The 134,503-nt window shown below is 51.1% G+C and overlaps 12 protein-coding genes across 25 annotated transcripts in view; 1 reads left to right on the top strand and 11 right to left on the bottom strand.

Moving 5' to 3' along the window:
• MPDU1 (mannose-P-dolichol utilization defect 1) overlaps positions 1–2,159 on the bottom strand; it is a 3,410-nt gene extending 1,251 nt beyond the window's left edge. The window contains exons 1-4 of one of the 2 annotated variants that reach the window (XM_005693522.3): positions 2,027–2,154; positions 853–918; positions 535–667; positions 108–193 (exon numbers count right to left, since the gene is read on the bottom strand). In XM_005693522.3, the coding sequence (XP_005693579.1) occupies positions 108–193; positions 535–667; positions 853–918; positions 2,027–2,129 (388 nt within the window). In that variant the 5' untranslated portion in view covers positions 2,130–2,154. Of the gene's footprint in view, positions 1–107; positions 194–534; positions 668–852; positions 919–2,026 lie in introns of both variants that reach the window. The other variant, XM_013972148.2, reaches the window with a different exon arrangement.
• CD68 (CD68 molecule) lies at positions 3,845–6,284 on the bottom strand. The gene is made up of 6 exons (XM_005693517.3): positions 5,753–6,284; positions 5,215–5,675; positions 4,934–5,053; positions 4,742–4,814; positions 4,459–4,629; positions 3,845–4,183 (listed from the first exon to the last, which is right to left on the bottom strand). The coding sequence occupies exons 1-6, from the start codon at positions 5,799–5,801 to the stop codon at positions 4,050–4,052; spliced, it is 1,008 nt and encodes a 335-aa protein (XP_005693574.1). The 5' UTR covers positions 5,802–6,284; the 3' UTR covers positions 3,845–4,049.
• Positions 6,390–12,550, bottom strand: EIF4A1 (eukaryotic translation initiation factor 4A1). Its single transcript, XM_005693519.2, has 11 exons — positions 12,393–12,550; positions 10,950–10,998; positions 10,395–10,527; positions 9,793–9,932; positions 8,682–8,850; positions 8,235–8,344; positions 7,927–8,070; positions 7,706–7,843; positions 7,500–7,589; positions 7,163–7,242; positions 6,390–7,055 (listed from the first exon to the last, which is right to left on the bottom strand). Exons 1-11 carry the CDS (start codon positions 12,413–12,415, stop codon positions 6,911–6,913), a joined length of 1,221 nt encoding a protein of 406 aa, XP_005693576.1. The 5' UTR covers positions 12,416–12,550; the 3' UTR covers positions 6,390–6,910.
• Positions 13,308–22,715, bottom strand: SENP3 (SUMO1/sentrin/SMT3 specific peptidase 3). Of its 2 annotated transcripts, none has more exons than XM_018064587.1 (11): positions 22,449–22,715; positions 20,558–21,283; positions 17,971–18,210; positions 17,769–17,880; positions 17,243–17,390; positions 17,066–17,113; positions 16,570–16,647; positions 14,748–14,885; positions 14,480–14,563; positions 14,308–14,358; positions 13,308–13,846 (listed from the first exon to the last, which is right to left on the bottom strand). In XM_018064587.1, the coding sequence occupies exons 2-11, from the start codon at positions 21,270–21,272 to the stop codon at positions 13,736–13,738; spliced, it is 1,725 nt and encodes a 574-aa protein (XP_017920076.1). In that variant the 5' UTR covers positions 21,273–21,283; positions 22,449–22,715; the 3' UTR covers positions 13,308–13,735. The 2 variants fall into 2 exon arrangements, with proteins under 2 accessions (XP_017920076.1, XP_005693571.1); XM_005693514.3 differs by lacking the exon at positions 22,449–22,715 and adding an exon at positions 21,984–22,439.
• TNFSF13 (tumor necrosis factor superfamily member 13) lies at positions 23,084–26,713 on the bottom strand. Of its 3 annotated transcripts, XM_018063566.1 has the most exons (8): positions 25,425–26,713; positions 25,188–25,232; positions 24,991–25,069; positions 24,806–24,853; positions 24,544–24,662; positions 24,194–24,332; positions 23,802–23,950; positions 23,084–23,413 (listed from the first exon to the last, which is right to left on the bottom strand). In XM_018063566.1, the coding sequence occupies exons 1-7, from the start codon at positions 25,680–25,682 to the stop codon at positions 23,841–23,843; spliced, it is 798 nt and encodes a 265-aa protein (XP_017919055.1). In that variant the 5' UTR covers positions 25,683–26,713; the 3' UTR covers positions 23,084–23,413; positions 23,802–23,840.
• On the bottom strand, positions 26,894–34,971 carry TNFSF12 (tumor necrosis factor superfamily member 12). 2 transcript variants are annotated; one of them, XM_018064586.1, is made up of 7 exons: positions 34,607–34,971; positions 34,414–34,461; positions 33,801–33,873; positions 32,981–33,034; positions 32,862–32,897; positions 27,832–27,956; positions 26,894–27,637 (listed from the first exon to the last, which is right to left on the bottom strand). In XM_018064586.1, exons 1-7 carry the CDS (start codon positions 34,763–34,765, stop codon positions 27,386–27,388), a joined length of 747 nt encoding a protein of 248 aa, XP_017920075.1. In that variant the 5' UTR covers positions 34,766–34,971; the 3' UTR covers positions 26,894–27,385. The 2 variants fall into 2 exon arrangements, with proteins under 2 accessions (XP_017920075.1, XP_017920074.1); XM_018064585.1 differs by having other exon boundaries at positions 34,414–34,464; positions 34,607–34,877.
• On the bottom strand, positions 73,430–94,203 carry POLR2A (RNA polymerase II subunit A). Its single transcript, XM_018064584.1, has 29 exons — positions 93,706–94,203; positions 86,655–86,787; positions 86,376–86,512; positions 86,098–86,271; positions 85,651–85,932; positions 85,179–85,340; positions 84,850–85,070; positions 84,547–84,679; positions 83,947–84,071; positions 83,643–83,853; positions 82,626–82,835; positions 82,373–82,541; positions 82,092–82,186; positions 81,741–81,944; positions 81,392–81,614; positions 80,800–80,983; positions 80,248–80,419; positions 80,048–80,153; positions 79,757–79,962; positions 78,391–78,615; positions 78,004–78,250; positions 77,608–77,708; positions 76,691–76,795; positions 76,419–76,601; positions 75,986–76,189; positions 75,647–75,833; positions 75,424–75,537; positions 75,118–75,267; positions 73,430–75,014 (listed from the first exon to the last, which is right to left on the bottom strand). Exons 1-29 carry the CDS (start codon positions 93,796–93,798, stop codon positions 73,858–73,860), a joined length of 5,913 nt encoding a protein of 1,970 aa, XP_017920073.1. The 5' UTR covers positions 93,799–94,203; the 3' UTR covers positions 73,430–73,857.
• Positions 95,084–97,218, bottom strand: SLC35G6 (solute carrier family 35 member G6). The gene is made up of 2 exons (XM_005693506.3): positions 97,111–97,218; positions 95,084–96,632 (listed from the first exon to the last, which is right to left on the bottom strand). The coding sequence occupies exons 1-2, from the start codon at positions 97,111–97,113 to the stop codon at positions 95,619–95,621; spliced, it is 1,017 nt and encodes a 338-aa protein (XP_005693563.1). The 5' UTR covers positions 97,114–97,218; the 3' UTR covers positions 95,084–95,618.
• On the top strand, positions 98,175–113,716 carry ZBTB4 (zinc finger and BTB domain containing 4). Of its 2 annotated transcripts, none has more exons than XM_018064581.1 (4): positions 98,175–98,336; positions 106,921–106,990; positions 107,431–108,491; positions 109,149–113,716. In XM_018064581.1, the coding sequence occupies exons 3-4, from the start codon at positions 107,440–107,442 to the stop codon at positions 111,103–111,105; spliced, it is 3,009 nt and encodes a 1,002-aa protein (XP_017920070.1). In that variant the 5' UTR covers positions 98,175–98,336; positions 106,921–106,990; positions 107,431–107,439; the 3' UTR covers positions 111,106–113,716. The 2 variants fall into 2 exon arrangements, with proteins under 2 accessions (XP_017920070.1, XP_017920071.1); XM_018064582.1 differs by lacking the exon at positions 98,175–98,336 and adding an exon at positions 98,775–98,926 and having other exon boundaries at positions 109,149–113,713.
• Positions 112,851–123,574, bottom strand: CHRNB1 (cholinergic receptor nicotinic beta 1 subunit). 4 transcript variants are annotated; one of them, XM_018064583.1, is made up of 12 exons: positions 123,451–123,559; positions 123,226–123,365; positions 122,606–122,650; positions 122,005–122,114; positions 121,793–121,901; positions 121,290–121,437; positions 120,627–120,836; positions 117,348–117,571; positions 117,210–117,260; positions 116,681–116,862; positions 116,186–116,333; positions 112,851–115,442 (listed from the first exon to the last, which is right to left on the bottom strand). In XM_018064583.1, exons 1-12 carry the CDS (start codon positions 123,509–123,511, stop codon positions 115,302–115,304), a joined length of 1,569 nt encoding a protein of 522 aa, XP_017920072.1. In that variant the 5' UTR covers positions 123,512–123,559; the 3' UTR covers positions 112,851–115,301. The 4 variants fall into 4 exon arrangements, with proteins under 4 accessions (XP_017920072.1, XP_005693560.2, XP_013827653.1 ...); XM_005693503.2 differs by lacking the exon at positions 117,210–117,260 and having other exon boundaries at positions 123,451–123,574; XM_013972199.2 differs by lacking the exons at positions 116,681–116,862; positions 117,210–117,260 and adding an exon at positions 116,506–116,680.
• FGF11 (fibroblast growth factor 11) lies at positions 123,705–130,743 on the bottom strand. Of its 2 annotated transcripts, none has more exons than XM_018064579.1 (5): positions 128,816–130,743; positions 127,011–127,121; positions 126,710–126,813; positions 125,885–126,083; positions 123,705–125,611 (listed from the first exon to the last, which is right to left on the bottom strand). In XM_018064579.1, the coding sequence occupies exons 1-5, from the start codon at positions 129,006–129,008 to the stop codon at positions 125,541–125,543; spliced, it is 678 nt and encodes a 225-aa protein (XP_017920068.1). In that variant the 5' UTR covers positions 129,009–130,743; the 3' UTR covers positions 123,705–125,540. The 2 variants fall into 2 exon arrangements, with proteins under 2 accessions (XP_017920068.1, XP_017920069.1); XM_018064580.1 differs by having other exon boundaries at positions 125,885–125,999.
• TMEM102 (transmembrane protein 102) lies at positions 130,852–133,339 on the bottom strand. Of its 4 annotated transcripts, none has more exons than XM_018064577.1 (3): positions 133,083–133,339; positions 132,533–132,918; positions 131,104–132,445 (listed from the first exon to the last, which is right to left on the bottom strand). In XM_018064577.1, exons 2-3 carry the CDS (start codon positions 132,744–132,746, stop codon positions 131,118–131,120), a joined length of 1,542 nt encoding a protein of 513 aa, XP_017920066.1. In that variant the 5' UTR covers positions 132,747–132,918; positions 133,083–133,339; the 3' UTR covers positions 131,104–131,117. The 4 variants fall into 4 exon arrangements, with proteins under 4 accessions (XP_017920067.1, XP_017920066.1, XP_013828067.1 ...); XM_013972613.2 differs by having other exon boundaries at positions 132,533–132,891; XM_018064578.1 differs by having other exon boundaries at positions 130,852–132,274; positions 132,533–133,339.

The raw sequence follows: 134,503 nt of genomic DNA, 5'->3' as shown, positions 1-134,503 counted from the left end.
AAATAAGGAGTCCTTGTCAACTTCTGAGTCCCCTGGCTTCCCCAAGCCTGCCTTCCCAGCAAGGTTCCTGAGAGCTGGCAGCCAGCTCATGGGTCAATCCTCAGCACCTTTCACAGTCTGTCCTCTGTAGTGCAGGACCAAGAAGGCAATGGTGATTGTCTGGAGCATCAGGAACAGGGCTTCACCCCAAGAGCTGCAGAGTCAAGAGTTGGAAGGAAGAAAGGCAGGCCTGGAAGAGGCAGGGAAAGCCTCCAGAGCCCATCCATCTTGGGGACACAATTCTGATTATTCCCTATCCACCACAGCCCTACTGGTCCCTTACCTCCTGCCTCCTGGCAGCCCCCATGCAGTTGATTCAGGATTGGAAACTGGGTGTTCTTGGGTTGCTCACCTCCTCTCATCATCACCATAGATGATGACTAGAGTTCCAGAAAGGTTTAAGTCTTCCTGCCCTTTCGCCTCCCTCCCTCTAACCCCCACTAGAGTTGTGAGCATTTACCCTTGGAGATAATGGGCAGGAAGGCTTTCCCTCACCTGAAGGGAAAGTTATTGGTGATGCTGTAGACCATGGTCCCAGTCAACGCCACTAGCTCTAGCATTACCGACTGAAGACTCAATCCTTCGGCACTCTTGGCTCCCAGTATTTTAAACACTTGGGGTAGTTTTACTGGGAAAAGAGGATGAGAAGGCAGGGCTGAGGAGCTGACACCCCTTGGGTGCACAGCACAACAGCCACGGAGCAGACCTGGAGGCATGTTAACCCCATTTCTAGTTAAGGGACCCATTCAGTTTGTTATCTCAGCACTCCACCCACCTCCCAGCAGCAGGAATTGAAGATGATAAGAAACATACCCAGAAGTGAGCCAGCCACAATGCCCAGCCCCAGGGCTTTGCTGAGGAGAATCTTGAGGCAGGGAACTAAGATGAGAAATTAAGCAGAGATGAGACCTCTGGGACCCAGGCCAGGACTTGTAGGCCTAAATAAAGGCTTTAAGTGCTTTAAGATCTTGACATACCCACAAAAGGAAATCTTGGGTGGTCCGAAGGCAGGTGAAAAAGGCCTAGTTCTTCCTACTCCAAACCATATCACGTTCAGACAAGGTGACTCTCCAAAACAGCTTTTACCTTTTCTTTCCTCTGACCCACTCTTCCGTTCCCTGCCCATCACACCTAAACTCCTTCATCTGACTTCCAAGGCTCTCCACTGCTTCCTTGTGTAGAGCTGAACAAGGCCCAAGAGTCCTCTGATCCTTTATTCCCCGCCTGTGAGCAAGTAGGCAATCCACAAGTCTTTTCTCTCCAAGGATAGGTTTCCTTTATATCGCTCATTCTCGAACACTGTCCCTGGCCCCTACTCAGGAACTTCCATGGCCTGCTTTTATGTTCTAGCTACCAACAACTTCTCCAGCCTGGAAGTCCACCCCCAAAGTGTTTGCCCCAGTGGTAGTTGACTATCATGGGTCATGAACGCTGCTAAAACATTGTCCCGGGAGAACTGAGCGGTACCAAAACACTTGAGGGGGTGGACTGTGAAGGTCTGATGTCAGAGGAGGGTTTTGGCTGTGGCGTTGCCTAGTAAATAGAAAAAGGAAGCCAGACAAATTAAGTCCCAAATTACACCGTGAGCAAACGTGGAGGCTGAGAGGAAAGCCATTAGGATGGCAGGAGCCTTGGGGGTGCCACAGAAGGCCTTGATTCAGAAGAGGCTTTGAATCATTTGTAGCATTGCTCCTGAAGGTGTACAGATTTATTAGATGTTAGAACGATCTAATCAGATCTTAAGCTGTGTTTTGTAAAATTTGAGTCTTTCCGTCTTTCATCGGTCGCTAAAGCAAAGTACCCCCACCGGCGACTCCTCCTCTCGCCCAAATACGGAGTCCTCATTCTACCGAGCCCGAGACACTTCCGCCCCTCTCAGACACGACTTCCGCCCGAAATGCCGCCGTCACTTAGTCCGCACTCATGGCCCCTTTACGGCCGGAGAGCGCTGGCGCAAAACTCTGACCGGATGCAAAATAAAACTTACCATGAAGCAAGTCCCATTGGACGAAAATTTGGTCGTAGCATTTCTCAGGTAAAAGAAGCGGCACCAGCACCCGTTTAAGTGGCCCGTCTACCTCGGCCGCCATATTGCAAAGTCAACTTCCGCCAATCCCTCAAACCGCCATTGCCTGACAGTGCGCACGCGCGCTCCGAGCCTCCGCCTCCCGCCTTCCCGCCACTAAGCAGGACCGCGCCCCGCCTCCTGCCCCAGCTCTTCCTTACGCCGTCCCACCTCCGTTAACGTAAAATAGGTCTCGCCTGGAAACCACGTTTTTGGACGCTCCCTCCCTGCTGCTCGAATTTTTAAAGCGTGCCAAAGCTGTACGCCTGCGCAGTTCCATTTTTCGGGCCTTTGTTTACGCAGTAAGATTCATCCTTCCTTTCTCCGCTCCTCCTGCTCGGCGCCATCTTGTCTTCTTCCAGCTTACTACATTGTTCGAAGTTGAGAGAGAAGGGGCGTGAGTCTCCAAAATGGCGTTGGGTGTGGGCGGTGTAGCTTTTCACCTCCTGTACTCTCGGTGTCTCCAGAGGACATGGCGCCGATGGGAGCGAGACGTCTGAGCCAGGCCGCTCACCTTAGGCGCAAGGCCCATGCTTCTCCCTCCTCAGGTTCGCCGAGGCAGTTGGGTTCGCTGGGCCAGGACAGTGAAGCAGAGGTAGAGGCGGTGGGGAAGAAGAGCCCGGTTTCGGGAGATGGCAGCGTCCCTAGCTCCCATACGGGCCCAGTCCTGGCCGCTTCTGTGAAACGAAGGCCCCGAGGTTCCCTCTCACCCCACTGGCCCGAGGGCGTCACCCCTGGGCCAAGGCCCCTTTCTCGGCCTCCTATGACCAGGTGCTGAGCCAGGATTTGGGCCAGACGGAGGCGCCCTAGCATCTCGCCTAGAGGCCTCTCAAGACTACCCAGCAGTAGCGATGCCTTCTGGCACCCAGTGCCAGGACACCAAGTCTTGGTGGAGATGGCACTGGTCATCGCGCTCTGGTGGCTGTGCACCTGCTGGGAGTACCACACCCGTCGGTGACTCCTGCCCCACAGTCTGCAGGGTCTTACAAGGTGTCGCGAGGCGGTGGTGTGTTTGCTGGGTCTCGGCCACGTGCTCCCTCAAAAGGGTTGGGTCTGCCGGTCTCGGTGGCTGTTTTCTGTAGCCTTACAAGGCTCCTACAATTGGAAGGGCCCCATACTGGCCCTGGCGATGCTCACAGGGCGATGAACTGTAAAGGGGATTTAGCACTCCATGGTCTGGTCGTTCAGGCGAGGGCGGTCGGGGAGATCCTTTTTAGAATCCACACTGGGGCTGTCCTAGGGGTGCCACCCACCACTACTAGGGGGCACCACCACCAGGGACTGTGGGTTGCCTAGGAGCATAGAGGATATTTTATGGAAGTCAGAGTACGCATTGCTCCTGTGGTAGATGAAAATCCTTTGCATGTGAGATAGGAGCATCCCAGATGCAGCCGGAGTTTAACCTGGGTTGTTCGCTAGCCCAGACACAGTGGGTAGGGCAGGGCATTTGACAGGCTGCTGGGATGGGTGGCTCCCCTGGATTGTAGGAGAGGTAACTGGAGCAGCCAGAGACCCCAGGAAAAGAGGAGCAAGGGAGGCAGCAAGGCCAGTTTGACAACAGCTGTGCCAGACTTTGAAGGAGGAATCCATGAGGGCATTGCACCACACAGTGACATTTTCATCGCTCCTGGTGAGCTGTTTCTAGAACCCTTAGACTCAACCATGGAAGGTACCAAAAGGTGTGTGACAAGAAACTTAACGGCTTTTAATCCTGGCAGGAAGGACAGGGAAAACCAGGGATAAAGATTTGACCAAATTTTATTATTTTCCCATGGGAGATGGAGAATCAGTCATATTTAATAAACATCTTTCCCCTCATCCCTCCCAGTTGCATTATTTCTTTGTTCATCAAGACAGGGAAGGGTGATAACTTTTATCTCTTTGAGTCAGTTGAGTGATGAGAAATGAAAGCACCTCCTGGTGCCCTGGATATTGAGAAAAATGCTCAGAGGGGCTGGTAAGTGGGTGGGCGTCTTCGGACGATGCAGAAGGTAACAAGAACCAGGGTGAGGAGGCCGAGTAAGATCAGGCCGATGATGAGAGGCAGCAAGATGGACTTATCATTGGGACAAGAGAAACCTGGTAGAAAGACAGGTCAAGTGGGTGTCACGGTGGTGGTTGGGATCAAGGTGGGAGGAAGGAATGTAGGGGATGTTGCGAAGTAGAGATTGGTGAGGCGCTCACCCAGATGTCTCAGAGCGGGAAACGGGAGCCTTATGGAGGAGGAAGGACAGTTACCCCAGCTGTGACAAGCTTGAGGGAGGAGATTTGGGGGTGCAAGGAGGGAGATTATAAGCCTGGGTGGGGCTTACAGTGCAATGGGAAAATTCGAGGAGGGAAGAAATAGGTCTTACTTGGTCCAAAGGCCCCTGAGGGCGACAGCTGAGCAGCTTGTAGCTTCAGGAAGAGCAGATCGAGGTGTAAAGCTGGTGAAACAATGATGCTTGCATTTCTGCAGCTGAAGCTCTGGCCCAGGGGGGTTTGGAGATCTCGAAGGGATGAGTTCTGAACTGAGAATGTCCACTCTAAAAGAATGAGGAAGAGTTAGCTCCATATCCACATCTCCACCCACTAGCCTGGGTCCCTTCAGGAACCCAAATATCTAGTACAAGTGGTGAGAAAGGGGAGGTTACTCACGCACTGCCTGGGGGAAGGACACGTTGTACTCCACAGCCATATAGTTCAGGTAGACTGTGCTCTGCAGTGGATCCTGGAGAGGTGACCAGGAAGACTCAGGGCAGCAGGGGAGAGTGGCATCCAGATATAGAGTAAGGAGTATGGCAAGAGGTTGGTAGGGATAGGGCGACAGGGAGGGATGAGGGTTAGTACCTGTTTGAATCCGAAGCTGAGCTGTCCGGAGGGGAATGAGAGGAGCAAGTGGGAATGGGTACGTTCACAGCCACCCTGGGCCTTGGTTCTGTTGGGGTTCAGTACAGAGATGCCCCAGGCCTGTAGAAGTTAAAGATGAGAGGTCACAAGACTGCACAGCTCTGCGATTCCATGTTCCCTTTGTCTTCAATCTGTATTTGTCTCCTCTGCTCTTCCTCCCCGACTTCTGAATATCAGGCCTCAGCCCCTTCCCTTCATGTCCTCCAGTCTTTTAGCTTTACCTCTCCTCCACCCTGGGTTGGGTACAGAACTCGCATCTGAATCTGGGCTTGGAGCCGGACGCAGGGCTGGGAACCATTACTCCAAGTGTAGTCTCCTATTGCCTCCTTGGAGCCTGGGCTAGGACTTGGAGAGGGTGGTGGTTCTGGGTGGGGGGATCTGGTGGAGGGTCCTGGACTTGTGGCAGTACTGTTGCTTGTTGGATGAACTGTAGTATTTTGATGACTGGTGGTGGTAGCAGGACTTTGAGTGGCTGTGGGGGACTTGCCGCTGGTGGTTCCTGTGGTGTTGGTTGTATGCATGGTGGTGGTGATTCTCTGAGTGGTGGTTCTGTGGCTTTTGGTAGTTCTGTGGCTGGTTGTTCCAGGGCTTGATGTGCTTTCTGTAGCTGTAGGTGTCACCGTGAAGGATGGCAGCAGAGTGGCGGATTTTTTATGAGGACAGTCATTCCCTGTCCCCTGGGCTTTGAGGAAAAGACTGGTTAGCAACCCAGGGCGGGCTTCTTCCCAGGGGCCGCCTCCCCATCCCCTTCCTCCTTACCTGCTAGTAGCCCCAGCAAGGCCCCAGAGAAGAACACAGCCAACCTCATGACAGAACAGCCTTCACCCCAAGTCCAGCAGTGTTAGTACCAGCTGCCTGCTCAACCAACCCTGTACCCTCTGCCTTCTGTTTGGAAAAAAGAGGAAATCTCTGACTTCCTGTTAACTCGAGGTGATCCCACCCCCAGCCTGACTCAGGCACCTCAGCCCCAGCCACCGTGATCTCTTAGTCATTAAATGATTGGCCCTGGTGTCACCAAAGGAGCTAGCAGAATCATGTGGGTAGTGAGATGGGGAGTTTTGGGGAAGTTGTTCCTTATGGATTTGTCTTTCTCAGCAAAATATGCTTGGCAGTTGCAACAAGTGATTACAGAGGCAGCAGCCCCTCTATGGGAGAGCTCACTAGGATGTAGCACTCCCTTTTCCCTCCATCACTTCCTCTTTGCTGAGACATGTGAGGTGCTTATGATGGTCCTTGCTCAACCCCTATGTAAAGGTCATACCCCCGGGTTAATATGACCATTTTCCAGTCAATAAGTGCAACAGAAAGTTAACTATTAGCAGGGGCGGGGGGCAGTACAGCTGTACCCAACAGCAGGTGGGAGGGAAGAGGAGGGAAGAAATGAGAAGCCAAGGCAGGCAGTTTCCAAGTCATTTTATTCAGAATTTTGTGTCTGTTTCCTGAATCAATAAATACTATACAAAACAATGTAAAAATGGCTACCATTTTCTCTCCCCTGCTCCCCCCACCAGCCTGGGGACAATCCCCTGGGCTACCTCGCTCAGGGGTTCGCCCTCCAGATTTGGCCCAGCAGATGAGGTGGAGCAAAATTGTAGCCCCTACTGAATGAATGTTTTCAGAGGAATTCAGCTGGGGTGGGAGAGCCTCTGGGGTTGAGGTTGACTAGGTTAGGGAAATGGATTAGTGTTTTTGGGAGAAGACGGCGCCTACCCCAAAGAAAAGGGTGTCTAAAATGTTCACGGTTCCTTCTTTTGCCTCAAAAAGTGACATTTATTCAAAGAGTCAAAGAAAAAAAAAAAAGAAAAAAAAATGACAAGATGTCCATCCCTTGGCTCCCTTCCCTCCCCCCTCCTGTTGCTCCTCAGCCCCCTCCAAGGTTTCATCCCTGGCTGGTGCTAGGTAGCACAACAGCCCCCCTCAGATGAGGTCAGCAACATTGAGGGGCATCTCCTCAATGGAGGTGTTGTAGAAGGTCTCGATATCTCGAAGAGTCCTCTTGTCCTCTTCTGTCACCATGTTAATAGCCACACCCTTACGGCCGAAACGTCCACCACGACCAATTCTGGAACAAGTGAGGATAAGGAAAATAGAAAAATCAGAAGCTTCTCTGTAGGGAGGACTGGGCAAGAGAGGGACTGGGCAGGTTAACAAGACCAAATTTTCTTTTACCTGTGGATATAGTTTTCCCTATTAGTGGGGAGGTCATAGTTGATGACTAAGGAAACTTGCTGTACATCAATGCCTCTGGCCTATGTAAAGAAAGAAGGCAGTTTCAGGGTATGAATGAGAAAGCACAAGTCTATCCAGAATTAACCATACATGTAGGCAGCCAAAGGAAGGCAAAGGAAATAAACACCCCCTTTTCCTCAGAAACCTGAGGCGTGCCAGATTTTATTCCAAGTTGCTACTTTCCTGAAGAGGGGCACTAGTAGGCCCCTTGGAAGAGGGAATCACCTTGGATTCTCTCCTCTTCCTTCCAGTCTTGTCCAAATGCCCCTCTACTCACCAGTAGGTCAGTGGTAATCAATACTCTGCTAGAGCCAGAGCGGAACTCCCTCATGATAACGTCGCGTTCTTTTTGGTCCATGTCTCCGTGCTAAAACAGGAAATGAAATGTGTAAAGGGTGGGTCTGTTGCTTCTGAGAGAACTGGCTGTAAGTAATACTCTTGACATGTTTTACTGTGCTGGTAAACAATGTAGAGAAACCTCACCATGGCAGAGACGGTGAAGTCTCGGGCATGCATCTTCTCGGTGAGCCAATCCACCTTCCTTCGGGTGTTGATGAAGATGACTGCCTGGGTAATGGTCAGGGTTTCATACAAGTCGCACAGTGTGTCCAGCTTCCACTCCTGGGGGGGTGGGGGTGGGGAGATCAGTCAGGGGCTATACCCAACAACTCACCACCAGGTCCGCCTCCTGCACTGGGCCCCACCTCTCGTTCCACATTGATGTAGAATTGACGGATACCCTCCAGTGTCAACTCTTCCTTCTTGACAAGAATTCTAATTGGGTCCCTCATGAACTTCTTGGTCACCTCAAGCACATCAGAAGGCATTGTAGCTGACAGCAAAACCACCTAATTAAAAATAAAAGCAGCTTCAGGGTAGGGAATACTCCAGAATTCCGTAGTTTCCCTGGCAGTTGATAAATGCTCTTCTATCATCACCCCCAAGCATACCACAACCTATATGCAAAGCTATCAGCCATACAAGCAAGACAACCCCAATGTCCTGTCCTCACCTGGGTGTTGCTGTTGAGCTTCTGGAATATGTCATAGATCTGGTCCTTGAATCCACGGCTTAACATTTCATCAGCTTCATCCAGTACAAACATCTTGATGTATTTGGGAGCTACAAGAAAAAGGAAACACTAACGGGTAGTCATTTAAAAATCTGAAATATACCTAGCTATCCTGATAAAGAACAGATAGGCAGTCTGCTCTCAGAATACAAAGGTTGATCCTTTGCCTGGGATCCCCTTTCCAGGCAAGACAACAGCCTTGGGAAGTAGAACACTACCTGGGCTGAGATGACAGAGAAGCCAGGCTCAGATGACACGCATGGAGTTCATCACAGAGCAGCTCTTTCAGAGGATATCATTGGGAATGAAATTATAACCAAACTAAGAAACTGGAAAAAAGCATGCATATGGAAGTGACCCAGAGGACTAGAAAGCAGATGCACTCACACAAGTATCTCCGGTTAAGCATGTCGAACACACGGCCTGGGGTACCCACGATGATATGGGGGGCTTCCATCTGCAGCTTCTGCACCTCAGCACGTACATTGGTACCCCCAATGCAGGCATGGCATGAGGCACCCATGTAATCTCCTAAGGCCATAACTACCTTCTGTATCTGAATCAGAATAAGAACAGTGCCTGTATATTAGCTCCAACTGCCAGGCCCCATTTTAAACACTCAATTCTTTCCAACTCTTTGAGACCTAACACTATTAAGCTAACCCCTCAAGCAAGAAACCGGTAAACATACCATGTAAGATTAAGATCTCTGCTGATAAAAGGCAGACTCAGAATTTGAACTCGGGATGGCTCCTGAATGTACACACTGATTCACAAAAATAGCCCTGAAATAATTTCTGTATGGTCGGTCGCCTGTATCCCCTTGTACTCCTGCCATACAATCTGTTAGATCTTCACTTTCAAATCATATTCTGGACCCTTAGGCCCCAGAGGAGAGCTTTACGGTAACTTCTTGCTTACATTATCTTTGTTCAGAAGTCAGGCACAGAACGACCATGACAGCTCCATAGAACATTACAAGAATGCATTCCCTTAAACTCAATTAGCAATCAACTCACCAGAGGGGTTTCTGATCTTTTCAAGGTTAAGGAAAACAGCCCTACATTTTATGTGCCCCAGGCATGAAATAGCTCTGGCCACCAATCCAGGCATCAAGCTAGGATGAACAAAGGACTAGACATCTGCTTTGCCCCTGACTGATATAAGAGCAACACCACCAATCAGGTGCCTCTTTGCCCATGGCCAGGGAGTTTTGTTCATAAAATGGCCAAACTTGCCCAGCCAGCCAGGCTCCACCCAGCAGCCTTTTCATCTGACTCAGGAAATGGGTGGAGTAAGGGATGCTTATAGTGTTTGGTGTAAGAAAAAAAAGCTTATAATTAACCTAGTAAGTCCTGAGACTTGGATGTCATCAACCGACTTCACATAACCCTAACCCTTACTTCAGTTCTAAAATCAGTGGTAGTTAGGGTACATACTTCTGGTTTCTGCAGATCATTTCTAAATGAGCCCCTCAGGGGAAGGAAAGTAAACTCACCTGCTGGGCCAACTCTCTAGTGGGTGCCAGGACCAAGGCCTGGGTGGCCTTTAGATCTAATTCAATCTGTTGCAGAATTGATATGGCAAAAGTGGCCGTTTTCCCAGTCCCAGATTGGGCTTGAGCAATCACATCATAACCTAAACACAAATTGGGAGAGAAATTTGACATGGTAGAAAGCATTCTTGGGAATCATGGGACATTCAAAAGCCCTGCTGAATGAGATCAATAAGCGACCAACAGAGATGTTATGTGCTCAGCAGTAAGTGCTTTAGACTTTTTGACAACGTAGTACCCAAACAGGAACAGAACTGAAAACTAGGCCAAGTTTCAGTCATTTAGTACTGCAACAAAATTAGTCTAGAAATATAGCTGTAAAAAGCCAACATGATATGGCCAAAACACTACCTCAGAGATTAAACCAGCAGTCAATCCATGTGTCCAGGGCATGAACCAGGCATGGGCACAGAGCAAAAGCCAAGCTGGGATAAACAAGGAGTTGTTTTGTCCCTCACTGATATGAGACAGGCGCCACCAACCAGGTGCCACTCTACCCAGATCAGGGACAGTTCAGAACTTGTTCTAGGGCAGAGGGATCTTACCCTTGATACAAGGAAGAATGGCTCGCTGCTGGATGGCAGAGGGCTTCTCAAAACCATAGGCATATATGCCACGGAGGAGTGACTCTGAGAGGTTCATGTCATCAAAGCTGTCGACAATCTCATTCCAGTTACTCTGCAGGAAGCCAAAGAATCAAGAGAAATGGGGCTGTGCTCTTGTATAAGAGCAAACAAGCCCCTTTACCTGCACTGACACCTCAGAACCCACAATCTCTCTTTAACCCAAGGAAGCCAGCTGGTTGGTTCTACTCAGCCTGGGAAACCACCCTAGGGGGTCAGCCCACCTGTAAACAGTGAAGCTGGCTGTTAATACAAAGGAGAACAGAATTTGGATGACATGTTTCAAACAGTAAGTATTATGTACTACCATAAAGGAATTAAATATTTCCTACCTATCTGGGGGTTTTAAGCTAAGTAGTACAGTTGAATCCTGGGTTCTGGTTTTATTCATTGACCCCCAGTGCAAAATCGAAATAATGCTACTAGCACTGCCTTTCCCAGAGTTGAAAGATAATGGTGGGAGGGATCCAGCCTCACCTCGATGACGCCTTCGGGTTCCATCCCATCGGGGCCATTGTCTCTGGATCTGTTGGTTTAAAAACAGGAGTATGTAGAAATCCTGACAAGCAATCTCTTCCTACCAGCAACCGGCTTTGCATGATGCCATCAGCCTTCACTCCCTATTCCCACCCCCACGAGTTCCAGTAAGACGCAAGTCATTTTACAACTGAGTCAAGCCTTTGCTCCATCCCGGGAGCGGCTCAGACCAAGCCACCCCCGACACGATGGAGTAACGCTCCGTTAAGACCCAAAGGCTGGAAGGAACTGCGCTGCGCTTAAGGGGTGGCTTAAAGTGGTGCTTGCCTCCCGGCCCACGTGTCCCGGGTCCGGCGCTCCAAACCCAAGCGCGTGCACCTCCCACCGTGGCCCCTGCCTGCCGGAAATCCCGCCCTCCACCTCCCAGACGCCGGGGTAGGACATCCCCTTCCCCCCACGTCACACCGCCCGCACCTCCCCCACTCCCTCCAGCCCATCTCCCCCCCTCACAGTGCCCGGATGTGGGAGGCCGCGGGCGGTGGCGGCCTCACGCACAATGAGCCCCAGCCGAGCTAGCAAATGGGGAGATTGCACAACACTTAGCAGCGAAGCGGACTGGGGGAGGGGAACGCCTCGAGCAGCCATGTGCTTGTTCCCTCGACCACCCGGCAACGGCCCCCCGACCCGCCACACACACTACAGGGAACAATCCACATCCCGCCCGCCCCCGTCGCGAAATGGCGTCGCCCTCCCATACCTCAGGCCGCTCACCCCTGAAGGAAAGTGGACCTGCCCATCCGCAGTTTGCCAATTGCCCGACTTGTGCGGCAAAATGGACCCGCCCGCCCGGCGCCGGGTGGGCTCCCGGTGCCTCACGCGGCCGCTCCTCGGGATTAGGCTCGGTCCTGGCCGTCAAGAAAACCAGCACACTGAACGGCCGGCTTCTTCTCCCCCGACCCATAGCTCCACGCGACTAAGCGACTGGATTTATAGACCCAGGGACCCCCGCCTTCGGCGAGTGGTACCGTCAGAATCCTCCGGAACCCCGAGCGCGCGAGCCCTCCCTCCGGCAGTGAGGCAATCGGACCGGCGGCTTCGGGCCACGCACGCCCGCCTCTACCTTTCCCCACTAAAAGTCGCGACCTCGCCGCCCGACTCAGTGACGGGGCTTCGCGTACCGCGTCGGTCGAGGATCCCTCACTAACCTCGCGAGCTAGGTCCCGAAAGCCAAGCTGTCCTCGGCCTCTCCCAGGGCCTGGCGGCAACGTCGGTCGTGGACCCGCCCCTCACCCCCCCCCCCTCCACGCGACGGATCCTCCCGTCTTGAGTCTCCCCTCAACGCTGGGGGGCCTGGGGCTGGGGGGGCCTCAACTCCCCCCACTGGAGTCTTCGAAAAGGGTAGCAAAGTAAGTAGCCACAACCTCTTGCAAATATCTTTCTTACCGGGAATCCTGACTCGCAGACATGATCCTTAGAAACTAGGGCGGAGTGCCCGCCTATCGACAACTTATAGAGCGCTCGACCCCGCCCCAGCCATCACATTGGCTTGACCGCCTCGGCCCCGCCTGCCGCCTCTCAGCAACCCGGCGTGACGTCAATTCGTAGGCGCCCTGGCACGCAGCCACCATTGGATAACTTGAGCGCCTATCAAAATGAAGACCCGCCCCGCAGCCTCATTGGCTAAAGGACCCGCCTTTCTTGCCGGTACGGAAGTGACGTACGGGAGTCAGGCCTCGAGGCCTGGCAGCCATCTTGAGGCCCTGCACCCCTACACGTGCGGAGGCGATAGTGCCCTGGTCATGTGGCCTAGCGCGCCCTATCAGGCAAAGGGGGCGAGGTTTCAGCCTCCAGGGACTTCCGGGACTACCACTTTCGTCGATCTCTACTCCAGGTCTCCACTGGACCTACGTTTAATTTTGTTCTCTCCTGCACCAACGATAAGTCGGACACCAACCCCGAATGTGCAAAGATAATGGAATCAAGAACCATACCCCAGCGGCTAGGAGGGTTCCTGGGCTGGAAGAACGGGTGGAGTAAACTGATTTATGAGTTTACTAGCATCTGGGGTTGCTGTCAGAAATACTGCCGGCCCCCTTAAGTGTGCTGTTACCCCAACTTTAGCACCTCTCAAGCTCCCTTATTTTTGAGGCTTACCAACCCTCCGTACTTGCAGCTTGGCGCCCCCCACTGGGGGATTCTTTTTGTGGACGGCATGGTGGTGGTGCTGTCTGAGCCACGGATGGAAAGCTCGCCCCAGGAGTCTTAAATCCCATAAGGGGAAGCTAACAGCACTGGCTGGAGGAAAGCCTGAGAGCATATCCACTAGGTTGAGGCCCCTTAAGGAAGACCACCACTATGTATCTCCAAAGGATCCTTTATTGACAGAGGAGGACCGTGGCATTTATATATATATATAAAAAATGTTTGACGATTTGGCAGGCAGTAATCCCATTGCCCGCCCACCACCCCTAGATTTTTCTGCCCCCCACCCCCGCCCCTGCACATGGAAGGGAGATGACTGCCCCACCCAGGCCACAAGGCCATACTCCCTTGCAGACAGCGGGAAATAGGGGATTTTCCATGTCCACCCCTTGAACATCAGAAATCAACAAGTATTCTCTCAAAGGAAAAAAAAAAATACAGAAATCAAAACATTTAAATATGAAAAACCAAAGGGAACTGGGTGGAAAGAGGCTAAAGACAAAAGGAACTTGAGTTTCTTGGGAAGGGTCTCCCATGTTCCCCTGCCCATTAACGAAGGGGCTTGAGGCCTGGGATAACGAGGCTCACACAGTGAGTTTGCAGTGACACAGCTCCTTGTAGATCTGCCGACGAAGTTTGGGCATGTCCTGCTGAGTGAAGCTGAATGGCTGAGACAGGGCCAGGTGCTTGCAATACTGGGGTTAACAAAGCAGGCCATGAGAACCACCTACTGAGCACGCCCCACCTCCCCGCTACCCAGTAGGACCTGTGCTACGTATTTCTTCTGATACACCTCTCACTGGATCTTTCCAAAAATATTCCCATTTCACAAACAAACAAAACCAAGGTCCCATAGGCTGGGGTTCAAAAAAATCTGACTGTAAAGCCAAGGTTCCTATTTGGTACATAAAATATCAAGTGTTTAACAAAAACACTTTGCACTGGGGATCAGAGGCAGCTGTATCAGGGCCAGAGCCCAAGGATCCCATCCCAACAAGGTATAGAGAAGCCAAGAGAGGACCAATGAAATCAGGGTTTCTGCATTCTAACACGTAGGGTTACTCCCGCTGCGTAAGCGGTTCTAAGTCAAATGAGGGAGGCTGAACAGCTTCCCCTTCCCTCCCAACTCTCTTTAACCCACCTAGTATCTGCTTACCTGCAACACAAAGGCGCCACAGTCACTGTCATTATTCTGCCTGGCCACATTCTGGAGAATAAAAAGAAGGTAAGCCCTTCTCCTGGAGACCCTAAGGGTATAGCTTCAACTTCTGCATCCTACCACACCCCCTACCACCCCAACCCTGCTTAAACCTCCTCTAGCAACTTACCATTTTGAAGTAACCTTTCCAGCCCTGGTGGAAATCCAGCCGGTCTTTCTTCACTGCCTCTGCCTGCAGATACTTGGCAATATGCTGTGTAGATGGAGGAAAGGAGGAAGTGAGCCTCTTCATTTCCCAACTGAACCCAAGCTGTGCTGGTCACAGGCACCAAGCCCAGGTTGCTCATCAGAGACCCAAAACCCAACCTTCTGCCTGAAATGCCTTGCCACTGGATCTCCTCCCCACATTCTGCCCATCTTTCCCTTCCCTCTCAAACCTTAGGGCAGCGGCGGTTCAGGGTGCGCTGCGAGTCAAAATAGGTGATGGTGCGCCGCCTCACGTCAACAGAGATGAGGGACCAATGCACCTCCAGGTGGATGGGGATTAGCAGGAGCTCTTTATTGAAGATGTCCACCTAAGGAGGCAGGGATGGAGGTCAGGTAAGACAGCACAGGAATCCTGCTAATTGTTATGAGAGTTCTAAAGGAGGAGCAGGCAAGGAGCTAAGTGGAAGAACTCAACACCCAGCCCCTGGACCGTGAAGCAAGGCCCAGCATCTGGATGTCTGGATTCTTGGGCTTAAGGAGGAAAGCAAGACAGAGGAGGTGGTACAGAACACACACTGGAGGGCCCAGGATAGGCCAGGTACTTTTTACACATTAAAGGTACAAGTGCTTAGTAGGTTCAAGATCCTGGAGCCAGACTCTCAGGGTTCAAACTCAGCTCCTCCATGTACTAGCTTATGACCCAAGCAAGTTACTTAGTAACTCTATACCTCAATTCCTTTTTCTGTAAGACTGAAAATAACAGTATCTACCCTCACCTGTTTGTTACACAGATTGAACTAATTAATATCCACAATACACTAAGAACAATGATACCCACAATACACTAAGAACAATGCATGGCACCTAACAGATGCTCAGTCAGTTAACACAACAATTCTGAAACAAAGTTCTGATGAGGAAACTGGTTTGGAAAAGTGAAGCAACTTGCTCAAGGTGAGAGAAGTAAGAGATGACAGAGGTGGAATTTAAACACAGGCATAGAGAAAGCCAAGTTCTTTCCGATGCACTTTACCCCACCTCTACAGGGAAACAGGAATTAAGAAATGCTAGAGGCAATGGCCCTACCTCACTATAGAAATTTCCTGGCCTTTGAATTGGAGGACAGGTAAACTAATCGGAATGGAGAAAAGAACTCTTTCCCACCCCACCAAACCTTCTGCCCTCCGCCTTAATTATATTCCCCAGTAACTTAGGCCAAAAACCTAGGCATCATCCTTGATTGCTATGTTTTCCTCATCTCTCATGTCCAATCCATCAGAAAGTCCTATTGGTTCTACCTGCAAGAGCTACCCTAAATAAAACTACTTCTATCAATATTTCCACATTGACCACTCTGGTCCAAGTTTCTCATCAGGACTTCTCAGCTACTCTGTTTAGTCTGCCTGCTTCCACTCTTGCCCGCTTTCCCTCTATCACCAAACAGGAGTTTAAAACATAAGTCATTTCCCAGATTGCTTGACGCTCTTCAATGGCTTCTTAGACCACAAAGAATAAAATCTACCCTGGTTGACCTGCCCTCCACACCTCACATGATCTACTCTCTGACCAAATTTTCTATGGTTTTTCCTTTGCTCACTCTGCTCCAACCACACAGGCAGCCACACAGGCCCTCTGATCCTCAAATGTTCTTTCTTGCTCTGTGTCCCATGTTCCTGGTGTTCCCTTTGCTTAGTGTACCCTTGCCCAGATGTGCACAGGGTTGGCTCCTCCTCACTCAAGTATCAGCTAAGAGAAGCCTTCCCAAACCACCCTATCTAAAGTACCCAGCCCCATGCTACCAACATTACTGTTGTTTACAGCAAATTATCACCAGCTGTACTTTAACTGGCTTATTGATTCTCACCCCTAAAAGGCAATAAGTTTTCCTTATTTAATACTGTATTCTTAATGCCCAGAACAGTACCTGGCACACAAAAGACATTTAATAAATACTTGAAAGTCTGAATGAACAGGGTTGGGGAAAGGATTCATAGGAAACAGAACTCTTCTTTAGAGGCAAGGTGTTACATAAGATGTGAATTCGTAACTCACGTTTTTGGTCCACCTTTTCACCCCATCATAACCTTTGGTACGGAGTTTATCATAGAAGAAACTGTTGAAGAAATGCACCTGTGCCAATGATACAAAAGAGCCAGGTGGAATCAACAGACCGCAGGCCCTCCCGCCACGTGTCCTCCCCCCGCCGCCCATTCCAATTCATCACAGCTCTAAGGACTGGTTTCCACAAACTCCAGTCCAAGTTACTAAAGGGAAAAAGCACAAACTGTTTTCAACCTCATCTTATAACTTCCCACCCTGATTTGTGGGGTTAGCCATTGAGGAAAAACACTACAGACTAGGGGAAAGGATTAGAATTGAAAAGTTCAGGACCAAGATTACAAATTTGAATTTAACAAATTACCTTCTACTACCTCTCCCCAGAAAGAAAGACCCTCTTTATGTAAAATGGAAGACATGAAAGAGACTGAAAAAGCTGCTTAAAACTTCCAAAGTTTTTCCAGGGACTGAAGTATCTGGTTAGGCCTACCTTTTCAGGGACTGTGTCCATGACCAGGTCTCCGTACATGTTCATCACCTGAGGAGAAGATGGGAGGCCACTTGCCACGGAGGGTGTGGCATGGGTACAGGGCTTCCCCACAGAGAGGGCCCCAAACACGTTGTTCCCCAAACCCCCTCTTGGGCCTGTTTCTCCACACCTCCTTACCTGGTCATTGAGCCAGTTCTGTCCATACAAAGTCCCCAGGTCATCCATGGTCAGCACATGCCGCTTATAGGTGACTCGGAAGCCCCTCACCATGGCATTGCCTGGCATCCGCTGGTATGACTGGATCAACTGCAGCACCAGGCCCTTCCTGGGTAGGCCAAGGGTTGAGTCATGCAAGAGATTGGGGTGGGGGCGGTGGCTTGGGCACAGAGTACCTTCTACTGCCTAGAATAAGAATCTAAAACTTTTTCTTTGGGTCATGGGTCCTTTTGAGGACTTGCTAAAGGCACACTCCCCTGTAAGAAGCACAGGAATACTTAGGCCCACGTGGTATTTCAGGGTCCCAGGTAAAGGCCCTCCCGGGTGGCTCACGGGGGCTTGGCACCTTGTCTGCAGATTCCTCCCCTTCAGTTCTAGCTTCCTCCTCCTCCCCGACTACATCCCTATGGGAGAAAAGGCAGCAGCATTCTCTCCCCATCTCTCAGGTCCCAGCCCTCTTCCAAAGGGCATCTCTTTCATGCCTCACCTGGAAGGTGCAGAGAACTCCTGCTGGAAAATGTCCTCTAGTTTCTCCACTACCTCATCTGTGCTGAGGGGGATGAGGCTGCCGTAAGTCTGAAGGAATTCATCCAAGATGCCTGAGTGGAGGGAGGAGAGAAAAGTGAGACTCCAGATTCCAATCTCACAGTCAGCTAAGAGGAAAGACGAGATCCTGGAGGGCTCCTTACTCTGCACACAGGTGACATGCTCCTCCCGCAGAGGGCTGTGCTGGCCAGCTTTCTCCCCAGGCCGCTCGGCCTCTTCTGCAGTGCCCACATCTGAGCCCTGAAAAAGCTCCTGGGCCACGTGGTCCCCGATGCTGCACACATTGCTGATGAGGATGCTGGCATCAGGGGGTGCCAGACTTCGCTCTCCTTCTGGCCCAAGTGGTCCCCCAAAGCCATTCGGCAGAGTACAAGAGAGGAGACCTGCAGCGCAGGGGAAATAGGATGGAGGCAAGAAACTCACTCGGATCAAAGAACAATGGGAAGAGTAAATGAGGCACGCAAATTATAAGACCACGAGAAGGAGGAACTGAAACAAAATCTACCAGTACAAACACTAAAGAATGAAAACCCTAAAGCATGAGACAATTATGTTCAAGAGGTTATAAGGGACAGAGAGGAAGAGTTATTACAGGCATACCTCAGAGATATTGCGGGTTTGCTTCCAGACCACTACAATAAAGCAAATATTGTAATAAGCGGAGTCACACAAATTTTGGGGTTTCCTGGTGCATATAAAACTTACCTTTACTATACTATAATTTATTAAGTGTGCAACATTATATCTTAAAAAGCTAATTGAAAAACACTTTATTACACATGAAAAGATGCTCAACATCACTAATCATCAGAGAAATGCACATCAAAACTACAATGAGGTATCACCTCACACTGGTCAGAATGGCCACCATCAAAAAGTCTACAAACGAGGACTTCCCTGGTAGTACAGTGGATAAGAATCCACCTGCCAACGTGATCCCTGGTCAGAGAAGAGTCCACATGACATAGAGCAACTAAGCCCGTGTGTCTAGACCCTGTGCTCTGCAACAAGAGAAGCCACCACAACGAAGAGCCCCCCACTCTTGACAACTAGAGAAAGCCCATGCACAGCAACAAAGACCCAGCACAGTCAAAAAATAAATAAACCACCTCTGCCTTCTTAAAAAGAAAAAAGTCTAAAACAAGGTTGGAGAGGGTGTGGAGAAAAGGGAACCCTCCTACACTGTTGGTGGGAATATAAGGTGGTAAAATCACTACAGAGAACAGTATGGAGGTTCCTTAACTAAAAACAGCAACTACCGGGTGACCCAGCAATCCCACTCCTGGGCATACATCTGGAGAAAACCCTAATCTGAAGATACCTGCACCCTGATGTTCACTGCAGCACTATTTACAACAGCCAAGACATGGAAACAATCTAAACGTTCATCAACGGATGAATGGATAAAGATGACGCGGCCTATGTAAACGCTGGCATGTTACTCAGCCATAAAATAAAGAATGAAAAAAACTCCCATTTGCAGCAACATGGATAGACCTAGAGATTATCATACTAAGTGATGTCAGAAAGACACAAACCGCTATCATGCGTATGTGGAACCTGATTTTTAAAAAAAGATAAAATGAACTTATTTACAAATCAGAAACCAACTTATAGAAATATTGAAAACAAACTTATAGTTACCAAAGGAGAAATGTGGAGGGGAATGATAAATCAGGAGCTTGGGATGAACATATACACACTACTATATATAATATAGGACTTAGTATATATAGCACAGGGTATTCTACTCAACGTTCTCTGATAACCTGCATAAGAATCTAAAAAAGAATGAATATATGTATAACTGAATCACTTTGCTGTACACCTGAAACTAACACAACACTGTAAATCAACTATATTCCAATAAAATAAAAATATTTTTAAAAACTTCATTGCTAAAAATGCTATCTTCTGAGCCTTCAGTGAGCAGTAATCTTTTCAGGGGTGGAGGCAATGAAATATTTCAAGAATTAACCAAAACGTGACACAGACATGCTACTAAGCAAATACTGTTGGAAAAATGGCACTGATAAGACTTGCTCTACTCAGTGTTGCCACAGACCTTCAATTTGTAAAAAATGCAATGTCTCTGGAGTATAATAAAGTGAAGCGCAATGGAATGAGGTATGCCTGTACTCAAAAACAGAAGGAGAGCAAGAGAACATTAGGATTCAGAGAGATGTAAATTTCAAAGCTATTTCTCATAATGCCTAGCATACTAGCATAGTACCTGGCATACAGCAAAGACTCAATAAATACTCAAATAATTAATAAAGACAGAGCCTGATGTTGTTTAGTTGGGGTTCTCCAAAAGAGAAACATTCTGAGTGAGAATGTCACATACAACTGTCCAGGTGATGTACTCCTCTACCCAGAGAGATCCATCCCACCACTCTAAGAATGAGATGTACATGCAGGGGGGCACTTACCCTCAGAGGCCAAATGAAGAGAGTGTTCAAGCAGATATGATTGGCTTTTCTAAACCATGATTCCCTCTCTCATCTATGCACAGGGCACCTACTTAGGAATCCTGTTTCCCAGCCTTGACTCTCTTCCCAGACTTAGTTCCTGCTCCGAGTGGGGCTTAAAACATTGCACAACTGTTCTGCAATCTCTCTCTCTGCCCTCCTACTTTCCTTAGACCCAGCTCTTATCACAGCAAGAGACTGCTGGTCTCCCAGGATCTTAGCCCTTTCCACCCTCTCCTCTGCCCCATTCCCACCTTACCAGAGTCAGGGCCCAGAGGAGACTTTGGAGTCCACCTTAATCCATCTTCCTCCATGGGGGCCCCAGAGGGCACTGGTGGAGACCCTCTCACCCCATCCTCAGCCATGAGAGCACCTAACAGACTCAGCCGGGGTGGAGGTGGTCCCCGGGGGGAGTCAAAACGACAGCAGGGGGATGGCACCTGTGGTGTCACAGCCCCTTCCCGGGGTGAAAGATGGTTCTTGGGGTGTGCGAGGTTCCGCCGCCGGCCCCGGTGGCGCCCCCAAAGCTTCCAGTGGAATGTCAGCGAGGTGCTTTTTGAGTAGAGCAGCATCCGGAAGGCTCTCATAGCTCTGCGACGGCGCTGTGAACAGGTTTTCCGATGAGTAGGGCGGGGAGGGCGAGGCCTCTGGGAAGCTCCCAGCTGACCCCATCTGGGGGGCAGCCTCCAAGCTGCCACTTCCTCCTCCTCATCTTCATCTTCGTCGTCCTCTTCTTCCTCCTCCTCTTCACTAGCTGAGGCATCAAAAGAGGGCCGAGGGACAGGGAGGCGTCTGGTTGGCACTGTGGTCCCTGACCCAGGGTCTGGCCCAAACCCTCCACCTGATTTGAGTCGGGGTTTGGGGGGTGGGGGCCAACGAAGACGCTCCCGCCTGGGACTTGAAAAAGCTGGGGCTATGCCGGGTCCAGGAGGCTCAGGCCCCCAAGACCCAGTCCCTTGTATAGTCTCTTTCATCTTCCAATAGCCTGGAAAACAAAAGTTGGAGTGTCAGAATCCAAACATCCTACACCCCAGATCCCGCCTCTCTTTCTCAACATGCGTCTTCTGCAATCAAACACAAACCACTGAAAAGAGAGATTTCAAGCAGACATGACTGGCTTTTCTAAACCAGGACTCCTTTCCTTAGACCCAGGTCTTAACACAGCAAGAGACTCCTGCTCTCCCAGGATCTTAGCCCTCCCCAGCCCCTCCTCTGCCCACTCCTAACTTCAGATCTTCCTTATAGTTAACATGGTCCACAAGCTGCCCTTTAGAGTCTGTGCCACCATCTCTCTCCTGACCAGCTAGAGGCAAGGAAGAATGGCTAAGCAGCAGGCCTCAGGGCTCTTATTTCTCAGATCCCCACATCAAGCCTAGTATTTGCAGGCTCCACTTCTCTACTTTAATACCACCAGGGGCTTCCCTGGTAGCTCAGACGGTAAAGAATCCGCCTACAATGCAGGAGACCTAGGTTCTATTCCTGAGTCAGGAAATTTCCTGGAGAAGGAAATGGCAACCCACTCCAGTATTCTTTTGCCGGGAGAATTCCATGAACAGAGGAGCCTGGCGGGCTACAGTCCATAGCAAAGAGTCGGACACGACTGAGCATTAACACAAGTCTATTGGCACAAGGGATATCCTAATTGAGAGCTAATAAGGGAAATGGCTCAGTACGGGAATACTGACATGGTACAGAGATATGTGAGAACACAACTTCCGCCGGGAATCCGTAAACGAGAGTGAGAAGAGAGTTCTCCATCACCGCGGAATGAATGGGGTGTGTGGGCACGTTCGGGTCGTCTCAGGAGGGAATGGGGATACGAGGGCTACGGTTCAGGTCATAGAATCTAATGAGAAGGGAAGGATTTCAGAGGAAACTGAAAGAGAACCGGATGGCGCTTAAGGAGCCGAGTCAAGGCGCGCTGAGACGGAACTCAGCCGAGCCAGGTTGGCCCAGCCCCCTTCCTGCTCCGTCCTGGGGACCCGAATGCGTCCCAGCACCGGTGTGGTCCTACAGGCTCGGGAGACTCCGCGTGCAAGGGCCTTATAAAGCCTCTTCGAGGGCCTCCTGGGCCCCCATTAGGTGGGAATGGGGTCCAGAAATGGGAGAGGCCGTGGCAGAGCTGGGGGGAGGGGAGGGAGCGTCCTCACCCAGAGCGGGGAAGCCGGGCGGACAGGCCCGAGGGCGGGCGTCTCCGGCCTCAGGCTTCCCGGCTCATCTCTCCGGCGGCGGCGGCCCCACGACTTCTGCTGTCTTCAGGCGCAGCCGTCTCAATTCAGGATTCCAACGCTTCTGGGCCGCGCGCCGCGCCGCCCCGCCGCGGCCGCCTCTTGCTCTGCTTCAGCCTCCACCTCCACCACCTCCCCCTCCTCCTTCCCCTCCCTCGAGCCCCAGGCCCACCGGCCGCGGTGGCGCACAATTAGTGCGTCACACCCGGCGAACAGCGCCGGCGGGGCCACCACGCGCCTAGCCCCGCCTACCCGAGAGCGCAGACGCCACGGGACCGCCCCGCCCACGAGCGCCACTCAGGGCTGCGCCTGCGCACACCCGCTGAACCCGAGCTGCGCCTGGCAGCCCTTCCATTAGTTCTTTTGCGCCTGCGTGTCCCGTGCCGATCTTCCGCCCTCCGCCCCCGCGCGGTGTAACCTGGTGTTCCAGGCACCCCGGGGCCTGAACTGGGGGCCCTGACACGTGGGTGCAGTGAAGCGCGTCGGAAGAGGGCTGGGAGGTCCGTGGGCTGGGAGGTGCGTGGACGGGGCTGAGGCACAGCAGTGGGGGAAATGGATCCAAGGTCTTATTTATTCTTTATTTTTAAATTTTGGGCAGGGCTTGCGCAGAAAGGAGAGATCAGAGAAGTGAGTCAGGATCAGGACTGGGGCGTATGATTTAGCCAAGGCGACCCGGCCTGCCGGGTCACGATAGTGGACAGAGTGAAAGCAAAACTTGGGACCTGAAGAGTAAGGTGTGGTTGAAAGGGGACCGTCGTCATCAGGCACCCTCTGCAGACCGGCGCCTAACAATTAACACCTCTGGAGATAGTGATGGAAACTGGAGTCCAGTAGATAGAGAGCGAAGTGAGGATGGGGCTTCTTGTGGGTGGAGAGGCAGAGGGTACCTAAAGAGAGGTGTGGTGTAAAGAACCAGGAGTTTGAGCGGAGGAAGAACTCGTGGACATTTGCCAACGGACAGGATGGTTGTCTCAAACCGCCGCTAGATGGTGGTGCTGTTCTGGAAGCAGTCCAGTGGGACCCAAAGGAAGTCTAGACAAAGCCTGGCATTTCCCACCCCCACCCCTACCCGACTCCCTCAAGAATTTGGGGCTGGAGAATAAGAAGAAGCTATTCTACCTCTTTAATATCCGTGAATTCAAAGTCCTGGGGGTGAGGGTGGGAACAAGGGAGAGTCATGAGCTGTCAAACCTGGGGGCAGAGGCAGGCCTCTGTTCCTGACTATTCCCTGTCCTTTGTCTAATCAGCTCTTGGCCATCTCCAAAGTGTACCCACCCTGGTCTTCCAAGCTCAGAACCACCTTTTACAACACAGTCACAGTTTCACAAGCCCCAGGAAGGTTCCATGTGGAGAGAGGCTAAGTTTGGCCCTTGCCCGAGGGATTATAACACTCAAGATATCCCCGTGGTGTAAATGGAAGACACCTGAGAAAGGGGAGAAAACAGATGCTCAGTGAAGCACAGCCATACAAATAATCTGATGTTTCCCCTCCCTTATGCAGCTCAACCTTATGTTTGTCTCCTGTAAGGACTACCGCATTCTGTCCATTCCTCACCTCCGCCTCTACACCCCAGCTTCCAAGCCCCTGCCATAGCTCCCCTACTGTTGCCCCAGGTCAGGGATCTGCTCCCCTCATAACCACCCTGCACCGCCCACCCACCTCTCACCTGCACTGTAGCAGCTGTTGTAGGCCCAGTCAGGGTTGGAGGGCATGCTTTGTATGCATCGGAATAGAGTCTCTTGCCTTCCTTGTCCCTCCCGAGATACCATCTGACCCATGGTGAAAGTCTCATCATGAAACAGGACCTGACAGGGAAGGGAGGGGATGCTGAATAAAGTGAGCTGGCGTGGCTCCGGTCCGGGCAGCCTCAGGAGCCCTGACAAAGGAGCCAAGGAATGAAGATGGGCCCTCTAAGTGGGGTATGAATAGGGGTTAAACCTCAGTGCTGGGGTACAAGGCTTTGGGAAAACAGACCTCCAGGCCCTCAGGTGAGGCTCAGAGGATATTTGGGGTTACCTGGCTGTACAGCAGATAAACTCCAGCATCCCAGACTCGAACAACATATCCTTGGGCCTCCAAGCCTCGCCCATGCTGGAGAGCTGGTTGCCACATCACCTCTGTCACATCAGAGTCCTCTGGAGGCAAAGAATGTGGCAGTGAGGATTTCTGTGCACACTCAGACACTTATTCTCTAAGGTTCTCTTTGGCTGATGTGCCAGTCCCACACTTCCTAGATCTTGCCCCCGACCCCAAAGCCATGATTGGAAATAGTGCTCACCCTTGGAGGTGATGTTAATGGGAACAAGATGCAGAACTGAGCGCTTCTCTGGGGAGAGAGGGAGGAGATCTCAGCAGTTGTGCACGACTGTCAGCCCTCCGCCCTCGCCCTGGCTCAGGGTTGCGGTCTCCAGATCCCCCTGCTGTGGATCACCTCCCACCCCTGCTGCACCCCGGAGGCCTCACTCTTCTGTTTACGGGTGAGCACTGCTCTCCTTCTCCGGGATCTCTCCCCATTCTCCCGGCCTTCTGTGCCATCAGGGCTCTGCTTGTGGAAAGAGGGTCAGGGTTAGGCTAAGATGCAAGGGTCCCAGGAAAGCCTTTCCCCGCCCCCAACCCCCACCTCCCACCTGCCCCAGGAATGCCTCACATCTCTCCTGCACCTTTCCCCAGCAACCTGAGTCTGGGTACTGGCTCTCCTCCAGAATCTGTTAGGTATGAAAAGCATTAATCTTTAACAATTTCCTTTCCTGGAATGCTTGCTCCCTTGACCTCCAAACCCTGGGACCCTCTCTTGCACTCATTCCAAACTTTGCCGACCAAGCTGCTAGAACTGAGAAACCCGGAGACCACCCTGCCACGCATCCTTTTCTGCCAGACATGCTTCTCCCCTCACTCACCTGCTCCTGGAGATTCAGCCATGGATTCCCTTCCCGCTTCTCGGAGGGCCCTCCGTTCCTCTGCAGCCGGCTCACCTCTCTCCTTAAGGTCTGCAGCTCGGTTTGTTGGGTCAGCAGAACCATGGCACAAGCCACAGCCCCCAGAGCCGCCCCCCAACTCAACCAGAGGGCAACTGAGAGTGCTGGCTCTCGGACGGGTCCCCCCATGTCTCCCTGGGGCCCTTTGGGGCTTAGGAAGGAAGGAGATGAGGCAGGCATGAGCTGGGGACCCTGCCAACAGCTGTGGTCTCAGGAGTGGGATGGCAAGGAGGTGACGGGGAGAGTGGGGGTGCAGGCAGTGGTGCAGAAGGGAAGAAGGGCGTTACGCAAGGGAGGAATAAAAAGGAACTTGAGAATAAAAAGAAGGGAGGCGGGAAGCAAGCTGGGGCACTGCTGGTGCTCTTGGCACCCTGCTGCGGGGCCAGCACTATCCCGAGACCCCTCACCTCCTCCAGCCTCAGGAGAATTTGGTGTTAGTCTCTCTAGGAAGGACAGGGCTCCCAGTGACACCCAGGAGGAGCGGCCAGAGCGCAGGAACCCCGGGGCGGCCCCAGAAGTGGGGGAGGGAAGGTTGGCTGGCTCTGGGGCATGGTGCCAGGAGCCGGGATGGAGAGACATGCTGGGCAGCACCGAGGGTCAAGGGTGGAGAGTGGAAGACCCTCGCGCCTTGGCACAGGTGAGATCTCCGGGGCAGTCTGTTCACCGTGACTGAAGGTGGGCGAGGAGGGGAGGAGAGGGGGTTAGTGGGGAGGAGAACCAGGGTCGGGGAAGCAAGGAACTGGCTGAGTTCCGGGGTTAAGGCCAGGCCGGGTGTGTTGGAAGAAGGCCTGCACTACTCTCTGCTGAACTTGGCAAGCGGGACTTCCTGTTTCCCCAGAAACGCTCTTACATAAGGCTCTGGACAAATGAGAAAGAGACAGCCAGAGAGCCCCACCACTGTAGGACTCCTGCCTGGACCCTGGGGCGCAGCTTCCCATGTCCCTGGGCCCTAGTGTCCCACTTCCTGACCCTGAGCCCCCACGTCGCGCCTGCTTCCCTGCCCACCCCCCGCTTCCCCCCCCCTGTGCCAAATACCAGCTCAGACTGGTGCCAGCACCTGCTGCAGGTGCCCAGGCTGCCAACAGGAAGGGCCGCTGCCCTCCCAGCCCAGGGATTCCCCACAGGAGGAAGCCCGCCTCCTAGGTAAATCAGGCCACTTCTGCTGGACCTTGGGCAGAGAATTGATTTTTTTTTTCCCCTGGCAGTTTGCCTTTTGATTCTCTTCTCCTGCCTGGGGCTTCAAGGCACGTAGGTCTCCATGCCCAAGCCTGGATGTCGTCCTGGAATTCCAGGTGACCGTCTTCCCCCACCCCCCACCTCCCAGACCCCCACCTTCCATTGGCCCTCAGCTACCCTGAGGATATCCCCTAAGCCCCAATAAAGACAGCAACCATGACATATTCTCTTTAATATCCACTTATCAACATTTAGTCCCAATAATAATAAAAATAATATCTGTTTTAAAAATCCACAGGGAATTATCAGGGGAGGAGCCTGTCCTGGTCTCTGACCCCTCACATTCGGGAACTCCTGGCCTAGTCCCAGTCTCTCTGGCATCTGGCCCCTCTTAGTGGCTGAAGAGGGGGTATGGACGACCCATCATCACCCAGAGTACAGTAAACACAGTGTCCTGGGGGGCTGCAGCCAGGGTTGGGGAGTCAGGAGATAAATGGGGCTGGGGAGCTAGTGAGGTGGAGAGCTGGAGGTGGGGAGAGCTGTCAGCGAGGCTGGGAATATTTGAGTGGCATGGACATCACGTGAGCCCTGGCAGCCTTCCGGGGGTAGAGGCAGGTCTGGGGGAGGAGCAGCTCAGGGTGGGACAGAGGGGACAGGGGTGCTCAGAGAGCGGCCGTGGGGAGAAGCCACCTGGAAACCGGGGCCCTTCAGTGAACTTGGAAGAGTCCAAAGTAGGTGAGGAAGGGGGCAGCCTTGAGTTGGGTCTGGGGGAGGGTGCGGATCCGCAGGGAGGACCCTCGCCGCAGGCGCAAGAGCCCTGACACCTGGCAGAGACGGAGCTGGGGCCCAGGGGAACTGGCCGCAGTGGCCGAGAATTCCTCCAGGCAGCGCAGGGCCAGCGTGTCATCCACCAGCAAGTCCAGCTTCAGGTAGACAGCCTTCCCCTCATCAAAGTGCACCTGGGGAGGCAGGGGAGGGGCAGAGTTCAGGGTCTGCTGGCCCTCGGCTTCATCTCAGGTGTCCTGAGAGGCCCAAGGCTCCTCTCAGCCCAAACCCCACGCTCCCCCTCCCCACCTTTAACTTGCCCCCAACCCCGAAGCCCAACCCTTCTCCTTCAGTTCCGGCTTTACCCGTGGAGCCAGGTGGGGCTTACCTGACAGTACAGGTAGTACAGCCCAGCCCGGGTGACCATAAATTGCCCGGTCTGGCAGTCATAGCGCAGGGGGTTGGAGCTGTTGATTTTGGCCTCCTCCCAGCCACTCACCGTCCCGTCCACACCTGAATGTGGGTGTTCAGAGACAGGGGAAATCCCTCTAGAGAACTTTCTCACACTGGCTGATGAGACACTGAGTTTATAAACCTCTGGGCCCACTTTACCCAGAAGATATCTAGGAGGCCCAGGGGAAGGGAAGAGCCGCGGCCTAGGGAGCTGGGAGTGTGATAGGAAGTTAGGGTAAGAAACCCGACATAGAGGACTAGAATGATAGACGGCAAGTTCTCACCAGCTGCTTCTGGAGAGAGGAGTAGGACTCGAGAAGCATGGGGGCTTTTATAGGTTGTGCCTGCACCATTTGCTCTTTTACTTGGAGAAGGTATGGATGCGTTACTTGAATCATATATTCCTTGGGTTATTAAAATTAAAGATAATCAAAAGGGAAAAAGATAAAAAAAAAAAAAACTAATAAGATGGTACCCAAACCTCCATCCATTAATGAATGGATAAGGAAAATCGTGTTACGTCCATACAATGGGATAAAAAGAAATGGAGTACTAATGCAGGCTACAATGTGGAGGAAACAAGAAAACGCTATGCTAAGTGAAAGAAGCTAGTCACAAAGGATCACATGTTCTATGAATATCCAGGTGGCGCAATGGTAAAGAATGTGCATGCCCATGAAGGAGACTCAAGAGATGGGGGTTCGATCCCTGGGTCTGGAAGATCCCCTGGAGTTGGAAATGGCAACCCACTCCAGTATTCTTGCCTGGAGAATCTCATGGACAGAGGAGCCTGGAGGGCTGCAGTCCATGGGGTCGCAGGGAGTCAGACATGACTAAGTGACTGAACACGCATGCACATGAAATTTCCAAATAAACAAATACATAGAGACAAAAAGTAGATTAGCAGTTGCTTAGGGCTGGAGGAGATCAGGGAAATACAGTGTGGTGGGTGAAGCGTACAGGGTTTCTTTTTGAGGTCATGAAAACTCTCTAAAATTACTGTAGTGATGGTCATACAATTCTGTGACTATACTAAAAGCTTAACTGTACATTTTAAAAAGGTGAATTGTATAGTATGTGAATCATATCTCAATAAAGCCGTTAGCAACAACAAAACTAGAGTAAAGGTAATTGCAAGTTGTAAAGAAGACAAAGAATCAAATGACAAAGCAGGGTCTCAAGTGACTTCCCAGCCCTCCATGAGCCACCCCTGTTTACCTCTCAGATCTAATCTCACACATTCCTCCAAGTCACAAGACTCCAGGCCCTCAGGCCCACTTTCTGTTCCTGCCAGGCACCAAGCTCACTGTTTCCACAGGGTTTTTACTGCTCTTCCCTCCCCCTAGGATTCCTCCCTCCCTTCAGTCAGTCTGGTTGCTCTGAGTGACCTCCCCAGGCCTCCCGGTCTGAAATATTAATAGCTAGTCTCCGTTAAACTCTCCACTCACCGCATCTCTCTCATAGCAGTCCCCAAGGACAGAAATCATCTTTATTTCCTTCTGTGATAGTTTGGGGGCTGCCTCCCCCAAGGAGCAGGGGAACTGGTCTGGTTACCGCACCTCAGGCCCTGCAGCTGGGCCTGCTCTGAGCAGACACCAAGCACATGCTGGTGGGAAGAAAACAGAGGAGGAAGAGGCTGTAGGGGCAGCTGTCTCTTGTTTGGGTCCACAGGCTGCTCTCCGGGGCTTCCGGCACCTCATCTCGGTAGCCTGGGAAGCTTCCTTCCCGGCACCCCCATCTTCTGCCTGCCCCGGGGCGCTCTCCTGGTTCCTTTCTCAGGAACATAATGCTCACAGGGCATTTTCATCCCTACCTATGGGTTGCCTTGGCTTTTATTTCACAAGACTCCAATCTGAGTCTCCAGCTCTGCCCATGCCTGCCCCGCCTGACACTGCTACCTGCCTGCCATTAGAGTAACCTCCCCATGCTCCCCACTGCAAACTCACCTAGACCAAAACTGAGCCTGCCCCCCAACCCCAAATTTGCTTGACTGCATTCCACACTGGGCTCCTGGTTCTACCTCTTATCAAGCACCCAAGCCTCTCTCTCCTTCACCAGCTTTATCCACTGATCACCAGTTGTAGCAAGCCTGCCACCTAAGTAGCTGTCTCCCTCCCCTGTGTGTGTGGACTCAGCCATTTCTCTCTGGGACTCTGTTCAGGCTCCTTCCTCTTTAGGCTCCCTGTTTCCACCGGGAGTAAACTGCCTGCTCCAGTTTACTCGCCACACTACACAGAGGCACAGAATGATGTTTCTCAAATGCAGACGTGAGACTCTTCTGCTTTGACTTCAGAAGAACCTCCAGACTCCAACTGTGACCTGGCTCCATATGCTTCTCCAGCCTCACCCCATCCTGCTCGTCTGGATCTGTCTCCTCCACCACATCGAGCCGCTTGCTCCCCGTCCTCCAGCCTCATCAGACTCTTGGCAAATTCTGGGCTTTTGTACAAGTGGCCCTGCCCCTCTGTCTGTCTTATACTCACACTTGGGTAAGAGCCCATGCCTCCTTGGGAAAGAGTCCCTGACTCCATTGTAAAGTTGTCTTCCTCTGTACTGGCCATGTGTCTCTTGCTACTTTCATTATTATTCTTGTCATATCACATTGTAATTTACAAATTTATATGCTTGCCTCCTCTCCTAGACAGCAGTTCCTTGCAAATAGGTCTGGATATTACTCAGTGTGGGCACCTAGCTGGGTGCATACAAACAGTAGCATCTCAGCTCATGTGTGCTGAGTCAATGAATGAGTAAATGTCTGGGTAACTGCTGAAATAATGGTGCAGAGAGAAGGGAGGAAGGCTGGCCTGAGGCATGAAGAGTAGGGGGAAGAAGGAGAAAGGGCATTCCTGGCTAGGGAACTAGTTTGAGCTCATTGTGGCTAAGGGCATGGTGTGCCTGAGACCATGGTATCACTAAATTTCGTTCTTTACTGCCCGGCAATCACCCTTTTTTCCCTGCTAGGCTTACTTTTCACTGTCCCTTCTGCCCATCTCCCTCAATCTCCAGAGGACCCCAAAGGCATCAGGTAAGGGCTACCTTTTGTCCTCCCACCCAAACCACAAACCGACTTGTTCTCGTGATCACCTCTGACCCTCTTATGGAGATGAGATGACACATCCCATCCCCTTCTTCCTTCTGGAGTCCACCCCCTCCCACCTTCTTGAATGCTGCCTGCAGGTTCCCCCATCCCTGCACTGGGAATCGCCTCTCACGCCATGTCTGGAACACAAGCACAGCTAGCTGGATTCAAATCCTGGCCCCACCTCTTAGCATCATCATGACCTGGACAGGTTCCGGTCATCTCTATCTGTAAAAAAGAGATGGCTGGATTATCTTCCTTTTAGGACTCTTTCAAGGATTAGATGAGATTAAACACTGAATAGGTAGCTATGATTTAGGCAGTATTTCTTAAGGACTGAACTTTTCCTGGACTCACATCCTTCTCTACCTCCTGGCCCATTTCTCTGGTCCTGTCACAGAGAAACTTCTGGAGAAGGTTGTCATTGTCTCTGATTCCTATTTCCGATTTTCTCTTAACCCATCCACACTGGCTTCCAACGTAACCACACCAGCCACCGCCCTTGTCAAGGTCACCAGTTGGCTTTGAATGTTACTAAATGCAGCAGTCATTTCTCTGTTCTCATCTCATGTGACCACTCAGCTGCATTCAACATAGACAGCCACATCCTCCTTCTTGAAACTATGTCTTCTGAGACTCCAAGACACTGCCCTCCCTGGGTTTCTTCCCCTCTCTCCGGCTGCTTCTCAGTCTCTGCTGGATCCTCCTACTCTGCTCCAAGAGCCTCAGGGCTTTCCTTATGGGGCCCACTTCCCTCGTGGGTGTCTCATCCAGTCCTGTAGCTTTAAATACCATCCGTCTGGTGACGACTTCTGACTCTACACACCCTGCCCAGGCCTGAGCCACTCACCAAGTCCAGCTAACTATTTGTGAAACTCACTTGTTTATTATTATTTATCCACTTAGTTATTATTAGCTCTCAAATTCAATTATTAATTTACATGCCCCCCCAACCTATTTCCTCCCTGGTTAACACCCCTTTAATAAAAGACACCATTATTCTCAAAGATGCCCAAGTTAAAAATCTAGAAGTCATTCCTTCCCCCTGCCTTATCCTGCTCTACCAAGTCCTTCTCTTCAATCTACACACTGAATCCATTTACTTCTCTCCATCTCAGCTGCCAACCCTAGACTAAGACACTCTCGTATCTTGCCTCCTGGCCTGTCACATGGAAGGGAATTCCAGGTGAACGAACAGTATGTCCAAAGTCCAGAAGAAGCACATTGGTGGGGAGGGGGTGTCAGCCAACAAGTGTGGAGAGGGCATAAGAATGTGCCAGGAAGAGAGGTTGAGACCAGAGCGTGGAGAGGCTGAAAGCCAAGCAGAAAAGCAATAGAAGAATGGGAGACAGGCTTAAGGAGGCTGAACTTGGCAACACAGGTGGGACACAGTAGGGGTGGGGAAAGTCTAGAATGGGGAAGGAGCTGGAGACTGAGTTTGAGGTTCTGAGGTCATGGTGCCTAGGTAGGGGTGGGATAGGGATGGAAAAGAATATCAGAGTGGAAATATTTAGAGAAAAATGATAAGAGCACAAAAACTCTTGGAATATGGAAGGGAAAGAAGAGGGAAAAAAATCAAAGATGCTTCTTGGAGATGAGCGAGGGCTGAAAGAAAAGCCCAGCTGGTGGTTTGCTGGGGGGGGGGGATCTGCCTGGTCTCTGAAAGGGGAAGGGGTCTCCCTGGGGTCCCATGTTTGAGTCATGGAGAAAGTCCAGTTTTGGGAGCCAAGAGAAGCGAGCCCTAAGCATTTTGAACTGGCTTTTGGAGTTTCTGATGTTGAAGGTGGGGATGTGGGTGGGAATCAAGTCTTTGGAGGGGGTCCCTTGTCCAGAAGGCCAGGGCTGTGAGGGTAAGAGAAGAGCTCAGAGGCGGGGCGGGGCCTCACCTGCCTGTGCTCCGTCTTGTCCTGGTCGTGGGTGAACTGTAAGACACAGGTAAGGGGTGGTGAGCCCTGCCCTGCGCCCAGCCACCCCTTCTCCCTGGGCATGGCTCCCCATCACCCACCTTCATAGTGGGCTGCAACTGCTCTGCGCGCCCGTGGTTTCTGGCCTTTAGATGCTGAGGATCAAGGAAAGACAGATGGGCCAAGCAGTCCCCATGTCTGGGGGTGGGTGGCCAGGAGCTACTCTCTCAGCCCCGTTCCCCCCAGTACCCTGGCATCCTTATTTTTGTTCAGTCTCCTGGTCTCAGAACCTCAGGCCTTATCTTCCTCCACAGGTATAGCCACTGATAATTTATCATCCGAAGTGGGATGCTTCTGAGCACAAAGGGGATTATTAATCATCACATTGAGCCCACAGGTGTAAGCCTGCAAGCCTGGATACATGGTCACAGGGTCACCCCAGTCATAAGTCTTTGCTTTTGGGGGTTCGGGCCTCTGATTCCCCTACCTCTTCTTCATCAGGACCTCAGGAGCTCTCCTAACTCCTGGCCACCCGCCTTCATATTCAGGGTGGGGTCTGAGTGAGAAGCAGGTCTATGCAATGGAAGGACCTTCCGAGGGAGGGTCAGAATTCTAGGTTTGAGTCTCTGTGACTCCGAACCCCCCTTTTACTCTGTGCGTCAGTTTCTCTACCCATAAGCAAGGATAATGGGTTTTACTCTGCCTGCTTCACAGGGCTTTTATGATGAACAAAACCGATAGTGAGTCCAGAAGCCTCCATGATATTATGATTACTCGATGGACGTGAGTCTGAGTGAACTACGGGAGTTCGTGATGGACAGGGAGGCCTGGCGTGCTGCTATTCACGGGGTCGCAAAGAGTCGGACACGACTGAGCGACTGAACTGAACTGAACCGATGGTTGGGATAAAGGGCTGCTCACCATTTCTGCGAGGCCGAACCAGTTTCAGGAAAGGAACAGCATCCTGGCTTTCCTCGGGCTGGGGGTTCAGGTCCTAAGAGCGTTAAGGGCACAGCTAAACCAGGATCTCACCAGGGACTCCAGGAGACACAAACTAAGACCGACCAGGGGCCCGTCACGAGAGGCCCAGTCGCAAGAGGACCGAGTCCCTCAGCCAAGAGCAGCCGAGGCCACCGGGAGGCAAGTTCTTGGGGTCAGGGATCAGCCCTCACCCCTCTCCCCAAGACCAGCCACATCCCCCTAGTCCGCTCCCCTCAACCAGCAATTGGTACATCACACACACGCCCACACCCAGTCAGTGTGCAAAATGAGTACACACCCTGCACACACAGCCAGCATCCCTCTTCCATAGCAGGCTCCTGCATCTCACACTCCCACGCCCCCCATGGCCAGTAAACACTTGGTACTTGGTTGACACCAAGGGGGCACAAACCCCTTACACACAGTTGTCACTCTCATGAACCCAGGCATTAGAGGGCTGATGCACACACACCCCACACACATGGCTGGCACAAGCAGGGCACACACTTCCCATGCCCAGCAACCAGGTAGCCAGCACCCACCCCCCACTCACCAGCGGGTCCGGGTCTTCCTCTGCCACCAGGTCCCTCTGGGAAGGCTCCTGCTGGGAAGGAGGCAGCTACCTTGTCCTTCTCCACCTGACATCTCACCCTCCACCCACCTTCCTGGCCCCTTTCCCCGCCTGCCCACCGGCCCCATCAGATGTTCGGCACAGTCCCAGGGAGGGGTGTGCAGCCGGGCCTCACCTGGGCAAACAGCGATGCCCGGCTCCCCAGGCTGACCACGGCCAGCAGGAGGCCGAGGCAGGCCAGCACCAGGCCCAGGCCCAGCACGAGCGGGGCCAGCAGGGCGGTGCCCGGCTCCCCCCGGCGCTCCCTCCGCCTCTGGATCCGACGGGTGGCCATGGGGCGGGGGCTGTGCCTGCCTCACCGGCCCCCCATCCCTGGACCCAAGGGATCGGGGGAGGGGGAGCCGGCGGGCGGATCTGGCCGGGGAGAGGGAGGGGCCAGGGAAACGGGGCGGGAGCAGGGTTGGCGGGGGTGGAGTGGGGGATGAGGACAGGAAACCGGACACTGTTGGTGATTAAACTCCGAGCTGGGCCGAGCGCAGCGCACGGACCGGGGCGCGCGCCGCTCGGCTTGCAGAGGGCAGAGCGGGTCCCGGCCGGAGGCACGCACCTCCCGAGCTCGGAAAAGCGTGGCGATGTGTGTGTGAGTGCGCAGCGGGCGAGCTGGGGTGTGCGGCTGAGCTCTCCACGCGGGCGGCCGGCCGGAGGGAGAGAGGGGAGCGAGGGTTGAAACAGCAGAAACTCCACGGCAGCCTGGGTGCCGGTGGCGGGGCGGGAACACCGCCGCAAGTGCGGCGGGTCTACTCCTCCCCGAGAGAGATTGCTAAATTAGGCCTGCAGGCCAAGGTGACAAGGCCACATGTGGCTGATCTTATTATTCCCTCAGTCAACACAGAAGCCAAGGCACATTCGGATTTTAGCAGCCGCACCTAAAGACATCCTCCTCCTGCAAGTAACGGAAAGAGCTGAGGTCTGGCATTAGTGCAGGCTGGGTTTCCACTTCTTGTAGCAAATCCGTTGGTAGTTGATTTAAACCCCAGCATCCTGCACCTGAGGAGAGCAAGCTTCTAGAACTGTGCGCCGGGAACTGTGTGCCCCCACCCCCACCCCAAGTGTGTTCCCCAAATGGACCTCTCTGGAAACTCACGAGCCACTTATGCAAATAATAGGGGTTACCTGAGCTCAGTGAGGAGCTACAAGGAGGTCACAGAGGTCGCTTTAAATCGACCCCAGATGGAGTCCCTTGTGCGGAGCCACCTGTAGCATGACCAAAACACCACACCCGAGCTAATGGAAGTTTCAGCCTCTTAGCAGCAGCGATTTAAACCAATTAGTCTGGAATTTCCCTGATCCACCCTAGTGAGGAGGTAGTCGGCTGGATAAGACCCCAGCCCTTCCTCACCCCAAAGGGAAGGTGACCAGGTGACCTTGCCTGAATCAATTCTTTCTTTTCTTTTGCTGATACACACCTTGTCTCTATAGAAGATCCCTTTGTTTTGTTGGAAGGCCTGTCTGCTTGTTAAATGGGATGTTTTCTGATCCCTGATTCCTGAATGTTGAATAAAGACAATTAGATCTTCAAATTTACTTGCAATTTCTTTTTTTTTTCACACCCTGCCGTACAGTCTGCAGGATCTTAGCTCCCTGACCTGGGATGGAACCCATGCCCCTTCCATTGGGAGTGTGGAGTCTTAACCACTGGAACTCCAGTTTGTTAAGTCTTAACCCTGGACCACCCAAAGCCAAGTTTATTACTTATCCCTTGACAGTCTGACAACACTTCACAGGGAGATAAGTAAGGCCACAACATTTCCTAAGACTTTGAAATCTGGTGTAAAGCAGGTCTTTGCATGCTAGGTAGGAACAGGGGTTGGTTAGGGTTGTGATATGATAATTTAGAATGAACACCATAAAAATGAGGATTTCCAGGTGAGGGGTTCAAATAGTCTAGGATGCAACCTGTCAGTGTTGTAGCCACGCCTTCCGGGAAACAAACTCTCTCAGAAGGACAATGCAGATAGTGCAATGCAGTTTATTACACCGGCGGGTCCAAGGCGGTCTCCTCTTAGTTGAGGACCCGAACAAGTTTTTTGTGAAAACCTTATATACCCTAAGTGTACTTGCTCAAACCCACCTCCCCAAATTCCTTGAAACTAGTCTGGACAAGGTAAATGAGAGGATCAAAGTTAACCCATTTATCTGTCACAAGACCAGATAAACAGTGAATATTTATCAATAGGCCTGGGGTCATATCCTGATAAACATAATGGAATTTACCACTTTGTTCTGTTACAGAGATAATTAGCATATTCTTTTAGGCAAGGGAGAATCCAAGTGCAAGTCCTGAGGCACTTTTATCCAGGGGTCTGGTTTTCCATGGGTATGCCACTTCTATAGACACCAGGCACAAAGTTCAGAGTCCACTGGGAGGGTGACCATGCCTGTAGCCTAATGTTGGCAGCCTGGCCTAAGATGGAGTCCAGCTCTGTCTGTTTCCTCCTTCATTCCCTCCTCTTGATGCTCTTAACTCATATGAGCATCATTCATCGGGATACATTGAATACATTGTAAAATTCAGGGTCCACAAAGCAGAACTATCAAGGCAACTATAACAATGGTAAATATAGTTTTCCACCAATCGCCCTTCACCCAAGATAGGACCAAAGTCCAGAAAGGAATGTTTTCATTTGACATTGCTTTTACCTGGTTTTTCATGACATCTAAAGCAGTCGATACATTGCCAGATAAGTCAGGAATGCATACACAACATTCAACCTTAATTATAGCACAGGTCCCTCCTTGAGCAGCTGTATGTCCAAAGCCATTCTATTTAGAATTACTGTTTTTCTCATTTGGATTTGCTCTTCATTAAGGCTTGGATGGCTTTTGTTCTAGGAGGGCCTGTTTTGTGAAATTAGTCAAGGCCTCTACTTTAATCATATCTGTTTGTCCCTATAGAGGGTATGAATAAGGCAGCAATATACTTATACCATTGAAACACAGATCTTGTCCACCTAGCATGTAAATAAGGTAGATTTACCAGGACTTATTGTAGGTTAGGCTTTTGTTACACTGGCATGTATATCAAATGTAACCCTATGACCTGAGTCTATTGACTAGGTCTAGCTTACACCCAGAGAGCAGGGAGAGATTATGATTGTGTCCCAGAAAAGAGTGGAGTGGTTTAAAATCTCTTTGGCGGAGCAGTGACAGCCACCAGGGAAGTCCATCCATCACAGACAGAGGCAGAGCCCCACATACCCAACGGTTGGAGGTATTGTGTGAGTTGGCGTAGGAATGTGCACGTTGATGAGACCAAGCAGCAGGAGTTAATTATGCAGCTTCATCCTCAAGGGGCTCATCTGGGATCTTCTTTCCCTTCCTCTTAAGGATGGTCTTAGTCTCTCGAGAGTCAGCGGGGTCCCTCTGTGCCGTCTACTCAGCGTTTTCTGGGTCTGCGTGGTATGTTAACTTTACCCTCCTATGATGGATCCAAGGGGAAATACCTGCAACTTTAACTGCAGTAGGGGTAGTTAGAATAAGGGCCCTTCCACCGAGGGGCTAGTAAATCAAGTTTCCAATCTTTGACCCATACTTGGTCACCAAGCATAAACTCATGAATCTCTTCTCCAAGGGGGAACGGCACCCTTTCTTGTACAAACTTAGTTACCCGATTTATTACCTTACCCAGTTCCATCTGCTGTGAAATCCTATCCCCCCTTACCTGAGGCAAATTTGTTGACACCTGTTTTATTATGGGAGGAGGCCTCCCACACACAATTTCATATGGAGAATAGCCCTGGGACTGTGGGGTCATCCTGAGTCTGAGCAGAGCCGTCCAAAGCAAGTCCACCCAGAAGCAGTCAGTCTCTATGATCCACTTGGAGAGTCTCTTTAAGTGTCCGGTTGGTTCATTCCACCATCTCAGAACTCTGGGCCTATATACAGTGTGCAGTTTCCATTTGATGTTTAAAGTTTTGCTTACTTGTACTAAATCAGCTACAAAAGCCAGGCCGTTGTCTGAACCAATGCTGGTAGGAAGTCCAAATCTGGAAACCATTTCTCTAAGCAGGCACCGGGCTACTTCTGATGCTCTTTCAGTGCAGGTAGGAAAGCTTCTACTCATCCTGAAAACGTGCATACCATGACCAGCAGGTAACAGTAGTGTCGGTGAGGTTTCATTTCAGTGAAGTCCACTCCCAGGTGTTCAAAGGGCAGCATGCCTTTCAGCTGAATACCCGGAGGTTTTTGTCTGAATACCCGAGAGGCAGCATTAACCTGTGAGCAGACAGCATGGCCTAGGTGGGTTGCTTGGTGTGTCTGGCTTACCAGAGTGTGTGCCAGCTCCTCTGGTACCAATAATTTGCCACTTGGCAATTCCCACCATCCCTTTTCAGTCTTGATGGCCCCTTCTGCTTTGGCTAACCTGACAGCTGTTGTCCTTGTTTTATCAGGCTAGTGCCATCAGTATATAGGACCCAGTTACGGTCTAGAACCTTGTGTCCTTCTTTAAAACAAACCCCAGATACCTTACCTCCTCCTTGCAGATCTGTGCCTTTTTCTCCGACACCCGGTAACCTGCTTCCATCAGCAGCTAGAGCAGTGCTTTTGTCCCTTCCCAACGATTTTCCTTGGTCTCTGCAGCCAGCAATAGGTCATCCATGTATTGTATGAGCCAAGATCCATACTCTTCCAGATGGAATGAGTCTAGGTCAGAAGCCAAGGCTTCCCCAATGGCTGGGCAGTTCTTAAACCCTTGTCAGGGAGTCCAGATGAGCTGTTGTTTCGTGCCCCCAACTGGATCTTCCCATTCAAAGGCAAAGATGGGCTGTGACGCTGGGGCGAGGAGTATGCTGAAGAAGGCACCCTTGAGATCTAGGCAAGTATAAACTTTAGTCCTTGGCGGGAGGAGGCTAAGTAAGGTATAGGGATTTGGAACAGTGGGGTGTAAAGCCACAGTAGCCTAGCTGACTAGCCTGAGATCTTGTACAGGCCTATAGTCCTGTCCTTCTTCCTTTTTGACTGGCAGAATCGGTGTATTCCAAGCTGACTGGCACGCTACTACAGTGCCCACTTGTTTCAATCTATTGATGTGGGGCAGTATGCCGGCCCAAGCCTCTATCGGTAGCGGGTACTGGCACTTTCTAACCGAGATGGTGCCTGGTTTGAGTTCTGTTATCACTGGGGCTTGATGTTTAGCCAGCCTGGGGTGAGGAGGGGGTTATCTTCCGCCCAGACCTCAGAGAGTAATTGAGTTAGCTAGCTCTCATGTTCTTCCTGCCCACCCGGACCAGGCTCATGCAACCTCCACTCATCTTGGGGGGTCTTGAGAGAGAGAACAAATAAGTCATAGTGCCCATCCGGCAGGTGGGCCTCTCCTCAGGGGAGAAAGTCACTTGTGCTCCTAGTTTGGAGAGCAAGTCTCTTCCTACTGGGCACTCAGGACTGTAGAGGAATTCATGAATCACTTGGTGCCCCGCCATCTGACATTTTCTGGGCTGGCAAAATGATTTAATCATCTCTTCTCCCGATACCCCAGTTACAGCGATAGTCTTTTTGGACAGTGGTGCCACAGGTTTTGTTACTACCGACAGTTCTGTTCCTATATCCACCATGAAGTCACTGTTTTGGTCCCCCACTTTTAAGGTTACCATGGGCTCTGGGGACCTGATATCTCTGAGCCCCGGCAGCCCTATTTAATTTCCAAGCCAGCAAGCCCCACAACTGCAGGAGCTTCCTCTTCCTTTCTTGCCTTAGGGCATTTATTCTTCCAGTGGCCGAAACCTCGGCACTAGGCACACTGCTTTGGCTGTAATGGGCCGGGGACTCCCTTGGGACTGGTTGAAGGACTGTCCTGTCCCTGGGGCAGAGGAGGTTTTCCAGAGGGCCCGAGATAGACTTTCCCAGAGCAGCAGCTAGCATTGCAAATCTCTCTTGTCAGTTCCCTCCGGCTCTCTGGCAGAGCGCAGTCTCTACTTAATTTCAAACATCTCCCTCCCCTTCCTGTCATACTCACCGGGAAAAGCGGGTATAGCTTGGGCTGGAGCTGGATCCTGGAAGTGTTGGCCAGAGGCTTCTGCCACAGGATCGGAGCCCACCGAGGTGGTGTTTCTATGACCTGTGGGAGAGCTGGCGGAAGGGCAGCAGCTGCTGCAGGAACTTCACCTGGCCCTGGATGGAGCATTAAGGCGGCCTCCGGTCCTGGTGGAGCACTGGGCCAGTGGGCGCGTCTTCATCTAGTTTGGGGGAGGGGCAAGTCATCCTTTTCCAAATCCTGCCAGATCTCAGAGGGAGAAGGAGAAACGGCGTGCCTTCACCTGCTGGTCAGCAAGGCCGAGCCAGAACACCACGTGGTCCAGGACTGTTTCTCCCTTAAAATCCGTTCTGCCTTGGTGAGCTTGATCAGGTGCGGATGAAAACATAGATGGGTTAAATATCCTATGTCCCAGGCTGTCTCCGGAAAGCCAATTCATACTCACTTATGTATCCCCCTCCTTCTAGCCTGACAATTCCAAGGGGGTCAAGCATTTCACAGCAGATGGGACACCTCCTGGGGGAGGGCAGAATATGAGCATACAACGACCAATTTCCTATCCTAAAAATCCCCTGGCTATTGCTGGTAACAATTTTCCCTGAGACGGTGTGGACACACCTCCTTAATGACCTTGGCAAATTCCCTTCCTAAGCTCCTTGACCTGTGTATAAAGCAATCACCCCCTGGCTACTCCAGGCTCCTGTGGGTCCCCGTTCCTTCTGGTCCCTCCCAGGGGGGTGGGGTGATCAGGCTCCCTCTTCCAACCTGCCGGGTGGGTTCCTCCTCACCTGAGCGCTCTGTTTGCCTGCTGCCGTCCACTACCTGCTAATGTGAAAGCTCCAGGCATTGAGAGGCAGAATCCTTCCAGAAGGGCGAGGCATCTTCCCCCTCTAGAAGATTCAAGCTGCAAGGCCTCAGAGTAGTCCCAAATGGAACTTGTCTCCTCAAAGTGACAAAGTTTCCCTGCCAATGCACCAAATGTTGTAGCCATGCGTTCCGGGAAACAAATTCACTCAGAAGGACAGTGCAGATAGTGGAGTGCAGTTTACTACACCAGAGGGCCTAAGGCAGAGTCTCCTCTTAGCCAAGGACCCCGACCAGTTTTTGTGAAAACCTTATATACCCTAAGTGTACTTGCTCGAACCCACCTCCCCAAATTCCTTGAAACTAGTCTGGACAAGGTAAAAGAGAGATAGGATCAAAGTTAACCCATGATTCTTGTGTCACAAGAGTTGATAAACAGTGGATGTTTATCAGTAGGCCTGGGGTCATATCCCGGTAAACATAATGGAATTTACCACTTTGTTCTGTTACAGAGATAATTAGCATACTCCTTTAGGCAATGGAGTGTCCAAGTACCAGTCCTGAGGCTCTTTTATCCAGGAGTCTGGTTTTCTATGGGTATGCCATTTCTATAGACACCCTGCACAAAGTTCAGAGTCCTTTGGGAGGATGCCCATGCGTGCAGCCTAGTGTTTGCAGCCTGGCCTAAGATGGAGTCCAGCTCTGTCTGTTTCCTTCTTAATCAGTTGATGCCCTCTACTGAAGAGCTAATGGGTCTTACTGGAAGTTCCTGGAACAAGCAGTAAAGTTAATTTGGAACATTCATCTTCCTGGGCAAAAGTCTCTTGGAAAAATAAACTGACAGTTGACCATCAACTCTCCCTATCCCTATTGAGCCTTTCAGTTTATATATCCTATCTTGATTCACAAAGAATTTCTAGGCCAAATTTCCACCAGAGAGAAATGTAGAGAAGAAATAATATAATTGAGGATACCTCAGTGCAGTCGCTCAGTTGTCTCCGACTCTTTGCGACCCCCATGGACTGCAGCATGCCAGGCTTTCCTGTCCATCAGCATCTCCCAGAGCTTGCTCAAACTCAAGTCCATCGAGTTGGTGATGCCATCACTGAGGATACGTATTCTAGGTGGTTCTTTATCACATATTACCAATGGTCACCATGCATATAAGGAGAATCTGCATGCAAAGAAAGACCAAAATAAGCAAAAAAAAAAAAAAAAAGTAACACAAGGAAACAGAGATAATCCAGAGTACAAAGAGAAAGATCTATACTTAGAGATTCAAGAAGACAAAACATCCATAAAACAAGAACAGGATGCTATATGAAAGAGAAACAGAGAACGAGAATTATTTTGCAGGGACTAAAAATGTGGTTGCAAAAGTAAAATGTTCAGTAGGAGGATTAAAACATAGAGTTGTGGGGGGAAAATATTTCTAAAAATAATAGAGCAAGGTGGTCCAGTGGCCCACAGGGGACACAGGTTCTCCCTGGTCTGGGAAGATTCCACATGCTGGGACGCCACTGAGCCCATGTGCTGCAATTACTGAAGCCTACAAGCCCTAGAGCGTACGAGCCACAACAAGAGAAGCCGCCACAATGAGAAGCCCGAACACTGCAACTGGAGCAGCCCCTGCTCACTGCAACTGGAGAAAGCCTGCACTCAGCAGTGAAATCCCAGGACAGCCGAAAATAAATAAATAAAACTTGAAAAAATATAGAGAGCAAAAGAGTGACAAATGGAAATCAGAGAAATGACAGCAAACCCAGAGGACAAATCCAGAAGGATCACACAGCTATTAGGAACCCCAGAAAATAATAATGAAAAAAATTGAAGGAAGGAAAACATCTTAGAAAAGAATAAGAGATAACTTCAAGACTAAAACTAATGTATCCCTTCTGAAAGGGTTTATTGTGTGCTCAAGATAATGAATGAAAAATCATCTGTATCTAGATACTTCCTCATGAAATTTCAGAATATCAAGAATAAAGGGAAGATGATAGACATTTCTAAAGATAAAAACTATTCATCTCTAAAGGAACAAGAATCAAAATGGCTACAAACTTTGCATCAATAACACTGAATCCTAGAAGATTAAATGGAGAAATGCCTGCACAATTTTGAGAGAAATTAATTTCTGTCTAGAATTCTATATCCAGTCAAACAGATAAAGGCTGTTTTGACATGCAGAGTTGGCTTCTACACTCCTAGAAAGTTGAGGGTGTATACCAGGAAATGTGGTAGAGAACCAGAAAGAAGACAAAATAAGACACAGGAAACAGTGGATCTCAGCCCAAAGATCAGTGAATGAAGATGCCAGGATGATGACTGTGGAGCAAACTTAAGGAGTAATGGGTTCTAATTGAAGGAAGAGGCAAATGGAGCTCGAACTGAATAAATGGTATGAGCAATCACTTGGGGGAAGAAAAAAAAAGATATGGCATATGTAAGGAGTAAGAGAAGGAAGAAAAGTCATCAGAATTTCTAGGAAAAGTCCAAATCTGAAAAAGAAATTCTTGATGTAAATGATAGGCAAGATATAATATGACATGATGGTGTTTAACTGATCTAGTATTAATTTAATTTAATTGACCGTATGCTTGAAACATTCTCCTGGGTTGTAGAATTGAAGGCAAGTTATGGAAAATATAATTCTGCCCATTGTTTGGCCTAAGTGTGACCAGTATTCACAAGTACTCTTCATTAGACCTCAACCTTTAGAATCAAAGTAGAAAAATCTGGAAGACTTTGTTTTGGTGGCTAGAATGATTGTAAATATTCAAAATCTTGACTATGTAAATGAAAGGCTGAGAAAAAGTTTACATGTGGAAGTGTGGAGAGAAAACGAGTTATAAACTGGCCTCTCACTAGAGACACCGAGGTAAATAGATGGAACCAAAATATAATAATTTATTTGAAAGCAAAAATAGGGAAATCCCTAGTGGTCCAGTGCTAGGAGCCAGCATGGGAGATCCCACCCATGACAAGGTCATGCAGGACTCTAGGGACTCTCTGGGCCATCCCACCCATGAGAAGGTCATGCGGAAGAGACCTGATAAGCAAGGGTTCAGGACTCGACAGATCCCCTGGACCTGCTCGAGCATCTACCCCAAAACCAGAATCTGTCTGTCTTACTATTTTATGCCTTTCACCAACTCTTCCGACATTAACAGGGTGCTATCCCCAACCACCTTTCTCTGGAAAAAATCAACTTAGGGCTCTAGTTGATAAATCTCCTGGGCATGAAAGGAGTGTTTCAAACCCCCTGTTAGCATTCTAGCTTACTGGGCAGGTTTATCCAGACTCTTGCAACATTGTTGAGCTAATGCTTGCTGCCAAGTTCTCACATCCCTTATCCATTGTGTTCCTGAGAGTGCATATAGTCAGAATGTAGAAAAAACAAGCAGCATCTTTAGCATTAGCAACATTAGACTTTGAGTTAATAAGTTCTTTCTTTGCTGTAACCCACTGAATCTTTCCTCCATAAAAATGTAACCCTTTAAGGGTGACGCAGGCTAAGGAATTTAAGAAAACATTTCAAGGGAAAGCAAGTGTTTTAGCTGACCAACCTTTATCAAAAAGGGGTCATAAAATGTTAACAGGCCTCTGGGGCAGAAGATAATATACAAAAAATGAGACTTGCAGGAAGGAACCTGGTATCAATAAAAGTTAATACTGATGGAATGTTGAGTTGACTCTGCATTTTTCACTTTGCTTAATGTACAACTCAGGGTATAAAAGCCCTCTCTGAAAATAGAGTGGCGGGCCTCGCTCACCGAAGAAGCTTGGTCTCCCCATGTCTTTCTTATTTTCTTTCTCTCTGTTACTCTCTTTTTCAGGCTGATCCCTTGGAGCACAGAGGTGCTCTGCATTCACTTATTTGCCCGGGCTTCTAAGACCTGAACAGGAAGGCGCTCTGCGTCTTCACTCCCTCGGGAGATCAGGAGGGTGCCTGTGGCCTACGTGAACAAAGCACGTCCCTTGTCTTGGGGCTTTATTAGCTTTCTGTGTAAACCAAGGAATATCAGCTTCTATTCTTTCCTCTATCATTCATTCATTTCATTCATTCATTCACCAACGTCGTCCATCCTGAGGGTATCCCAGGACTCTGCTGAGGCTGGACCCCAGTAGTCCAGTAGTTAGCGGGCTTCTTCCCTCATGGCTCAGATGGTAAAGAATCTGCCTGCAACACAGGAAGTGAAGATGAAGGTGAAGGTGAATGTCTCTCAGTCATGTCTGAGACTCTTTCTGACCTCATGGCCTTAGTCCATGGCCATAATACTGGAGTGGGTAGCCTTTCCCTTCTCCACGTGATCTTCCCAACCCAGGGATCGAACTCATTACAGGTGGATTCTTTACCAGCTAAGCCCAAGAATACTGGAGTGGGTAGCCTATCCCTTCACCAGCGGATCCTCCCGACCCAGGAATCAAACCTTGGTCTCCTGCATCGCAGGCAGATTCTTTACCAACTGAGCTGTGAGGGAAGCCCAAGACAGGAGACCTGGGTTCAATCCCCGGATCAGGAAGATCCCCTGGAGAGGGGAATGGCTACCTACTCCAGTCTTCTTGCCTGGAGAATTCCATGGACAGAGGAACCTGGCAGGCTGCTGTCCATGGGGTCGCAAAGAGTCAGGGTCTAACATTTTCAATTTCCAGTGGTTAGGACCCTGTGTTTTTTTAGCGAGGGCCAGGGCTTCAATCTCTGGTCAGGGAATTAAGATCCCACAAGCTGTGAGACCTGGCCAAAAAAAAAAAATAATAATAATAATAATAACAAAATAATAATATAGATAGTCATCACTGGGAAGAAGAGAGGAAAAAGGAATATAAATCAACTAAATGCCTCATGTTTTATATTAGAACATCAACAGTCACTGAAATCAGAATATAAAGAAATAAAGTATGGGCATTTGAGCTAGGATTTTTGGAAATAACTTCCAGAAGAAACAAAAATAGAAACTGTTAAAAAGGGTTGCCTCTAGGTCGAGGGAGTGGGGTGGGCTGGAACAGGACAGGCAGGGGTGACGCACTGTTGTTTCCCATGGTAATGGCCTCTGTTCTGCTTGATTCCTTATCAAGTGAATGCAGCATTTTAATTTGGAAAAAGAGAAAAATTGCAAATCTGGAAGCCTTGCTGAGGAGAGAAAGTCATTTCCCACCTGGGCCAGGTCTGTGATCACACCCGCTAGTGGAACAAAACAGGTTTGGACCCTTGGAGACAGCAGATCACCCTCAGAGCCTTTAACTTGAGATTGAAAAATTAACTCAATGCACTTAACCTTTTTGTTCTTGGTTTGCGGCCAAAATTAAAATTAACTTGCATTTTTTTGGACACTGATCGGAAGTGACTTGGGAAATGTGTAGGAAAAATACTGAGAGGAAATCTGCCAGTGTGATATTTTTTTTCCTCTGCCTTTTTACGCTTTTCTTCTCAGATTTTCTACCATTATGATGAGGGGAAATGAGATTTTCTTTTTTTTTTAAGAGGCCCAGTTTTATTAATAGGAGAAGGCAATGGCACCCCACTCCAGTACTCTTGCCTGGAAAATCCCATGGACAGAGGAGCCTGGTGTGCTGCAGTCCATGGGGTGGCTGAGAGTTGGACACGACTCAGTGACTTCACTTTCAATTTTCACTTTCATGCATTGGAGAAGGAAATGGCAACCCACTCCAGTGTTCTTGCCTGGAGAATCCCAGGGACAGGGGAGCCTGGTGGGCTGCCGTCTATGGGGTCGCACAGAGTCGGACACGACTGAAGTGACTTAGCAGCAGCAGCAGCAGCAGCAGCAGCAGCAGTTTTATTAATACCACTTCAGTGCAAAGAAGGAATTTCACATGGTCTGTAAGGCTGGAGGCTGTCTGCTTTGCTGGCCACCATATTTTCAGCACCAGCAAAAGCTTGTTGAATGAATAAATACAATCTAACCTCCCAGGCTGGCAGTGACCAGTGAAAATTTATTGGTGGGAGCAGCCTGGGAATGGAGAGTAACGATCCTGACTGAGAAGGTTCCTAGGAGGGGGAACTTTTGATGCTATACCTGGAACAATCCCAGGCAACAGGAATGAATTGATACCAAGCCTAAGAGAGGACTAGCTATTCATAACCACCCTCCCAAGCCACCACCCCACACACTTCTGGTCAAAATTTGTATGCTCAAAACCTAATCAATTAAGAAAACAACTAAAATCCTCCACTCCTATTCCCCATCCTCAGCTTTCCCCAGACATTCAAAACCATCCCTTTGCTGATGACTCCTGGCCCTCCCTCCTATGCCTCCCCCCACCCACCAGCCAGCTGAACCAATGTTCCACCAAAGACCGCTCCTCCTTTTTTAAAAAAATTATTTATTTTTAATTGGAGGATAATTGCCTTACAATGTTATGTTGGTTTATGCCATACATCAACATGAATCAGCCATAGGTATACACATGTCCCACCCCTCTAGGTTGTCAGAGAGCACCCAGATTTGAGCCTCCTGTGTCATAGAGCAAATTCCCATTGGTTGCCTATTTTACATATGGTCACATATGTATATTTCTATGCTACTTTCTCAATTCATCCCACCTTCTCCTTCCCTTACTTTGTGCACAAGTCTGTTTTCTATATCTTCCTCTCCATTACTGGCCTGCAACTAGTTCATCAGTAGCATCTTCCTAGATTCCACATATATGCATTAATATGCAGTAGTTGTTTTTCTCTTTGTGACTTACTTCACTTTGCATAATAGCCTCTAGGTTCATTCACCTCATTAGAATTGACTTCCTTTCTATGGCTGAGTAGTATTCCATTGTATTTATGTACCACACCCTCTTTATCTATACATCTGTGGATGGACACCTAGGTTGCTTCTATGTCCTAGCTATTGTAAATAGTGTTGCAGTGAACACTGGGGTACATTTGTCCTTGTCAATTATGGTTTCCTCAGGGTATACCCCCAGTCATGGGATTAGTGGAAGACCACTCCGTTTTACTCACCTCAGCGGGTACACCTTAGCCCACATCTCACTTCTTTGTAACATCTTTGTTTTTCACTCTCATTTTGAAAGCCTCTTTCCTTGGCCTCTACCTCTTTGGCTTCTCATTTCCTTCATTAGTCATTTTAAGGAAGATAAATGCAGTATCTTTAAGTTGGTTCATTCATTTCTTTCACCAAACTTGGTATCATAAGTTGAGCTGATACAGAAATTTCACACTTGATCACTGAATTCACTCCAAAGTATTTTAAATTGGAACTGGTTTTAGCTTTTGGTTTATTTTTAGTATTTATGTTTGGTTGCCCTGAGTCTTCGTTGCAGCTCGAGGGCTTAGTTGCATGTAGTGTGCGGGATCTTAGTTCTCCAACCAGAGATTGAACCCATGTGCTCTGCATTGGATTCTTCACCCCTGGACCACCAGAGAAGTCCAGCTTTTTATTCTGAAACTTTGTTTTGGACAATTTTAAACTCACAGAAATGTTGCAAGTATAGCACAAGGAGGGCTTCCCTCATAGCTCAGTGGTAAAGAATCTGCCTGCCAATGCAGGAGATGTGGGTTCAAACCCACTCAGAAAGAGCCCCTGAGGAAGGAAACAGCAACTCACTCCAATATTCTTTCCTGGAAAATCCCAATGATAGAGGAGGCTGGCAGGCTATAGTCCACGGGGTATAAAAGAGTCAGGCACGACTTAGCGACTAAACAACAATAGTATAATAACCACCCTTAGACCTTCCCCCTGTATTCACCAATGGCCAACTTTTCCCCACATTTACGTTACCTTTCTCTTCATATATATACATTAATATACCTCATCTTCTTATTCTTATTGATACATGTAAGAGTAAGTAGCAGGTATCGTAGGCTTTTACCCTACATAGTTCAGCTTGGCTCTCCTAAGAACAAAGATTTTATTTAAATACATTCTTTTTTTTTTAAATTTATTTATTTGTGGGGCCGTGCCATGCAGCTTGCAGGATCTTAGTTCCTAGATGACTAGGCGTTGAACTCCAGGCCATGGCAGTGAGAGCACCAAGTCCTAACCTCTGGATGGCTAGGGAATTCCCAAAGATTTTCTCTGCCTTAACTATAATGTAACTATCAAATCTGGATACTTAATATCTGGACAACACCACTGGGGCTTCCCACGTGGCATGGTGGCAAAGAATCTGCCGGCTCATCCAGGAGATGCCAGAGACTCAAGAGACTTGGGTTCAATCCCTGGGTCGGGAAGATCCCCTGGAGTAGGAAATGGCAACCTGTTCCAGTGTTCTTGCCTGGAAATCCCTGGACAGAGGAACCTTCCAGGCTACGTCCACGGGGTCACAAAGAAACAGACACGACTGAGTGAATGAGCACACAGACGCACACACACACACACAATATGATTATCTAGTATAAAATCTACATTCAAGTTTCCCTGATTGTCCCAATAATGTGTGTTATAGCAATTGTTTCTTCTGATCCAGGATCACAGGTCACAGTGTCACGCCTTTTAAAGCTCCTTTTTTTTTTTGACTGATTTCTTGGCCTTGTTTTGCCTTTCACGACATTGTTGTTTTTGTGTCCAGGTTGCTTGTTTTACAGATGGTGTAAAGGAAAAACTCACTTCCTGTTGTGAGTCTCCTCTACTCTCAATACTCCTACTACTCCACTTCACTTCTGACACCAGATGTATGCTTTTCCCGCACATCAGGCATTTCCGTGACACCACCTGAGTGTCCTACAATTTAACTCCGATTCCAGCACCATCTATCTAGAGTTAGCATAGATCCCGCAGTTAAGGGCTCAGTCCTGTAAGACTATCCCCTCCCCATATGCTTGAGACACTAAGGGAAAGTCTAAATTGATACCATGCTTCTGACCAACCAGCTATGAATCAGTGGTTAATTAGTCACTGATTAATTTGCTAAATAGGTTCACAGAGCTCAAGAGAACCATTTACTTACTAGATTATCAGTTTATTACAAAAGGATACAACTCAGGAACAGCTGATGGAAGAGATGCACAGAGCAAGGTGTGTAGGAAGGGGCATACACCCCCCCAGCCCCTCCACATATCCGTTGAACCCAGAAGCTCTATAAATCTGGTCCTTTTGCAGTTTTATGGAGACTTTTTTACATAGACATGATTGATCAAATCATCAGCCATTGGTGCTTGAACTCCATCTCTAGCCTTTCCCTGGAAGTTTGGGATTGAACGTCCAACCCTCTAATCACATGATTGGTTTCCCTGGTAACCCGCCCCCATCCCCAGAGGCTTTCCAAAAGTCACTGCATTAACATAAACTCAGGTGTGGTAGAAAGAGGTTTGTTATGACACTTGTTATGACACATTCTTTTCACCTTTATGGCCCTGGCATTGTTTCAGAAACCAAGGACAAAAGACCAAATGCTAAAAGAAAAGATATTCCCATTGCTCTTATAGTTTGGGAAATTCCAAGGGCTTTAGGTGCTCTGGGCGAGAAATGGAGACAAAGGCGAAATATATATTTCTTATGATAAATCAAAATATCACAGAACATCCCTTTTTTTTCTTTATTTTAATGAATAAACCAGGTTGCACATTTTTGGCAGTGAAGACCTAGAAATGCTGTAGTGTCCTTCTTGGTGCCTCATACCAGGGGGCACAGGTCATGATTCATCCCATTAATGGTGATGTTAACTTTGATCCCTTGGTTAAGGTCATGTGTGCCAGGCTCCTCCACTCTAAAGTTACATTTATCACTTTTGAAATGAATGAATAGTCTGTAGAGGAAATTCCCCGGTGGTCTAATGGTTAGGACTCTGTGCTTCCACTGCAGGGGTCACGGGCTTGATCCCTGCTGGGGGAACTAAGATCCCGCAGGCCACATGGAAAAAAAAAAGTCTATGGAAAGACATTTGAGACCCTATAAATATCCTGTCCTCCAACAAACTTTTGTCTGAAGATTTTAACAACTTTTAATGATTCTTGCCTGAATCAATTATTACTAGGTTGGTTTAAAGACGTGGACTTCATAATTGTCCCTCTGTATTTATAAACTACGGTATACTATAATTTCTCTCCTCCCCAACTTATTTGTCTTTAGTTTTAGGATAATCATGTGTCCATTAGTTATGGATTGTTTCATGTATTATAACCTATTAAGTCATCCCCCATTTCAATATTTATATTGTCCAGATTCATCCAGTGGGAGATTTTTCCATTTAATCCCTGCACCCTCTTTAGTTTTTGAGCCTTTCCTTCTTGTTGTCCTTATTCTCTTCCTCTTGGCCTTCTTCTCCCCTTTCTCTTTCTTCTCCCCACCCCTGCACCTCTCTCTTCCAGGTACCCTTTGTACTTCCTCTCTACCAGCCCTGGGAGTTCTTCAAAGAACTCTTGTTTCCTATCACAGAGAGGTCTATGAGAAACCAAGACCTAAGCACAAAGTAGTCAGCAGTTTGGGAAATACCACTGTTTCTAGACCCTTTATCAGATAGATAGGATACATACCGTATAATAAATTCCTATGACGCTTTTCATTGCGATCTAACAGCACAAGGTTCTTCCTCATCCTCCCTCCAACAGTTGTATCCCCTTCACATCCCCAGCATTATTCTTGATCACAATGCTGTGTTTCTATCATTGCACTTGACCCAACTGATTTATTTATTGGTGGGCCCACGTGACACGTGGGAATATTAGTTCCCCAACCAGGGATCGCGGAAAAGGCGATGGCACCCACCTCCAGTCCTCTTGCCTGGAAAATCCCATGGACGGAGGAGCCTGGTAGGCTGCAGTCCATGGGGTCGCGAAGAGTCGGACACCACTGAGAGACTTCACTTTCACTTTTCACTTTCATTCATTGGAGAAGGAAATGGCAACCCACTCCAGTGTTCTTGCCTGGAGAATCCCAGGGACGGGGAAGCCTGGTGGGCTGCCGTCTATGGGGTCACACAGAGTTGGACACGACTGAAGTGACTTAGCAGCAGTAGCAGCAAGCAGGGATCAAACCCAGGTCCCCTGAGTTGGAAGCGTGGAGTCTTAACCACTGGACCAGCCCGTAAGTCCAGGCAAAATTCATATGCATTGGGCATCCCCTCACTGGAGTGTGAAGTTCTTTATTCTGTGGACCATTGTATCTCTAGTGCCTTACTTCTTGCCAGGCACACAGTAACTCACTCCATGTATTTGTTAAATAAATGGCTACTTTTCCTAGGTTAAGGGGCTTCACTTGTGGCTCGGCTGGTAAAGAATCTGCCTGCAATGCGGGAGACCTGGGTTCGATCCCTGGGTTGGTAAGATGCCCTGGAGAAGGGAAAGGCTACCCACGCCAGTATTCTGGCCCAGAGAATTCCACGGACTGTATAGTCCACGGGGTCGCAAAAAGTCGGACACGACTGAGGGACTTTCACTTTCACTTTCCTTGGTTGGTCCCAGGGAATTCTCCAAAGGATTCTGCCTGGACCTTTTGGGTCCCAGTGCATCCTTTGATGATGCACTTCGCTCTGCATTCCAGCTGCCTGTGTTTATCTTACACATCACTATCTCTCCACATTGTCATCTGTTGACTCCTCTGACTCCCTATTGTCAGCTTCATGGGTACAGGGGCCGTGATCAATCTATCTTTGTTTCCCTAACCCGGCTAATGCCTCACACATAGTAGATGCTCCATAGATACTCGTTGAATGAATGAGTGATTTTGCCAGGAACTGAAGGTACCAGAATTCAAACCTGGGACTCCAAAGTGACCCCTTGCCATATGTGTCCCATCAGTTCCCAGAGGAGGGGAAAGAAGTACTGGCCCTGAAGACTGGATAGGATTTGATGAGTAGAGAAGAAGAATCAGCATTCCAAGGTTAGGTGAGCAGTGATTAGCTTGACTGTTATCTGCGTCTTTGACTTTGTACCTTCTCTATTTCAGAGTTTCCGTCATAAGGTCATGGTTGTTGTTGTTTTAAATTTTTTTATTTGGCTGCATCAGGTCTTTTTTTTTTTTTTTTGCTTTTATTTATTTATTTTTTTAATTTTTACTTTTATTTTATTTTACTTTACAATACTGTATTGGTTTTGCCATACATTGACATGAATCCGCCACGGGTGTACATGAGTTCCCAATCCTGAACAACCCTCCCACCTCCCACCCCATATCATCTCTCTGGACCATCCCCGTGCACAAGCCCCAAGCATCCTGTATCCTGCATCGAACATAGACTGGCGATTCGTTTCTTACATGATAGTATAATGTTTCAATGCCATTCTCCCAAATCATCCCACCCTCTCCCTCTCCCACAGAGTCCAAAAGTCCACTCTACACATCTGTGTCTCTGCATCAGTTCTTAATTGGGGCACACGAGATCTTCCTTGCCTCATGCCAGACCTTTTGCTGTGGTGCTCAGGTCCTGGAGCATGCAGGCTTAGTTGTGCCAAGGCATGTGGGAAATTAGTTCCTTAACCATGGATCAAAGCTGCATCACCTGCATTGCGAGGCTGATTCTTAACCACTGGACCGCCAGGGAAGTCCCCACAAGGTTTTTACTTTTATCCTCAGCTCTCTGTCCATTTCATAGCTGCCTCAGAGTAAGACTCAGCCCAGATGGCACTGAATGTCAGGAGGGGGCCAGGCTCCTGGGTGGTGTGTGCTCTGGACACCACTATCTGGCCTAGCTCTATGGCCTGAGGCTTAGACTTGGCTATGTCGGCAACATGGAGATTGACCTGATAACTAATATGATCAATCTAGTTTGGCCCCTGGCCCTTGGCACCTACCTCAGCCTTGGCCCTGAGCTGCAGCTTGACTCAGTTCTAGCTTCGCTGCAATGGGTCAGACCATCTGGCCTCCCTCCAAGCAGGAGAAAACGGTAAAAGCAAACACAAGTCCTGATACTTCACTGGCAGCCACCTCAGACCCTTTTGGGGAAGGCAAATGTAAACACACGAATCACTCAGTCAAAAACAGAAAAATACACTTGTGGTGTCTGCCAACAGCCATTGACCGTCTGGCTGGAGGTGGGCTGGGAAATGGGAAACCTGGATTCTGATCTCCACTGGCTTCAGGCCTTTGGTAAGGCCTCAGATGAACCATCCAGCTTTCGGAGTCTCAAATGGTAAACCGTGCTGAAAGAAATCAGGCCTGAAGCCAGGTGGGTGGGGGGAATCCTGCTAGAGGGGAGAGCTGGGATCACATCATGGCATTCTTTTCTTGAACTTATGTATTTATTTGCCTGCACCACATGCGGGGTCTTCAGTCTTCACTGTGGCAAACAGGATCTTTAGTTGCAACATGCAAACTCTTAGTTGCAGCCTGTGGGATCTAGTTCCCTGACCAGGGATCAAACCTCAGCCCCCTCATTGGGAGTGCAGAGTATTAGCCACTGGACCACCAAGGCAGTCCCATGGCATACTTTCAAGCAGTGTGCTTCGTTGTCGAATAATTCCTTGCAAAAACTCGATGGACATGAGCCTGAACAAGCTCTGGTAGCTGGTGATGGACAGGGAAGCCTGGAGTGCTGCAGTCGATGGGGTCACAAAGAGTCAGACACAACTGAGCAACTGAACTGAACTGAATTGCTTGAGGTCAAAATATCGTGGACAAAACCTAATTTACACATGCAGCTGTTTAAGGAACAAGCTCTATTATATATCATTAAAAGAGCAAATATGTAAGCACACACGTAAACACACACACATGTAACTTACATAAGCGCAGCCTATGTTTCTAGAAGGAGACACATGAGATTCTACCAGGGTTCCCCCTGCAGCAGAAGAGCTGGGAATCTGGGGGTCTGCGGTGAGAGAGAATTTTGCCATGTATTTCCATACCCATGTGTATGTGTCATTTGGTCTAAACAAATGATTACAATAAGGAAGGAATTGGCACCACAGTTTTTAAAATGTGTGTTTTCAAAACTTTCTTCAGTTTAAATCTAACTTAAGTCTATGGAATTATATATACGCACACAGATTTGACCCTCACATGTAGAGAAACAAAGGTTTATATGTTAGCTCAGGTGGCTCAGTGGATAAAGAATCCGCCTGCAATGCAGGAGATGGTGCGGGTTTGATTCCTAGGTCAGGAAGATCTCCTGGAGGAGGCCGCGACAACCCCCTCCAGTCTTTTTGCCTAGAGAATCCCGTGGAGAGAGGAGCCTGGCAGGGTCGCAGAGAGTCAGACATGACTGAAGCAGCTGAGCACACACAAGCACGTATGTATGAATATTTATAAATATGCATGTGTGTATATATAAATATGTTGGGCTCCCCTGGTGGCTCAGACAATAAAGAATCTGCCTGCAATGCAGGAGATGCCGGTTCGATCCCTGGGTTGGGAGGATCCCCTGGAGAAGGGAATGGCAACCCACTCCAATGTTCTTGCCTGGATAATTCCATGGACAGAGGAGCCTAGTGGGCTACTGTCCATGGGGTCACAAAGGATTTGGGCACAACTAAGTCACTAACACACACACACACACACACACACACACACACATATACATAACTCTACATAAATGTTTTACTGTAGAAATATGAGCAGCAGTCTACTCTGGCCTGAATGAATTGAAAGTTAAATTATGAACAATTTCAAGAGCAGAAACTATTATCTGCCCGTTCGCTGCTGGATCCTCTGTGCCTAATGTAGCCTCCACCCACAGTGGGAGCCCAGGCCTCATGAGAAACCCATAAGTAAGCCCTTCCTTGCCTTGTGTTGGTGTCTTGCTGTCTAGGTGGAATATTTTTGGTTAATTTTTTTAGCTTTTATTTATTTATTTGGCTGCACCAGGTTTTAGCTATGGCACACGGGACCTCCAATTTTTGTTGTGGCATTCAAAATCTTTAGCTGTGGCATGTGGGATCTAGCTCCCTCATCAGGAATCAAACCCTGCAGTGTGAGCATGTAATCTTAGACACTGGACCATCAGGGAAGTCCCCTGGGTAAATATATTTGAACTTTATTTCATTTTGTGTTTTCATAGTTTCATGTTTCAGTTTGGACAAAACATTCCTTTCATATTTTATCTTCCTTGATTCTCCAAACCAGCCTAGGAGGTGAGGGTTGTTATCTGCATGCTACAGAGAGAAAAAGAGGCTGAGACACTAGGGGCCCAGCCCAAATTTGCACAGATGTCTGCTAAGAGAACTAATTGCAACCATTCTGAACAGTGACAGCTATCGTTTCCTGGGCCTCTCCTGGGGGCCCGTTATCAGGCTTGGCACTGTATGTGTACAGCGTTATTTAATTTGATCCTCACAAAAAGCCTCTATGGTGATGTCACAAGCCCTGTTTTATAGATGAAAGGAAACTAGACTCAGAAAAGGCAAATGAGTCCAAAGTCAACTAGTCAAGAGCTAGAACCAGGTCTCTAGTTTCTGATGCTTTTTATGCTGCACATGGCTCCTCCTTGAAGTTCCAGGGTAAGTTTCAGGGTACATCTGAGTCACTTACAGGGCTTCTTAAAGTGTCAGTTGCTGAGACTAACCACCAGCATTTTTTTATTTCTTTAATTTTTGGCTGCACCCTGTGACATGTGGGATCTTACTTCCCTGACCAGGAATCAAACCCACACCTCCTGCAGTGGAAGGCAGGGTCTTAACCACTGGACTACCAGGAAGCCCCCGCTGGCACTTCTGGTTCTGTTGATCCGGGAAGGGGGATTTGCATTTCTGATGATGCGTCCACCGCTGGTTGGTACCTCACTCTAGGAAGGACTGTCTCAGCCTCTGGCCCCACTGCTTCAGGGTCCTGCTCAGGCTCTGCTGGAGGAGTCCCCTGTCAGAGCCTGAGCCTGGAGTTGATGCGTGGCTCTCAGACGAGCAGGACATAAGGCCTCCACCTTTCCCTTAAGTTCTTGTCTGTGGCGAGCTGTTAGTTTTTAGCAATAAAAACCATCCCTGGTGTTTACAAGCCGGAAAGGAGTTTATCAGAAGGCCATGGGGGACTTCCTTGGCAGTCCAGTAGTGAAGACTCCGAGCTTCCAATGCAGGGGGTGCAGATTCGATCCCTGGTAGGTGAACTAAGATCCCACAAGCTGTGCAGTGCAGCAAAAATCAGAAAGAAGGCCATAGGCTCCCAGAATCTCCAGGAAGGTTGGATAGCCAGGCTCAGGAAACAAACCTAGTCAAGGGAGTCACAGCATGGGCAGTGACCAATGCTCACTGCGGATCTGGCCTGCTGAGGGCAGGCCCGCCACAGCTCCTGCAGGACACAGATGCAGAGCCAGGACTGCCAGCACCACTGGCCCTGGACGCTGGAGGCAGCTGCTGGCCCTGAGATGGATACGCTTCACGCGGCTTTGTTTCTCTAGACTTCAAACCAAAATCTCAGCGGGCAGTGTTCCACCTGACTCAGCCTGGGTCATGTGACACCCCCATCAGCTGCAAGGGATGCTGGGAAAGTGAACCTCTGGCCATAGGGTCTCTACTGAGGGTGGAAGGCTTTACCTCCTAGCAACATGCATATGGTAGGAAATTGCCCAGACAGGATGACCAGATTCTTGGCTTCCAAATGACACCTACTGCCCACGCTGGTGGCAGCTTTGTCTTTAGCCTTTTGGTGGAGGTTAAGGCTTGTTTGTTTAGATTTTGCTTATACTTAAGTCATGTTCATGCTCATCAGTTAACAATTGCTGAGGTATCACTATCTGTTCACTGCTAACAAATAGTTATTGAGCCTTCACTTGGATGCAAGGAGCATTGAAAGCAATTTTCATTACACAAAGAGGAAATTGTAGTTAGATATAAGAAATGTACTCTGTGGTCTGACTAGGCATTATTCTGCAAAAGCATTTCAGGCTTCTCCCTGGAGTGGACGAGCAGGCCCCATTTTGTATGGAGCAGGAAGAATGCCTGATTGAAGCTTTCATTCACCTGACCTGTCAGCTCAGGAGCTGGTGTGTGTCCAGCAGTGCAGTGTGGGACAGCAGATGACAAGAACAAAGATGGTGTGATCATGGCCAAACTCACCTGTGTGACTGGTGCCAGAAACAGGATCACCCCAGAGGCTAAGCAGCAACTAGTTTTGACCTAGAGTAGTCAAAATCATAAAGGCAGAACAAGCACCTGGTGGATGTGGGTGCCATGCATTGAGATGGGGACCTCCAGGGAGGAACAAGCCTGAGACAGAGTCCATCCCATCCTGCTAGATCTGAAGTACCCATGAGATGCCCAAGCAGGGAAGTCTAGTGCTTGGGTGTATCAGGTTGGAGTCAGGCTGATGCTATAAATGATATTTTTAAAAAATGTTTATTTATGTAAGCCGTGCTGGGTCTCCCTTGCTGCTCGGGCTCTTCTCCAGTTGTGGCCGTCCAGGGCTGCTCTCCGGCTCTGGTTCCCGGGCTTCTCCCTGCAGTGGCTTCTCCTGCTGAGGGGCGTGGGCTCTTGGTGTGTGGGCTTCAGTCACTGCGGCTCCTGGGCTCTAGAGCACAGGCTCACTAGTTGTGGTGCACGAGCTTAAATGCTCCGAGGCATGCGAGATCTTCCCCCACCAGGGATCAAACCGTTGTCTCCTACATTGGCAGGCAGATTCTCTACCACTGAGCCACCAGGGAAGCCCCTATAAATGATATTTTAAATGTAAATGCTATTTGAGTCTGTGGGAGGAGATCACCCAGAGAGAGAGAAGGAGAGGCTGACTGGGAACTTCCCTGGTGGTCCAGTGGTTAAGCCTCCACACTCCCAAGGCAGGAGGCCCAGGTTCAATCCCTGTCGGGGACTAAGATCCCGCTGAGGAACTCCAGAAGACCAGAAGAGGAGCCCCAGCGGGGGAGGAGGGGGGCACCGGTGTCAGGGAGTAAGGAAGTTGTCAACCGTGTTGAGTTAACAACACAGAGGTTAGTACAGTTTGGGTGCAGTGGGGGAGGCAGAAACCAGACTGCAGTGGGTGAAGATGAGGTTTGATGCAAAGGGGTAGGGAGGAGAGGAGGGGGGATGGTAGCTGAAGAGGGGCTCCAGGGCCAGTGGAGGGTGTTTTTTAGTTATTTTTGTTAAATATGTTAAATTCTTTGTTTCTGTTGTATCTGGAAAAGGAATGCCTGCTCATAAAGAATTCATACGGTAAGGTACAGGGAACCCCTAGGATCTTTCATAACAAAGAGATTGAATTGACGAAAGGCTGGCACTTGATGATGGTGACCCCCTCCCAGACTCTCCTGCGTTGAAGGACAGCTCTGCCCCTGGGGCTGGTTGGGCAGTGTGTGCCTCTCTCACCCGGGAGACATGGGCGTGCGCCTGCGCACTGAAGGGATGCGCTGGAGGGGAATCCTGAGCCCTTGCCTGGGGCTTGGCCTGTGCCCTGTGCCGGGAAAGGACAGGACAGGGGCAGGGAGGGGGGTGGGGGGGCACATCTCCCAGCTGCTGCTTTTGCTCTGAGGAGCTGGGAGTGAGGGCGGGGCCAGATGGGGAGGAAAGGGGAAAGTCCAAACCGGCTCTCAGGTCACTGGCTTTTGGTCCCACAGCCTGTTTCCAGCACAGCAGCCTGGTGGAGACTCTCAAATGTTTGGTGAGATGACATCAACGTCCACTTCAAACCCTGCAGTGACGACTCATGTCAGTCCTCACTTGCTTCCCTGCCCTATGTCAGCTGGCACACCTGCCTCTCACCTTGGCTCCTGTCCCCTCCCTCCAGCCATATGGGTTCCCAGCAGTTCTATGGATGCCAGGCATGCTTCTGCCACAGACCCTTTGCACGGGCTCTTTCCGCTACGAGGCGAGGCCAGCTTCCTCACCTTGGCACCATTGGCCGTCTTGGCTAATTTTTTGTCGTGGGAGTTGTCCTGCGTATATTGTGGGATATCTACAGCCTCTCCCTTGTAGAAGCCAGCAGCACCCAAACATACACACAGTTGTGACAAAAAAATGTCTCCAGACGTTGGCAAACAGTCCCCTGAGTACGAGGGAGGAATCACCACAGACTGAGAACCCCAGACCTAGAATGGGCTTTCCTAGATACCCACTAGGCCTCCTCCCTCCCCCGTCAAGTCTATGCTCAGATCTCACCTGCTCAGTGACACCTACCCAGACCAACTCCTTTAATCCTGCATCAGGCCCGTGGCCCCAAATTCCTGATCCCTGATCCTGTTCTTTTCCTTTTTGCCATAGCAATGGTTACTTTCTCACAGTCTACACGATTTACTGGTTTCTCACAGTTATTCTGTATTTTCTGCCATGACAGTACAAGCTCCCCAAGGGCAGGGGACCTCACAGTTTTAATTACTGATGTGTCTAGAACTGTGCCTGGGGACTTTCCTGGTTCACTGGTTAAGATGCCACCTTCCCAATGAAGGGGCTGCAGGTTCAATCCCTGGTCAGGGAATGAAGATCCCACATGCCCCGTGGCAAAAAAAAAAAAGTATAGAACTGTACTTTGCATGTAGCAAAATTAAATAAATATTTTTGAATGGCTTAATAAACTCGAGGACCTTAGACTGCTGCAGATGTTGGTGCGCATAAATGTACGGCAATTCTCCTCTCCTGAGGCCACACGCAGTCTTGTATTGTGAGGTGACTTCCCCATGTGTGGGTGAGCAAGCCCCTTACTTCCCAGAGGGCCAAATCCATCTCGGCCTTGTCTATGTGTCTCCCTCACCCAGCACGGTGGCAGGCACTGGTTTGCAGGATGAAATGTGAAGACTAAGTTTGGGGCTGGGTTGAAGGAAGGGGAGTATCCATGATGGTTAGCAATGGGGGAGACAGTGAACAAAGACACAAGTCACCCACGAGGAGGTGTCCTGGGAAGCACCCCCAGGCTGGGCAGCACCACATGCAGGAGGCTTCCAGACACACAGAGGGGAGGAGGGCCTGGCAGAAGGCCTCAGATGGGGGGATCCGAGCTTCCTCAGCACTCTCCCAGGTGGGAGGTGAGCTCTGTACAATATTGAGCCAGGGCTGGGCCATCTCCCTCATTACAATACCCTCCTTATTCAGGCTCTTTCTCATTGCTAGAGAAGATTAAAGATATTCAAAAGACTACATGGGTACTTCCCTGGCGGTCCAGTGATTAGGACTCTATACTTTCACTGCAAGGGGCTTGGAATTGGTCCTCGGTCAGGGAACTAAGATCCCACGTGCCATGCGGCACAACCAAAAAGGAAAGAAAAAGAAAAAAATATAAAGCTACTACAACCAGTGGGGGTGGGGGAGACTACATGAAAAACAGTAGGTGAATATATTAAAAGCAGAGAAAGGATAGTTTCAGGGTGAGAAGTTGGCCGTAAAGAAATACGAGTAGACGTTCTGGGTGATAGAAATGTTCTTTTTCTTGATTTGGGCGTTGGTACATGGGTGTCAACATTTGAGCTGTCAAAACTCATCCAGTTGTATGTGTAAGATGTGTGCATTTTCACTGGATATAATTTTACCTCAATAAAGCAAAGAAGGGGAAAGAGGAATGAAATAGCAAGGTGGGGCCATCACACACCAGGAACAAAGCAGGGACCACGATGTCCTAAATGCTTTGCGTTGGCGGAGTGGAACACAAGTGTGCTCCAGACATCCCCGCAGCTGGTGAAGGAAGGATGACTCGGTCAATAGCACGGTTCTAAGAGTCTCAGAGATTAACAACCAACCAACTGCTCAGGAAACTTCTGCTCTTGGTCTTAGGATCAATCCATGGAGACATTTCTCCTGACATCCTCCTAGCAGGTTGGGTAAAGAACTGACCTCCTGGTCAGACTCCCAAGGCAATAGGAATAAAAACAAAAATAAATGAATGGATCCTAATTAAACTTACAAGGTTTTGCACAGTAAGGGAAATCATAAACAGAACAAAAAGACAGCCTACAGAACAGGAGAAACTATTCACTGATGAGACTGACAAGGGCTTAATTTCCAAAATAAATAAACAGCTTGTACAACTCAACAACAAAAAAACAAACAACTCTATTCACAAATGGGTGGAAGATCTGAAAAGACAGTTCTCCAAGAAGACAGATGGCTACAGGCACATGAAAAGATGCTCAGCATTCCTGATTTTTAAAGAAATATGATTGAAACTCAAATGAGGTATAACCTCACACCAATTAGAATGGCCATCATTAAAAAGTCTATAAATAACAAAAATGCTGGAGAGGATGTCGAGAAAAGGGAACCCGCCTACACTGTTGTGGAAAACAGTATGGAGGGTCCTCAGAAAACTAATAACAGAAGCATCAGATGATCCCACTAGCCCACTCCTGGGCACATATCTGGACAAAGCTACGATTCAAAAAGATACAGGTACCCCTATGTTCCTAGCAGTAGCATTTACAATAGCCAGGACAAGGAAACAGCCTAAATGTCTATTGACAGATGAATGGATAAAGAAGATACAGTACCTATACACAATGGAATACAACTGAGCCCTCAAAAGAATGAAAGAATGCCCTCTGCTGCAACATGGGTGCAACCAGAGATGATCATCCTAAGAGAAACAAGTCATAACGAGAAAGGCAAAACCATATGACATCACTTACATGTGGAATCTAGAATATGACCCAATACGACACAAACGAGCCTATCTGTGAAACAGAAACAGAATCCCAGACGTGGAGAACAGGCTGGTGGTTGCCACAGCAGACAGGGCTTGGGGATGGATGGAGTGGGAGGCGAGGGTTTGCAAATGGCAACTATTATATATAGAACTGATAAACAGCAAAGTCCTACTGTATAGCACAGGGAACTATATTCAATATCCTATGATAAATCATAATGGAAAAGAATATATATACATATATATATGATTGACTCACTTTGCTATACATCAGTAACACAACATTGTAAATCAACTATACTATAACTTAAATGAAAAAAAATTTTTTTAAAGTAGAAATAAAAAAGGAATTGACCTCCTCATGAAGCTTTGAGAGCAAGAATCATGGGTAGTTCTTAAAAAGCCCTCCATGTGGGTTACAGCACAGTCTGGTAGATGCAGCCTGGAGGTCAGTGATGAGCCCTGACCTCTCGCTGACTCTCTGCCTCTGGGTTTGGCCTGAGCTGTCTAGGAGAACAAGAGCTGTCAGAGGGGCTGAACGGGGAATTCTGCCTCCCAGATTCTGTTTCTTGCACACCTTGGAGCCTGACAAGTAGCAGTGAGGTGGTGACAGGGTCAGCAGGAAACCCCCGTGGTCAGTGAAGCACAGACTCTGCTTTCTACAGACACGGAGGAGGAGTCAGGTTCACAGACTCCGGGGAGAGCTGAGGAGCATGACAAGAACTCAGGCCTGGGCGCAAGAGCCTCCATCCACGACCCGAACCTGTCCCGGAGCACGAACGGTCGGGTGACCAACCATCCACATTGCCTGGGACTGAGGTGTTTCTTGGGACCCTGGACTTCCAGTGCCAGGGAAATAGAGACAATCTTGTCACCCTAGAAAGGCAAAACCAACACCACAAAGAAAACCTTCCTTCAAAAGGGCAACAGCTGGGAATTCCCTGGCGGTCCCGTGGTTAGGACTCCTAAGTTTTCACTGCCAAGGGTACAGGTTCCACCCCATTTGGGGAACCAAGATCCTGCACCAAAACAAGGAAAAAAAAAGAGCTGAGGATATCCTGTAGGGACCCAGGTATAGGGCACTCAAACGCCACAGTGACTTCAGAGAGTTTGAATCTACAGAGTCAGACATGGACCAGGAGGTAGGTAAATAATTACATACAGAGGGTTGTGAACCGGGATTTGGGATGACATTACAAAAGCCTTAACTAATTGGCTGCAGAGGGAGGCAGGATGGTCAGGAAGGCACCACTGAGGAAGATGTTTGATTTGACTTGTTAAAAATGAGTCAGGAAGCTAATCTGGTGGCTCGTGGTAAAGAATCTATCTGCCAATGCAGGAGACATAGTCTCGATCCCTGCTCTGAGATCCCATATGCGGCAGAGCAACTGAGCTGTGCGCCAGAACTATTGAGCCAGTGCGCTAGAGCCTGCGAAATGCAACTATCGAGCCCAAGTGCCGCAACTACTGGAGAAGGCGATGGCACCCACTCCAGTCCTCTTTTGCCTGGAAAATCCCATGGACGGAGGAGCCTGGCAGGCTGCAGTCCACGGGTCGCTAAGTGTCCAACACGACTGAGCGACTTCACTTTCAATTTTCACTTTCGTGCATTGGAGAAGGAAATGGCAACCCACTCCAGTGTTATTGCCCGGAGAATCCCAGGGACAGGGGAGCCTGGTGGGCTGCCGTCTCTGGGGTCACACAGAGTCAGACATAACTGAAGCGACTTAGCAGCAGCAGCCGCAGCTACTGAAGCCAACTTGTTCTATAGCCCACGCTTGGCAACAAGAGAAACTACTGCACTGGGAGGCCCTCGCACCACAACTAGAGAGTAGCCCTCGCTCTCTGCAACTAGAGAAAGCCCGAGGAGCAACGAAGCCCCAGCACAGCCAAAAATAAAAATACAGAAAATACATTTTAACAACAGCAACAGCAAAAAAATTTGTAAGAATTAGCAAGGTGTAAATCCCTACATTTATGCCCAACCAGTTTGTCACAAGGATGCCAAGTCAAATGTGTTTTCAACAAATACTGCTAAGACAGCTGGAGTGTCACATATAAAAGAATGGAGTTGGTGACCTAAATGGGAAGAAAACCCAAAAAAGAGCATTATATGTATATGCATAGCTGATTCACTTTGCTGCACAGCAGAAACTAACACAATATGGCAAAGCAACTGTACTCCAACTTGAAAAAAATTGAGGTTAGATCCCTACTTCACACTATATGGAAAAGTTAATCCCAAATAGATCATAGACCTAAATGTAAGAGCTGAAACTATAAAACTCTTAGAAGAAAAAATAGGCCTATGTCTTTGCGACCTTGAATTAGGCAACGATTTCTGAGATATGAAACCAAAAGTTAAAAAGTTAAAAAAAAACTAATTCGATAAATTGGACTTCATCACAATTAAACACTTTTTTGCTTGAAAGAATACTATGAAAAAAGTGAAAAGACAACCCATTATTTGCAAATCATATCTCTGCGACTGTATCCAGAAGAAAGAACTCTTACAGCCTAATCATAAAAAGACAAACAACTGAATTTAAAGATGGGCAAAGGGTTTAAACAGACATTTCTCTAGAGAAGATGTACAAACGACCAGTAAGTATTGTTCCTTAAAATGTTAAAACACAAGAGTTTCACATAACCTCACAATTCCACTCTCTGGTATATATCCCAGAAAATCAAAACCTTGTTCACACAAAAATCTGTCCATGAATGTTCATAGCAGCATTATTCATTATAGCCCCCAAGTGAAAACAGCAAAAATGTCCATAAACTGATGAACTGATACGTAAAATGTGGTACGGTTATACAATGGAATATAGGTCTACCATAAAAAGAAATGAAGTACTGATACATGTTACCATATGGATGAGCCTTGAAAACTTCATGCTACATAAAAGAAGCTAACCACCACATAGTGTATGATTCAATTTATGTGAAATATCAAGAATAGGCAAATCTCGAGAGACTCAAAGCAGTTGTTGGGTAAGGTGAGGGGGAGGAGGGAATGGGAGCAATTGCTAATGGGGTTTCTTTTTGAAGTGATGAAATGTTTTGAAACGTTTTGAAACTAGATAGTGGTGAGGGTTTTCCAGGTGGCTCAGTGGTAAAGAATCTGCCTACCAATGCAGGAGACGCAAGGGACACGAGTCAGATTCCTGGGTCGGGACGATCCCCTGGAGTAGGAAATGGCAACCCACTCCAGTATTCTTGCCTGGAGAATCCGCATGGACAGAGGAGCCTGGCGGGCTACAGTCCGTGGGGTCACAAACATTTGGACACGACTGAGCACAACACAACATACAGAGGATTGCACAACTTTGTGAATATCCTAAAAACCTCTGAATTTTACCCTCTAAAAGGGTGAGGATTGTTATATATGAATTATATCTCAATAAAGCTGTCATTTAAAGAGGGAGAGAGACTTCCAGCTTCCTGTCTGGCATGTAAGGAGCTTGGAAGTTGTCATTCCATCCTAAAGAGTAGAAAGCTGAACAAAATGAATCAACACCTTTTTTTTAGATCCATTAGAGAATTGGGGTCAGAGCATAAGCCTCTGCCTGCCCACCCTCCCAGTTGGAGAGATAGACAGGAACATACAAAGAATTACAACTTAACCAGAGCAGAAACATGTCAACAGACGCCTCCACTACAACCCCATTAGGGTAGGAATATCAAAACACTGGCGGTCCAGAATTTAAGACTCCGCGCTTCCACTGCAGGGGGCACGAGTGCAGTCCTTGTACGGAAGCGAAGATTCTGCATGCTGAACAATGCAGCCAAAATTAAAAAAAGAGACAAACGAAACACTCCTGGCCATTGAATTACTGGAGGCTCAGTGTGGACAAACCTAAGGGTTTAAAACTCCAGGGGGCCCAGGCTTAGATGCAGTGGCCCTTTCTTTGTGAGTTTTACCTCCAGGAACTCCACCAGATTCTTAACGTGACGATCAGAGAAAAATCTTCTGCTTCTGTCAGGAGGAGAGGAAAAGCAGCCATTTTGAGACACCCTCAGAGCATTCTGTTCTTCATGAGATCTGCCCTCAAGAGAAGCTATTTTACCAGAGCATAACCCACCTGGGAGAAAGGAAATACCCAATCCTAGCGCTAACAATCCCATCCCCAAAACTGGAGGAACACCTGTGAAGTTTGTAGCCCAGGGCATCGGCTCACTAAAATAGTGAGACCTACCCATTGGCTGTAGAATGCTTCCCTTCCCCTACGCACAGACCGCAACATCACTGAAGGCCTGTTTATAGCAATTCCTTTTACCCAGTGCATCTTGTCTGGTTTTCAGCAACAATTTACAAGGCATGCTAAAAGTTAGAACAGTTCGAAGAGACACAGCAAGCATGGAAACCAGAGTCAGATAAGTTTAAAACTGTGGTGGGGAACTTCCCTGGTGATCTAGTGGTAAAGAATCTGCCTGCCAATGCGGGGGACATGGGTTCAATCACTGGTCCAGGAGCTAAGATCCTACATGCCCTGGGGAAACTAAGCCCATGCACCACGATTACTGCCGTTGCTCTGCAACAAGAGAAGCCACTGCAACGAGAAGCCCTCACATCGCAACTGGAGGGTAGCCCTTCATTCACCACAACTAGAGAAAAGCCCTCATGCAGCCACAAAGAACCAGCACAGGCAAAAATGAATAATACAATTAAGAAAAGAAAAAGAAGAACTCACTTCACAGTTCCAGGACTGGGGCAAGGTGCGCCAGGAGGCTGTGTGTTCTCTGAATCAGCATTAGATATATGGTGCTGATTCTCTGATAGCCAGGATTCATGGGTCCAGGAATCAAGGGAGTGGCACACTATTTCCCCTAATGACTCATCAGCAAGATTTTTGCTTCCTGTTCCTGTGACTTTATGCTCTGCTGACCTAGACGTCTTCTTCCAGAGGGAAGGATGCTTCCACCCGGAGGCCCCATAAAGATTTCATTGAACTTGAAGTTAAGACTGCCACCCAGCCACTTTGGCCATCTCATGACTCAACAGGCAAAGAAGGGAGTTATGATGTCGGCTGGCTAGAGTGACAGATCCTGACTGCCAAGCAGAAACTGGGCTGCTATCGACTGGAGGTAAGGAAGAGTGTGTATGGGCATCTCTTAGTATTACCCTGTTCTGCAATTAAAGTCAATGGAAAATGACAACAATCCAAGGGAGGAAGGGTTAGTAATGGTCCAAAACCCTTCAAGAATGAGGGTTTGGGGACTTCTCTGGTGGGCCAGTGGTTAAGACTCAGCGTCCACTGCCCAGATTCAATCCCTAGTCAGGGAACTAAGATCTCATAAGCTGTGTGGTGTGGCAAAATAAATAAATAAATAAATATTATAGATAAATGAAGAGATTCAAAAATGAAGGTGTGGGTCATCCCAGCAAGTAAAGAATCACAACCACCTGAGGTGCTTGCTGAAGGTAAAGACATTACAGAATGGTTAGAAGGTAGTTATAAATGCCAGCTATGAACTGAGCGACTTCACATGAACACATGGCTAGTTATAGCTATAACTGTTATGAATATTTCATTTTTTGATAATGTTTGTATGTGTATCTCTGTTTTCTTTCCTCTCTTATTGCCTTATCATGTAACTGAAGATGTATTGACTTTACATCATAGCTTTTAAGTCAAAAGTGAAAGTCACTCAGTCGTGTTCAACTCTTTGCATCCCCATGGACTATACAGTCCATGGAATTCTCCAGGCCAGAATACTGGAGTGGGTAGCTTTTCCCTTCTCCAGGGCATCTTCCCAACCCAGGGATCGAACTCAGGTCTCCCATATTGCAGGTGGATTCTTTACCAGCGGAGCCACAAGGGAAGTCCAAGAATACTGGAGAAGGTAGCCCATCCTTTCTCCAGCAGATCTTCCTGACCCAGAAATTGAACTGGGGTCTCCTACATTGCAGGCAGATTCTTTACCAACTGAGCTATCAGGGAAGCTATCATAGCTTTCAAGTATCGTTAATTTTACATCAGAGTATTTAAGTTAGGGCATATCAAGAAGAGTAAATACCACTCAAGGACTTTACCTCTTTTGCTGGGGAAGAGGTTAGTGTATTTTCAGCTGTACACATGACAGTTGTATCATGGAATTATGATCTTGTTATTATCTTTATTTGGAGATTAAATATGGTTGAAAGAGATGCACTGGGGTACAAATTGAAAAGGGGTGGACTGGTCATGGTTATTTTATGTGTCAACTTGACTGACCACAAAGTGCCCAGGTTCAATATTATTTCTGAGTGTGTCTGTAAAGGTGTTCTTGATGAGATTAGCATTTGAACTGGTAGACCCAGTAAAGCAGATGGCACTCCCCAGTGTGGGTGGGCATCATTCAATCCATCAAAGGCCTGAATAGAACAAAAGACGGAGGAAGGAGAAAGTCACCCCTTTTCTTTCCAGCCTCACTTGGTTGAGCTGGGACATCTCATCTAATCTTCTCAGGCCTTTGAACTTGGCCTGAAAACACCCGTGGTTTTCTTGGGTATCCAACTTGCCAATGGGTGATCATGAAAATCATCCATTTTCAGCCTCCGAAATATATACATATACACACACATAGTCATGCTACTGAGTCTCTGGAGAACTCTGACCAATATAAAAATCAAGCAACGTCCACAAAAGTATGAGAGAAAGAAGTATCCAGCCAAGATATGCTTTCAGTTTTGAAGGCTACAGAAGAGTTTCAAAAATAAAAGATTCAGGGACTATAATGAAGCAATTATGAGCCCTTTCTGAAAAACATCCTAGAGAGATGAATAAAAAAGATGATAGGGAAGCGGCAGTGATAAGATTAAAGATGAGCCATTTAAATACATTGATAAGAGGGCATAACTGCAGGGATTATATTTGCAGAACAGAAAGTAAAGATTATAAAACCTGACCAAAAAAGGATAAAAGCCATAATTGCGAGGTAGGATGGCCATCAGCTGATTAGAGAGCCTACATAGCTTTCCTACTTGAAAAGACTAAATTTGTGGATTAAATATTTTGTAAAAAAAAAAAAGAAAATAAAGAAAATAAACACTACTGAGCTGGCGTAAATAGAATTATTTCTACAGAGGCCGAAAATGCAGTAAACTCGGGAAGCCTGGGAGGTAAGTGAGCACCTAAGTCAGCTTTTCTCCCCAAGGGTTACTGTGAAAGACAGGAGACCTTGAGTTTTGTCCAGACTGTTTTCTGGGCTGCAAGGGACAGGAGATAAAGCCCAAGGCTCCGCCAAGATAGTGGGAGATTTCAGCACGTAATCAGGGCCTCCTGCAAGCTCAATATAAAGACACATAAAAACCAAAACCCAAACCCATTTTAGGAAGGAAGGAGCAAGGGAACTTGCCTGGCTCAACCTTGACTGGAAGGGAAAAATAATCTTTCTTGAAAACCTGAAACGACAACCCAGCCCTTCCATAGTTTGTACTGCAATTCACCCAGTTGAGGAGCTTAAGAAAACTTTCACAAAATGCAAAGGGTTCCCAGGTTCCTAGTACAGCTTCAGGCTGGCAGAAAGCAAATATACATTTTCTCTACAGGTAGGTCACTTCCATCAAAGATTCAAAGTTCTCCCAAAGATTAAGTTCCAAGGAAAGAGAGCAGCTTACAATCTAAAGCAATAAAACACACAAGCCTTAAATGAGGCATCATGAGTCATCGGAAGAGACGAGAGACCACAGAATGACACCTGCGAAGACCAGCACTGTGTCCAGTCACACTGCAGCCAGAGGCAAACATGGGGTCGTGGTGGGGGATTCATACAGATCCTTTCAGAATTTAAAATGTTACTATTTGGGGACCTCCCTGGCAATTTTAGGGGCATCCCTGTGGCTCAGATGGTAAAGAATCTGCCTTCAATGCGGGTGACCTGGGTTCAACCCCTGGGTTGGAAAGATCCCTTGGAGAAGGGAATGGCTACCCACTCCAGTATTCTGGCCAGGAGAATTCCATGGACAGAGGAGTATGGCAGGCTACAGTCCATGGGGTAGCAAAGAGCAGGACACAACTGAGCGACTTTCACTTCTGGCAATTCAGTGGTTAAGACTTCACCTTCCAATGTAGGGGGTGCAGATTTGATCTCTGATCAGGAAGCGAAGATCCCCTTGGGGCCAAAAGACAAAACATAAAACACAAGCAATACTATATCAAATTCAATAAAGATTTTGAAAATGGTCCACACCCGAAAAAAATAAAAATCTTTAAAAACTGTTACTCTTTACTCCATCATGGATTTTTACATTAATTTTAATTTTTAAAATACTGCATTAAAGTATCATTTATGAGTTTTTTTTGTTGCCCCTTAAATTTGGTCCCTGTGGAGAGAGCCCTGTTTGCCGCTCCTGAGACTGGCCCTGGCGAAGAGTTCACTTATCTAATTGCCATTTGTAATAAGATGGATGGATCTGGAGGACATTATGCTAAGTGAAATAAGTCAAACAGAAATATTACGCAGGGATTTTGCTAGAGGTTGGGGTACAGGTTTGATTCCTAGATGGGGAACTACAATCTGGCATGCCACATGCACAGCCCAAAAAAGTAATAAATACTGCTGCTGCTACTACTAAGTCACTTCAGTCGTGTCCGACTCTGTGTGACCCCATAGACAGCAGCCCACCAGGCTCCCCTGTCCCTGGGATTCTCCAAGCAAGAACATTGGAGTGGGCTGCCATTTCCTTCTCCAATGTATGAAAGTGAAAAGTGAAAGTGAAGTCGCTCAGTCGTGTCCGACTCTTGGCGACCCCATGGACTGCAGCCTACCAGGCTCCTCTGTCCATGGGATTTTCCAGGCAAGAGTACTGGAGTGGGGCGCCATTGCCTTCTCCAATGATAAATACTACATAATCTTATTTATATGCCAAATCTAAACCAAACAGAACAAAAACTATACTCATAGAAAAGGCAATTAGATTTGTGATTACCAGGTGAGGGTGGGGGATGGAGGAATTACATGAAAGTGGTCAAAAGGTACAAAGTTCCAGTTATAAGATAAGTAAAGTACTGGGAATGTCACGTATACAACATGACGACGGCTATACGGTATACTGGAAAGTTGTTAAGAGTAAATCCTGGGCTTCCCTGGTGGTCTAGTGGTTGGGAATCCACCTGCCAATGCAGGGGACATGGGTGTCAACCCTGGTCTGGGACGATCCCACACGCTGTGGGGTAGCTGAGCCCGGGTGTCACAACTACTGAGCCAGAGCTCCAGAGCCTGCAAACTTCAACTATTGAGCTCACATGAAGCAACAACTGAAGCCCGGGCGCCTTGAGTCCATGCTCCGCAACGAGAGGCACAGCAATGAGAAGCCCACTCACTGCAACTAGAGAAGCCTGTACATCATCAAAGACCCAGGGCAACCAGAATAAATAAAATAAATCCAAAATAAATAAATAAATTCGGAGTTACCACCAAAGAAAGAGCCGTTTCTATTTAAACTTCTATGCTTCTATATGATGAAAGACCTGTCTGGGATTATGTTCACCAACTGCCAACCGTAATTCAGAGGATTTGGGACATGTTCTGCCATGCTTGCATCTTTTACAATAAACATTTCCTTTTATAACAAGTCACTAAATAGATAGCCAACACAAATTTGCTGTATGGCTCAGGAAACTCAAACAGTTGCTCTGTATCAACCTAGAGGGGTGCGATGGGGAGATGGGAGGGAGGTTCAATAGAGAGGGGATATATGTATACCTCTGGCCGATTCATATTGAGCTTTGACAGAAAACAACAAAATTCTGTAAAGCACTTAATTATCCTTCAGTAAAAGATAAAATCTAGCCACTTTAAAAAACTCATCTATCAAAACAATTTAAGACCTTGATTAAATATTGTAAAATGGTACCTACCATCTATAATCTTAGTAAATAGATCTTGGCCATATTACTTTCCAAACTATTTGAAATATTTCAGAGGGTTCGCAGATGGCTTAGTGGTGAGGATTCTAGGCTTTCACTGCCAGGGACCCAGGGTTTAATCCCTAGTCAGGGAACTGAGATCCCACAAGCTGTGTGGCCAAAGTATGAGTATAAAAAAGAACTCATCAAACAAAATATGACATGGCCAACTGAAAATAGAAAATTATCAGGAAGTCCTTTAACTTCAGCTTTAAAAACTACCCTAGTATTCATAATCTCATTGTTGGTTTGAGGCCAAAACAAAGACTGATCAGAAGTGACTTGAGAATCATCTAAGAAAAATACCCAAAGAAAATATGCCTCCTGGTGGCGATGGTAAGGGTAATAACTTTCCTGCTTCTGTACTACACCTCTCTGTACTTTTCTAAAATTATGTATTATGTTGTTTGATTGCTAAGTCGTGCCCAACTCTTTTGCCACCCCATGGCCTATCACCTGCCAGGGTCCTCTGTGCAGGGAACTTCCCGGGCAAGAATACTGGAGTAGGTTGCCATATCCTTCTGGGTATCTCCCTGACCCAGGGATTGAACCCTTGTCTCCTGCATTGGCAGGCAGATTCTTTACCACTGAGCCACCAGGGAAGCCCATACAATATGACAATCAGTAGAACTGCTGGAAAAGATGTTATGTCAATGTTGTTTTAAAGCAGGACGAGGCCTATTTGTTCGACCCCAAAGCCAAGACAGAGCAATGCCTGCCGTGCAGTTCATTCGGTGAAAGAATGTACTGTCCGTGCATGGTTTCTGCCCCTGGCCACTAGCGGGGATCAGCCTCGACACTGGAAATGCAACAGCAGCCCAGGCAGGGAGTCGAGCCTGGGTGTTCTTGTCTCCTGCTAAACCACTCAACAGACACACTTTTGGTCAAAACTAGTAAACTTTATTTAAAGTTCAAAAAATAAAATAACAGACAAGAGGCAGCTTTCGCTTTGTTCTTCCCGAGGATCAGATGTGACGACCCAGAGCTGGACCTACCCCTAAGAAGTGAAAATACCCTTTATCCCCAGTCAAGCCACAGCGAGAAGGATGTTTGATCTGGGGACAGGCCTGGGGTAGTGGGGCAGGAAGGAGACCACCACAGAGGGTCAGTGGGTTCTGAGATAGCACAAGTAGAGAACAAAACAAAAGCCCCAGCAGAAGTGGGCCTGGAGCCTCAAAAGGGGACGGTCACAAGGAGCTATGTACAAGGGAGCCAGACTGGGGCTGTAACCCACAGGGGAGCAGAGCGGCAGGGTACCTCGAGGCCGCCCTCCACCTAGCCAGGTGCCGCTGCGCACAGCTCACCCTCAGTTCTCGTCATCACTGTCATCCGGGCTGATGGCTGGACTGGTGAGGCTATAGGTGGGGCTGGTGGGCGAGTAGCCAGGGGAGGTGGGCGAGTAAGTAGAGCCTTTGGGGGAGGTGGGGGAGTAGGTGGGGCTGGTGGGCGAGTACTTGGGGGAGGTGGGAGAGTAGGTGGGGCTAGTGGGTGAATACTTGGGGGAGGTTGGGGTGTAGACAGGAGAGGTTGGTGAGTAAGTAGGTGATGTGGGTGAGTATTTTGGGGTGGTTGGTGAGTAGGTAGGACTGGTAGGTGAGTACTTGGGGGAGGTGGGTGAATATTTGGGGCTGGTAGGTGAGTACTTGGGGGAGGTGGGGGTGTACTCTGGTGAGCTGGGGCTATAGGAAGGACTGGTTGGGGTGTACTTTGGTGAAGTCGGGCTGTAGCTGGGCGAGCTGGGGCTGTAGCTGGGCGAGCTGGGCGTGTAGGTGGGAGACTGTGGTGTGTATCGTGGGCTTGAAGGAGAGTAGCTTGGCGAGGTTGGGGAGTAGCTGGGTGAAGTTGGAGAGTAGCTTGGAGAGGTTGGGCTGTAGTTGGGGCTTGTTGGTGTGTAGTTGGGACTGGTAGGTGAGTAGCTGGGTGACGTTGGGCTATAGCTGGGTGACGTCGGGGTGTAATTGGGACTGGTTGGAGAATAGTTAGGACTGGTGGGTGAGTAACTTGGAGAAGTTGGAGAGTAGCTTGGCGATGTTGGTGAATAGCTTGGAGATGTCGGTGAGTAGCTGGGCGAAGTGGGCGAGTAGCTGGGCGAGGTGGGCGAGTAGCTGGGAGAGGTGGGCGAGTAGCTGGGAGAGGTGGGCGAGTAGCTGGGTGAGGTGGGCGAGTAGCTGGGTGATGTGGGTGAGTAGCTAGGTGATGTGGGAGAGTAGCTTGGGGAAGTGGGCGAGTAGCTGGGAGATGTGGGTGAATAGCTGGGAGAAGTGGGTGAGTAGCTGGGAGAGGTCGGGGAGTAGCTGGGTGATGTGGGGCTGTAGTTGGGGCTGGTTGGAGAGTAGGATGGAGAAGTAGGGGAGTAGGAAGGGGAAGTGGGGGAGTAAGAGGGACTCTGGGGTGTGTAGCCTCCAGGGGAGCGGGGCTCATAGGCAGGTGATGTCGGGGAGTAGCTGGGAGACATGGCACCCCCTGTGGGAGAGAAGCAAAAGAGGTGTTAAGTGATGAGAGATTCATCCAGAAGCCAAGGCCAAGGAGAAAATGAACTTGGCCTTGACAGACAAGGACCACTCACCTGGTGAGGGGATATACGGGCTCGAGGGGCCTGGGGAGCCCGGGGAGCCTGGTGTGGGAGACCAGGCCGGGGAATAGCCAGGGCTGAACCCGCTGGCGTCTGAGGCAGCACTGGGAGAGAAGCCTGCTGCTCCCGGGGTCATCCCACTCCCTGCAAAGAGAGAGACGTTTGTTAAAACCAGAGCTGGAGCCCCACACCTTCCCAGAGCTCCAGGGCCCCCAGCACCCGACATGGGAACCCCTCACGAGCCCAGCCCATCCACCCTCTGAACCACCCAGAGGGCTGTCTTTCCAGGCGGCCACTCACCAACACTGGGGGACCAGGCGCCGTAGGCTGGGGTTGCACCCTGGTTCCAGGGTGTCATGGCTGGAGAAATTCCTCCCATGGGACTGGGGGCCGAGCCGAAGAACATGCCGGTGGCTGCAGAGAGGCACGTGGTGACTCGTAAAGAAGAACACCTGGGGCCTGGCTGCCCTCCCACCCAAGGCCTCCCCGCTCCCACCTCCACCTCGCAGACCCTCATACTCACGTCCGGCAGCCCCCAGGCCTGGGATATTGGTGGGGATCTCCATGCCGTACTTGCACTTCTCTGCATCCAGCAGGAGGTCAAAACAGCCGGTGCCAGCTGGAGCCAGCTGGCCCAGCATGATGTTCTCGGACACCCCCTTCATGGGGTCACTCTCTCCGTGCGCAGCTGCTTCCATGAGCACGTCCACCTAAACCTCGGAAGAGGGGACACGCTGTCACACCCCACCCCCCACGTCCCACCCAACAGAGGAAAAACCGCACCAAGGCCCATCACTCAGCCAAGGAGGCCCTCCTCCCACAGCCAGCCCTCCTCCCCACCTACTCAGCACTTCTCTCATACCGTTTCCTCAAAGGAGCACTTCATGAGAGGTCCAGTGTCCTGGCGGTTGACTCCATGGCGAGTGATGGCCATCAAGTGGCCACGACAGGTCATGGTATCACACAGGAGAGCCAAGTGCCGGTAATTGACGTAGGAGCCGTCGAAGGAGATGACGTGGTACAGCTCCCGCTCCAGGGCCTTCCGTACAGCCTCAATGCCCAGCACCTGGCGTGCAGATGCAGGGGAAGCCTCAAGACCCGCTAACTCTGCTCCCCAGCCACTGCTCCCAGCACCCAGATCCAGTCAGGAGTCCATGAAGCCCAAATGCAAAAGTGGATTCAGGCATGAAACAACCAGATCAGAGAAATGCCCTGAAGGGAGAGCACGGACCACAACCACTGCCCGAGACCCAGGGGGTCCAGAGACGGCGGGGTACCGGCTTGCAGGGGCTCACCGTGAAGATCTCCACGATGTCGTTGGATGTGGTGCGCACAGGGTCCACGTCCTTCTCACTCAGCACGCGCATCAGGCTCACACCGTCCGTCTCCAGGATCCACTCCTGCAGGGCCTTGAACTCCCCGTCCTCTGTGATGATGATCTTCTTCTTGTTGTCAGTCTGCGGCAAGTGCATGTACACCTGGCAAGGGGCAGAGCAGGCTCAGGCTGGGCGGGTGGCGGTGGCAGGAGGGTGCAGGGGTGGACGTGCAGTGGGCATGGCCGGCTGACCTTGCTGATCTGCTCTATGCCCTGCAGGGTCATGTCCGTCAGCATGTTGGACTCGATGCAGCGCAGGAAGACGTCGTCGTCCATCTTGTCCACCACCTCTTCCTCCTGCAGCAGAGGCTGAGTCAGGCCTCTGAGAATCCTCCGGCTCCCCCGGGCTCACCCCGGACCATAGCCTGAGCTACAGAGCTGGGCCTGGCCCAGACCTACCTGCTTCCTTCCAATAAGGTTACTTTCTAACATGTTTTTACCATGGTATTTAAAGAAACCTCAGAGAAGACAGCTACACTCCTCCAGCCTGACACCATTCCCACCCCCTGGGCACTCCCAGGGCGGGAACCAAGCACATGGCGCCTCCACTCTCGTCCTGGTCCTTGTCGCACACCCACCACCCACCCACCAATGCTTTGACGTGTGACCCCATGCAACAGAGGTGTATAGTCCTTGCTCAAGATGCATCCACATGTTATCCACTCTCTGCCAGTTCATATGAAGCTCTGAGCTTTTATGATTAAAAGCGCCAGGCATCCACATCTGCCAAACAATGTTTCAGGAGCCATGCCCAGGAGTGAACTCACTGGTCGAGCATTTTCCTGGGTCTCGTTATAGGCACTGTTACCCCACCTTCCCAAGGATGCAGCCGTTCCTACTGTCTGACCTGCCCTCGGGGAGGAGACAGCCAGGTGACCGGGCTACGGGGACACCCCAACATCAACACCAGCTGTTTATCCATGTGGCACTACTTCACATTGGATAGATTTTTTGCTGCTAGAACTTTTGAAAATCATTGTTAGCCACCCTCCATCTCCAGATGGTGTGGCTGGCACTCAGTGCTGCCTTCATTTTAATTTCCATGGTCAGGAATCAGATTTAATGGTTTCCCGTGTCTGACACAAAGTTTCTGCCTGGGTCCCCTTTACCTCTTGCATCTTGTTTTCATCACTGTTCATGATGCGGATCCGGAGCACCAGCTTCTCTGCGTTATCATCGTTAAAGATGCAGTTCAAGTCGTCACCGAAGCCTGAGGAGAGTGAGCGAGGCAGACGACAGCTGTAGGGCTACGGCCACTTGCGGTGCCCACAGTGCTCCCCAGCGGGCTCTCCTCTGGCTTCCCCCTCCTCACAGAACCCTTCTAGAAGGAGGGTGGGGAAAGCATGAGGAGGAAAAGGCACCGCAGAAGGGACCTGGAACAGAGGTGCCCTGGGGAAGCAGAACCAGTGCCTGGAAGTTGGTGGGTACGGGCGGCATGTCTGGGATGAGAGCACAGGGACAGGATGGGGAGCGAGGGGAGCCCGGGCAGGACTTCCTGGCCTCACCAGCATTGATCTTTTCCGCAATCTGCTCCATGGTCAGCTTCCGGTCAGTCATGTGCTTCCGGTCCAGCTCCACCCGCAAAAGCCAGGGGGAGATTCGGGCCACATCAAAGTCAGGCATCTCATAGTAGACATTCACCCACTCCTGATCCTCGGCCACCACTGTGCTCTGGGGGTTGGGGTCATAGTAGATGGCCGTGTTGGCGGTCACCTTCCTCAATGTTGTGTGTTCCAAGCGGCACAGAATATCCTGGAGGAAAGAGGGATTCTTGACATTCAGGTGGCTCCGAAGGCCTCTTCAAACCCCTCTGGAGAGGGAATTCCACACCCTCATTGAAAGGAAGGGGTCCCCTCCTCCTCCCACCCCGAAACCCATTACCCAAGTCCCACCTTGGCTCTCTCTGCATCTCGAGCAGACTGGCCCAGCAGGAAGACGGTAAGTGAGGGGGTCTTTGGCTTCTTGGAAATGTTGATGAGCTCCTTAAGTCGGGGCACACCCAGAGTCACGTTCTTGGCGGACACACCGGCATAGTGGAAGGTGTTCAAGGTCATCTGGGTGGCAGGTTCTCCGAGGGACTGTGCAGCCAGAGCTCCCACCATTTCCCCCGGATGGGCCTGGGGATGATGGGGAGCAAGAAGAGCTGCTCTCAGAAGAGCAAATCCGCTTGCCTACCCCACTCTACCACCCCCGGTGAACAGGAGTGAGGTGCTGTCAGGGCGGGACAGAAGCATTTGGAAAAGGGAGAGACTTAAAGATCAGAGTCTATTTGATCATCCCCTTCCTCAGACAGCATTTCCATTTACATACACCATTCAGTGGCCAATGGGCTGCACACCCAGGAAAAGGGACTGTGCCATCTAAAATCTTCGTTTTTATCAAGTGAATATTTACCTCACAGTTAGCATGCAGTGCTTATTGAAACTGTGAGGTAAATATTCACTTGGTAACAGTCTTCTAATCATACACCATAAATGATAATCTTTTAATTGGAATCATATAGTATGTAGCCTTTTCAAACAGGCTTTCTTCCTTAGTAATACTATTCTTCAAAGTTGATCACAGTCTTTTTACGGCTTGACAGCTCATTACTTTATCACAAAATAATATGCTCTTGTCTTGTTTATTCTTCATCAATGGAGGCACATTTAGGTTGTTTCCATTGCTTGGCTACTATGAATAAACTGCTGTGAACACCTGCAACAGGTTTTAGTGTGGACACATGCTTCTTGGGGTTGCTTCTAGGAATAAAATTGCTGGGTCAGATGGTAACTCTATGTTTAAACTCTAGAGAAACTGCCAGACGTTTTCCAAAGCAGTTGCAACACCTCTCCAGAAATGTACGAGAGCTCCAATTTCTCCACCACCAATTTCTCCACCACCCTCACCAACACCTGTTTACTTTTTCTTTCAGTCATCCTGCGGACATGAAGTAGAATCTCACTGTGGTTCTGAGTTGCATTTCCCTGATGACTGATCATGTTGAGCATCTTTTATGCATTTACCTCTTCAAGGCTCAGCAGCTATCTCTGCAACATGGAACTAACACTAACAACCCTTCCTCTATGAGGGTCGTCTTAAGACTCCTGAGAAATACAGGAATAAAGCCCCCAACACAGGACCTGGTTCACAGCAGTGTCTCAATGAAGGAGAACTCTATCAGGCAGCTGTGGGCAGAGGTGGGAGGTTCTCACAGCCCAGAGAAGTCAACAGGTCAAAAGAGAGAATTGAGGCTGGGGTGAGGAGTACAGGACTCACAATGGCTTGGTTGAACTTGGACTCGATCTCTCCAAGCAGCCAGTCGAAAGCCTCTCCACTGAGCCGGAATTCCTCGGCCATGCGGCGAGAACACAGCGTGGACCGCAGGTGGATGTTAAAGAGCAAGGTGGCGTTCTCCTGGGCCTGCCGGCTCAGGGGGTCATCCCCATTCACAATCACCAGCTTCTTGCTCAACTCCTTGACGCCTGGGGGCCAAGCAAGAGATAAAGAGCTTATAGACCAGGACTTGCCAGCAGAGCCTGGCCTGGTGGCTCCATGGCAGCTACTCACCCTCTACCACCTTGATGGGGTGCAGGTCAGAGGGAAGGCGAGGGTTGATGTGGAAGATCTTCTGAGCGTTCCAGATCATGCGCAGAAGGTTGCAGGGGAGGACAACCTAGGGCAGGAGGGCAGGGAGGCAGGATCTCAAGTCAGGGCCAGCTGTGCAGGGCCAGCCCCTCTGCAGCCCAGCCCTTCGTGCCCACACGCACCTTGCTGTCACCAGTTGGGAAGATGACTCTGAGCACCTCCCGGTCCTCTCGCATCCGCTCAAATTCTCGTTCTAGCTCATTCTGAATGTGTGCGTTGCTCAGCACATCCTTCACTAGGTCTTCCTGCAGGGTGCGCCGCAGGGCCCTCTCATTGGTGTAATCAAAGCGGAACCTGCAGGTGGCAGGGGTAGAATCAAGGTGAAGATCCCAGCCAGAACAGGGTGTGACTCCTCCTATGGGCCGGGCTGTGAAGAATCTTGGGAGGGAAACGAGATCCAAAGCCAAGGCCCTCTAGCAGCCCTGAGCATGTGCCCGCCCTCTAGGCTTGCTCTGTCCCAACACCAGGCCCCGAAGTCTCAGCTCTCTGTCCACCCTCTCCCATCACGTGGCTGCTGCCACAGAGGTGGGGAAGGAGCATGATAAGGTTAAGGGTTCACTGCAAGATACCGTCCAGGTGATCTCACCTTGGGGGGTTTCGGGGGGAGACAGGGACTCCTACAACCCTGGCCCTGAGCCCCAGGGGCAACAACCACCCGCCAGCAGCCTCCTCACTTCTTCTCAAAAGCCTTGTTGGAAGGCTTGAGGGTGGCCAGATTCTGGAACTCGACACTTTCGCCCGCCAGGCCATCCTCGCCATAGCGCAGCTGCACCACCTGATTGATGGAGTTGCGCACGGTGGCGTCGTACTTCACCATCACCGACTCCATGGACTTTATCAGCCGCCGCTGGATGTACCCTAGGAGCAGAGAATCAACTGAGGGGCCCAGAGTAAGAACAGGAGCCTCTCTACTTTAGGAAGAGTGCTGCTGGCCACTCTGGTGCTCAAGGGAGCCAGCTGGTGGTCCCTCAGGGAAAGCCATGCTCACCACCACCAGATGCAACCAGGGCCCAAGTAGAGACCCCGAGGAACCATCCCCACGTGACTGGTCAGGAGCAGAGAGCCTCAGGCTCCATCCCCATGACATGGAATGCCCCAGCACAGCCAGGTCTGCTTAACTCTTGACCTTCAGTCTCTGCTCTTTCCAGAGAGGCCAAAATGCCTTCCCTGGAGACTGAAGACTTCAGCCTGAGAACCCCACTCAAACCCCCAAGGCTTTCTCCGCCTGGGCTCCTCCCTGGGACTGGCTGGTGGTTGGGGCCTCACCAGTCTCAGCAGTCTTGACAGCTGTGTCGATCAGCCCCTCACGGCCCCCCATGGCATGGAAGAAGAACTCGGTGGGCGTGAGGCCGGCCAGGTAGGAGTTCTCCACAAAGCCTCGGCTCTCAGGCCCATAGTCATCTTTGATGAAGTGAGGCAGGGTCCGGTGCTTGAATCCAAATGGGATCCGCTTGCCCTCCACGTTCTGCTGCCCGACGACAGCAATGACCTGGGGGACAGAAAAGCTGGGCTGCATCCCCTCCCTCAAGTTTCTCCATGCATCGCCCTAACAGCACACCCCTCCATTCCGCCTCCCACCTCCAAGGAACCCTCTGCTGGAAAAAAGGCTCCTCACCTGGGAGATGTTGATCTTGGAACCTTTGGCCCCAGACACGACCATAGACTTAAAGTTGTTGTATTCAGACAGTGATTTCTGGGCAGAAGAGCCGGTCTTGTCTCGGGCATCGTTGAGAATGCGGTTCACCTGGTTCTCAAATGTCTGCCGCAGGGTGTTCCCTGGTGTGGGCTCCAGCTCATTGTTATGTGCCTTCTCAATGACCTGGTGCAAAGAAGGAGACGCAACTCTCAGGGGGACATCGACCTCTGCTGGTCCCTGTCCCTCCCAGCCCCGTGTCCCTGTCACTCCTCCTCAGTTCAAAGCCACTGGGAGGCCCTGGTTCAGCCTCTACCCAGCCTCCACTCTCACCTCTATTACATCCTGCTTGGCCTTCTTAATCGTGTTCTGAATGTCCTGGTAAGTCTTAGAATCAGCGATGGAGTCCCCAATGCCAATGGTATGACCTGGAAATGAGGAGAAGCATCAGCAACACCTTCTTTGGGTTCCCAAGAAACATGAGACGGACTCACAGCCAAGAGCATAGATGGAGGGAACCAAAGCCAAGGAGGGAAGAGAAGGGGAGGGGAGAAGAGCAGTCAGCAGTGAGGGACAGGATTTGTGGACAGAACTTGGTGGAGCCCTAGACTTGCCCTCAATGAGGAGCCAGTTGTTGATGACAGTCTGAATGTTGGAGTAGAAGAGGCGAGTGATGTCGTGACCCATCTCAAGGTAAGAGATGTGGACCAGGGAGCCAGCCGACGTGCCCAAAGACTTCTTACACAGGATGCCCATGATCAGCTCGCCATTCTCCACCACCACCTGCAGAGAGAGCACCGTTCACGGCCCCTGCTGGTGCTCCTGGGTCTGAAGCCCTGCCCTTTGCATCAGGAAGCCAGGCCCCACCTTAGTGTCCCCGGGAGAGATGTGCTTGTAAGGGCCACTGTCCTCATCATCAGGGTGGGTGCTATGGGTGCGGATACAGTTGATGTGGCCGGGTATGATGAGGGAGAAGATCTGCTTCCCCGTCCACAGGGGCCGGGGCTTCAGGATGGCTGGCTGTGGGACCTTCCCATCCCACGTGGACAGGAACATCAGAAGGTTCATCACCTCCCCCTGGGAGGAAAAGAATAAGAGAGACAGAAGTTAGAACTGCAGGCGTCCACGCTTGTGAATGCCAGGGGAGGCCTCCCTGCCAAAGGGGGAAAGCCAGATTTCAGAGGCAAAAAGTGGCAAAGAAGTCTCTGCCAAACTTTCACTGAAAAAATTCGCGGTGATAGTTCAAAATTTCAGAGTCTTTTCTTTAAACAGTAACTACAAACTACTTTTAATAATTAGAAAATAAAGACAAAAGAAAAAGAAATAGAACTTTAACAAAGTCTTATTTCTCTCTTTGCCTTTACTTTCCAGAGGATATCTGAAATTACACATTTTAAGGAACTAAACTTGGAGCTAAGGCGATACACTGTTTTTGGCCTTGATTTTTCTAAGCCTGTTCCCTTCCATTGTCTCACATACAGGTCTGCTGCTGCTGCTGCTGCTAAGTCGCTTCAGTCATGTCCGACTCTGTGCGACCCCATAGACAGCAGCCCACCAGGCTCCCCGGTTACTGGGATTCTCCAGGCAAGAACTCTGGAGTGGGTTGCCATTTCCTTCTCCAATGCATGAAAGTGAAAAGTGAAAGTGAAGTCGCTCAGTTGTGTCCGACTCTTAGTGATCCCATGGACTGCAGCCTACCAAGCTCCTCCATCCATGGGATTTTCCAGGCAAGAGTACTGGAGTAGGGTGCCATTGCCTTCTCCACACATACAGGACACTGCATAGCAAATCAGCAGGTCACTGCCCTTCCCCCGTCATTGCTGTGCTAGGCCCTGCCCACCCAGGTCAGGTTCTCCACACCTCCACCTGTCCCAGATCACACACCCGCTCCAGGAAGACATCCCTCTTGGTGAATTTGCGCACTGCAGTCAATGTGTCCTGCACAATGCCCATGACCGGACGATTGCTCTGGGGGGTGACAATCATGCGTGGCACCATGGCCAGCTCCTGGATCTCAGCCCGCGTCTCCAGGGACTGTGGCAGGTGCAAGTTCATCTCATCCCCGTCGAAGTCGGCATTGTATGGAGTTGTCACGCTACAGTGAAAGAGGAGGGTGAGTTGGGGAGATGCTCCAGTGAAACCCAGGGAGCAGCCCAGACCCACCACCTCACTCAGCAGGCGGACGGACCTAAGATTCAAGCGAAAAGTGGACCAGGGCAGGATGCGAACCCGATGACCCATCATGGACATTTTGTGCAAAGTTGGCTGCCGGTTGAAGATAACAATGTCCCCATCACACATGTGCCGTTCCACCTGGGGAGGTGAGAGGCGGGAGAAACCTCAGTCAAGGAGGAGTGCTAAGAGTGAAGTCACAGTGGCCTGAGATACTTGAGACAGGTGCGCTGTGGTGTCATTTCACTTAAAATGCTTACTACGTACCTGCTCTGGGCCAGGTCCCAGGCCAGATTCCAGGTTATCAGAGAAAACGAAGACACGGTACCCAAACCTCAGGGAAGTCCTCTGGGGGACAAAACCTCAAGGTGCTCTGACCATGAAACCTTTTGCTCCAGGCACCCCGCACCCCCACCCCTGCCAATCTCCCTTTCCTGCCATGTGTCCCTCATGCTACTCGTGGGTTTTTATGACCCCCACCCTCACTGCCAATGCCAGCAGCTGGCAGCTACAAGCTTGCCTAGGATAGCAGGAGCCTTTTGAAAAGACACAGATTCTAATAAACAGGATAGCCTCAGCTGCCCCATTCCAGCTGGACCCCCAGCCTGTTACATGCCTTGTAGCCAGTCTGCAGGTGAAGGTCACTGGGCTTGGGGTGGAAACGCAGGTCAATGCGATCACCATTGTCCCGGATGATGTACTTGGCTCCCGGGTACTGGCTGTTCCCCCTGCGCACTAGTTCCTGAAGTCTAGGGAGAGAAGTGGAATGAATAAATCACTCTCCAAAGAGCCCTGTCGTCACTCCTCCCCCACGGCTACAAGTGGCGCTTGAATGTCTCAACTTCAAAGCTCTCTCGAAGCTGGGAGAGCACCGCTGCCTTCCTGGCCCCTCCAGGCAGGGCTTCTGAACTGAGCACACCTGTCAATGTTGAAGGGGGTGACGATCTCCGCAAAGGTCATGTTGGCGGCAATGGAGCGTGGCACGCCGACCTGGTCAATGGAGAGGTTGGGGTCGGGGGTGATGACAGTGCGGGCTGAGAAGTCCACGCGCTTGCCCATCAAGTTCCCACGCACACGGCCTTCCTTCCCCTTCAATCGCTGCTTCAGGGACTTGAGGGGACGCCCAGACTTCTGCATGGCCTGTGAGGAGACAAAGGGCAGGGGGCACCCCGGCATTCAGCACTGGCCCCCACCCTGACCCCCTCCCCTTTCTCCCAGGCTCCAGGCGCGGGGACCCTGCTGACTCACACGAGGCAAGCCAGGCAGCTCATTGTCCACCATGGTGGCCACGTGGAACTGGAGGAGCTTCACGTCCTCGGCGATGACATGGGCAGCTGCGCCGTTCTGCTCATTGCGCCGAAGCTGATTGTTGATCTTGACAATGTCAGCCAGTTTGTGGGTCAGGTCGTCCTAAGGCAGAAGTCAGCACTGTCACCGTCCAGCTACCCTGCACATGCCAGCATACAGTGTCTCTCACCCCTGTCCCCTACCACCACCCTGGGTGGCAGCTCTGGGCTCTCGGCTCACAGATCCAGAGCACCGTGATGGGTTTTAACCTGCTTAAGGGGCTCACTAAAGGTCATACAGCCAGCAAGTGGCAGGTGTCTTCAGGCCAGGATGATCTGTCTGGCACCCCGCACACCTTCCCCACCCCACCCCCACACACACCTTTGCCCAGATATCCAGCCTAGCTATGAAGTGGGGCCCCACAGCTGCTGACCTGGTTGCGGGCAGAGCCCTGCATCACGACAGCGGGCCGCACGGAGAGCGGGGGCACAGGCAGCACAGTGACGATCATCCACTCAGGCCGAGCGTAGCGCGGCTCCATGCCCAGGACAAAGCACTCCTCGTCGGAGATGCGCTTGAAGATCTCATGCACCCGCTCGGGGCTCAACAGGATCTTCTTCTCTTGAGAGTCCTCATTGACATGCTTCCATTCTGCGTATAGCTCCAGGCCGGAGCGCCGGATCCGAGGCTGGTACCGACCGCAGCCACCGTGGCCCTACCAACGGGACAGAGAGGCCATCAGAGCCCAGAGGGTGGGTTTGCCAGTCCCTCACTCTTCTGTGACCTTCAGGTCCTGCTGCTTCTGCTGCCTTCTCCCTTCCCCCCTCCAAGACCACCCTGCCCCTCGCCCGCTCCCAACAGTCTGGGCAGCCCCAGCTACCTTTTCTTTGGTCAAATCTTCATCGCCCTCAGGCTGCTCCACACCAAACTTGTTGTCCATCTCCTCCCCGCCCTCGCAGATGTTTTTGCCCTTGCAGAGGTCATAGACGTGTGTGAGCCGCTTCTTGGGCTGCCCCTTGGACTTAGCCAAAATGTCCTTGATCTTCGGGTTGTTCTGGGAACAGAGCAGACAGAGTGGGGTCAGTTGGGGCTGCTCCCCTGCCTCCCCACCACCCCGCAGCAACCCCTCCCCCTGGCCAGAGCCTGTCTCCCACTCACAGAGTCCACAAGCAACTTGGAGCAGAAGAAGCAGACACAGCGCAAAACTTTCATGGTCTTGACCAGGAAGCCAACGTGGAACACAGGCTTGGCCAGCTCAATGTGGCCAAAGTGGCCAGGACACTCTGTCATGTTTCCTGTGGGAAAACACACGTGACATGTTCCTTCCAGCACTCACCTCAGAGACCAGGTCTCTAGGCTTCCACGCTCAGACCCAGTTCTCTGTGAGGCAAGCCTCTCCCTCCCTCCAGGGTCCACGCCAGATGCCCCGCCGCTCACCTGCACAGGTTTGGCAGCGGCCCGTCCTCTCAATCACCCCCTGCCTCGGATCCATCAGCCCCCCGAGCTTGGGGCGGCCTCCCTCCGTCGTCTCTGGGTATTTGATGCCGCCCTCTGTCACAGACATTCGCTTCTGTGGAAAAGAAAGGCCCGTACTAAACTGAATCCCTACTTTTCAGATTTCATGGCTGGTGAGCTCTATACCGAGGCCTCAAAGGACCCTCAACTACTTACAAAAGAGCTGAGCAGGTTTAGCTTGGAGTGAGAGGAGTGGGAGGTCAGTGTGTGTGATATTTGATTCTGAAAATGCCAAAGTCAAATACCACAAGTCAGAAGCTCATTCCAGTCACCTTCTGAGTGAGACAGGGCATGCAGACCAGTGTGTGGGCAGCTCTGGGCTCCACACACACTATTCATTCCTCTGGGTTGAATTCTAGGCCACTGTCATCCATAGAATTTAACCGCAAAAGAAATAAAGCTGCTTCAAAGGGGGAAAGAATAGGGAAAAAATCAATGCATTGTTTCTTTCCCAAAGCTGGAACCAAGGCTAGAATTGGGGTCCCTGGCAGGAACTTCCCCGTATGACCACCCACACCTTGACAGCCCAGGTATGTTGCCCCAAGACATGCCTTGTCAACTCTAACCTCACCTCCTAAAGTTAGGCACTCTTTGCCTATATCCTTGTCACCTCCTCTTTCTCAAGGGCTTGGACCAGCCTGAACCCCTTCTACATTCAGACATTTTAGGATAAGACAGAAGGAGGGGGCGCTAGAGCAAAGGGTTGGTGAAAACTGTCTGGAGCACAGAAAATTTTCAGGGTGAACCCTGGAGCCTCAAGAGATGGCTTGAGGGTTTTGGCCCTTGGTGAGAATCCTGGGGAAGGTACAGCCAGGACTCAATGGGACCAATTCAGTGGAGGAATAGGCGAGAAGGCAGAGCTCAGAAACAGGTACAACCTGAAAAGAGACTTCGGCTCTGAGCTGTTCAAGGAAACCCATGGCAACTTTTCACACCCTGAAAACCAGAAACTTTACAATTGGTTAAGCTTTGATCCACTAAACTTCCACAGAGAAGAACTCAGAAGAATGTAATAAAAGCTTCTAGTTTGAGTGTCAACTTCGTGCCAGGCACTAAACATGCCTAATGTGCCGTGGCTGTCTAACCCTAACCAGGAACCTGCTGTTAGTGAATTCCTGCTCTTTGCCATGGGCAACCTGAGGCTATAAAGCGACTGCCCAAGGCCTCAATCTCAAGGAGCCAGCAGGAGTCAAATCCAGCTCTCTCTGATTCCAGACCTGCTCATCAGCCTACGGTACCGCAGCGGAAACAGGCAGTTAAGACTCCAGGACACCCAGAGCACGATTCACCACAGCCAAGACAACCTAAACGCTCACCAACGGATGAATGGCTAAAGATGATGTGATACGTACATACAATGGAATATTACTAAGTTATGAAAAATGAAATAATGCCACTTGCAGTAACATGAATAGACCTAAAGATAATCATATCAAATGAGGTCAGGCAAACACAGAAAGACAAACACCATATGACATCACTCATACGTGGGATCTAAAATATGATACAGGGACTTCCCTGGAAGTCCAGTGGTTAAGAATTCACCTTCCAATGTAGGGATCACGGGTTCGATCCCTGGTTGGGAAACTAAGATCCCACATGCTGCCGGGCAGCTAAGCCCATGCACGGCAACAAAGACCAAAAAGTAATAATTAAAATAATAAAAGACTCAGCTCAGGCACTGCTTCTTCCAGAAAGCCTTTACACAGCCTCCCCAGGCAGACTGGTGCCCCTCCCATGCATCCACACCCCTCCATCACTGCACATCTCATAACACAATGAAGTTATTTGTTGGGGTTTGTCTTCCTCATAGATTCTAAGCATCTCTTGGGCAGGTAGCATTCCTCTATTCTCCTGGATCATGTGAAACTGAACTAAACTGCTTAGGACCCTCCACTGCAGGGAAGTGCCCTCAAAGAACTTGAAAAGAGAAAGGCTGTTCCCTTATAGTTAAACCAATGATCCTCTCATAATGAAATCTGATTAGCCACTGCTGGGTAGTGGTCTACAGATACAGGGCTAAGAGGTTCTAAACATCCACAATGCTCATCCAGATGACCTGATGAAACCTCAAGGAGACAGGTCCTGTGCTGACTAAATTCACGAAGCCAGACCCCATCAGCTGCATCGTGTCTCATGAGACACACAACGGAAGAGTCTGCTTGCCTTGAATGAAACACAACGAAGCAGGAGCTGGCCTGAATCTGGCTCCAGAGGTCACTACAGACAGACCTAAAGGAAATCACACTCAAGGCTTTTCACGTCCCTCTGCTCCAAGTCCACGCTCACCAAACCAGCCACCTTCTAAAGACTCCCTCTGCTCCCAGGCATTGAAAGTGGACCAGGGGCTGTCCTGGAATGTTCTGGAGTAACCCCTCTATCTAAGTTATATTTTGGATTACACACAAAAGACTTCAGCCCGCAATCCTTCATCTATCGGTTTGCACTGCCCATATGGTAAAGGTTTGACTTCCAAGGGCTCAACACTTCTGCTCCAACTACAATAGATTTCTCAAAATTCCTTTTCTTCACATGCTCTCCTTTCCAGCAAACTTATTCTCAAGGCCCAGTTCAAATGTCACCTCTTTAGAGAGCATTCTCAACTCTTTCTAGCCTTATCTACACCCCAGCAAAGTTCTCAGCCCAACGTTAATTACTTGTTTACACATCTGTGTCTCCCACTGGACTGTAATCCTTGAGGGCAAGGATCACGTTTCGTTTGTTTAGTAAAAGAACCAGCACAGGGTAGGGGCTCAGTGAACACCTGCTGCATGGGTTTTTCCAGGCAAGAGTACTGGAGTGGGTTGCCATTTCCTTCTCCAGGGGATGTTCCTGACCCAGGGATTGAACCCGGGTCTCCTGCATTACAGGCAGACGCTTTACCCTCTGAGCCACCGGGAAGCCCTTGGCAACAACAGCCCAAACTTTCCTCAAACAGAAAACACTGCTGTGTCTTACAGTCAGCCTAAGAGCCCTCTCTATTTCAACACATACACTACTGTCAAGACGTCTGGAAAACATTTTACCTTTTATACTATCTGCGCCCCAAGAGGCTTCTCCAGGCCTAAGTGGAACTTTGTTATTCCCTCTAACACGAAACATGATATAAATGGTAAGCCAGTAAGCCTTGCAGACGAAAATCAGTCTTGCAAAAGCCTACACACCAGAGATGATGCCTGTGAAATTTTGTGAACAGCCTTCCATGCTTTTTAAAAATTGCAAATATATTCCCATTCTTCCACAAACGGAGCCTCATTGTGCATACTGTTGAGGAACCTTTTCCTTTTTCCAGATTCCTAAACTTTAGCCGTTCACAATGCCCTTACTGCCTCACTACCTGTCACAGCCAAAAGAGATCCACTTGTTAAATACCCGGATCCAAACAACCTAGTAATGATTTACATGAGAGCAGCTTAACAGCCCTTTGAAAAAACAATACACAAAAACTGAGACAAATTTTAATGTATTAAAGTAACATTTTTATTTATAAAATAACAATTTGATGTTATTGGTTTTGTTATGTGGTTATCCAGAATAACCACAATTACTTATGACACCTGTTGCGCACCGCGCTTCTCAAATCTTAGAATCAGATACCACTATTATCTCTGGTTCCACACTGATTCTTGCCCAGTATTTAGCAACTGCTAAAACCCCAGCTTCACAGATATGACGTCATCGAAAGGGATCTGGCGCCATCTAATGCTGAAAGGGAGAAGGCAATGGCAAGCCACTCCAGTGCTCTTGCCTGAAAAATCCCATGGATGGAGGAGCCTGGTAGGCTGCAATCCCCGGGGTTGCTAAGAGTGGGACATGACTGAGCGACTTCACTTTCACTTTTCACTTCCATGCATTGGAGGAGGAAATGGCAAGCCACTCCAGTGTTCTTGCCTGGAGAATCCCAGGGACAGAGGAGCCTGGTAGGCTGCCGTCTATGGGGTCGCACAGAGTCGAACACGACTGAAGTGACTTAGCAGCAATGCTGAAAAGAAAGCTCCCCAATCGAGTGGTTCCCAAGGCATCAGGCAGATGAGCTCTGCTTCTCCTAAAATTTAAAAATCTCCCACTGGATCCCTGTGGGTGCTGCGGTGCCTCAGGAGTTTGCAAATAGGGAGTCAGGGGACTTAACCTATTAAGAGAGTCTTATTCTATTATAATAAACCCTGTTTTGTTGAATAGAATTCCTAGCAGCAAATACTTACGTGACTTATAATTTCAAACAGTATCATTTACAAACAATGTTGCAGTAAAAATCCTTCTATGTGTATTTTTATGTACCTGTCCAACTATTCGTTCACCCATTTATTCGAGTAACTTTTACTACATGCCTATTATGTGCCAGGCACTATTTGAGATGCTGGAGGAAGAGAGGGCAATAACAAAGTTCTACACGAAATTTACATTCTATTCAGGAAGTAAGAAACAAAAAAACTAATCCTTTCAAGTACTGACCAGTAGGAAGTAGAATAAAGTCAAGACTCGGGGTTAGAGAATGCAAAAAGATGCTACTTAAATAGGGTGGTTGGGGAACAGCGGCTAAGGATAGGACATCCGAGCAGAAAACATACTGACAGAGGAACAGACCCGCAGAGGTCTGAGCAATGCTTTTCTAAGCAGCAGGAACAGTGAATAATAAAATCCCTGAGGCAGGAATGAGCTCCTAGTTCTGGATCAACCAGCAGGTCAGGGACGTTAAGAGCAAAAAAGAGATTGGGAATGAGATGGAGAGGTCAGCAGGGGTCAGAAAGCACAGGACCGCACAGAACAGAGTAAGCAGTCTGGATCCTTTGAAGAGAATTCCATGCAGGGGAGAGATGCCATGAAAAGATCTCTCTAGCTGCTCTGCAAACTCTAACAGAAACAACTAGGGTCTGGGACTACCGTGGCACCCCATGGGAAAGACGATGGTGGGGTGAACCATGGTGGCTGAGCCAGTCATAAATGACTGGATTCCACCACATTTTAAAAGGCAGAACCAACAGACTGGCGGACAGACTGAGCAGAGGCTGGGAGAAAGGGAAGAGTCAAAAAGATGGCTTTGGGGTTAAGGGCGGGAGCCTCTGGATGCACTGTGGAGCCCTTCCTTGCTTGCTGAACCAGGCAAGGCTGGGGGAGGGGCATACTTGAGGAGAGACATTAATAGTCTTTTCTTTAAGGATAAATTTTTACAAGTGCAGCCCTGGGCCAAATAATATGCATATTAAACAATCCACACTGTCAGACTGTCCTCCAAGAAGGTTATACACCAAGCTATCCCTACCAAAAATTGTGTAAGCATGCCTATTTCCCAGTGCTTTTGTCAACAGGGAAAAATCAGATAAGAAAAAAAAGTTTGTGTTTAATTTGCACTTTTTATTAGTAAGTTGAATATTTCTATTGGCCATTTGTCCTACTTCTATGCACTGCCTATTCGTAACCTTGATCCTTTTATCTAGATTTGTGCCTTCCTGATTTCTAAGTGTTCCTTATACATTAAGGAACCTAACCTCGTCCATCACGTTGCAAATACGGTTTCCCAATCTGTTTTTCAGCTGTTCATGGTGTCGCTGACAAACAGAAGTGGCTCTTATTTTTTCAGTTTGCCTTGCTCTTCTTTGTAGATAAAATGCTTAGCTGGGTGCCTATCACATAACAGGCACTCAATAAAATTTACCCATAATTCACTCATTCCTACTAAGGGTTTTCCCCTTGGTATCAGCCCCCAAAAGCTGTCTATACTTTTTGAGTGCTTTTTAGTTTTGCTTTTTAGACGTCAACCTCACTCCATCTGGAATTTATTCTGTGTGGTCTGAGTTCAGGACATTCTAATTCCTGGCACAGCTTTCCTATAGCTGAGCCCCTGCCTTTAGCAAAATTGTCTCCATCCACAGAGCTATTCAATTCCATTCTTTCCAGCTCACTGGCTTCCTCCAGTTCATTCCACAAATGAGTCTGATTCACCCATAGCCCTCCCTACCTGGTCCCTCCGGCTTCCACTCTTAGTCTTCCTCCCCAGTCAGTTCTTCATAGAACAATCAAACCAGTCATTGTTTTTTAAATGTAAATTTGATATCACTCTCCTGCTTATAAATTCTCCAATAGCTTCCTATTGAAAACAGAATGAAATCTGGATTCTTCACCATGATTTACAATATCCCACCTGGCCTGCCCCACCTCATGCGTCTCCAGCAATGGTTTAGTAACACTCTCCTTCTCACCACTAAACCCCAGCCACCCTGGTCACTTTTCAGCTTCCAGGGCACACCCTCCCTCAGGCCCTTTGCACTTACTCTTTCTTCTGCCTGAAAAGCTCCTGTCCAAGAACCTATGGCCTAGGAGACTGGCTGCTTCTCATTATTCAGGTAATGTCATCCCAGGCCTTTCCAGACCCTGACACCACCCCATCTAAAGAAGCCTCACTTCATTCACCATCCATCGTGTAACACCGTTTCACTTTATTCAAGGCACCTGCCCTTAACAGAATTATCTTGTTCATTTATTCGTGTTTATTGTCTGTCTTCCCTGCCCCTTCTCAAAGTGCTCTAGATTCTAGAAGACAGGGTCCTCGTCTTTTTCAGTTCTGTATCCCCAGCATCTGTTCTGCCTATTGCGTAGCAGCTACTCAGTTAACATTTGTAGCAGGGGGAGGGAAAAATATTGGGGGCTCGACTTCTCATCCAAACCTGTAAAAGCCTCTTAGCATTCGTGTCATCTCATTTAACGTTGGTGACTGTGGTGTGGAGCCCCTTCTCTCCCTCCTGCTCACCCTCCAACCCCTCCTGTTGCCAAGGCCCCCAGCTCGGACACAGCACTAAACTTGCTGACCCCCTAGGAAAATTTAACTCTGGCTAGCCGAGGCTGGACCCAGCACTGCCTTGGCGCCACTAACCCTTCCGGTCCCCTTGGGCAGGAGAAGTGCCAAGTTTCCACGGCTATCGTCAAGCCCCGCCCGCGATGCGGGAGGGAGGAGCAGTGGGAGGGCAGAGCCGCTTACCAGTTCATCCGGACTGAGGACTCCGAACTGCACTCTCTTGATGGTGCGCAGCGGGCATGCGCTGTCCCCGGAGGGGGGGCCACCCCCGTGCATCGCGGAGGCAGGCGCGCTGCGCAGGCGCAAACCTCAGTACAAAAAGCCTGCGCCGCCTCCACCTAGGCGCTCAGACCCCGTCCGGGCGGCCGCCGGGAAGGACCTCCCCGAGTTGGGAGGAAAAAGCCGGAGGAGGGAAAGGTGGGGGAGGGAAGGAGGCGGGGAAACGAAAAGGAGTGAAAGGAGCTCCCCTCCGCCTTTGCGGAGATTTTTCCGTCTCCCAAAAAGAAAAAAAAGAGGAAGGGAAAGGAAAAGGTTTCGGGGGAAGAAGAAGAAAAAGGGAAACGAATAAATAAGTAACCGGGCTCCTGAACGGCAGAGGTTACGGCAGTTTGTCTCTCCCCCTTCCGGGAGCCGCCTTCTTCTCCAACCGTCCCGGCCGCGCTCTCGGCGCTTCTGAGGAGAGAACTGGCCGAATGACGCCTTTTATAGATTCGCCCCAGCTTCCCCCGCCCCTTCCTTTCCCGCCCTCCTTTGCGCTACGGGGCCGCCTACGCCGGCGTGCACGGGGCGCGCGCTCGAGTCGTTTTCGTCGCTTCTCAGCTCCCTGGCTGGGTGACCTTTTGAAACGACGATGGGGAAGGGAACTTTTTTACCCCACCGCCTCCCTTCGTTACTCCCTCCAGCACCGAGGTTTAAGGTTTACAGATTCGAGGGTAAATATAGGCCAGTTTTATTCTAGTTTGGCTTGCGGTTTCATCTTTAGCTAAAGTTTCTTGTTAATATAATCCCCCACGCTGGAAAATGGTCTGTTCTGAGACTCGGTAATGAAGGAGGCGGGGCTCGTCGGGTCCTCCCAAGTGGCTTCCCGGAGTGGGGGAGCGCGGGGGCCATTCTTGGTCATGAATATGCAGTAATCGCTCTGAATATGCAAGAACAGATCAAGATGGCGAGGCCGGTTGCTGTCCGGAAGTAGCTGATAGCTGTCGAGCGGCCTCCTGGGACGGGTGGGCATCTCCTGGCCTCTAGTGGGGCGCTGTATGGAGAAGGCGATGTATGTATCCAGAAGGTTCTGGATTCGCGACCTGAGCCGCTCAGAGGCCTCAGCTCAGCGGCTTGCTCCGGAAGGACGTTGGCCACCGCCGTCCGGGAGAGATCACGGGACCACGACAATCCAAGAAAAGCAGATTAACAACTGGGCGGGACACAGAAGTCCTGAGGCACTAGGGGTCAAGGCATCTGAACATTAGGAAATCCTCCCCCTTCTAGAATATTTCAAAAATAAGATGGGGCGGAGGGTGCGGGGATCCCAGGGGATTCTCCAAGCCGGGGAAAAGGGGGGAGAAGGACTTCCACTGTCCTTACAAAGCAGAGATGACACCAACTGCACAGCCACATTCAGAGTGATCCTTGTTTGATGTCAATATCACGTCACCACCCCAAGGTGGGGAGGCATAACCACGAGAAAGGGAAACTATCGCTCAGGGAAAGAAAAGCACACTCCCTTCCCCCAGCGCAGCTGCTTGCTCCGTTTGCCTGAAAGCCCCAAGCACTCCAGCCCCAAAGCTCCTCTCTGCTGCCCAGGGAAAAATCCTCTCCGCGGTTCATGGCCTGCCTGCCTCAGCCCCTTCCTTGGGCCTGCTCCTCAGACCTCCCTTCAAGCCCCAGCCTAGACTCCAAATACGTTGGTCTCCAGGCTTATTCCAAGACTTCTCAGCAGTCCCTCTCCACCAAGTCCCCAAGTCATCCTTGACTCGAAGGGGTGTCCCTCTCCTACAGCAGTTCTTTCCTAGTCACTTGTTCTCCCATGTTTGTATTCCAGTTTTTCCTTCTTTTTACCCAGCCCCCCCCACCCCACCCCCAGGCTCTCAAGTTGGATCTCACTCCTCCACCTGCCCTTCCCTCTCACAGCTGAGGTTCTGGGCAGTGATAATGGCAATGCTGCCCAAAACGACCCCTGCCCCCATGATGTCAGAAGGTGCCACGGTCTCATAGAGCACATAGTATTGCAGCATCAAGGCCACCACCACCTCAGAGTGCAGGACGGCACACACCAGGGCGGGGTGGGCCTTAGTGACCGCATAACTCACACACACAAAGGAGACCAGGGCAAGGATCCCCACTGCCCCCACACAGCTCCAACTCAGAGGATCCTTGGGCAGCACGGGGGTCTGCAGCATAAAGAGGCCTGGCACAGAGCCCACCAGCCCCACCAAACCAAACAGGAAGGCCACTGTTGGTAGGCAGGAGGGAAAGTCCAGGGAGCGATACACCAGGAGCCCCAGTGACAGTGCCAGGCCACCTAGGAAAGCAAGCACATAGCCTAGGGCAGTGTAGAGGCCCGTGGTCCCCTCCTGCAGGGTCCCTAGTCCAGGTCCCACAATAATGATGAGTCCCAGAGTGCTGCCCAACAAGCCACACCAGTCATAGCCGCTGAGACGCTGGCTCTCAAGGCAGAGGGCGAGGAGAGCAGAGCAGACTGTGGAAGAACCTTTGCGGACGGTGGCAGCGTTGCCGGCGGGCACCACCTGAACTGCACTGTAGGCACATCCGATGCTGAGGACGTTGAGCAGGGCGTGGAGGCAGGCCCGGCCCCGGACATCGGGAGGTCCTAAGAGGGGGTCACCACGAAGTTTAAGTAGCAGGGCAATGGGGAGGTGGAAGAGGCATCGACAGATGAGCAGCTCCAGCGAGGGAAAGTGGGAAGCCTGGTAAGCCATACGGGAGAAGGGGCCCACGAAGCCAGCAGGTAGGCCCCCACCCAGCAGGGCCACGAGCAGGCCCTTGGTGGCATCGGAGGGCCGGCAGCGCTGGTGCGATGAGAGACTGGGCGGAGTGGAGGGCGGTGATGGCTGTGTGAAGTCAGGCAGGTTGAAGTAGGGGTGACTGCCAGCCTGTTAGGGAGAAAGGAGCTCGGGCATTAGGGCAGCCATAGCCCAGGGGACATGGGGCAGAGCACATGCTAGGCTGAGCTCTGGGACCCTGTGGGACAGTAGAGGGGCAGGCTGTCTTTCTGAGGAACTCTTGGGAGCTAGTCAGGGCCTAAAAGATGGATGAGGTGGTATAGTGTGGGCCTTGAGTCGCTAAAGTAGGAAGCGGGGAGTGAGCAGTCCTGGAGTATCTCAGGGTAAGTTGTTCCTGGGAGGAGAAAAAAAGGACCTAGGGATGCTCTGTCGATTTGAGGAAGGGGAGGCGGCCTCAGGTGCTGTGTGTCTGTGTGATGTCACAGGTTCCAGGGACATCTAGGAACACCATGATGAATTTCACTTGTGGGTGTCTAGGAAAGCTGGGCAGTCTCAGGGAAGGAGGGGAAAGGAAGCAGCCAGGAGCTACAGGGAAGGGGGTCCCTGCTCCCCTGCCCCCCACACTCACCATCTTTCCTTGGACTTCCTCCTCTCCTCCTGACTCAGGGACCCTGGGCCCTTCAGAGCTCCAGCCATTGTGACCTGGTTGGAGGGGTTCTTCCCTGGAACCCTCCTGAGGTGGGGGTGGAGGTTGTTCCCTGGAACCTCCCTCAGGTGGAAGTGGGCCAATTTTCTTGTTTCCAATTCTGCTTTATTTCTCTGTGACTCTAAAGTCTGTCTGGTTCCTTTTTTCCTCTTTTCAACCATGTCTGTGATGAGACGTCTTTGGTTTTTAGTTAATTTATTTGTCTTGCCCTGTTTCAGAAAGCTTTTATGGACAGCACCTCTGAGGGCCAGCTCCTGCATCTCCTGAGTTTTGAATTTTTGAACAGCAGGGAGGAGTCTTCGGGACAGTCCCTCTGGAGTTTGAGGAATGTGTTTCTTCTCTGTGTGCTTCCACCTGGTGGTGTTGGTGCTGTCCCCGGGAGGTCCACACCAAGGCCCCTGCATTTACGCAGAGTACATGGATGTGGTGTTTCAGTCCCTGGGAACAAAATAGCAAGCGGGTGTGTTCGTCTGCACTGGTAGTCATTTAGCTGTACCTGTTCTGTAGGTCTGGCGGGGGTCCCTGTGCATTTCTGGAGAGGGCGTGGGTGTGGGTGTTTTTCCAGGGCTGCCCCTGCGAGTATGTTGAGCTGGGTCTGCGGGTCCCACTGGGCCTGATTGTGAGCCTGCCACGTTGTGTGCCCGCGGAGAGGGTGTGCATGTTCTAGGCTGTGTGCACTACTGAGTGAAGCGCTGCAGGGGGGCGGGAGGGGAGGGTAAGCCCCTTCTCACAGAGTATAGTCAGGCCCGCAGCCCGGTTTGGTGCCCACTAGTCCGGCGGCCTTGCGTGGCCTCGGTCCCTTCCCAGGATCGGTCCGGGCGCAGGCCGTCGGGCGCGCTGGCGCCACAAGCCCGAGCCAGGAGCCTGGTGTCTGTGCCGGCTGCGCTGCGCCGGCCTCCTCTCAGCGGCAGCGGCGGCGGCGCTGGGGGGGTACTGTTTCCGGGGGTGGGGGTGGGGGTAGGACCGGGGCGGGGGGAGCCGATGATGTCAGCGGCGGCGGCGGCGGCAGCGGGGACGGGCCGGGGCCGGGCGCTGGGGGGGGCCGGGGCCGGAGCCGGAGCCGGAGCTGGAGGCGGGCGAAACCGGAGCGGCCGGGGGCGGCCACGGTGATGAGCCGGGCCTGGCGGACACGGCGCCATCGCAGTCAGGTGGGCCCCAGGGCGAACCGGGCAGGGCCAGGGCGGACCGGAGCCAACAGCCGGGCCCCCTCCCCGCTGCCCGGTGCCGCGGGGGCCCGGGCCGCGCCCCGAGCCGCGACCGCTCCCCTTTGGGGTTGACCTGGGGGCTCAGGGGTCGGGGGCTGAGTCTGGCCCCGCCTCCAGGCGCGCAGGGCGCTGGGGGGCGACTAAGGGGGCCCGGGTACGGCGTCCGACTCGGCGGCGGTCGGGGCGGGGGTGCGGGGGGGAGGCGGGTGCGATCGCCTGGGGCCTTGGAAAGGGCCGCGCTCACTCCTCACTTGAAGGGTTAATTCTGCAGCCCGGTGTCCCCCTCCCCCCGTGGGGCAGGTTGGGGGTGGGGTGGGGCTGGTGTGAGCCCGGGCCGGCGCTGCTAGCTGCTGGGAGGGTGATGGCGTAGGAGCCAGGCAGAAGGGGGGAGGGGTGGGCCGCCGAGCGCCCCAGAGTTGGGGTGTGCGGGGTGCGCAGGGCGAACAGGGGCCCCAGAGCCGCTGCGCCGTCGGGGCAGGGTTGTGGCTGCGAGTCCTGGAGCTTGTGTGTTTCCTGCTGTGTTGTGGGGCAAGGTAAACCTCTCCTAATCACCACTGTTTGCTGGTCTGGTAGCCAGGGGTCCAGCAGGGCCCTACCAGGCCATGGGGACACAAAGCCAGATGGAAGGGTATCCAGTGTTGTGAGGCAGAATGACAAGATGTGGCCCTGTGGCTCTGGGTGACAGGTCCGCATTTGAAGCTGCGCACAATACCTGCGGAGTTTGTTAGGTGCGGGGTTTTATGTATGTTTCATACTGGGGTGTGTTTTCTTGCACATATGTGTCTGGTCCTGCACACATGAACTATTTGTGAACTGTTGTTTTCTGCAGAGCTGGTGACAGGTAAGTGCTGTGGAGGGCACCCAAGTGCTGGGTGTGTGTGCTCAGTTGGAGGGGGCAGTTGTGTACCCTTGAGTCAGAAGGTGTTGGGTCCGGTCCGGTTTCTGCGGCCCTGCTGAGGTGTGGTCCAGTCTTGGAGAAGATGGCCTACTGGATGGGTTTGTGGGTCTGTGTGACGACTGGGTGGCATGGAAGTGGGGGTGCATATCTAGAACTCGGGTCCTGCAGGCCCCGTGGGAAGTGAGAACCCCCGGTGTGTCTCAGGTACCCGTGGGGCAGCTGGTACTGGTGCCTGGGGTTCTGGGTGGAATGTGCAGGTTGTGTTTATGGGATCATGGGCAGCTGAGCGAGGGGAAGGTTGTGTGTTTGCAACATTCCCTACGGGATTCTTTTGTGACGTTGTTTGTGGGAGCCTTTCGGGCCGGGAGGCAAGCTGGTCAGAAAACACTTGTAGGGAGGGAGGTGGCGTGACAAGGGCAATGTGGGCCTCAGACTCTGGAGATCAACCGCGAGCTGTGTGTGCGTGCCTGCTCCTGCGTGTTGAAGTGGCTGTGTGGGGCCGCTCTGGGTATGTGTTATGAAGAAGGCGGGGAGATAAATATGGGGCAGAGCAAGGGCAGCAGGCGGGAGGCCTGGGTGTTGTCGGGTGGCCTGGCTAGTCCGTGCAGGGTCTGCGTGCTTGCCCCTCGCCGGCCCGCCCAGCGTGTCAGGGTCACCAGGAGGAGAGGCCTGGCGGCTGCAAGGAAACTCAGCTTGGACAAAGTGGCTCCTTGGCCATGTTTACGTAAAGGCCGGGTGTGACTCTTGTCACTGAAATGGAAAAAAGAAACACGAAGTTTTCAGTCTCCTCCTCCTGCTTCACCCTCTCTCTGTCCCCCTTGCTGGTATCTCTGCTTTTCCATCTCTTCTGTGACGCAGACTAGGCCACTCCTGCGACTCTGGAAGGGTCTGGAAACGGAATTTGCTCACTAGGCAGATTCCTCAGAACAGGTTTTCCTCACCTTTGGGGCCCTGGCCCTTCTGTAGGGGTGTGTGTATATGTGTGTCTGTGTGTTCCAAGGGTGCACACCCTGTGGTCTGTGCCTGGCCTGGCTAGGAGGGGGTATGTGCGTGGGGGCTGGGTGGATGCTATGGCTAGGCCCCCTGCCCGGGGGCGTGCTGGCTGCTGTGTCAGGCCTGCACAACAGGTGCACCATGGCCTGGTGGAGGGGAAGGAGGCCTAGATGAGAATCAAGGAGTTCAGGCCCTACCACTTCCTCGCCAGCACTTTCCCTAAGTGACCCTCAGTTCCTCATCTATAAAATGGGGCTAATCACCTTCCCTGTCCGTCTTCCAACAGGGCTGTAGGTACGTAGCACATGGGAAGCATACCTGGAAAGTAGCTACAGTTTGGGGACTATGCCCGTGCCAGCCACTGTCAGCCCTGTGCCAGCACTGAGCCCCTTCTTGGGGCTTGGTTAATAATGACAGCAGGAAACACCTATTGAACACTTACTGTGTACTAGGCACTGTTCTTAATGCTTTTACGTATGATCACTCATTTAGTCTTCCCAATGCTGGATGAAAGTGGGAGTTCTAATTATTTCCCTTTCTCAGATGAGACAGCCGAGGTCCAAAGAATTCATATGCCCAAAGCCATTTAGCTAGTAAAAGGTAAAGCTGGATTTGAACCCAGGCAATCTGACTCCAGATCCTGGGCTCTTATATGCCGTCCCCTGCTGCCCTTCTGAAGCTTGTGGTGGGCTTCTCTGTGCATCCCCCTCCACATACATACACACACTTCTGCCCAATTTCTGCAGAACTTAACACCTGCAGTAATTCATTTCAGAAGACTGGTATGTTTCAACAGTGATTCAGGGAGTCCCTGCCTGGGAGGGAGAACTTAGCGTTCACTGCTGGGTGCTGGCCACATGGGCACAAAATGTTGATGAAGTAGGTGAAGGAGAGATTGTCCTTGTTCTGAGGGTCAGGGAGGACCAAGACAGAGGTGACATTTGAGGTCAATTTCAACATTTTGGAGGTATTTGGAGAAGAGGCTGGGCAAAGTTTTTATTTCTGGCAGGAGAACCAGCACAGGCAGAGGCCTGGAGGTGTGGGAGTGCTGAGGCTGGAGGGCACACCGGAAGCTGGAGGGGAGATTCACTCCAGGCAAGAGGAGAGAGGAAGATGGGGACTGGACACTTGAATACCCAGCTGGTGAATTTGAGCTTTATTCTGGAGTGGAGGCTAGAGAGGGGTTCAGAGCCCAGGAGTGACGATGCCTGAGCTGCTTCGGGGCTGTTCATTCTCAGTGAGAGGAAGCCTGGATGGGAGATGCTAAGACCGGAAGCAGGGGACTAGCTGCAAGCCCTGGCCTTGAACCATGAGACTGTTAACAAGGCCTTGAGCTAGTTTGGGGGCCAGAGGTAGGGTAGAGGGAAAGCTTCCAGAGCCATTCCCAGGCTAGGCCACAGATCTGACCAGACTCGGTGACGGCTAGACGTGGGGAGCAAGGTCAAGGGAGGAGTCAGACTTGACACAGTTAGCCTTTAGCACATGAGCTCCTGTGTGTGTGTGTGTGTGTGTGTGTGTGTGTGTGTGTGTGTGTGTGTGTGTGTGTGTGTGTGTGTGAGTGGTGGTTCTGGCAGCCTGCTAGCTGGCCCCAGCCCCCTTAAGGCAGGACCTGGTGGTGTGACAGAGGGGAGGACCCAGCATCTGGGTTCACATGAGCCAATTCTGACCCTGCTGTTCACAAGCTGTGTGACCTTGAGCAAGGTAAATCCCTCTATGAGCCTCAGTTTCCTCACTTGTAAAACTGGGATAATCTAAATGCCAACTTGGAGTGGCTGAGGAAACCATTAAATGAGGCAATGCATGTAAAGCCCTGGGAGTAAAAACATAGATAAATAAAAAATAAAGCCTTGGAGGTGTATTAGGCAAAGCACGAGTGCCCCCGAAGCGATCAAGTTACACTCGCCACCCCCAGCTCCTGGCCAACTCACTCCTGGCCTGAGGATGGTTTCCTTCCTAAAGGTGGACACAGTCCAGGTAGGCTTTAAGAAAGCAGGTTCATTCATTTACCCAAAATGTTTTGAATCCTCCTACCATGTATCAAGGCACTGTTCTAGGTACTGGATGGAGCAGTGGACAAAGCAGACAAAAATCCATCCGTCCCTTGGAGCTTGCCTTCTAGAGATGAAAGAGCAGTAGTCTTAGTAAATGCCAAGGAGGAAAATAAAGTAGGGAGGGGGATAGGAAGCTTGGGGAGGTCCAAGGCAGCCAGGGAGGGCCTTGGGGGAAGGTGACTTTTGAGTCAAAGCTGAAAGGAGGTGGGATAGCAAGGCGTGAGGCTGCCTGAGGAGAGAATGTTCCAGGCACAGGGAACAGCCGGAGGTGGAGGGTATCTGGTGGTGGTGCTCACATCCCCACCTCAGTCACACCTCTTAAGATCACACAGCCAGTTAAGAGTAGAGAAACGGTAAAAACAAATAAAAAAACTAAAACCACAGAGCCATCAGACCTACCATGAAGCCTGATTTCTGCCCCTTTTCTTCACCACTTCCCCCCACCATTTTCCGGGACTGAGTTCCAAGATGATAATAAGAGCTAGCACTTCCTGAGCATCTGCTGTGTGCCCAGCACTCTTCTAGGTACAGCCGGTCATCAGCTTGTTTATTCTCTACAGCCCTACGTAATGGGTGCACTTCATTATCCCCAGCTCGTAGACAAGGAAACCGACATATTGAGAGGTCAAGTAATTTGCCCAGGGTCTCATAACCAGTGTCTGCTCCACCTTGTATAACCCCAGCAGGCCAGCGGCCAGTGGTGGAGCAGTTGAACTCAGGAGAGCCGGATCCAGACCCCATTTGGTTAGTAGAGAGACCAGGGACAAGTCACCCCACCACTACATTCTCTCTGCCTGCAAGTGTGGCGTCTAGAGTATTTAAAGCCTCCGTTTCCTCATCTGTACAGTGGGGTTGACACTAGCCCCTGCCTCCCTGTGGTCCTTTTGAGTGCTGAAATGAGATGATGCAGATAAAATGCTTAGTGCCAGATTTGACACAATGTTTATCTCAACAGCAGCTCCAAGTATCATGACGCTGACGGTTCTAGGTGATCTCCAAGGGCCAAGACAGCCTTGGACCTCTGTGGTTCTGAAAATGCTTGGATAGGCCTTGTCCATATATCTTGACAGTCAGCACACAGCCACGCCTTGGTAGGTACCAAGCCCATATGGTTGTGCGAGTGGGCAGGGCTGGCCAAAGGGTGAGTAGCGGCTAGAATCAAACCTTTTCTTTGCTCACCTGTGCAGAGCTGCTACCTTGAAGAGGCCTTTCCTCTAGTTTTTCCCCTTCCTCTAATTTTCACAAAGATCCTAGATGGGCTGATGGGGAGCCCTAGTGGGTTCTGTTTCAAGAAAAACAGAACTGTTATCCTATACATTCTACTCACAACACTTCTGACACCAGACATGTGGAGTTTCTTCCCCCACACTGGCCAATTCTCTGACACTAGCTGTGTGTCCTACAATTCAATTCAATTCTGATATTATCTGCCTAGAGATAGCATCAGATTCCACAGGTTAAGGGCTCATTCCCACAAGACTGCCCCCACTTCAGATACCAGTTTGCAAGCCCAGACCTCCTGTACTTTTTTTTTTTTTTACAGCTTTTTAAAATTTTTATTAACTTTTTTTTGGCCACACCACGCTGAGTGTGGGATCTTAGTTTCCAGACCAGGGATTGAACCCATGTCCGCTGCAGTAGAAGCTCAGAGTCCTAACCACTGGACCACCAGGGAATTCCCCAAACCTCCTGTACTTCTGACTGACCAGCAAGAATCAGGCTTTCTCACAACCCGCCTCCTCAGATTTGATAATTTGCTAGGATGGCTTATAGAACTGAGGGAAATACTTGTGTTTATTGGTTTATCATATAATAAAGGATATGATAATAGCCAGATGAAGAGGTCTGGAAGGGTCCTGAGTGCAGGAGCTTCTGTCTCCACAAAGCATGTGTTTAGGAACTGGAAGCTCTCTGAACCCCATAGTTTAGGGATTTTTACGGAGGCCTCATCACATAGGCATGATCAATTATTAACTCAGTCTCCAGGCCCTCTCCTGTCCCCAGAGGCAATGGGGGCTGGGGCTGAAAGTTCCAAACTTCTCATCATGGCTTGGCCTTTCCGGTGACCAGCCCCCATCCAGGACTACATGGAGAGTCACCTCTTTAGAACAAGAGACATTTCTGTCACCCAGGAAATTCCAAGGGGTTTAGTTTAGGAGCTTGATGTTAGGAACTGGGGTCAAATGTTAGAATAAGATGCCTGCGGACACGACTGAAGCGACTTAGCAGCAGCAGCAGCAACACCCCTATCTGGAGAAGGAAATGGCAGCCTAGTATCCTTGCCTGGAAAATCCCATGAACAGAGGAGCCTGGAGGGCTACAGTTCGCGGGGTCACAAAAGAGTCAGGCACCACTGAGCAACTAAACAACAGCGCTCCTATCACTTGGGAAATTACAAGAGTTTTAGGAGCCCTGTGTCAAGAATGGGAATAAAGGAGACTTCCTGGCGGTCCAGTGACTAAGATTTCACACTCTCAATGCAGGAGACCCAGGTTTGATCCTTGGTCAGGGAACTAGATCCCACAAGCTGCACCTAAAAGATTCCAAATGCCGCAACTAAGACCCAGCAAAGCCAAATATATATTTTTTAAAATAAAAAGAATGGAGACCAGGACCAAATATATTATACCTGACCGTTAAACAATGTAGGGGTTAGGGGCATGGACACTCTACCCAGTGGAAAATCTAAGTATAGCCTTACAGTCCGTATCCAGGGTTCTTCTGCATGATCAGATTCAACCAACGTCAGATCTTGGAATACTGTAGTATTTACTACTTCAAAAAAATCCACATAGAAGTGGATCTACGCAGTTGTTCAAGGGTCAACTTAATTTCTTATATCACAGTATCACAGCCGTAAACATCTCTTTCATCCTGATGTAGTATAATCAAGAATGAAGGCGTTGGAGCCGAACAGATCCCAGCCCTGCGACTAACTGATCTCATATATCTCTAGTTGCGGCAAGCGGGGGCTACTCTTCCTTGCGGTGCATGGGCTTCTCATTGCGGTGGCTTCTCTTGTAGAGCACGGGCTCTAGGGTGTTTGGGCTTAATTGCTCCTTGGCATGTGAGGTCTTCCCAAACCAGAGATCGAACTTGTGTCCCCTGCGTTGGCAGGTGGATTCTCATCCACTGCCCCACCAGGGAAATCCCTGCCTGTCACTTAAAGTGAAGCTAACTGCTACATTTTAGAGTCGTGATGAAGAGCAAATGAGGTAATGCCAGTGAAGCACCGATTCTTGGGGGTCCCTGTTGGCTGGTGGTTGTCACAGAAGGGAGGAGGAGACCTTGTTCTCTTTCCCCATTTTGCAAACAGATGTGAACACCAGCCCAGGAATCCTTCCCCTGGATTCCTGACCCACCTGCAGTCCATCAACTGATGGGGTAGCACTTGACCTAGGTGTGTGCCTGGCACTCAGGGCTGTGAGAAACTTTGATTCTCATCCCTGTTTACCTCCTCCGGGAGAGGACTGAGGGCTGCCTTTTGGCTGAAGAGAAAAGGCCTCTTAGTCCAGACAGTATGAGTAATAAATAGGAAGAGAGCATTTTGGGGGGGTAGGGTGGGAATTGCATGAGGAACTCCTGACACAGGACACCTCAGAGGTCATGTGTGACCCCGGGCGTGTGGAAGGGGAGGGCCCCCAGACTTTGTGGAGGGTAGACAAGAGGGGCTGAGAGCTCTGCTCTCAGGTCAGCAGGCCTGGCTCTGTGAACAGGCCCCACCTGTTAGGACCAGCTCTGTGTGTCTTTGGCTAAGTTACTCTATGGCTCTGGAACTGAGATCTTCAACTGAAAATTGAGCCCCCAAAGCTGAAGGTGTGAGTTGCCTTGCGGGCAGTGACTGCCATGGCTCACATTTGGGTTACCTGCTATTCCTTTTGGATGAGCCTCCCAGCAAGAGGTGAGGTAGGGGTTGTGTTCCCTGCCCCACCCTCACTTTTTTTTAAGCCAAAGGCCCAAATCCACCACCTCTCAGAGTAAGGAGGGGGACCCAAGCTTCCTCACTTCCAGTCTGGTGGCCTTCCCAGAGACTGGAGCAAGTTGGCACGTGTGTGCGAGACGGTGGTCTTCCGTGGTCCCCGGCACCTAGAAACCCTCTCTAAGATTTATGTGACGAAGTCCTCTGCTAATTTGAATATCTAGCAGCTTGGTCCAATGAAAAAGGTCAAACAAATCTATTTTGATATGTAAATAAGACTGTTATAATGAGAGACAACATGCAAATCTTTGATTTCCTTTGAGTCCCAAAGATTGGGCTCAAGGGACTTGAGACTGATCCAGCAGGGTTCCCTGGGCCTACAGGATTGAACCGATGTCGCTGGATTTTTTTGAGGCAAATTGGGAATATGCAAATTATCTTATTCCTGTACTTCTGGGGGCCAGCAGTACAGGCTTTGCAATAATCTGTGACATCCTAGGTCCGATTAGAGGCCACTGAGCAAGTAACCTGATTGGTTCCCAGGAGGGTCAGGGTCTCTAGAGCTGCCCAGGCTCTCTGACCCTCCATGCGGCACCACTCCCCACCTTCTGGGTCAGCCTCCCGCCCAGTTCCCTTCCCGAGGACGCAGTTTCTGTTTCTCCACAGAGGGAAGAAGCACGGCAGAAGGGACTTGCTGAGCCACCTCCGCTCCACTCCATGTTGGCTGTTGTCTCAGGTGAGACGGGTGAGAGGTCTGCTGGGAGGGAGACTGGGCCTGAGGCTGCAGGCGAGCAAAGCAGCCATATCCTCCAGGCTGAGGAGGCCTGAGAAATGGCCATCAGCTGTGGGGGCTCCCTCCCCCTCCCAGTGGGAGAGAGGTGTCCATTGCTCCCCCCGGTTAGTCTGTAACTTGGAAGTCTTGACCCCTGACCTTCATCAAGACCTGAGGAATCCCTGGCCTCTTTCAGCCCCAGATGTCTGACAGAGGGGTGTTGGACGTTGGCCAGACATGGGGTGGCTAAGGTTAACCCCTCACTTCCATGATCAGAAGTCAGTCAGCCTTCCACCAGCCTTTGGCCAACAGCCTCCAACCCCTGCCCAGCTCGCCTCTGACTTGAAAGCCCCCAGCCCTCTGCCCAGCCTCTGAGATCCTCCCCTGGCCTCTTCTCCATCTAGGCTGGCGCCATGCCACCCCCAGCAGAGGTGACAGACCCGTCCCATGCACCCGCCGTTCTGCGCCAGCTCAATGAACAGCGGCTTCGTGGCCTCTTCTGTGACGTCACCCTCATAGCCGGAGATACCAAGTTCCCAGCTCACCGCAGCGTCCTGGCTGCTTCTAGTCCCTTCTTCAGAGAGGCACTGCTGGCTTCAGCTCCACTGCCCCTCCCACCCATCACTGGGGGCTCAGCCCCCAACCCCACCACCACCACAGCGGCCTCCTCCTCCTCCTCCTCTTCCTCCTCCTCCTCTTCCTCCTCCTCTCCCTCTCCAGCCTCACCTTCAGCATCATCCCCACCTCGGGTCCTGGAGCTGCCAGGGGTCCCAGCAGCTGCCTTCTCTGATGTCCTCAATTTCATCTACAGTGCCCGGCTGGCATTGCCTGGTGGTGGAGGGGACGGGGCAGCTGTGGCAGAGATTGGTGCTCTGGGACGGCGTCTGGGCATCTCCCGGCTGCAGGGCCTGGGGGAGGGGGGTGATGCCTGGGTGCCTCCCGCTCCAGCTCCCATGGCCACCTCACAGCCTGAGGACAGCTTTGGGCCTGGGCCTAGGCCAGCTGGGGAGTGGGAGGGGGACAGGGCTGAGGCCCAGGGCCCTGACTCACAGCCTGCCTTGTCCCGGCGGCCCCTCCCCTGCCCCCGATGTGGGAAAAGCTTCATCCATCCCAAGCGGCTACAGACCCATGAGGCCCAGTGCCGGAGGGAAGCCAGCACTCGGGGGTCCGCCGGGCTGGGAGCCAGGGGTTCTGTCCCCAGTGGCCCTGCAGGAGTGGACGCCTCGGCCCTGCCCCCAGCGGTAGGCTTCCGAGGTGGTCCTGAGCACGTGGTGAAGGTGGTGGGTGGCCACGTGCTCTATGTGTGCGCGGCCTGTGAGCGTTCCTACGTGACCCTGTCCAGCCTAAAGCGGCACAGCAATGTACACTCATGGCGGAGGAAGTACCCCTGCCGCTACTGCGAGAAGGTGTTCGCACTGGCTGAGTACCGAACCAAACACGAGGTGTGGCACACCGGGGAGCGCAGGTGAGTGCTCTGGACAGCCGGGGACTCGGGGTGGATGGGGGTGGAGAGGTCACATGGGACCTAGTCCACTTAGGGACCAAATGGACAAGGGAGGGAATGGGCAGAGCATGGGGCCCAGAAAGCCATTCTCAGATGCCTGCTCACCCACTGGCCCCTGCTCGTGTGCTTTCTGTCATTCACCCTTCTGCCTCCCTCCAGCCCCGTTTCCTCCCACTGATGTTTATTTCTTAGCACCGCCAGGTGTCACGTCCTGGCTTGGTGATGTGGAAAAGGCCAAGGAGGAAACAGAAAGTTGCCTCATGGGGCAGGACAATAGGAAGCACAGGCATGTCCATCTACTGTTCTGATGTACCCTTGTTGATAAGATACTTCCCCATCTGTCAGGTGAGCTTCAGAAGGCGGCTTTGGGAATTAGGCAAGGTATGTGATTATTCCCAATTCACAGATGGAACAGCTGAGGCCTGGCGTTGCACAGCCAGTGGGGGACACTGAACTAGGACTGGTGTCCCTTCTGAGGCTGGTGAGACAAGCAGCATGAGAGAAGGGTGAGCAGATGGCTGGGGCAGTTCAAGGTCTGAGCGGAGACAGGAGAGAAAATGGAAAGTTAAGGCCCTAGCCTCAGGGCCCCTGACTCAACTGGATCTGTTCCTGGCCCAGGTACCAGTGCATCTTCTGCTGGGAGACCTTTGTCACTTACTATAACCTGAAGACCCACCAGCGAGCCTTCCACGGCATTAGCCCGAGCCTCCTGGCCAGTGAGAAGACGCCCAATGGAGGCTATAAGCCCAAGCTCAATACCCTCAAGCTGTACCGCCTGCTCCCCATGCGAGCGGCCAAGCGGCCCTACAAGACCTACAGCCAGGGAGCCCCCGAGGCCCCCCTCTCTCCAAGCCTCAACACACCGGCCCCTGTGGTGATGCCGGCCAGCTCGCCACCCGGACCCCCACCTGCCCCAGAGCCTGGCCCCCCACCATCTGTCATCACTTTTGCCCACCCGGCTCCCTCAGTCATTGTACATGGGGGCAGCAGCAGTGGTGGAGCAGGGAGTGGGCCGGCCAGCACAGGAGGGGCCCAAGCCGCCTCAGTCATCACTTACACTGCTCCCCCACGGCCCCCCAAAAAACGTGAGTACCCACCTCCTCCCCCCGAACCTGCAGCCGCACCAACCAGCCCAGCCACAGCAGGCAGCCCAGCCACAGCTGCAGGGCCCGCCACAGCCACAGAGGAGGCCAAGGGCCGGAACCCGCGGGCCACGAGGACTGTGACCTACACGGCCAAGCCGGCTGGCGGGATTGGCGGGGGCTCGGGTCCCCCTGCAGGGCCTGGCCGGGGCCCCTCTCAGCCCCAGGCCCCACCGCCACTGTGTCAGATCACTGTGCGAATTGGTGAGGAGGCGATTGTCAAGCGCCGCATCTCAGAAACAGACCTGCGTCCCGGGGAGCTAAGCGGCGAGGAGGTGGAGGAGAGCGAGGAGGATGAGGAGGACGAGGAGGACGAGGACGAGGAGGAGGAGGAGGAGCAGGGGGAGTCCAAGGCTGGCGGCGAGGACCAGCTCTGGAGGCCCTACTACTCCTACAAGCCCAAGCGCAAGGCCGGAGCTGCGGCCCCGGCTAGCAGCGGGGGCAGCGGGATGCCCAGAAGCCGCCGGCCACCTCGCTGGAGACAGAAGCTAGAACGGAGGAGCTGGGAGGAGACTCCAGCAGCTGAGGGCCCCACGGGGCGTGCCCGTAGCGAGAGGAGACACCGCTGTGAGGACTGTGCCCAGACATTCGCCAGTCTGAGGAAGCTGCGCAAGCACCAGGAGGCCCACAGCGGGGGCCCCCACAGCTCCCGGTTTGGACGGAAGCCCTCCACCCGCCTCACCTGCCCTCACTGCGCCAAGGTGTGCAAGACAGCCGCTGCCCTGAGCCGCCATGGGCAGAGGCACGCCACCGAGCGACCCGGGGGCACCCCCACGCCTGTCATCGCCTACTCCAAGGGCAGCACTGGTGCCAGAGCCGGGGAGATCAAGGAGGAGGCCCCCCAAGAGATGCAGGTCTCCTCCTCCAGCGGGGAGGCAGGTGGTGGAGGCGGAAGTGCTCCTGCCGAGGAAGCTTCTGAGCCTGCCTCGCTCCAGGACCCTGTCATCTCGGGAGGAGAGGAGCCCTCCGTGGGGGCAGGAGGGGCCACCTATGCATACCCACCTGTGCAGGAATTTCCACTGGCTCTGATTGGGAGTGGCCGGGAATCAGGCAGTGGCAGGGGAAAAGGTGGGAGTGAGGGGCCAGGCGGGGCTGGCGGGGGAGACCGGATGGAGGCGATGGGGGCTGCCAAAGTCACCTTCTACCCTGAGCCCTACCCACTCGTCTATGGTCCCCAGCTCCTCGCCGCCTACCCTTACAACTTCAGCAACTTGGCCGCTCTCCCGGTCGCTCTTAACATGGTCCTACCTGATGAGAAGGGTGGGGGGGCCCTTCCCTTCCTACCAGGGGTCTTTGGCTACGCAGTCAATCCTCAAGCAGCAGCCCCTACTCCCCCAACCCCACCACCCCCAACTCTTCCTCCACCGGTTGCCCCCAAGGGAGAAGGGGAGAGGGCTGGGGTTGAAAGAACCCAGAAGGGAGATGTGGGGTGAGCTCTGGACCCAGATCCCCCCTTTCACCAGATGCCACCCTCCCTGAACCCCCGCCACTACCAGCTCCCCGGCCTCCCTGCCCCTTGGGAGCCCCTCCACACTCCTGTGCAGGGACCTGGGGGCCTCTGGAGCTCAGGGGTCAGGCTGCTTTGTGTGAGATTGTAGTTTTCCCACCACCTGGGAAGGGGTCTTTGGTGGTTCCCCTCTCAGTTCTCCTCCAGGGAATGGCCTCCGTGAGGGGCAGGGCCAGCTCATCCCTCCTCCAGCCCTTGGGGCAACTGAGCAATATACTTCCATGAATCTCTACTCACGGCCCCCACCAGCTCTGAATGTCTAACCCGCCCTCTGATTCCTAAACTTAGGGGGAAACCATCTTTCTCCCCGAATGTTCCCCACCCTGCATCTTGAAGCTTTCTCTAAGCCCTTGCCCAGATGCTTCCTAGCACATTCCATCCTTTTGTGGCCCAGGGCCTGGACCAGACCATTGTGATACCCAACACTTACCCACCTGGGAGTGGGCTTCAGATGCCATTCTTCCCAAGGGTGGGTTTCTGTGTCCCTGTTCCCTTCACGTTAAGATGCCATGCCTTCCTTGGCTTCTACGCCTTTGGATCTTCCATATTCCTCCTCCTACTCCAAGACTGTGGAGATGGCTCTCCCATCCTGGTCAAAGAGCGGGGTGGGAGGGAGGGCTACCTATCTGTTCCTTGGCTGAGTTCTTTCCCAGCCCAGGCAGCACCAATCTCGGCCCTGCTTTGACCCTCAAATCTAGTAAGCCCCAGACTCTTCCACGGCGAAAGAGGTGAGTGGATTGTACCTCTTCCTGCCTCTGCATATGGCCTCATCTGGGCTAAGCCAGATTTGGGGGCCAGGAAGGAGAAGCTCTATATAGGATGGGGGAGAGGTCCTACTTCCTCCTTTTTTTTTTCCCAGATGGTTTCTCCCAGACTAGACCAAATAGCCAGAAAAATGATGGGGGTTGGATGGGTAGGTAAGCCCGAGATTTGCACATGACCTCCCATCCTTAACTTAGCCCTCTTTTTCCCCAGTATCACTTCCCTCACAATTACTCCAGATGGTTTTTGGGGAACCATCCTACTCCCCTGGTGGGCTTTGGGGTATCCCCACCAACTTTCCCTCCAAAATAGCACCTTACACCCCATCTTTGACTCAGTTTCCCACACCCAAAGATCCCAGCCTAGGGATGGGGTACAGGGACCTTGTAAGTCCCTAATCCCTAATTTGCACTAGTTAACCCTGGTCAGGGGTCCCTATGTTTCCTTCCAGTGGTGGAGTTGAAGAAATGTTCGCTCCTAATTCTGATAACTGGGCCTCCCCACTCTGTGATTGAATGAACACTTCCCATCCACCCACCTACCCCCCGCCACCCCACACACACACAAAAAGCTCAGAAGGGGAGAGCCAGTTTGGGGGAGCAAATTTGATAAATGGGAATTAGAGGAGTGCAGTTTAAAAAGGGGAAAAGTTGCCATCATCAAAATGGCAGTCCTTTTCCCAGCTACTGTTTTTTGGGGCCAAGATGGCTGCCCTCTCAACTGATGCTGAAAGGGCAAGATCATGGCTTTTGGAGGGAGGTGGTTTGGCGGGAGGGACAGGAGAAGCCTCCTGCCTCCTCACACCCTCCCAGCAAACGGAAAGGGAGGTTTTCGACAGGCTCCCTGAATGTTAACCATGGAGGAGTGTCGCTCCTTCACTCCTCCTCCGTCTCTTTGCACTTTTCTTGGTCTTGGCCGCAGTCCGAGTGAAGAGTTTCCTACTGAATGTACTGAGTTCCAATTTTTAAGGGGGAGAAAAGATTAAAACAGGGAAAAATGCAAAAAAAAAAAAAAAATCACTAAAAATTCCCACAAATCTTGTTTCTGGCACTTTAGAAAAACTGCGAAAAAAAAAAGTACATAATAAAGAATACATATATATATCTACACACAAATTATATATATAAATATATATATATATACACAGCGGAACCACAGGAGAGACTGAGGAAGGCCTTGGAGGCAGGGGGCGGGTGCGACAACAGTGCCCCTGTATCCTTAACCTGCACTCCTCTGAGGCAGAACGGCACAGGAGATGGAAGGGGTTGAGGATGGACCAGGGAATTGAATTTCACAACAGGTCAAAATTCTAAAACCATGGACATTTTGGGAGAACTGAGACTGTAGACATTTATTTTGCTTGGTTTTTTAAAATCTGATTTAGGAAAATAGTTTCCAGAATTTGGTGGTTCTGGGCAACAAAGGAGATTGTGGTGAAATGGAGATTAAAATACATGTATCTGAGCTGGGGAACTTGAACATTGTGAATTTCAGATGTTGGAAATTTGGGATTTTGCAATTTCGTCTTTTGAAAATTATCAAGTCTTGTCAGTTTGTGCCCTCTTTCCCCATGTTCCCTGGGAAGAAGGGTGACGGTGGAGTGGGAAGGCCACTGGTTCTGTGCCACAGCACGCAAGATTTAGAATTCTACAGACTCTAGCTCTATATGTAGTGAGGACCCAGATTTAGAGAAACTGACCAATATTTATCTCCGCATTTGTGTGTGTGTCCAACTCTCTAGGCCAATAAACCAACAAGACAAATGAATTGTGCTCTGCAGTGGGATGCCAGGTGCAATTATTGGCGTGGCTGGTGGGTCTGGCTGGACAGGGACACGCTAACCTCATCTCACAGGGATCCCTACGAGGTTAGCCCTGTTTTCCCTCTTTAGGACTTCCAGCAACTGAGTAGGTGTGAGCGCCTGTTGACCCTAGGTACTTCACTGTAATTGCTGCAGCCACTAGGCTCAAACTGACTTTGCTCTGACCTCCAGGCAGAAACATTAACACAGTCCAGTTCACACAGCCTACTGGGCACATGATCTTCATGTCCCAGAAGGGCCATGCCTCCAACCAGGTACAGCCTTTTCTCCAAACTGAAAGGAAACTGAGGCACAAAATGTGTGACGGCCATAAGTGACACTTCTTGTTCCACTCCTGGCCTCCCATGAGCTTCAACTCCTCATCCCCTGTCCTTCCCCTGTATTTTGTCTAGAGTAACTCAGGAATGAGCAAGGTAAAGGAATGGCTAGGTGGGTGGGGGCTTTGAGGAATTCTGATACAGATACCTTGACCAAAGTGGGCAGCCACAAATCAGTTCTAGCAGGTTGCTGCCAACAGGGGAATCAGATCTGGTGTTACTGTAGACCTTAAAAAATTATCAAGAGAAGCCAGAAATCCAAATTTCTCTGTGAAATATCCACATTTTTATTTATTTATAATTTTTTTACAGCTCAGAGTTTTATTCAGTCAACAAAGGATAGTACACTCGAGGCGTGAAGGCAGGCCAACCCCAAAGGAGAGTCATTTTTTGTTTTACATTTTAAAAGTAGCAAACCAGATTTTAAATTTTGGCCAACAACATGAGCCAAACAAAACATATCAGTGTGTAACTCTGATGTATATTGTATAATGTTTTTGTTCTCTTCTTATATGATGCTCAGTCTAGGGAGCAGATTCTAAATACTGTTAATATTAGCTTCATTTTACAGATGGGGAAACTGAGGCACAGAGCAATTTAGTAGCTTGCCCAAAGTTTGAGCACCAAAGCTGGCACTTGAAGTTTTAAAAGTGTGCTTTTTATCCTCATTACAAATGCATCTTTTTAGAAATAACCTTTTCTTTTTTAATCCTAAAGATATTACATATTACAAATATGATAAACTGCAGAAAGGCAAAAACAAAAAATGACCACTAGTCCCAACACGCAAACATCAACACTACTACTTAGTGTATTTCCTCACAGAAAAAAAAAATTCCCTATTAATTCAACCAGAGGTAACTGCTATATAGGTTAGGATCTGTGCTAGGTGCCTGGGATATTACAGTGAACAAGACAGAGTTCCTGCCTTTAGAAGGCATACAAGTCTAGTTCTTGTTGTTTGTTCCATTCATTGCCAGCATAGGTGTTAACATCCAATAGAGCTTCCTCAAGAAGCCAAAGAATAATAAACGGTTAGTGCATTTCAGGTGGGCCCAAGTCCCCCAAATGCCTAGTCCCATTTAGGCTCCCTCCTTAGAAACGAAATGAGAGAACTGGACTCCTAGTGATGGAGTTAAGATGCAGAAAGGTATAGGGCTTGAGAGCCCTGCTAAACTCTCAATTCACTTGGCCAAGGATCTGGATCTCCACCTTCCAGCCTCAAGGAAAAGGGTCGGCGGGGGGCAAGTGGTACGTGGCATCCAGAAAGATGACGAGGGTCCCAACGCTTGTGAAGATGATGAAGGTCCATAGGAAGAGGCGGTCCACTACCATGGCCACAAATTGCCAGTCCTCCTTCAGCTGGGGTTAGGCAGAGGAAACTGTTCCTGAGTCCGGACCCCCAGGAACGGCTGCCCCAAGGCCCTGTGCCCCATCCAGATCCTCCCACCACAGCTTTGAGACAAGGGCCGGCCTCAGAACAGCAGAGAGCCACCATAGGCAATGGATGTGAATCAAGAACAAGAAGGAAAGTAAAGACAGGACCCAGTGAGGCAAACTTCCACTCAGAAATAAACCCCAGGCACTTCCCTGGTGGTCCAGTGGCTAGGACACCACGCTCCCAATGCAAGGGGCCCGGGTTCAAGCCCTGGTCAGGGAACTAAATCCCACATGCCACAACCAAAGATCCCATATGCCACAACTGCTGCTAAGTCGCTTCAGTCGTGTCCGACTCTGTGCGACCCCATAGATGGCAGCTCGCCAGGCTCTGCCGTCCCTGGGATTCTCCAGGCAAGAACACTGGAGTGGGTTGCCATTTCCTTCTCCAATGCATGAAAGTGAAAAGTGAAAGTGAAGTCGCTGTCTGACTCTTAGCAATCCCATGGACTGCAGCCTGCCAGGCTCCTCCGTCCGTAGGATTTTCCAGGCAAGAGTACTGGAGCGGGTTGCCATTGCCTTCTCCGATACGCCACAACTAAGACCCGACGTAACCAAATAAATAATTTAAAAAATTAAAATAACACCGAGTGCTGGGGGCGGAGCCTGTTTCCGGGTGGAGCCAAGGGCCCCCAGGCCTTGCCCTGGTCCACCCTCGGTGGACATACCGCGTCATGGTCTTCCTGTTCCTGCAGCTGTCGAGCGATGTAGCTGATCGAAGAAACGACCTCCCGTAGCTCAGGAGAGAGACCCACAGCCCGGTTTGGACCATCGATAAATCGCCGCAGGTCTGGAGCAGACAGTTCAGGCTGGAACCTGGAAGAGGCGGGACTGTTTGGCCACGCCCAAGGCACAAAGACAGCCTGGGCGGGTGCTCTCTGCCCCAATTCCCTCCTCCAACGCAAGTCTGTGTTTCAAAACGTGAGACGGCCCCTCAGGTTCTCGCCTATGGCGGCGACCTCTCTAACCTTCTGCAATTTTTCCTAACCTCTTAGGCGTTTCAGTTCCCACCTCTCCACAAAGTGGGCAACAGATGGCATACTACAACTCCCATGATGCTCAACCACAACCTCCGGGAGCTTAGGTCGCCTGCACCGCACAGTCTTCTGGGAATTGTAGTTCTCCCTCTCCCTTTTATGTGGGCGATGGAGAGTAGGTATTACCTGTTGGGTTTGGGGAAGAGAAAATCATTTGGTGGCTTGCGGATGAAATATTCATCTGTTCCCCGACCCCAGCCACTTCCTGGAGAATCCCTGAGAGCTATGGAAGGTGGCTCCAGCATCTGGTCTCTCTCAGGTTTGGGCCTCTTCAGACCCAGGTACAGAGGGAGTTTGTGGATAAAGATCTGCAGAGTAGATGAACAGGCGTGTTGGAGGGGGTTCTCAGGCCTTGAGACCAGAAGAGAAGCCGCAAACCACCCCCCTGGCACATGCCCACTCCTGCCAAGCGTGCCTGAGTCCCACAGGGCCCAGAGTTCTTAAGTGGGTTAGGAGACATCCTGACTGGAAAGAAAAGTTCTAAGGGCTCCCACCCTGATAGTACCTAGCCCTTGGAATGCTTCCATGGGACCCACCCCACAAAGGGCAGTATTGATGAAGAGAGTCTTGAATCCACACAGAGTTAATAATGTGAGGATAAAATTAATTGTGCAACATTTCAACACCCAAAGACCCTGGCACTTGGACACTCTACCAGGAGTTGAAGTTGTAGTCTCCCTCGGGTCTGTGAAAGGGAAGGTTGAAGCTGATGGGAGAAAGGAGCAAAGCCTGGACAAAAATCCAAATACTAGGATTTAGAGTTAACACAGGTTGAAGGAGGAGGTCTTCTTACCTGACGAACCCAAAGGGGCATTTGGTGGGTGTGGGGTGAGCGATGATGCAGGTTGAGGACCACAACACTGAGGATGACTGAGAAGGTGACGAGGACCATGGTGAACATGAGGTACTTGATAATGATGGGGACAGACAGGGAGGTCTCAGGTACTTTGTCTGCCAGCAGCAGCAGGAACACAGTGAGGGTCAACAGGGCAAAGATGGAGAGCCCCATCTTCTCTCCTTGGGGGACAGAGGGGAAGGTGGGAGAATTCGGCTTTGCCAGAAGAAGATCTCCCTGGCATAATCAGTGACCATGTTTCCAGCCCACTCAGACAGGGTTTTGGAAAGGCCAACTGCAAGCAATGACTCCTGCATTTAAACCTCCAACCTGGACTTATTCCCCTAAATTCCATGCTTGTCTTCCTAACTCCTCCATTTGGGTGTCCAACCAACATCTCAGATTTAACATGTCCAATACTTAATTCCCTCACTGCCGACTCTCCCCACAGTCTTCCACATTTCATAAATGACAACTCCATCTTTCCTGTGGCTCAAGCCAAATCCTTTGAGTCATTTTCTGCTCTTGTCCCTCTCATCCCATATCCAATCCATACCAAACCTTATTGGTACAAGCCATCATTACCTCAGGTCTGAGTTATTATAAAGGCCTCCTCTTTGCTTCATCCTTTGCCCCCTGCTGACTGTTTTCAACAGAGCATCCAGACGGATCCCTTAAAGATGTAAATCAGATCATAACACTCCAGTAGCTTCCCATCTCCTTTAGCATAAAAGCCAAAAGTCCTTACTGCAGCAAGGTCTTCCCATGAACTCTCTGACTTCGTCTCCTACTGTTTTCTCTCTTGCTAACTTTATTCAGTTACATCGGCTATTTCTTGAATATGCAAGGCATACTCCCACCTCAAGAGTCTTCACATTCACTCTTAACTCCTCCTGGTAATTTCTTCCCTCAGATATCTACCACGGTCATTCTCTCACTTCCTTCAAGTTTTTGTTCTAATATTGATCAGATATTCCCTTGTTAGTGAGACATTCACTGACCAGCCTATTTTTAAATTGCAACCCCTGTGATAAGCCATAATGAAAAGAATATGAAAAAGAATATATATATGTATAACTGAGTCACTTTACTGTACAACAGAAATTAAACACAACATTGTAAATCAACTATACTTCAATACAATTTTTAAAATAAATAAATAAATTGCATCCCCTACTCCCATCCTCATCCTCCCCAAACCCTTCTCCTGCTTCATTTTCCTTCTTAGGACTTGACCTCTTCTTCTTCTTTTTTTTTTTCATATTTATTAATTTGGATGCACTGGGTTTTAGTTGCAGCATGAAGGAACCTTTGATCTTTGCTGTGGCATGTGGAAATTTTTAGTTGCACCATGAGGGATCTTTAGTTGTGGAATACGAACTCTTGGTTGCAGCATGTGGGATCTAGTTCCCCAACCAAGTATCAAACCTGGGCCCCCTACACTGGGAGGTCAGAGTCTTAGCTTCTGGACCACCAGAGAAGTCCCTTGACCTCTTCCACTATATTGTTTAATGGATTTATTTATTATGCTTGGACTATCTCCTCCACTAGAATGTAAACTCCATGAGAGTAGGGATTTTTGTCTGTTTTATTCACTGATGTATTCCCAGTGTCTTGCACATTACAGATGCTCAACAAATATTGTTGCATGAGTTAATAGACCAACCCCTGTAGCACAAACTGTATAGCAAATTGAAGGATCTAAAAATGAAATAAAGTATATAAGAATATGCCAGGTGGCTGGTTATTCCTGTGACATACAACAGGTACTGGGAACTTCAGGGAAGGTATTGAAATAAATAACATTTATGGTCTGTTCTGGTTTAGTTCTATAATACTGGTTTCCAAGATTTGCCTTGCTCCAAGAAGAAGGAGAAGTAACATGTGAAAGTGTCTCTAGAGCTTCATCACTCTCCTTCCCTTAGACAGAGAGGACTTGATTCCAGAGAGAAGGAAAGCATGTGTTTTTTGTTTGTTTTGTTTTGGGGGCCACAGCAGTGAAAGCCCAGAATCTTAACCACTAGGCCCACCATGGAACTCCCGGGAAAAGCATCTTTTGAATACCAGAGTTTAGGACATCAGTCTCTGAATCAAACTGGTACTAACCAGGGTTGGAATAGCGACACCACCTCTCTCTATATAAGGTCAGCTGAATGACAAACTCTCCTAACCTCTTTATCCTCCTCTGTGAAACAGGAAGACAATTCAGCACCTACCTCACAGAGTTGTGATTAGAATTGAGTTAATATATGAATCCCATGGACGGAGGAGCCTGGTGGGCTACAGTCCATAGGGTCGCAAAGAGTCAGACACAACTGAGGTGACTTCACACGCACGCACACATAGAAAACATATTATCTGTATTATCTTATAGCAAGTGCTCAAAATTAGCAAATTACATACACTTACACAAAGTTTACAGAGTACCCTGCATAGTTCTCTTAACTCAGTTAATCCTCAAAATAGTCCTACATGATAGGAACAGTGGGTGTCCTATTTCCAGATCAGAACACTAAGAGATTAAGGAATTTGCCCAAGGTTACTCCTTAAGCACTTTGTGCTGTATTTTAGAGAACTGTTGGGTATTATTTTCTAGGGAGATGGAAGGTTTAGGGACTAGTACTCTTGCCTGGAAAATCCCATGGATGGAGGAGCCTGGTAGGCTGCAGTCCATGGGGTCACTAAGAGTCGGACACGACTGAGCGACTTCACTTTCACTTTTCACTTTCATGCACTGGAGAAGGAAATGGCAACCCACTCCAGTGTTCTTGCCTGGAGAATCCCAGGGACAGCAGAGCCTGGTGGGCTGCCATCTATGGGGTCGCACAGAGTCATACACGACTGAAGTGACTTAGCAGCAGCAGCAGGCATCTGACAAGTGAGGGGACAGAGGATGCCAAGAATGGGAAAAAGGAAAGGAATAGTTATCTAAGCCTGGGAGCTTGCAGGTCAGAGGAGTGGCAGTTCCAGGGATGAGATCCTAGGATTCTGAAGGGAAGAGTTCAGAAGTTACTAGATGCAGAGAAGTGAGCAGCAGAGGGGAGACAGCACTTGAAGTTGGAGGGGAAACCTGAATCCAGATGCAAAGGCTCTTCTTGAAGGGAAAACCTAGGTAAGATTGCTTAAGCACAACTCCTGATGGCCTGAGTTGGCAGGAAAACCTTCCCTGTATTATGGGTGAAGAGGAAGAAGCTGAACTATTGGTAAGTAAGACAGCTGGGGCTCCTCCCCCCTTACCTGCATCCGGTGGCAGGTAGAAGACAAAGATGGCCAGGAGAGTGATGAGGATGCATGGGGCAATGACGTTGACCAGGTAAAAGAGAGGCTTCCGGCGAATGATGAGGTAGAAGGTGACTTCTTCACGTCGTCCTTCGCCGCCTCCCCTAGGATCCACTGGAGGCTGAATTAGCCGAGAAGGCTTGTGGATAATCTCCCATTGGCCATTCTCTTGGTGGGGTGAGGGGAGAGAAGAGAAGGTGACAGATATGGGACATGTCTTTGTTGGTGCCAGATATGGCTTTTTTTTTTTTTCTTTCTTTTTCTTTTGCCTGCTCCACGCTGTTTGTGGTAGTTCCCCAGCCAGGGATTGAACCCAGGCCCTCAGCAGTGAAATCACAGAGTCCTAACTACTAGACTGCCAGGGAATTCCCAGATATGGCTTTCTCCACCACATCCTAGAGCAGAGGAGACTGATATAATAAGGGGCAATAAGGGGCTAGCTATAGACCCTGGGCTGGACAGCCCATCTCTATTTGAACGAGTCTCAATTTCCATACCCACAAAATATAGTTATATCTATCTTGCTGACCTCACAGGGACTTGTTGATGGAATATGTTTATCAGCCTGTTAGAAACTGGAAATCATAAAGCCCCATGGACATGGAAGTTATACCCACTCACCAATAAAGGTCCCTTCATGAATATACACTTCCTGCCGCTCCTGCCCCTCAGGACTCAAGCCAGTTTGCAGGCTGACCTCTGAGCTGTCATAGCTATAGGAACTGAACACCATGGTGCAGTTCTGCCAGTCAAAGGGGAAGTAGGTGACCTGGATGGAATGGAGAGTCACTAGAGCTGCCAAAGAGCTGGTTGGGGCTGGGGGAGTTGGGGAGGTCACAGGGCAGACAGGGGTCAGAGGATATGGCCCCTCAGGAGCTAGAGACCACCAAGGGAGATCACCCAGAAGTGGAGTCATAGAGAAATCAGAGGGTTGTTTGGGGAGGCCATGGACATTGGAGGAAAGGTCACTAAGGAAGACTGGAAGTCAATGAAAGTGGACAGAGAAGAGGAAACTCAACGGACGGACGGTAAGAGGGATGTGAAGGTCATGGGGATAATGGAGGAGTAGGTCTGAGGGAGGGTTTCTACGATCGCCTTGAGCTTCCCAGATGGAGCCGGGAGACCTGGATGCTACAACTGCTGCGATAGATGCCTGGGGGCTGCCAGCGCATGGAGCCATCGGAGGACACCACGACGCTGATGTCCAGAGCAACATCAAAATTTCCATCGTTACTGTAGGAAAAGAATCAAATCAACTCGGATCAGGCCCCGTCCTCCGGAGGCCGCGCCCCTCCAGAGGCCCTGCCCCGTTTCCCAGACTTTGGGAACATCCTACTTGTTTAGGAGCACCACGTCGGGTAGCCACACGGATTCTGCTGAGATGCGGAGTGAATCGATGCCCTCGTGTTCCTCAGGGTCCCAGCTGAGCCTGTAGTCAGTCCATTCCTAGGGAGGCAGAGGCTGAGGGGCCGTCTGGGGTTGGAGGCTGGGAGGAGCCTTGGGACGTGCGCAGGAAGCCCGGGCAGGGAATGCAAGGGAGGAGAGCCGCGCAGGTCTGGGCTGTGGTTCTGAAGGCCTAGGCTCTGAGTCCAGTTCCACGTGCACTCTTTGGGACCCCATTAGCTAATTTTCCTTCCCTCGCATCGGGCCCCAATTTTTCCATTTTGTAAAAACGAGGGGGTTGACAAGCTAGTCTCTAAAACAGTGATTTTCAAACCGCAATTAGCGACCCTTTTAATGGGTCAGGAGTCACATGAGTGGCCCCAAACCAGAGTTTAAATTCTTTTCTGAAGCCTCTGTTTCAGTTATAAATGTGTTTTCTGAGGTCATGATGCAAAAAAAAAAAAAAAAAAGATTCTTATTGGGCGGGACATTCGAAGACATTGTAAAGGCAGCGAGGTCGCCCGCCCTTTCCCACCCTGCGGGGGTCTCCGTACCAGGTCCAAGTAGACTTTTGTGCTCATCTCCTCATCCTTCTCGTTCTAGAAGGGAAAATTTTAAGGGTAGATACGATGTAAGTGTAGAGAAATAAGGGGCTCGGTAGGTCAAACTCTCCCTGGAAACTCCCTTCTTTTTCCGAGTCGCACTCTCTCGGGTTCAAGCCCCATCTCCTATAACCTGCGTGGATTTAAACCCTATCTCGCAAATTTCCTGCGGTCCTTACGGCCAGCCAATTCATTTACCAGTCCCGACGTGGACCGGACTGAATCTCCATCTGCTGTTTATTAACTCTGTCCGGCGCCAAGCTCCGCCCCAGCCTGTGACCCCGCCTCAAGACCCGCCCCCCGGCCAGTCCAGCGGCCCCCAGCTCCATTTCAAGATCCGCCCATAGGCCTGTTCATCATTTTACCCGGCTCTACCCAGGTCGGTCCAGCAGCCACGCCCACAGCTTGTCCATTGGTCCGATTTCGACCCAACCTGCTCTAATATCCCATCAGTCTCCTAGTCTGGCTTCGCCCCGGACCCCCTCCCCCAGTGGTCCCTGGGTCCCGCCCTGCCTAAAGCCACGCCCCTAGTCGTCCAGTGGCGGGACGCAACTCCCCGCGTGCGCCCTCACCAGGCTGATGAGTTGCGCTAGGGTGAGACCAATGCTGACCCAGACACGGTCTCCCACCTCCCGCGCCGGCCGCACCGTGCTATCATAGCCTGAGAAAAGTTTCTCGCGGAGTCGGCCCTCCGCCTCCGAGCCGCGGGCGCCTGGAGGAGGAAAGAATTGAGTGAAGCTTTGATGCCCGGCCACGACCTCTGGCCCTGTCACTGCTCCTTTGAGGCCCACACTTACCCGGGGCGAGATGCGCCCCCAGCACCCCCAGCAGGAACAGAAGCAGCGCCCCTGGGGTCATAGCCCGCCCGCGTCGCTCAGTGAGTCCGCTGGGTGAGTCGCCAGGACAAGCCAGCGCAGGGGAAGTGACGAGGCGCCCAGGAATGTGCACCTGTTATTGGGGGGCAGCTGCCAGCCCACCCGCCCCGCCCCTGGGACTTGATCCCGCCCCGAGCAACTGCCAAAGCCTGCCACCCACAGATGACAGACAACACTTCAGTTGTATAAATCGTCTTTAATTGAGAAAGCGTGGAGTAGAGACCCGGTCCCCTGGGAGCAGATCCAGGCGATGGGTGGAGCCTGAGCGGGGTCTGTGTGGGTGAGGGGAGCATCCACCCCTCTTAGGACAAGCCAGAAGTAAAAAGAGCCTGAGGAAAGGCAACCTGCCTCTGAGTCCTAGCCCTTCCCTTTAGTGCCTCCTCAGTCTACTCTGCCCAAGTCTGCCACCACCCAGAGTATCCCTCCCAGTTCACTGATGGGCTTCTGATCTTTTTCAGGCCTGCCCCGAGCTCTCTGCATTTTTTCAGAAAAATCTAGTCAGGCCCTTTTTGGGTACCTAAAACCCAGCTGAGGTTATAAACTCTAAGGTAATAAAGCAAGTTTTATTCAGTTAGAAGCATGTGGGGGTGTATGAGGTTTAGAACCCAAGAGGCCCTCACCCTCCTTAGCCTGATCTGTAGGGGAGAAGGGTGGGGCTTATTGCTGAACTGGGGTCTCCTCATTGTGGGTGGGTGGGAGTCAAGGCTATGTCGCATTTGTCTTTTTTATTCCAGACCTATTACCCTAAAGACCTCAGCTTTAAAGGGGACCTGGAAGGAATTCCTGCTGAGGTAGCTACGTGTTCATATCCCCTCAACCCAGGCACAGGTCCAATCACGCCATGGTTCTGGTCCCTTCCCCATCCTAGCTGCCCTACTATGAGCCAGGGATTCCTTCCGAAACTCCTTTGCCCTTTCTCAGACTCTGTTTCCCAACAGGGCCCCAACTGAGCTGTAGGAACTAGAAACTGCATGTAAAAATAAGGTTAGCATTCTACAGGAAGACTAAGAGTTTTAGAAAATTATCTGGGAAAAACAAGAAGTGGTTCTTGATCCATCTAGAACTTAGTTTTTTGTGAATCATAGCTGGGTCCTTTCTAGAGCTCATGCGTAACAGGTATCACTAGAGAAGGTGGGAATGTGGGTCTAGAACTTACTCTAGAGCAATAATATGGCTATATAAGTCCCCCATTCCATCCTGAAGGAAAGGGCTGAGAGAGCTGGTCTATGTCCTAGAGCTAAGATTCAGAAGGAAGTATGGCTCCATATGTGTCTAGAACACCATGCTCTAGAATTGGGTGTCTCTGGGATAAGAAAGTTCAAACTGTGGTGATCTGAGACTGGTTCCAGTTCAGGCCAAGGCCAAAAGCTGGACAGGGCTCAAATCCAGCTACTTTGAAGTCAAGGGTCCATCTGGGTCAAGGACAGAAGCCTGATGGATCCAGAACAGAGCCTGGCAGCATGCCTGTGTTCCAGCACAGAGCCTGAGTGCAGAAGTAGCCCTGGCTGGAGTGCCTTGTGTTCTGGAACCTGTCTGGAACAAGGCAGAAGGTGGAGTAGAGAAAGAAGGAATGATCCTGAGCGCCAGTGGACCTACAGATCTATGGCTCAGTAGCAATGAAAAGGGCAAAGGGTTCCAGGAACTGGCTGAGCCCGGGATGGGGAGGATTTATGTTCTGGTTCTGTCAGTTTTCGAATCCCCAGCGCCATCTCAGAAAAAGCCTTTGAAGGGACGAGTATGGAAGAAAAGAAGTGATCAGCCAGGACCATTTCCAGACATCTTCCTCTCTTGACCCCCAACCCTGGGCCTAAGAGTCTGAGGGTCTCAGCAGGCCCAGAAGTCACAGTGGCCCCTAGGCTCCCTCGGGGCAAAGCACCTGGTGGGACCTGGCTGCACAGGGTATGAGTGTGGCAGCGGTGGTGAGAGCAGGGCCGGAAGCAGGGCTGGGAGACAGGCTGTGGTGTGGCTGGCTCTGTGCGAGTGTGGGGAGCCTCCAGTCCTGGGATGACATTTCAGGGGGCAGGGGGACTGGAAGGGGAGGTCTCAGGGACACTGTGGAGAGAAGGCTCCCGGTACATGGCCACTGTGAAGGGGGGAGAGAGGAGCAGGAAGGAGAGTTAGGCACCCAGAGAGCTCTGAATAGGCTCCGTTCCCCTCCATGCAGCCTCTGGGAACCCCAACCCACAAAAGGAGATCTCCCCAAATCCCTCAAGGCCAAAGTCTTCCTGGCTTGGCCTGTCATAACAGGTATCATCTTAAAACACTTATAACCCCTGAGCTGTATGTCATTAAATGTCCATGTCAAGGTCAATACCCTCCCATGTGGCCTGCCTCTTCCCAGAGGGTCCATACTCACCCTCCAGGAGCTTGGGCACAAAGTGGGCAGCTGCCTTGGTCTTCTTGACTCGATTTCCCTTCATGACTCGGCCCTCCTTGTCCAGGCCCAGATACCAGGCCCGTCCAGAACGGCGCTGGCGATAGAGAGCAGAGGCGTACAGGACATAGTAATTCTCAAAGACGCACTCCTTAAAGCGACACTCAGCTGTGAAATGCGGCTGAGGAGACAAAGACCCAGAAAGGCACACACAGACAGAGAGACAAAAAGACACATCACTGGACTAGAAGGGAGCCCTGGGAAGAACAAGGCAGGAGGTAATCCATACATTTGAGGTGAGGAGAACCAACTTCTGAGTCCATGCAGGAACTGGGACAAAAGGAGGATGAGAAAGAGTCTGGTGGCCCCCAAAGGCCAGGAACTAGACTTCTGGGGGTCTGGAATAAAAAAGATACATTCTCTCTAATCTACTCCACTCCCAACCTCTCACCATCCAGGGGACCTGGAGGGAATTCCTGCTTGGAGGAATTCCAGAATCCTTTCCCAATACCCCAAATGACTCTGGGATAGTGAGTAATAGTGAAGTCTCGAGGAGGTAGGAGGAGATACAGGGACCAAGGCAGCTGCCCACTTCGGACATTCAAAGAGCCTGGGGGCACATGGGGGGCTGTTCAAGGAGGAGAGATTAAAGAGACTCTAGAGTAGGTGCCCCTGAGTGGGCAGTGAGGACAGGGTGTTGGCAAGAGCTGGAGGGAGACAGTGTTCTGAGCTGCAAAATACCTGTAGTTGGGAAGTGTGTCCTAGAGGAATCCCCAGACCCCAGGCCACTCCACCCCCTTGTCTCACCGAGCTGTAGAGCAGCCCCTCAGCGTTCATGGCCATGTAGTGACCCAGCTTGGCACTCTGGATGGTGACTACTCGCAGCCCCACAGGGATCAGGTTGAAGTGGGCTGGCGGTAGAGAGAAGGAGCCTCAGTACCCCAGACCTCCAACTCCTATCTGAGCGCACACACACACACCCCCCCATTCCAGTTCCAGCTCTTCCCTTGGGAGTCAAAGAGCCAATGGATCCTGCAGTGGGAATAGTACTGTCATGGCCTGTGCCCGCTCTCCCCCTTCCCACCAGGCAGCTGGCTTCCCCTCTCACTGAAAGAGCTGGTGTCCTCTGGGGTGCCCTGGATGCTCCCGTCGGGATTCGCCTGGAGGTAGAAACCCTGGCGGCAGAACAGTTTGGTGACGATGCCTTTGAGCTGAGGTTCTGGAGAGAGAGACATTCATCTTGGAACATGACATCTCTGTTCCCAGAAACATTCCTACACTTGGCGGGATCAGAGGAGAGAAAGAAAAAGAGAATGGAGGGAAGGAAGAGGGTCGGTCCCAGGGCCCTCCCAGCAAGCTCTTTCCCACCTCTCTCAGATGCCAGAGGAAGCTGGGGTGTGGGTCCCTTCTGCTGCCTCTAACCAGTTTTCAGTTTAATTTATTGAAATTTATTTAAAGGCTTAATTCCTACCCTACAGCTCAACCAGAAGGGGGGGGAGGGGAGAAGAGGGAAGAGGAGGGCAAAGATACACGGAAAGGCAGAGGACAGAGGGAGACCGGCAGGCCTGCTGAAAGGGCAGTGTGTGTGCGAGTGTGGGGGCAGTAAGGTGACCACAGGGTAGGGGTGCCTCCTTAGGGATGGGGGTGGGACTGGGTCTGACGCTGACTCAGCACCTGCTGCTGCGGCTGCCGTTTGCTTGGCGTGGGCCTCCCTTTGGCCTGGCGCCGGTCTGTCTGACACTGACCCATCTGTCTGTCTGTCTGTCTGTCTGTCACTCTACTGGCTCGCGGGGGCCCAGCCCTCCCTGAGGCTCAGCCTCTCCCCTTCAGCCAGGTAACCCGCCTGGGATGGGGGACATTCGGTACCACACCAAGGAAATGGGGGAGGGGGCCGGGAAGCTGGCGAGGCAGGCTGAGTCACGTGGGGACCCGGTCCCACCCAAAGGGTGGGCTGCGGACCGTACCACTACGGAGGGCCGGCAGCGGAGGGGGGAAGGACCGCTGGGGGGCGGGGGGGGGGGGGCTGCGGTCTCTCCCTAGGGGAGCTGGGAGCGGGGAAGAGAGAGGCCAGAGGGACTCCCTGGCTGTCGCACCTGGATGGGGACCACACGCCAACCCTCACAACTCTCGTCCCCCGAGGCTTGCTCCCGGTCGATTTCCCGGTGCCCCCTCGTAGGTGGTACGACCCTCAGTCTCCGTGTGGGTCTCCAGCCGTGTACTGTGTCTGAGTTCCTCATAGCAGAGGGTCCCCTGAGCCCGTGAGGCCCGATTTTGGACTCGCGTAGGGGGTCGCGGGGGGGGGCGGGGGCGGGGATGCCCAGCTCCTTTCTTGGAGCGCAGGTCACGGGAGGAGGGCGCACAGAGGGGCGGGCTGGAGAGGTAGCTGCAAGGACACCCGGGGGAGAGCTGGGGAGATTGGCGCCGAGCCAGGCAAGCTCGGCCAGGAGGAACGGAGCCAAAGCTCGGAGGAGCGGGAGCACCGGGGCGGGGGCGGGGCTGCCGGAGCCGCAGAAACCCTCGGGGTGACCCAGGCGTCCGGAACCCCCAGGCCCCTCCACTCGGGATTGAAAGAATCGCGAGAGCCGGCACGTAGGCGGAGGATGGTGGGGGTGGGGACTCGTGTTGGGTACGGGGTTGGGGGGGTGCGGCGAGAAGGAGCCGCCAAGCTTCGGGGCACCCGGCTTAGCCCCTCGTGCCTTCCCCTTGCCCTCGAAAGCAAGGAGACTCGGGGTTACGGGCGAAAGAAAAGGGAAACTGAGGCATCGTCTGGCTGAGAGTTGGTGGCCCGGGCCCACCCCCTTTCATTTTCGGGAGCTCCCCCACTTCGGTCAGGCCCCGCTCTTCGGGAGTCCCTGGCCTCAACCTCCCAGGCAGAGAGACCCCAGGCTTGGAGACCCTGCCCCAGCCACTCACCCGGGCCGCGGTCCGTCCGCGCGGGCCGCCCCCCGCACAGTCGCACCTTGGACAGCAGGATGAGCAGCTGCTTCTGGCAAAGGGACTTGGTGCCGCGGGGACACACGCGCCGCTGCGCCGACACGGGCCGGCTGCCCCCGGGCTCGCGGACCTCCCGCTTCTGCCGGATCAGGCTACTGGCCAGTGCCGCCATGGCGCCCCGGGAGGAGACACCCCCAAACCGGCAGGCGCCCGGAGCGCGCTGGGCACCCCCTCCCCCAGAGAAGCCCGCTCGCTCACCAGGACATTCTCTGGACGCTCCGGTCCCGACTCACCGCCCTACCCGCAGGACCTGAGGATAAACCCTAGAGGACCCCCACCCCAGGCTCCAGCTCCCACCCTTGGGCCTCCTACTAGCTTCGTCGGACTCAGCAGCTTATTTACCTCTCAATGGACACCACCCTCGACTTTTGCCCCCTACAGAAAACTCTCCCCTTCTCTAGTCTCCAGTGTCCCTGTCCCCCACTAACCTTATCCCAAAGGCAAGACCCTCAGATTTTCCAAGATGTGGTTCCAATATCCCCACCACCTTTCCACCCTATTTCCAGGCCCCCTGTTCCTGACAAAGCCACTCTTATAATCTTAAAGGTGTGGGTCCTTAGCTTTGGAAATACTCGCTCACCCCACTCTTGCTGGGGTGCTGCCAATGTCAGCGAAGAACCCAACCTTGGTTCCTTTTCCTTTGCCACCCTCTAAGTGAAGAATCCCCCACTTTTTTCACTGAAATCCCCCAAAAACTATGTCTCAAGATATTCTGACTGTCCCCATTCAGCAAGCAGAGGTTCCCAGACCCTGTCTCTGGACAAACCCAGTATTTACCAAGTCACCCCCATTTCTAGTGGCAGAGGGTTCCAGGTGCTGAGCCCCTTTTCTCACCTTGTTACCCTCCACTCCTTTTGAAGTCACCTCCAAACCCTCCCTTCCTAGTGGTTACACCAGGTGGTTGTCTGGAGGGCCCTCTGTCACCTCGGAATAAGAAGCATAGGTTTTGGGGTTTGGGGTGGTTTTTTTTCTGGCAGCCCCTTAATTTCCTCGGAGACAGCTGGTACTGTTTAGATCCCACGCCCTCCAATCCAACCAGCCCCCCAGGAAAGGAGTGCACCCACGTTGTCACGGGTCTCCAAATGTGAACAGACCCCCTATAAGTCAGAGAGCATCCCAGCTGTCTGCGACAGGGCTTCCTCTTCCTCCCGGGGACTGCCTACAGCACCCTCTCTTCCTTCCCCGACGCCCCTCAACCTGTCCTGTCTTGTCAATCCGGCGACGGCTGGCGCTGGCTCCGGTTCCAGGCTCCTCCCTCCCTGTATCCCGCAAACGGGGCTTCCCCCCACGCCCGGCTAGGCGTCCCAGACCCCAGGAAGGAATGAGGGTGTCTCCGCAGAGTGCCCTGGTCCGGCGAAGTGAGCACTGGGCCTGGCGGCTGGACAGCGCAGCGGCGGCAGCGGTAGCGGCGGTGGGAAGCTGAGGCGGCGGCGGCGGCGGCGACAGCAGCTCCCCCTCCTCCGAGAGCCGGCCCGGGGGCGGGGCAGGGGGCGGAGACGCCAGGAAAGGCCGGGGCGGGGTGGGGGTGGGGGAGCTGGGCGTGCGGAACCCCGGGGTTCCTTGGAGGCAGGGAGTGGGGACGGTCTTAGAGGCAGCCGGAGCCGCCTGTCTCGGGGTTCAGAGGAGGAGGGACAAATAGGCGACTCCACAGAAGGCAAATCTGCACGAGGGGAGAGCTTGGGCTTAGGTAGATGGAATTGTGAGAATGGAGAAAGGGACCCCACTGCCCGAGATCGAGGACAGCACTGGATGAGGAAAGTGGGGGGAGTAACTGAAAAGATAGCGAGGTGGCGAGAACTAGCCTGGGGTGAAATTCGGCCTGCTTAATATCTCTGCTTTTGTGTGAACCAAATTGGTCAGTCCCTGGTCTCCATACCTCTCTCCTTTTCACGTCTTTTTTCAGCAAATATATTACCCCTATCGACCCCTAAGAGAAAAGACCATAAGCACTGGGGGGAGATGGATGCCAGAGGTTGCACCGGGGCAAGAAGGGTGCTGGCTACAGATGTGGAAAGTGGAGAGGCCGGAATGGAACGACCTGTGCCAGGGATGGTGCGGGAGGAGGGTGGGAAGATGGGGAAGAACCAGACAGGAGGCCTTCTAGAACGCGGGTTCTTCGGGCCCAAGGGGTTCAGCCTGTCTCCCAGGTGAAGGGAGAGCAGTCCCCTCCACACCCCGCTGGCCAACAGAAGCACTTTCCACGTTAGTACGAACAGCGTGTTTAATGGGACCCGGCTCCCACGCCGGCTAAGCCGCCCCCCTTACGCGCAGCCTTGGCCTCCTCCACAGCGGCGCGCAGGGCCCGAGCAGGGTCCCCGCGAAGCAGGGCCAACGCCCCGAGCAGCGAAGCGGCGCCGTCCCCCGCACGGAGCTTTTGGCCACTCAGAAAATAGTGGGGAAGCGTCCGCGCCTCGAGTACTCGGCCCAGCTCATCCAGCAGCCCGAGGCAGCAGGCGCCCGCATTTTCGGGCCGCGCCAGATAGAGCGCGGGCAGCCGCTCGCACGCCCAGTAGAGCAACGTCCGCAGGAGGTAGGGCGCCGCGGCCCGGGTCCCCGCCACCAGCGGGCGCAGCAGCGCCTGGGCCGCCGCGTGAGCTTGCAGCAGCGGAGCGGGTATGCGCGCCTTGAGCGCCAGCTCCTGGCGGGCGAAGCAGAGCTGCCAGCCGGAGGCGCCCGGCCGCTCGGTTCGGCCGCCGCCGCCGCCGGGCACCAGGTAGAAGGAGGACGACTCCGAGGCCAGCGGGCCGGCCCACGAGTGGCTCCGAGCCCCCTGGGGCCAGCCGGCCACAGACACCACGGGGATCAGGTCGAAAAGCAGGAGGCGGCGCGGGGGCCCGGGCGTAGCCAGGAGGATGGTAGTGAACCCTGCGTGGCGGGCTGCGTGGACCAAGCGCGGGGCACCCGGGACCGGGAATAGGGACTCAGCGACCGCAGCCAGCGAAGCAAAGAACCAAGCAGCCACCTGGGCGGGGCACAATGTGGGCCATGCCTCTCGAGCCTCCGACGGCTGTGGCGCTGGGCTAACATCGGTTGCTTTGGTGACGTCATCATTCGTTTCTTCCGATGGTGAGGGAAAGCCAATATCGGTTAGGTTTTGCTGGGGTGACTCCGGCACTGAAACATTATTAGGTGATTTTTTCAAAGACTCGTGTGCCTCAGGCTCAGTGATGTCACCGTGTGGCTGGTCCACGGAGCTTTGCGGGTCCTGGGGACTCTCTCTGCTATCAGTTGGGTGGATCCAATTACGTCCTTCTGGGACTGGAGGTCCTAGGCAATCCTGCCATGCTTCCCGGACCGAGGTTCCGCGTACCTGCTCTGGGAGGCAGAGCCATGCATAACAGGATCTCATGTCCAGTTGCAGCTCCTGCCCAGTGCCATCTAAAGAAAACACGGGCACCAGGAGTGTGAAGCCAGCATCGTAGTGAGGTCCCCGCGTGTAGGGACCAAGAGGTGCAGGCCCCAAATCCAGGGAGCCCTCTCGAATCCCACCACGAAGCAGCAGGAGCTCTGTCTGGGGAGGAAAGCGAGGGTCCCTGCGGTGAATGAGACCTAAGGGAAGAGTAGGGATCGTGAAGACATCATCCAGAGCCCAGGATGGGATGGGGTGGAGCTGAGAGCAGCAAGAGGGTTACTTACTAAGCAAAGAGAACACAAAATCCTTGGCCTGGAGGAGATCTGGTCCTGGCTTGGGCCCATCACTCCAACTCTCCTGCACACCCAGCTCCTGGATCAGCTGGGTTAGTTCTTGCAGCTGCGCTCCAGAGCAGAAGTCGATGTCTGTGAGCGGCCGGGCTGGGGCTGGGGGCGGTGGGCCCCACCAGGGAGCGTTCCCCCAGACTGCAGAAGCCATATGGCTCTATTGTTTGGGGGCTAGGAAATACACGTACAGGGGGAAGCCCAGAAGCGTTGTTCCTTCTGCTGTGGAAAACTTGCCCCTCCTTTCTTTTCTCTTCCCGAGATCAAGAGGGTGCCCAAGTCACAATCTGCCAATGGGTCTGCAGATGAAGGGCTCTAAATTTAGTCTTGAAAGCAAACAAATACCTCCTCAGTCCTTGCCCTTTTCTCATATGCTAGTCCCCACCCCCAAGAACCGATTCACCTGACTCAGCAGGTTAAAAGTGGCTGTTTGGCCCCTCCTTCGGAATGCAATAGCCTCCTTCACCGCCCCCTGTCTACCTCCCCTTACCTCTGTTTCGAAAGAGGCTAGTGGTTTGCGGCTTCCCTCTTAGGGGTAGCTGCAAGGTCTGAAAAGAAAATGGTTAGGAAGGTTCAACAGGTAACTTCTTCCTGCTGCTCACGAGGCTACGCCCCTATGTTACAACCACGCCCCTTTCTGGAGGTGGTTCCGGACCAGCCCGGCCTCCAGTCAGTTCAATCTCTCCTTTGGCTCTGCAGAGATCTACTGGCTATCTTGGGAGTTGTAGTTTGTCTTCCAAGCTACCAGGGCATTAAAGCCACGCCCCCAGATCCTTTCCTGTTCCGTTGAAATAGTGCCTGATGGAAGTTGTAGTTTCTATGGAAATAAACTATAGCGTGTCTTTCCAAGGCCAGGTCAATGCAAACATTCCTTGGACTTAGAACAGAGACATAATAGGATGGATTCAAATAGCAAATGATAATGAGGCACATAACCTAGGGCCTGAGGGAGTAGAGGTGCCCTGGTAACTTAAATCTAGAAGAATCCTTGCATGCAATTACTGCTAGCCTAGGAAGGTGCCACATGACTTGTCCAAGGTCAGCGCCGAGCAAGAGAGGTGTTGGAAAGGGGTTTCCCGACTGGCATGAATCTCTTTGGAATCAGTGGAGGTAATGTTAGACAAGAACACATAAGTAGTGATGACCCAGGGAGGGACATCCAAAGGGACATATTAGTGATGGCCACCTCAGACACACTAATGGTATCAGGGCAAACACTTTGGAATCTCGCAGCTCAGGTGTGTAGACAGAAGAGTTACCAGGGCTGAAAATCAAGTCCAGAGGAAACTCCCAGGCGGGTTGGGGCAGGGCAATGAGACATTAATAGGGGAAGAAAATTGCTTTCAGCAACCAGTGCTATCATGGACACAGCTTAAGTCCAGGATGAAACTAGGAGCCAGAATAATAGGGCAGAAAGATAGATAACCAAAGACAAGCTCACGGATTAGACCAGTGCATGCTGGACCAGGAAATTTTTATATTCCTTTTTCCCAGAGGTCTGTCTCCACAGTGAACTAGGGCTAAGTCCATGGGCAAGAAAGCGGGCAAGTGGAGACACTTAGAACAAATCAGAGGCCTGTTCAGCAACTCAACGGACATGAATTTGAGCAAACTCTGGGAGATAGTGAAGGACAGGGAAGCCTGGCATGATGCAGTCCATGGGGTCACAAAGAAGTCAGACATGACTTTAGTGACTAAACAACAAAAAGAGGGGACCCTCAGAATCCAGGGCCCAATTTGGGGAGCCTAAAATTCAGGGGTTCCTAGTCATTGACAAAGAGAGGTCTTCTCCCTCTGTTACAAAAAGAGCCCCAAACACAGCCCAGAACCGGGAAGGCAAATTTCCAAACAACAGGCTGTGACCCAAGAGACCAGATAAGGAAAACTGAAGCCTGGGCTCTTTGTCACAGT

The sequence above is a fragment of the Capra hircus genome, chromosome 19 (assembly GCF_001704415.2).
Source record: "Capra hircus breed San Clemente chromosome 19, ASM170441v1, whole genome shotgun sequence".
Lineage (NCBI taxonomy): Eukaryota > Metazoa > Chordata > Mammalia > Artiodactyla > Bovidae > Capra > Capra hircus.
Note: the sequence above shows the minus strand (reverse complement) of the source record. Positions and strands in the feature narration are given on the sequence as shown.

Excerpts from the sequence above, each read along its gene's own strand:
- FGF11 (XM_018064579.1), bottom strand. The coding sequence starts at position 129,008 with ATGGCGGCACTGGCCAGTAGCCTGATCCGGCAGAAGCGGGAGGTCCGC. Across the intron at positions 127,122-128,815 it reads GCGGACGGACCGCGGCCCGG|AACCTCAGCTCAAAGGCATC; the intron begins GTGAGTGGCTGG and ends CTCTCTCTCCAG. Across the intron at positions 126,814-127,010 it reads AGAGGACACCAGCTCTTTCA|CCCACTTCAACCTGATCCCT; the intron begins GTGAGAGGGGAA and ends CTCTACCGCCAG.
- ZBTB4 (XM_018064581.1), top strand. The coding sequence starts at position 107,440 with ATGCCACCCCCAGCAGAGGTGACAGACCCGTCCCATGCACCCGCCGTT. Across the intron at positions 108,492-109,148 it reads TGGCACACCGGGGAGCGCAG|GTACCAGTGCATCTTCTGCT; the intron begins GTGAGTGCTCTG and ends TTCCTGGCCCAG.
- EIF4A1 (XM_005693519.2), bottom strand. The coding sequence starts at position 12,415 with ATGTCTGCGAGTCAGGATTCCCG. Across the intron at positions 10,999-12,392 it reads TCTGCGAGTCAGGATTCCCG|ATCCAGAGACAATGGCCCCG; the intron begins GTAAGAAAGATA and ends TTAAACCAACAG. Across the intron at positions 8,071-8,234 it reads AGCTCAACAGCAACACCCAG|GTGGTTTTGCTGTCAGCTAC; the intron begins GTGAGGACAGGA and ends ATTTTTAATTAG.
- POLR2A (XM_018064584.1), bottom strand. The coding sequence starts at position 93,798 with ATGCACGGGGGTGGCCCCCCCTCCGGGGACAGCGCATGCCCGCTGCGC. Across the intron at positions 84,680-84,849 it reads ACCCCCTTCAACATTGACAG|ACTTCAGGAACTAGTGCGCA; the intron begins GTGTGCTCAGTT and ends TTCTCTCCCTAG. Across the intron at positions 76,190-76,418 it reads ACATCGTGGAGATCTTCACG|GTGCTGGGCATTGAGGCTGT; the intron begins GTGAGCCCCTGC and ends TCTGCACGCCAG.
- SENP3 (XM_005693514.3), bottom strand. The coding sequence starts at position 22,056 with ATGGAGAACTCTCTTCTCACTCTCGTTTACGGATTCCCGGCGGAAGTT. Across the intron at positions 18,211-20,557 it reads TCCTCTGGGCCCTGACTCTG|GTCTCCTCTCTTGTACTCTG; the intron begins GTAAGGTGGGAA and ends CCTGCGCTGCAG. Across the intron at positions 13,847-14,307 it reads GTGGCGCCTTTGTGTTGCAG|TATTGCAAGCACCTGGCCCT; the intron begins GTAAGCAGATAC and ends TGTTAACCCCAG.
- CD68 (XM_005693517.3), bottom strand. The coding sequence starts at position 5,801 with ATGAGGTTGGCTGTGTTCTTCTCTGGGGCCTTGCTGGGGCTACTAGCA. Across the intron at positions 5,676-5,752 it reads CTTGCTGGGGCTACTAGCAG|CCCAGGGGACAGGGAATGAC; the intron begins GTAAGGAGGAAG and ends TTTTCCTCAAAG. Across the intron at positions 4,630-4,741 it reads GTCCTTCCCCCAGGCAGTGC|AGTGGACATTCTCAGTTCAG; the intron begins GTGAGTAACCTC and ends TCATTCTTTTAG.
- TNFSF12 (XM_018064585.1), bottom strand. The coding sequence starts at position 34,765 with ATGGCCACCCGTCGGATCCAGAGGCGGAGGGAGCGCCGGGGGGAGCCG. Across the intron at positions 33,874-34,413 it reads AGGAAGACCCGGACCCGCTG|GACCTGAACCCCCAGCCCGA; the intron begins GTGAGTGGGGGG and ends TAACGCTCTTAG. Across the intron at positions 27,638-27,831 it reads TGTACTACCTGTACTGTCAG|GTGCACTTTGATGAGGGGAA; the intron begins GTAAGCCCCACC and ends CTGCCTCCCCAG.
- TMEM102 (XM_013972612.2), bottom strand. The coding sequence starts at position 132,746 with ATGGCTTCTGCAGTCTGGGGGAACGCTCCCTGGTGGGGCCCACCGCCC. Across the intron at positions 132,446-132,532 it reads TTTTGTGTTCTCTTTGCTTA|GTCTCATTCACCGCAGGGAC; the intron begins GTAAGTAACCCT and ends CTCTTCCCTTAG.
- TNFSF13 (XM_018063565.1), bottom strand. The coding sequence starts at position 25,682 with ATGCCTGCCTCATCTCCTTCCTTCCTAAGCCCCAAAGGGCCCCAGGGA. Across the intron at positions 25,233-25,424 it reads GGCTGAATCTCCAGGAGCAG|ATTCTGGAGGAGAGCCAGTA; the intron begins GTGAGTGAGGGG and ends CATACCTAACAG. Across the intron at positions 24,663-24,805 it reads CATTAACATCACCTCCAAGG|AGGACTCTGATGTGACAGAG; the intron begins GTGAGCACTATT and ends CTTTGCCTCCAG.
- CHRNB1 (XM_018064583.1), bottom strand. The coding sequence starts at position 123,511 with ATGACCCCAGGGGCGCTGCTTCTGTTCCTGCTGGGGGTGCTGGGGGCG. Across the intron at positions 120,837-121,289 it reads TCATGAAGGGACCTTTATTG|AGAATGGCCAATGGGAGATT; the intron begins GTGAGTGGGTAT and ends CACCCCACCAAG. Across the intron at positions 116,863-117,209 it reads GACTACAACTTCAACTCCTG|ATCTTTATCCACAAACTCCC; the intron begins GTAGAGTGTCCA and ends TCTACTCTGCAG.